Source organism: Hylobates moloch, unplaced genomic scaffold (assembly GCF_009828535.3).
Source record: "Hylobates moloch isolate HMO894 unplaced genomic scaffold, HMol_V3 SCAFFOLD_8, whole genome shotgun sequence".
Lineage (NCBI taxonomy): Eukaryota > Metazoa > Chordata > Mammalia > Primates > Hylobatidae > Hylobates > Hylobates moloch.
The window spans coordinates 9,739,628-9,874,071 of record NW_026652283.1 but is presented as its reverse complement, the minus strand read 5'-3'; the positions used below and the strand labels follow the sequence as shown (position 1 = coordinate 9,874,071).

Below are 134,444 nucleotides of genomic sequence, written 5' to 3'. Positions count from 1 at the left end.
AAGTGTGAGTTTTCCAACTTTGTTCTCCTTTTTAAAGATTGTTTTGGGTATTTGGATTCCCTTGTAATTTCACTCGAATTTGAGGATTAGTTTTCCTCTTTCTGAAAATAAGTCTGTAGAAATTTTTGATAGGAATTTTAATGAATCTTTAGATTGCTTTGGGTAGTATTGATATCTTAACAATATCAAGTCATCTTATCCATGAACATGGGATGTCTTTCTACTTACTCGTGTCTTCCTTAATGTCTTTCAACAATGTTTCACCATTTTTTCTATATAAGTATTTTGCTTCTTTGGTGAAATTTATTCCTAGTTGTTTCATTATTTTGGAATTGTTTTCTTAATTTCTTAATTTCTATATTCACTGTTCAGATTGCTGGTGTGTAGAAACACAACAGAGTTTTATGTGTTGATCTTCTACCTACAACTGGAGTTTTAAGATTTTTATAGTATACAGATGTTCTTTTCTTAATTTTTTTTTAAATTTTTGACCTCTTAAGCCTTACAAAATTTCTTATAAACTTTACTCCACATATGTCATATAGGTATCTCCTCACCCCATTATAGTTTTTGTTAATACATCCTCCAAAATGTTGAAAAAAGTTCTATGTTTAGTAAACGTCTGAAAACTATATATCTGAGAATATTGTTATTTAACCTGAACATTTAGATGTGCTGTCAAATATAAATAAATAACTTATTGCATTTAAGTTGAAATGCTGTTAAAATCACTTTATTTATGCCATTGCAGAGAGAAACAAAATAGTCACCTGTCCATTAATATTATGAGATGCACTGGGCATTAATATTGAATAAAGAAAAGAACTACATATGAAGGAAAAAAACAATTAAGTCCATTTAGGTTTGTTTACATTTTCAGTGAATAATGGAAAACAAATTGTTAAACCATAATTATTATGTTGCCATATTTTATGATTTCATGTGACTGGCATTGTCTTAGTCCGTTTTGCTGCTATAAAAAAAATCTGAGATGAGGTAATTTATAAATAACAGAAATTTATTTTATCATAGTGCTGAAGGCTAGAAAGTCCAAGACTAAGGCATTGGCAGGTTTGGTGTCTGGTGAGGGCCTCATCACGGCTTCCAACATGGAACCTTGAATGCTGTATCTTTTCATAGTAGAAGAGGGGAAAGGTTAAAAGACCTATTTAGTTCCCTTCAGGCCTTTTAATCCCATCACAATGGGAAACCCATCATAATCATCTCCTAAAAGGTCCCACCTCTTAATATTGTTGCATTAGGGATTACATTTCCACATGAATTTTGAAGACAATACAAACATTCGAACTATGGCAATCATAAAATGTGAAATTTGGCCAAATATTATGGATAGGAAATTGTAATTAAGACACATTAATAAAGGCTCTATAGCAAAACAACTATATAAGAGAATCATGATTTATTGAATGGAATGCCAAAAAAATCAATAATAATAGTACCTAAAATTTTTTGAGTATATATGGTAAGAAATATTCTAAGTATTTTAAATGCAAGACTTTATTTAATTATAATATTTCTATGAGATAGATAGCACTATGGTCAATGTTTTACACATTGGAGAAAGAAAAGATTCGGCACAATGTAAATCACACAATCATTAAAACTGAGAATGAGCTTCAACTCCAGCTGTCTGGCACCAGAGCTGAAGCTCTTAACTGTTATATATATTTCAAGCCTTGTCCAAACTTTGTTATTTAGCAAATAAATTATTTGTCTCCATGGATCCCAAATATTCTATTTCTTCGCCATTTTCATACAGACAAGACTATTCCCAATATGCTATTATAATAAAGTGTTTTATGCTTGAATTATTGTCTCTATATAGTTCTCCATTAATTAATACTGTTCCTCTTCTTAAAGAGACATGCATATTTCTCATTCATGGGATCCCTTCTCAACAGGGATTATATTGCTCTGTTTTCATGAGGTTCACATGTACCCCCATAAATCTGTACAACTATTATATGTCCATAATAATTAAATTTTAAAAAATTAAAAATACAACAAACAAGATTACTAAATGAATTTTTAACAAATAGAAGATTATTTCACCCAACAAAAAGATAGGGGAACGTTAGCAAAAGGAATGGTGGTGAAATTTAGTATATTTAACTATTTAATTTCAGGTAGAAAGCAAAAATCGAGGAAGACTGGGTTATGATTGTGACAAGGAAAGGTAATGTTTTGTATAGAGTGATGACAGGAGATAACAAACTTCTGTATGTCTTGTGAGGAATTAGAAGGAGAATAGTCTGGCCAGGCACAGTGGCTCACACTTGTAATCTCAACACTTTGGGAGGCCAAGGCAGGAGGATCGCTAGAGGCCAGGAGTTCAAGACCAGCCTAAGCAACAAAGTGAAACTTTGTCTCAAAAAAAAAAAAAAAAAGAAAGAGAATAATCTGAAAGTTACAAGAGAGGGAAAGAAAAACACCCACCCCAGGTTTAGACCCGCTTTTTTGAGGATGTGAGAGAGAAAACAGCTGCCACAGGATTTAATTGTAGAGTATTAAAATGAAAAGATCCATGGACATGAGTGATGAATGAACTGGGAGGGGCACCAAATTATATACTTATTTTTATTAATCCTTAGCTTAAATCTAATATTTCTTCTGTCTTGAACGTAAGTAACAAGCACATACCATACCAGCAGTATCTGTAATATTTTCACTTTGGGAAGTCAAAAATCTTTGTAGTTACAGGTACCTCCTATTATCATTCACTTTCACCACCGATCTTTCTGCCAGATATTTTTGTTATGTCAATTAAAAAGCAAATAAATTCCTATATTATATTAAAAATATATTTCATACTGCAGGAAAAAGGCATATATATATGGATTCCTTATAAATTTCAAATATTTTTACTTCATGCACTTAAAAACATTATTCTGAAATTATAGCACGCACCAGACTGGCAAAGTAGCCCATTGAACAAAGAAGTTCCAGAACCTCAAGTTCAAATGAAGAAGATAAAGTGAACTGTTAGTGAAATGAATGAGAATATAAGGCTTCTGCTAATGGTTTACTAGGGATCCCAATGGATATAGTGAAGAGTTTAGAATGGGGTGGGAGATAAAGTCAGCAACTATTCAAAATTTAAGTTGTCAGAAAATAGGACAGTATGGCAGTATTCTGTTCTTGATTTATAAATATGAAGAGTGTAGTCATTTCCTTTGATCAGTAATAATAAGAGGCATAATTCAAGGACAAATGCCTGTAAACGATGTAAGGTTCTAAAGAATGGTACACAGTATTTCAACAAAGAAAAGAAAATGAAATTTAAGAAACATCTGCCTAAGTAGGTTTGTGTTTGTTCACTTCTCATAGAAAGACATACAGGAAATGATGTCATAAGTTTCCCAGTATTTCTTCTGTTTTCTAGTAGAGACAGAAATAATCAATAAACTAACATTCTATATTAAAATGTTTCTGCAATGGAAATACATGTTAAAGTCTGTCAGCTAGGATCCCTCTTTAACTTCTCAACGCTAAGATAAAATCCAAAGGGCAAATAACACATAAACACACACACACACACACACACACACACACACACACACACACAAAACATATTCAATGGTGTCAAATAAATTGAGATCATTTGGGTTTTATTTATAGCAAGGAAAGATAAAAGAAGCTGGCATTTTAGTAAGTATAGGCCCTTAGGTAACTCTGGTCATATCCTATAGCATATTTTCATTTACATTTGAATATAGGCATAATAACTTTCTTAAATTGATCAGTATTCCACACTGCTGAAGAAAAGAACTGATGTAGGGGAAAAGACCGTGATTCAGAAGGCAAGCTTGGATTCTATATCTGGATTTGCCAAGAAATTTTAATATGTCAGTTATTAATCACCCACCTACATGATGTATTTTCATTTTCATCTTTTCTGGACATTACAAATTGATCCCAGAGTAGTTCTATTTCCAAATAATAACCTTGAACCTACTTTATTTCCCTCCTCAAAATTTTATCATTCAAAAAGTTTAATTAAAATAATGAAATATTGCCTTCCCTGAGATGTAAACATGGTGCAAGCTTGTCTGTCAGTTGGATGCAAATCAATTTCTTTACTCTAGTGAAGTCCTGCTCAGAATTTTACCTCTTTTGTGGCTTTGGTCATGACAAGCACAGTGCGTATTTTTGAGTTGTATAATCTAATATTTCTTCAGAAACTAAATTCACAGAGAAGCATGAAAGAAACCCCAAATTTCACTTAATAGAATAACAACAGCCATTTACTTTCTCATAAAAATCTGCAAGATTAATTTTTATCTCTTTATTTTGTCTAAAACCCTGAACATATGATACATTATCTCATTAAATACTTTGTATTGTTGTGTTTGATAAGCAATATTTAATATTGCCTTAAAATTTAATATTAGTTTCAAAATAAAATTTCTGGAAACCGTGTATTGCTGTGTGCCTTTTTCTATTATTTCAAATGTGTTCTACTATGCCCAGTGACATGTTTCAATATGTCCCGATAAAACAGTGTGTTTCCAAAGTGTGTATAATTAACATACTAATATTTATAATACACCTGCTGCCAAAAAATAGAGCTAAGAAAATTCAGAGCATGTATTCTTATTGCTCAGTTCAGATTGAAGAGTCTTGTATATCTATCAGGCTTTTTAGTTCTAAAAATATCACTTTCTTGCTCTTTGTCCTCCTCACAGTTCAGACTGATCTGTTTCCACTCTAAAGATAAGTGACCAGTATTTTGACTATTTTTTCTATGTACGGAAGCTACATTCAGGTACAAAGCAAGAACACTCTAAGAAACCCTAACATCTAAACCAGAATTTTCTGTGTCCCATTACTGACAACACTACAATGTCATGTTTATTTCCCTCATTGTACCTTCTGTTGAGAAGACAAACACTACAGAGCTTTTTGAGGATATTGGGAATTACCTAAATAATGTATTTCTCAATGCCCTAGTGAATGGAGTGTCCTTTCGGCCCTCTTAAGTCATATAATGGGGAGAAGGTGAAGTTCACATACGATAAAGTCACCTTAATACTCCTATCTTCCTACACCTTTAGATTCTTTCCTCTACATTCCACCAGTTATGCCATTTAAGCCTCATTTAATGTTAGTAATAATTTGTTTAAAGCTTTAGTCAACCAAGCAAGTAAATTGGCTACACAAGCTAACACATTAAACCTAGAATCTGTAATAGCGATAACTATGTCAATATACTAACTAGGATGGATAGTCATCCAGCAAATTAAATTCTAGCCATATTTTCCAAGTAATCGATACCTTCTTGGAGTTCCTGGTCAACAGCTCAGATTGATAAATCCAAAATATACAGAGCTTAAAATGAGAAAGACTGTGCAAATTTAAGAAATCAGATCCATTCCCATTTGCATCCTAGAGCCTTTCAGTCATCACTGCACCAAAGGAAATTACTGGCCCCAATCACTGAAGTCTTTAGGCAGCTCTAGCCCAGAGCAGGACTGGCTATCTTCTTCATCTGCATCACAGCTAACAAAAAGGAGAGATAAAGACAACTATATCATGGTCTAAGAGGCAGACAGATACATTGTTCTTCACTGGTCAGCTGAAAGTCAATTCATCATCAGTGATATTCAAAAATCACAAGTCTCTGCTGTCATGCCAAGTGCAATAGAGACAATATATATTATTTTAATTGCTGGTGAATTGACCATAGGGATTTGGGGAAATGGATTCATTGTACTAGTTAACTGCATTGACTGGCTCCAAAGAAGAGATGTTTCCTTGATTGACATCATCCTGATCAGCTTGGCCATCTCCAGAATCTGTCTGCTGTGTGTAATACCATTAGATGGCTTCTTTATGCTGCTCTTTCCAGGTACATATGGCAATAGCGTGCTAGTAAGAATTATGGATATTGTCTGGACATTTGCCAATCATTCAAGTCTCTGGTTTACTTCTTGCCTCAGTATCTTCTATTTACTCAAGATAGCCAATATATCCCACCCATTTTTCTTCTGGCTGAAGCTAAAGATCAACAAAGTCATCCTTGCGATTCTTCTGGGGTCCTTTCTTATCTCCTTAATTATTAGCGTTCCAATGAATGATGATATGTGGTATCACCTTTTCAAGGTCAGTCATAAAGAAAACATTACTTGGGAATTCAAAGTGAGTAAAAGTCCAGGTACTTTCAAACAGTTAACCCTGAACCTGGGGGCGATGGTTCCCTTTATCCTTTGCCTGATCTCATTTTTCTTGTTACTTTTCTCCCTAGTTAGACACACCAAGCAGATTCAACTGCATGCTACAGGGTTCAGAGACCCAAGTACAGAGGCCCACATGAGGGCCATAAAGGCAGTGATCATCTTTCTGCTCCTCCTCATCGTGTACTACCCAGTCTTTCTTGTTATGACTTCTATCACTCTGATCCCTCAGGGAAAATTAGTGTTGATGATTGGTGACATAGTAACTGTCATTTTCCCATCGAGCCATTCATTCATTCTAATCATGGGAAACAGCAAGTTGAGGGAAGCTTTTCTGAAGATGTTAAAATTTGTGAAGGGTTTCCTTAGAAGAAGAAAGCCTTTTGTTCCATAGAGACCCCTAAACAGTATCCTGACTACAAGGAGAAAGAAATCAACAAAAGGCATTCTCCCTTCTCCTGTTTTCATTCATTTTCTCTTATATGCTATTGGAAGTCATTAATATCTATCATGATTCTGAAGATTTGTTTTGTGTTCCTTGACATTTTTGTCTTGTTTAATTGGTAATCTAATGTTATCATTGCACCACATATTCTTTGTTGTTGCAGAAAAAAATGAATCTAAATCCCACACGAACATTTCATCATTTTATGTCATTGACTAAATACAAAAAGGTTCTACTTCTTTTCTGACAAATACTGGCAAAGGCCTTGAAGTCAGTGAGTAGAAGAATGTCAGGCAAACAGGTTTTGGGGAATATATTTTAGAACTCATCAACACTTGCTATAAAATCAATCATGCAAAACAACTCTCTACTTTGAAATGAAGGCCGGTCCTTATCTTCACCACCCTTTCCTCTCCATTTCTGGAAGGGTTTGTCTTGATCAAGAAGGGAGAAAAACAGTCTTCAATGAGATTCTATCTAAGATGATATATGATGTGGGAAAAGGAGTATAATCTCAAGAATGAAAGTTTGACAGGGAGAGGAGCCACAGTTATGTATAGCAGAACCACCTTGAGAAAGAAGGTTGAGGGTCCAAGTAGTCAGCGTGCTCATAAGTACTCTAGCTGGTGATGGCAATTTTAGAAGTCGGTTCCCAAAGATTCTTTGGAATGTTTTCTCTAGCCTTCTAACTCAGAAATCTCTGACATGTTTTTTTCCCTCTGCATCATTTTCTTTTCTATTTTGTTTCCAGTAATATTTTATAGGTAACTAGGTTTCTTTAAGTTATTAAGTTTATGCTTTCCTGTTACACATTACACACATGTAAGAAATAGAAAAAATCCTGCATGTGTTGTATACATTGTAGAACTATTTAAATACAAGAAGCCCTAGGGTATTGTGATTTGTATTACCTACATTCAAATGTATTTTGGGCTAAGTTGTACTTTCCCTCACCCCAAAACAAATAAATCTAATTTAATAGTAGAATTAGTCCTATTCCTTGGAAATACTGGTAGGTAAAAAAAAAAATTATTATTGTTATTATTGGGAGACGGAGTCTCACTGTATCGCCCAGGTTGGAGTGCAGTGGCACGATCTTGGCTCACTGCAAACTCTGCCTCCCAGTTCAAGTGATCCCCCTGCCTCAGTCTCCCAAGTAGTTACTTTTTTATGTGTTTGCCCTATCTAGAAATATGACTATAATATGCACTGTGAGATTACAAATCTTATAAAAGAAGTTGATTGGAACTAGAATAATGTAAAATTTAAATTTCCTTAATTTTAGATTACAATGCTTATTATACAAGAGACAATGTTTCAGGAAGTGAATTGTCTTCAAGGGTATTTCTCACATTAAAAAAAAACTAAAGATAACAAACCTTTACCTGGCATATTTCACTTCTAAGGAACAATTGAAAAGAGAGCAAATTCTTAGTAAATATTACCATGTGCCTGCCTAAAAAAAAAGTCATTTCTAATTAGATTTGTATCATATCCTTCCCTAATTAGCCGTTTAAATAAAAACAAGAATTATTATCCTCTGACTAAATGTTAACTATCTACAATTTAATTGTACTAATTACTTCCAAAGTGAAAATTTGTTTGCATCTGGGAGAACTGATTTATGGCTTATTTATAACTTACATGATGAAAATGAAGTTTTATTTACGCAGTTGGGTTTTTATTAAACATTTATCTCTTTTTTTGTGACTCCCTATTCAAAACTCAATTTAAAGGTCCAAATATAGAGCTACAGCAAGAAGCCTGTTGCAAATTCATGATATAAAATCTCTTTGAATTTGCATGGGAGCAATTTCAGCCAAACATTTCAGTTATCACTCACTAAAGGGTAATAATTATAATTTTTCCAGGCTGTAAATAACTAGTCAAGCTGCTCATTAGTTGGTTTCATCTTCAGGAATGTAGAGACAATCCTATTTCAGAGGAGAGCTGAACACTTCTGGAATGATAACAAAGTCGAAATAACAGCAGATGAAAACATTATTGCATGATTCGAAGAATTGATTTATCATGCTTTAACAGGTCACCTGTAAATTAGCTCATCTACAGTGATATTTAAAATCAGATTGTTCTCTCTACAAACATGTTCAGTCCTGCAGATAACATCTTTATAATCCTAATAACTGGAGAATTCATACTAGGAATATTGGGGAATGGATACATTGCACTAGTCAACTGGATTGACTGGATTAAGAAGAAAAAGATCTCCACAATTGACTACATCCTCACAAATTTAGTTATTGCTAGAATTTGTTTGATCAGTGTAATGGTTGTAAATGGCATCGTAATAGTACTTAACCCAGATGTTTATACAATAAGTAAACTACAGATAGCCATTTCTACCTTCTGGACATTTGCCAACTACTTAAATATGTGGATTACCACCTGCCTTAATGTCTTCTATTTTCTCAAGATAGCCAATTCCTCTCACCCACTTTTTCTCTGGCTGAAGTGGAAAATTGATATGGTGGTTCGCTGGATCCTGCTGGGATGTTTTGCCATTTCCTTGTTGGTCAGCCTTATAGCAGCAATAGTACTGAGTCGTGATTATAGGTTTCATGCAATTGCCCAACATAAAAGAAACATTACTGAAATGTTCCATGTGAGTAAAATGCCATACTTTGAACCCTTGACTCTCTTTAACCTGTTTGCAATTGTCCCATTTATTGTGTCACTGATATCATTTTTCCTTTTAGTGAGATCTTTATGGAGACACACCAAACAAATAAAACTCTATGCTACCAGCAGTAGAGACCCCAGCACTGAAGCTCATGTGAGAGCCATTAAAACTATGACTTCATTTATCTTCTTTTTTTTCCTATACTATATTACTTCTCTTTTGGTGACCTTTAGCTATCTTATTACAAAATACAAGTTAGCTGTGGAGTTTGGAGAGATTGTAGCAATTCTCTATCTTTCGGGTCACTCACTTATTTTAATTATTTTAAACAACAAACTGAGGCAGGCATCTGTCAGAATGCTGATGTGTATAAAAATTGCCTGCGTGATATGAAATCTTAGTTTCATAAATGGAATTTAAAATCAAATCCTCTTCTCTATTAAAAAATATAATTTTCTTATAAGTCTATTCTCATTTTTCTCCAGTTATCTCATTTATTTTGGATGCATATCTTGAAGTATTATCAGGACCTAGTAGCAAACTAATGAATACATATTTTATGTCTCTTTACAACCCAGAAATGCTCATCTTTATACTCCCTTTCCTCGAAGAAATTCAGAGCTCATGCTTCTCTTCTTGTCTCCTCAATGCAAATGTTAGGCATGTATTGCCTAGTTAAAGCCTTTTTAGATTTTACTTTGGCTCATGGTAAAGTGAACCTGAGCTATGCTAACTGGTTTCTTATTTTTCTCTGTCATACATTTTTATTGCCACTCCTTAATTGTGCTTCTTTCGTGGCTCTGCTGAGTCACTCCCATTTGGCTTATTGACTAGGAACTCAGATGTTCTCTGGTCTGTCTTTGGTTTTCCCGAATGATGATTTCCATGGTCCCCTAGGTAATATTTTCTGGTTGACCTTATTCTGATGTTTTCTATTTATTTTCCTTGAAATTAAATTTCCTCTCAAACAACTTGCTTTTCACGCAGCACCTGGGAGGGAATCGAACCCACTCAAGTGCCACCCACCAAGGGGTGTTCCTAAGCCCTCTTCACAATCTGGATAAAAGAATGGGGATAACAAATATCAGTCAGACTGCTCACTCAGGTTCTTTGCTCTAACCAGACCCTGCAAAGGTTTTTACTCAGGACTTAACAAAAGAAAGAAATTGGGAAGAAAATAGCGTATACCATGGAATAAGCACATACTGTCACTGGAAGAAGCAACGAATGTTTACAAAAAATACAAAGTAATTTTTATTTAAAAAAAGAAGGAAAATAAGTCACTAAAATTTTTAATTTTGCTGTGAACATGAAATCCATCCTCACTATAATATTATTGAAACGTTTGTCTGGCATGTCTCAGGTTGTGTATGTTCTAATATGGCTGTACATTATTGCTTTTACTCCCATTACTTTCTATGTTTTATTCTGATGTATTTCAATCTACTAATTTCCTTTTATTACAACTAAAATATAATTATCAGAAAATTATCAATTGTTTGTCTTATTATCATGTAAAACTCCCTCTGTAAAGTACTAATATTTATAGCCCTAAGTATATAAATTTTATGAACTATATTTCTAATATGCTAGCTGTGTATGTTACTCTTTGTTTTACAAGACACAAGAATTCATGTTCTCTTGATAAAATATATTAATGTATTCTACAAAATACCTGTAGATTTTATACTAGGATGAACTTTATATTTTTCCAAAGGTTTAGATGAAATAAATGTTTTATTGAATTAGTACTTTTGGGAAAGTTTTACCCCGTTAGGGTTAAGTTTTTTTCTTCCATATTTTGTTTCCTGCCTCTCCAATGTTTCAGGCATCTCCAGTGACCACAGTGACAGGGGTTCAAAGTAGTAAGCTTTTGACAAAATGCTCTCTTTTTTTAATTATTATTATACTTTAAGTTTTAGGGTACATGTGCACAACGTGCAGGTTTGTTACATATGTATACATGTGCCATGTTGTTGTGCTGCACCCATTAACTTGTCATTTAGCATTAGGTATATCTCTTAATGCTATCCCTCCTCCCTCCCCACACCCCACAACAGTCCCTGGTGTGTGATGTTCCCCTTCCTGAGTCCATGTGTTCTCATCGTTCAATTCCGACCTATGAGTGAGAACATGCGGTGTTTGGTTTTTGCTGCACTATTCACAATAGCAAAGACTTGGAACCAACCCAAATGTCCAACAATGGTAGACTGGATTAAGAAAATGTGGCACATATACACCATGGAATACTATGCAGCCATAAAAAATGATGAGTTCATGTCCTTCGTAGGGACATGGATGAAGCTGGAAACCATCATTCTCAGCAAACTATCACAAGGACAAAATGCTCTCTTGTAGAACTTTTCTTCTTAACTATGTATTCACATAACTTCATGCTATGCAACATTGGTATGCATAAAATCTACATTTATTTCCAAAACTAAACAAAAAAAAGTCTAAAAATTATTTGAGCAAATATATCATAATAGTTCCCGTGAGCACTTCATTTACCAGGATAAACTGTGGGGTAGAAATGATGAGTCTAGCCCGGGCACAGTGGCTCACACCTGTAATCCCAGAACTTTGGGAGGCCAAGGTGAGTGGATCACCTGAGGTCGGGAGTTCAAGACCAGCCTGATCAACATGGAGAAACCCGGAATCTACTAAAAATACAAAATTAGCCAGGCCCATGCCTGTAATCCCAGCTACTTGGCAGGCTGAGGCAGGAGAATCCCTTGAACCTGGGAGGTGGAGGTTGCAGTGAGCCAAAATTGCACTCCAGCCTGAGCAATAAGAGCGAAACTCCATCTCAACAAAAAAAAAAAAAAGAAAAAAAAAGAAATGATGAGTCTAGGTGAGGGATCATTTCCAAGATCGTCCCATCATAGACGATGTTCCAGTTGCCTGTGAACATGGCTACATAATCATGCAGATTGTCCAAAAATTAAGGCTACATCTCCAGAATGATGGTTTGTCCTTTAAGGAAGGATAAGAGAATACATGCATTCCCAGGAAGGTGTGAGTACCCAAGAACTATTCTATGGAAGCCCATATAGTAAAGCACTTCTCAGTAACTCTAAATTAGAGAAGCTATTTCAAACTAAGAATTCATCTCTAGAGATGTGGAAAGTTTAATCTTCAGTCTCCTGCTAGAAGGGTTGAGGATCTAGATACTCATGCAATTTGTGTGGAGGACAGTGGAGAGAATGAAATACAGAATTTTACTATCTTCTCTCTCATGCATACAACTATTCTTGAGAACATTTTTAAATTTTTTTGAAATCTTTATGAAAGTATAATTGGTATAAAAAGAACTGCATATATTTAATGTATACAATTTCAAACACCCATGATATCTTCATCACAAACAAGGTAACAGACATATCTAATACCTCTCAAAGTTTCCTTGAGAACATTTTAAGTGAAAATGAAAAATTTTAAGATAATCAATAGTCTTTTTTATTATAGGTCCTCTACCTTATTATATATAGCATTGCTAAGTAACCATTAAATGTCATTTGGTCAATAAGACAATGTGTTGTATTAAGAGACACTATGCCATATAATTGTTCATCTGAACAGCCAAAATAATGACCTAAAGTTTCTTTGGAATCAAATAATCTACATTTAGTGTTAACTTTTTAAGTTTCCTGAAAATATGTAATTCTCACTATGGAACCAAACTTCGGATTCTTTACTAATTATCAATATTAACATTCAGCAAAATAAAGATTCTTCAAGAAATTTCAGTTTTTGCCAGTTTCATACTTGCCACCAAATTCTTGATATTCAGGTTGCCAGAATGGAACACTCAATCTAATTTGAACTTCGGTACTTCCTGAAAGCACTGATCTTAAGTAATTAGGGACATACACTAAAAAATCATTCATTTTTTTACCTGTAATTCAAGTTTAACTGGGTGTGCTGAATTTTTAATTGCTAAATCTAGCAACCCTATTGAGGTTACTAGTATACATCACAAATTAATGAATCCAAAATGCGTACACCTTAGCCTCAGAAAGACAATGCAGGACCATGAAAGGGAATTGGCCCAGTTTGCATCTTAGTGAACAGTAGCTCAGCCTAAAATAACCATATGTGGAAAATTACAACCTGCTGAGTAGGTAAATGGGCATACAGTGGCCAGGCCAAGGATCGCCAACCATATTGTTTGTCAAGACTGATTAGGATTTAATGAAGATAGCTCCAGTCTTCATTTATCATTCCAGTCTCCATCGCAAAACAGACTACAACAAAGAGGGAAAGAAAACTCCATCAAAATCTAAGAAGCAGGTGTGGATGTCAAACTCCATCAGGTCAACTAGAAACTAATTGCATATTTCTCTATTTAAACATGACAGATAAAGTGCAGACTACTTTACTGTTCTTAGCAGTTGGAGAGTTTTCAGTGGGGATCTTAGGGAATGCATTCATTGGATTGGTAAACTGCATGGACTGGATCAAGAAGAGGAAAATTGCCTCCATTGATTTAATCCTCACGAGTCTGGCCATATCCAGAATTTGTCTATTGTGCGTAATAGTATTAGACTGTTTTATATTGGTGCTATATCCAGATGTCTATGCCACCGGTAAAGAAATGAGAATCATTGACTTCTTCTGGATACTGACCAATCATTTAAGTATCTGGTTTGCAACCTGCCTCAGCATTTACTATTTCTTCAAGATAGCTAATTTCTTTCACCCACTTTTCCTCTGGATGAAGTGGAGAATTGACAGGGTGATTTCCTGGATTCTATTGGGGTGCATGGTTCTCTCTGTGTTTATTAGCCTTCCAGCCACTGAGAATTTGAATGCTGATTTCAGGTTTTGTGTGAAGGCAAAGAGGAAAACAAACTTAACTTGGAGTTGCAGAGTAAATAAAACTCAACATGCTTCTACCAAGTTATTTCTCAACCTGGCAACGCTGCTCCCCTTTTGTGTGTGCCTAATGTCCTTTTTCTTCTTGATCCTCTCCCTGTGGAGACATATCAGGCGAATGCAGCTCAGTGCCACAGGGTGCAGAGACCCCAGCACAGAAGCCCATGTGAGAGCCCTGAAAGCTGTCATTTCCTTCCTTCTCCTCTTTATTGCCTACTACTTGTCCTTTCTCATCGCCACCTCCAGCTACTTTATGCCAGAAACGGAATTAGCTGTGATTTTTGGTGAGTCCATAGCTCTAATGTACCCCTCAAGCCATTCATTTATCCTAATACTGGGGAACAATAAATTAAGACATGCATCTCTAAAGGTGATTTGGAAAGTAATGTCTATTCTAAAAGGAAGAAAATTCCAACAACATAAACAGATCTGAAGAGAAACTATGCTTTTCTAAGACAAACAAAGATAAGATGTTTCTAAATTAACTTCAGTACTTGCATTAATGTTTTATGCAATTAATTACTCCTAAAACTTAATTAGTGTATCTGTAATTGTAATGTAGGGAATCTTATGTACAGCTGGCTGGATCTCTATCTCTGTCTCTGTTTCTGACTCTGTCTCTGTCTCCCTGTTTCTCTCTTCTCTCACTCTTCCTTTCTTTAGAGTTGCTGTTTTTTAAAACATGTTTCAGAACAAATAGAAATTAATATCCTAATATCAACTATCAAGAGTACAGGGCATTTTCATAGTTCTAAACCCTGTTTCCAGATGCAAAGTTGTGTGACTAATTCAAAACAACTGTAATAGCATCTTGCTGTTATTTGCATCTTTATGAAAAGCAACTAGTTCCTTCTCATAGTCCTCGTTAGATGGTTCTTCTCGGATCATCCAACAAAGCTCTACTTTTGGCAAAGACTCAATAAAGTGACAGTTCTTAATAGATGCTGTGGAATTCTATGAATAATCTTATAATCATAGAAAAGGTATATATTATGGCTAAATATATTGTCACAGTAAGTTCAAAGATTATTTGAGAATTGCAGATCAACGAATGAAGGACAATCTACAAGTAAAAGAGGGAAAAATTATGTAGAAAATGAAATAAGAAGCCTAAATTGAACTATTAATTATTTATCGAAGAAAATTTCTCCACAAAAGACGTATCTCCACGGACTGCACCAGGCAATGATTGTCAAGATGTTGTGACAAGACATTCAATCAAAAGCTAATATATGGTTATGCTAAAATGTCAAAACTCTCAAAGGATATATTGCCTCAATGTAGATCATCTCTACATCCCAGGGAAATATTGTTTGGATTGTATATAAGACATCTTTTTTAAAGGGTTCAACGATTCTATTTCAGTAATTTGTTGAACAACAGAACATCTGTAAGGATATAGAATACATTAACAAACACTATCAAGCAACCTGAGCTGATATTTATGAAAGACTCCATAAAAGGAAGAGAGAACACATTCTCTTTTCAGGCATATATTGAATATTCTCCAGACAATACCATATGTCACGCCACAAAGGGAAATATGTATTTGGGACATACCATCAAAAGCACATCGTTTATATTGTGGCAAAGATATTTTAGAGTGATCAACCCTGTACTAACCAGCCTAGAGTAGCCAGGAACTTTGTGTACAAAAAAGAAAATATTTATAAATAAAGAGACAGTAAATGTTCTCATCAATAAATTTGGTAAAAATCAAAATTAGTTTTACACTAGTTTTATATGATCATTTTTCCTCTCTGCCTCTAAAAGTGAAATAGATACACATTGATTTAATTGCTAAATTTACAAAGATGTTTTGGGTGCCTTGTAATATAAAAAGACAAATGAAAATTAGATGCATAGGCTAAAGCTTTTTTTTTTTAATACTGTCTCAAAGAATACCTTTCCCCATACCCTAACTGAGCCAAGGCCCAGTTTGTGTTAATTTATTAGGCATGGAAACAAAAGAAACTTGAAGGCTGATTGGAATCTTGAAAAGAGTCAAAAAGTTTAAAAAATGATCAATAAAAAAATTCATAGTAGGCTAAGCTTGATTTATTACTGAGGAAAGATAATTTTTTAAATAAGCTTAATGTAACCTAAGCATACAGTGTCTATAAAGTCGATAGTAATGTACAGCAATATCCTAGGCCTTCGCATTCACTCACCACCCACACATTGACTCACCCAGAGCAACTTCCAGTCCTGCAAACTTCATTCATGGTAAGTTCTTGATGGTAAGTTCTCCATTCACGGTAAGGCCATGTCCCCACCCAAATCTCACCTTGAATTGTGATAATCCCCATGTGTCAAGGGCAGGTCCAGGTAGAAGTAATTGAATCATGGGGGTGGTTACCTTCATACTGTTCTTGTAATAGTGAGTGAGTTCACATGAGATCTGATGGTTTTATAAAGGACTTTGCCCCCTTTTGCTCAGCACTTCTCTTGCCTGCCACCATGTAAGATGTGCCTTTGTTCTTCCTTCACCTTCCGCCATAATTGTGAGGCCTCTTCAGCCACCTGAAACCGTGAGTCCATTAAGCCTCTTTTTCCTTATAAATTACCCAGTCACAGGCATGTCTATTAGCAATGTGAGAACAGACTAATATAATAAATTGGTACCAGGTCGTGGGGCACTGCTGTAAAGATACCGAAAGTGTGGAAGCAACTTTGGAAATGGGTAACAGGCAGAGGTTGGAACAGTTTGGAGGGCTCAGAAGAAGATAGGAAAATGTGAGAAAGTTTGGAACTTCCTAGAGACTTGGAGGGCTCAGAAGACAAGAAGATGTGGGAGAGTTTGGAACTTCCTAGAGGCTTGTTGAATGGTTTTGACCAAAATGCTGATAGCGATATGGACAATTAGGTCCAGGTTGAGCTAGTCTCAGATGAAGATGAGGAACTTGTTGGGAACTGGAGAAAAGCTCACTCTTGCTGTGCAAAGAGACTGGCGGCATTTTGCCTCGCAATAGAGTTCTGTGGAATTTTGACTTTGAGAGAGATGATTAAGGGTATCTGGCAGAAGAAATTTCTAAGAGGCAAAATGGTTCAAGAGGAAGCAGAGAATAAAAGTTTGGAAAATTTGCAGCCTGACAATGCAGTAAAAAAGAAAAACCCATTTTCTGGGAAGAAATTCAAGCCTGCTACAGAAATTTGTGTAAGTGATGAGAAGCCCAATGTTAATCACCAAGACAATGGGGAAAATGTCTTCAGGGCATGTCAGAGACCTTTGCAGCAGCCCCTCCCATCTCAGGCCCAGAGGCCTAGGAGGAAAAAAATGGTTTCAGGGGCTGGCCCCAGGGCCCCCCGTTGTGTGCAGCCTAGGGACTTGGTGCCCTGCATCCCAGCTGCTCCAGCCATGGCTAAAAGGGGCCAAGGTACAGCTCAGGCCATGGCTTCAGGGGGTGCAAGCCCCAAGTCTTGACAGCTTCCATGTAGTGTTGAGTCTGCAGGTGCACAGAAGTCAATAATTGAGGTTTGGGAACCTCCACCTAGATTTCAGAGAATGCATGGAAATGCGTGGATATCCAGGCAGAGGTGTGCTGCAGGGCCTGGGACCTCATGGAGAACTTCTGCTAGGGCAGTGCAGAAGGGAAATGTGGGGTTGGAGACCTCACACAGAGTCCCCACTTGGGCACTGCCTAGTGGAGCTGTGAGAAGAGGGTCACCATCCTCTACACCCCAAAATGGTAGATCCACCAACAACTTGCACCATGTACCTGGAAAAACTGCAGACACTCAACACCAGCCTGTGAAAGCAGTCAGGAGAGAGGCTGTACCTTGCAAACCCACAGAGGCGGAGCTGCCCAGGGCTGTGGCAGCCCACCTTTTGCATCAGCATAACCTGGATTTGAGACATGGAGTAAAAAGAGATCATTTTGGAGCTTTAAGATTTGACTGCCCCATTGGATTTTGGACCTGCATGGGGCCTGTAGCCCCTTCACTTTGGGCAATTTCTCCCATTTGGAATGGGTGTATTTACCCAATGCCTGTACTGCCACTGTATGTGGAAAGTAACTAACTTGCTTTTAATTTTACAGGTTCCTAGGTGGAAGAGACTTGCCTTGTCTCAGATGAGACTTTGAACTGTTGACTTTTGAGTGAATACTGAAATGACTTAAGACTTTGGGGGACTGCTGGGAAGGTGTGATTGGTTTTGAAATGTGAGGACATGAGATTTGGGAGGGGGCGGGATGATATGATTTGTCTGTGTCCCCACCCAAATCTTACTTCGAATTGTAATAATCCCCATGTGTTAAGGCCAGGCTCAGGTGGAGGTAATTGAATCATTGGGGCAGTTACCCTTATGCTGCTCTCGTGATAATGAGCAAGTTCTCACAAGATCCGATAGTTTTATACGAGGCTTTTCCCCCTTTTGCTCGGCACTTCTCTTGTCTGCCATCATGTAAGACATGTCTCTGTTCCTCCTTCACCTTCCACCTTGATTGTGAGGACTCCTCAGCCATGTGAAACTGTGAGTCTATTGAATCTCTTTTTCTTTATAAATTACCCAGTCTCAGGTATGTCTTTTTTAGCAATGTAAGAACAGACTAATACAGTTCTCTATATAGGTGTATTGTTTTTTAATCTTTTATACTATATTTTTACTATACCTTTTGTATGCTTAGTATGCACAAATACCACTCTGTTACAAATGCCTACAGTTTTCAGTGCAGTGGCATGCTGTACAAGTTTGTAGTCCAGGAGCAATAGGCTGCACCATATAGCCTAGGTGTGTAGTAGGCTATGCCATCTAGGTTTGTGTGAGTACACTAAATCATGTTCACACAATGATAAAATCACCTAACAAGGCTGGGCGCAGTGGCTCACGCTTGTAATCCCAGCACTTTGGGAGGCCGAGGTGGGCGGATCACGAGGTCAGGAGATCGAGACCACGGTGAAACCCCGTCTCTACTAAAAATACAAAAAAATTAGCCGGGCGTGGTGGCGGGCGCCTGTAGTCCCAGCTACTCGGAGAGGCTGAGGCAGGAGAATGGCATGAACCCAGAAGGCGGAGCTTGCAGTGAGCCGAGATTGCGCCACTGCACTCCAGCCTGGGCGACAGAGCGAGACTCCGTCTCAAAAAAAAAAAAAATCACCTAACAACATATTTTTCAGGCGTATCTCCATCATTAAACAATGCATTACTGTATTTTATTTTATAGAAGTATCCAGGTAGTAGAGAGAGGTGAGTACAGTTATTCACAAGGAAGTAAAATTCAGACTTGCCTAATAAACATAAGAAACAATAATATATGACACATAAAGTTAAGGAATCGTACACTAAAGCTAGGAGATGCCATTTTCTAAATGCAAAATCAGCAGGGGTGATGTATTTGGTGAAGAGTGTCAGTTAATACAAACAACTTGGAAAAAGATTTGGCAGTAGGTACTAAAGCTGAACATGCCCATATTCTATGACCTAGCAATTTTTGTTCCAGGAATAGACACAACAGTAATGTAAGATATGTGCACTAAAAAATGTGTATAATTATTAGCAGTATGATTTGAAATAGCCCAAATTAGAAATAACCCATATGCCTGTCAGCAGGAAAATAGATGAGTAAATTGTAATATAGTCATAGAATGGAATATTACATAGCAATGAAAATAATAACACTATTCCCACCATACTAACAGAAAATGCTGAGTGAAAGAAAGTGAACTCAGAAGAGTAAATATTATAGTGTTACATTTTACATAAAGTTTGAAACAGTAAAACTAATCAACATGAAAGATATGTGTGTATAGGCAGTGGAGAGTAGTATCTGAGAAACAGTACAAGGGATTCCTTTGGAGTGTTGTAATATAATGTAAAATATTAGTGTATGACTTAGTGAGCTGGACTGCATTCATAGATGTGTTTGCTGTATAAATATCTGTAAATCTACATAATTATAATTTGTACATTTTTCTAGAGGTATATTACATTTTAACAATAAATATTTACTTAAAAATTATTAATTACATAATATACATTTGTGTACACTATATAATTTTTTTAAAACTTTGTTAGTAAGAATATAGGAAGCAGCCATTCTTTTATACTTTTGGGGAGTTCAAATTGATGCAATTTTTGGAAGACGAGTTGCACAAACTATCCCACATATAAAGTGTGCCTGGTGTTTTATCCAGAAATCTCAGTCTTAGAATTTATCCTGCAACTATTATTGCATAATAGGTAAATAAATGAATAAGACATTTTATTGCAGCACTGCTTATAATAGCAAAATACTGGTAACAATATAAATGTTTATCAAATTTGTTAAATAACTTATAGATCACAATACAAAAAATATATAATTCAGTTATTAAAAAGAATTCAGGAGATATAAAATGTGTGGTATGCATATGGAATTATATCCTAACTATATTATTAAATAAAAACAAAGATTAGTATGATCCCATTTCTACATAAAAGGAATATATATACACATACATATAATGATTTTTTCACTCAGCATTTTGTTGAATGTAGTAGTAGTGTGTTCATTTTCATTTTTATTAATAGCAGTGATCATTTTTCTTTCATTTTCATTAATATAGATTGGTGCAAAACTAAGTGCAGTTTTGCCGTTACTTACTTTTGCACCAACCTAATATATGCATATATATATGAGAGACAGATTTGTGTTCAGAAAATATTTCAAATTACAGACAAAAATGTTATTAGTGATTTATTTCTGGAAATGAAATTGTGGTGGAAGTCAGTAAGACTTTTTCTTCTTATGCTCCTATATTGTTTAAACATTAATGAAAACTTTAAACATTTTTAAAATACTGTTAAAAATGAAGACTCTAGCCAGCAAGCTGTAGTCTAATACAATGAAAAAGAACTGCCCTGCAATTTGCCTTAAGCCTTAACTTCCTACTTCCTCATTTGCTTCTGCCAGGTTCAGATCTTGGCCTTTAAGCATCACTTGAAGTCTAGTTTTTGCTCCAGTAAACACTTGACACCTTCCTTTCTATCATCCAATAATTAATTTGTTTAGCCTTTAATTCCACATGGCTCTATGAGGCTTTGACCTTTACCTGCTTTCACCTGATAATTGACCTTCATTTTACTCCTTAAAGCCTTCTTCCAAATGTAACTTTTACCTTCACCCCCTGCTCTTTAGAATTAATGAGTCATGATCTTGATTTTAATATTCACATGCCCAAACTTCAGACTGACAATATATGCCCAAAGTATTTTGTAAGCCCTTTTAGCCATCTTATTATTTAATCTAATCCTGACAACCTTGCAAAATAGTTACTATTATCATTCCAGTGTTGTAAGTAAATAAATTGAGGTATAGATTATATTTATCTCTATTACAAAGTAGCAGTAATCAAAACATTATGGTGCTGGCATAATAACAAGCATATAGACTAATGGGACAGAATAGAATCCAGAAAGAAATTCATGCATTTATATTCAACTAATCTTTGACAAGGCTTTCAAGAACACACAATGGGGAAAAGGATAGTCTCTTCAATAAATGCTGTTGGGAGAACTGGATAGCCACATGCAGAAGAATGAAAGTAGACACTTATCTCACACCATCTATAAAAATGCACTCAAAATGAACTAAAGGTGAGATCAGAAACTGTAATACTACTTTTAAAAAAAACATAGAGGCCAGGCGCAGTGGTTCATGCCTATAATTCCAGCACTTTGGAAGGTCGAGGCGAATGGATCACAGGATCAGCAGTTCAAGACCAGCCTGGCCAACATGGTGAAACTTGGTCTCTACTAAAAATACAAAAATTAGCCTGGTGTGGTGGCACACACCTGTAGTCCCAGTTACTCGGGAGGCTGAGGCAGAAGAATTGCATGAACCCAAGAGATAGAGGTTGCAGTGATCCAAGATCACACCACTGCACTCTAGCCTGGGTGACAGAGCAAGACTCTGTCTCAAAAAAAAAAAAAAAAAAAAAAAAACCATAGAACAAAACTTCTTGACACTGGTCTGGGCAATGACTTTTTGGATATGATCCCAAAAACACAGACGACAAAAGCAAAAATAAGGAAGTGAGCCTACATCAAAATAAAGATTTCTGCACAGCAAAGGAAAGTAATCAACAAAGTGAAGGAAACAGCCTACAGAAAGGGATAAAATATTTGCAAACCATGTATCTGATTAAGAATTAATATCCCAAATACATAAGGAACTCAAACAACTACCTAGCAAAAAACAACCCAATAACCCGATTAAACAATGGGCAAAGGACCTGAATAGACATTTCTAAAAATAAAACATACAAATGGCCAACAGATCAATGAAAAGGTGCTCAACATCACAAAGCATTAGGGGAATGCACATCAAAACTGCAGTGAGATATCACCTTTTAACTATCAGAATGACTATTATCAAAAGACAAAATATAAGTTTGAGCAAGGACGTGGAGAAAAGGGAACCCTTGTACACTGTTGGTGGAATTGTCAATTAGTACAGCCATTATGGAAAACCATATGGATGTCCTTCAAAGATTTTTGAAAAAGAAGTACCATATAATCCACCAATCCCATTTTTGAGTATACATGCAAAGGAAATCAAATCAGTGTGTTAAAGATATATCTGTAGTCCCATGTTAATTGCTGTTCTAGTCATAATAGCCAAGATATGGAAACAACCTAAGTGTCCATGGATGAATGATTTTTTCGAAAATGGTAAACACACACACACACACACACACACACACACAGGAATAGTATTCAACTTATGAAAAGAAGAAAATTCTACCTTTTGCAACAGCATAGATGAACCTGGAGGACATTCTGTTAAGCAAAATAAGCCAGACACAAAAAGACAAATACTGCATGATCTCACTTAAATGTGGAATCTAAGAGTCAAACTAAAAAATCAGAGAGTAGAATGATAGAAGAAATGAAGAGATATTGGTCAAAGGAACAAAGTTTCAGTTATGTGGATGAACAAGTTCTAGAGATCTAACATACATTGTGGTGACTATAGTTAATAATACTGTTTTGTATACTTGAAATTTGCTAATGGAGTAGAATAGTCTTATCACAAAACAAACAAAAGGTAACTATGTGAGATGATAGATATATTAATTAGCTTCATTGTGGCAATCATTTCACAATATATGTATATCAAAACATTAAGTTGTATATGTTAAAAATACATAATTTTTATCAGTAATACCTCAATAAAGCTGGGGAAAAAAAGCTGGAATATTTGGATTCATCAAAAGACATCATAAACACACACACAAAAAAAGATACAAAATGGGAGCATTTTTTTTTTTTTTTGAAACGAAGTTTTGCTCTTTTATCCACCTGGTAGAGCCAGAATTATGGTGGAGAAAGAGAAGCACTTGCCCTGGGTACAAAATTTCAGGGGGTATCAAAAAACTCAGGAATCAACAACAATGCTATGTATTTGTTTATTATTTTTATCAATAATTTTAATGCAACATTAAGAATCAAAATTAACACAGAAAAATTCATAATCAGCAAAATGTTGAAATTTTAAATAAATACCCGTGCCATACTATATTAGATACTACAAATATTTTCATACTATCTATATTGAAACTAGAGGCAAAAGGGAAAATATATTCTCCTATATACATGTTTTTATACATTTTTAATGACTTTTTTTCTAGAACATTAAAGTAATGGGAAAATATACTGAAAAATTGAAAAGTAGGTATATTGAAACTTACAAAATTATTTTTAAGTTTAAATATTTTTTTAACATCACAAAAACATAATTTGTTATAATTTTAATTTCCTGGCTTTCATGGAAGCAAATACATCATAATATTTTTAAGATGTCTTTCTCTGATTGTCTTGTTTTCAGTTAAGAGAATTGCCATGTTTGGATTCCTCAAGGATCTACAACTAGAAATACCATTTGACCCAGTGATCCCATTACTGGGTATATGCCCAAAAGATTATAAATCATGCTACTATAAATACACACATATGTTTATTGCGGCACTATTCACAATAGCAAAGACTTGGAACCAACCCAAATGTCCATCAATGATTGACTGGATTAAGAAAATGTGGCACATATACACCATGGAATACCATGCAGCCATAAAAAAGGATGAGTTCATGTCCTTTGTAGGGACATGGATGAAGCTGGAAACCATCATTCTGAGCAAACTATCGCAAGGACAGAAAACCAAACACCGCATGTTCTTATTCATAGGTGGGAACTGAACAATGAGAACACTTGGACATAGGGCGAGGAACATCACACACCGGGGCCTGTTGTGGGGTGGGGGGAGTGGGGAGGGATAGCATTAGGAGAAATACCTAATGTAAATGTTGAGTTAATGAGTGCAGCAAACCAACACGGCACATGTATACATATGCAACAAACCTGCATGTTGTGCACATGTGCCCTAGAACTTAAATTTAAAAAAAAAGATCACAGAATGCTATTCTAAAATATGTACATGAAGTATAAAACAGACTAGTTCCTTTTTTCTAATACTTCTATGAGCATCTCAGAATGACTCCGTGAAACTCTTTTGGTTTAATTTTCAGCTGGATAGAGAATCGTTAAATAAACTCTTAAAGCATCAAAAAAAAAAAAAAAGAAAGAAAGAAAATCGCCATGTTTGATGATTTCACTTGACCAAATGATTAAAGAATTTTTAGTTAACTTCAGTTTATTGAAACTTATTTTACAAGTTGCCACTGGGACACATGCTGAAAGCTGCCCTTTCTCTTATGGGTTTGTTTATTTCTTTATTTTTATTTTTATTTTACATGAGGGGCAGTGGGTGAGGTGCGGGGTGGCTGTGAAAGAGTGATTCCCCTTCCCCAACCCTGCAGCCTCTGACTGCAACTCCCCTGACATGGACAGCACCCTGCCTTCAGCTGACAATTTCTGATCATTCCCACTCCCTTCCCAGATTCTGTCCCAGCCTCTCTCTGCTGAGTTGCTTCTCCATTTCAGAAAATCTCCTGGGGAAGTTTAGTCTGTCTTGGCTAGGTAGCCCACAACTGCTCCATAGAAAACATGCACCTTTCATCTACCGCGGCTAGGCATGCGGTTTCTTCTCAAATGCCGCCTTCTACTCTGCTGCTGCAAAAGGGTTGTTCAGCCAACCACTCACTTGAGGATATTTTTCTCAGGGGTAATTTTGACAATGATTAACATCCTCAAATTCCAGAGAGCCACATTAAGCTCTTGAGCCCCTCTTACTAAACTGTCAGTGAGGGGGAAGCTTTTTCTTCAACTCATCTCCATGGGGAGAGAGGAAAATTGTCACAGCATTCTCACCACTTTTTCCCCAAAGAACTTCTCTCTCTCATCACCAGTATGCTTGGTATATATTACCTGAAAGTAGGTATGGCACATTAGTTTTAAATAGGTTTTCAGCCACATGGTTTGCAAGTCCTGCTTAGGACACCTAGTACTTTGTTTGAAAGGTAAGCAGAGTTAGTTTTAACCATCTAGGGATTTCATAAAACCGAGAGTCTCGTTTTAATATTATTACACAAATATGCTTGTACTTTACCTCTATAGAAACATGGCAAAGAGAACCACCTAAGAGGACCCACATTTCCTCGTAGACGCTATACAACTTGGAATGCCAAACTATAGCCTGTATCCATCCTTCTACCATAAATTCTTGAGCATTTTAGGAGTTAAAATTTCAACAAGCATCACCTGTTGTCTTTCTGAAAATTCTCTGGGCATTACCACAGACTGAATTATTTAGACTTTAGGAAACGTACTTCAGTAGGAAGAGAAGTTTGCATCCCATGACACAATCAAACCCAGAGATAAGCAACGTGATATCCTGGGATTTACTAGAGGTTTAGAAGATCAAAGAAGCCAAACTATTATAAAATTGACGGCAAGGGAATCAGGTTAGAAACTGGCCTATGGGAATTGTAACAACCTGCATTGATGTGACATAGATATTAGAACTAAGAACTGAAACCACCTGCATTAATATGACCTATTTATTCTGAGAAAATTTAGTCTGGGAAAAATAAACCTGTAATACCAATAAATCATTTCACTTCGAGCTTCAGGAAATTCCTGAAAATCAACTTTTCTTAGGCAACAGTCTGTTCACCTGGACAAATAGCTTATTTAAAAACATTTATGGGCCAGGTGCAGTTGCTCATGCCTATAATCCCAGCACTTTGGGAGACTGAGGCAGGAGAAGGAATGGTTGAGGCCAGAAGTTCAAGACTAGCCTGGGCAACATAACAAAACCTCAAATCCTCATCTTTAAAAAAAAATAAGAAATAAAATAGCCAGGCATGGTGGCACATGCCTGTAGTCTTAGCTACCTAGCCCTCAGGAGGCTGAGGTGGGAGGATAACTTGAGCCCAGGAGTTCGAGGCTGCAGTGAGCTATGGTCGTGCCACTGCACTCCATCAGTCTGGGTGAAAGAATGAGACCTTGTCTCAAAAACCAACCAACAAACAAACAAACAAGATTAGCATCAGGACCCTCACTTTGATATGTCCACCAGTTCTAAATTATTATGACATGAAATTTGCCCAAGTCCAATCACTTCTCTATCCTGAAAGACCTTTCTTAAATCATTTGAGCCCATCTTTTAATACCTCCCACCCTGAATTCTTTCTTCTAAGATACTGCTAGAACTCTCTTAAGATGAAAAGATTCTTTCATTTTGGAAAGGTCAGTAGACAGAACCTTTCAGTGATTCTTTGTCGAAAGTTTAATTTCCTCGATGCTTTCTCCTTAGGACCCGGACAAAATTACTTTTAGTACAAAGTTTAAATATTTTCCGATTCTACATTGTAATTTCTTCCATTTAGTCTAAACTTTTCCTTTTTAAAAATGTATACATCAGGAAATAGAATAAAGGGAAAGATTGTTTTGACTCTTTTTTTTATTATTATACTTTAAGTTTTAGGGTACATGTGCACAACGTGCAGGTTTGTTACATATGTATACATGTGCCATGTTGGTGTGCTGCACCCAGTAACTCATCATTTAACACTAGGTATATCTCCAAATGCTATCCCTCCCGCCTCCCCCCACCCCACAACAGGCCCCAGTGTGTGATGTTCCCCTCCCTGTGTCCATGTGTTCTCATTGTCCAACTCCCACCAATGAGTGAGAACATGCGGTGTTTGGTTTTTTGTCCTTGCGATAGTTTGCTGAGAATGATGGTTTCCAGCTTCATCCATGTCCCTACAAAGGACATGAACTCATCCTTTTTTATGGCTGCATGGTATTCCATGGTGTATATGTGCCACATTTTCTTAATCCAGTCTATCATTGTTGGACATTTGGGTTAGTTCCAAGTCTTTGCTATTGTGAATAGTGCCCCAATAAACATACGTGTGCATGTGTCTTTATAGCAGCATGATTTATAATCCTTTGGGTATATACCCAGTAATGGGATTGCTGGGTCAAATGGTATTTCTAGTTCTAGATCCCTGAGGAATCGCCACATTGACTTCCACAATGGTTGAACTAGTTTACAGTCCCACCAACAGTGTAAAAGTGTTCCTATTTCTCTAGATCCTCTCCAGCACCTGTTGTTTCCTTTTTAATGATCGCCATTCTACCTGGTGTGAGATGGTATCTCATTGTGGTTTTGATTGCATTTCTCTGATGGCCAGTGATGATGAGCATTTTTTCATGTGACTTTTGCCTGCATAAATGTCTTCTTTTGAGAAGTGTCTGTTCATATCCTTTGCCCACTTTTTGATGGGTTTTTTTTCTTATAAATTTGTTGGAGTTCATTGTAGATTCTGGATATTAGCCCTTTGTCAGATGAGTAGATTGCAAAAATTTTCTCCCATTCTGTAGGTTGCCTGTTCACTCTGAAGGTGGTTTCTTTTGCTGTGCAGAAGCTCTTTAGTTTAATTAGATCCCATTTGTCAATTTTGGCTTTTGTTGCCATTCTGTTTCTTCCCTTAAAATAACATTAAAGAAGGAGGTAAGAGTCAAAACAATCGCTTTTGTTAGGCAAGGACTTCATGTCTAAAACACCAAAAGCGATCGTTTTGACTCTTACCTCCTTTAATGTTATGTTAGGGGAAGAAACAGTAATAATTCAAGAGTATATTCAGGACACCCTGGTGTTATCCAACAGCAAAGTGAGCAGTGGTTTACTATGGAATTGAAAGATATGGGACAAATATACATTGCTAAGAGCAACAAATAAGACAACAACCAAGATCGAAATTTCTACTCACCACTGTATCCAAGAGAAAGCTGTTGTTGAAAAGATTTGCAGAGGTGTGGGTGGTCAGCCTGAGTTTAGATAACATTAAAGAGCTTCCTTATGATGTCTTTCCTTCTGCTAATAAGCTGTTTCCTTAGCTCTGCCTTCTAGTGCTACATATTTCTCAGACTCCTCTTTTCCAGGTGGGCATTCTTTTCTCTTTTTTGGTCATCCACTGGCTTAAACTCAGTTGTTTTCTTACTGGTACTGTAACTGGTCCTAAATTTACTGTAAATTTATATTTACAGTAGTGGCTACAGTCACCCCTATTAAAAATTTATTTTGTCTCAGAATGGCTCATAGGACCATGCCTTCACCACTTTTCTGGGAACAAGCACTGTTTCCACTTCTCTTGTTTTTTGTTATTTGCTTTTGCTCACCACACCTCAACTTGGAGTGTAGAAGTCTATAAGAGGGCACTTAAAAATAGTTTCATGAGCAAGTATTTAAAGTGATAGATAGCTCAGTTACAATGATTTGATCTTTGAAAATTACTTGAATGTATTTAATTATCATATATACTTTTAAAAATGTACATTGGTCATGTATCAATAAAAAAATTAATAAAAGTCTCACAAAATCCCCTACAAACATCATTACAACTGAAATATTTAAAGTTTATTTTTTCTTTTCTGTTAATGGCATTCATCCTACAATCAATGCGTATTTTAAGGAAGCTAGCTGTTTTTTAATATTAAAATTATGTGACATTAAAGTGATGTTTTATCTTACAATAAATGAAATCATAGAATTGTGGAAGTAAATATGTACACACCACTGCCATTCTCCCTGATGCAATAAGCAAAAACACTTGCTTCCACTAGTTTATTGGATTTAAGAATGATCACCTTGCTAACTGTATCAGAATTCGGATTAAAGTAATATAACCTCAAAAATATAATATTTTATTCCATTTAGTCTACGAATAAAATTTTGTTTTTGTTTTTGTTTTCGCTAAATGAGACAAAATGCATTTGCCTAGAGAAACAAGCTTGGAGAAACAGAAGAGTTACTCTCCCAATATGTACTTCTTTCTAGAAGTACAAAATATTGAAGAACAGGCAGGTCCAGAAACAGAAAAGGTATAAATTCAACCACTTAAGGCATGAGAGCATCTTATTCTCTAAGCTGGTAACGTGGAAGAATATTGATTATTTCTCAGTGTATGTTGTTTAAAAGTGGAGATTTAGTAGTAACTGAAATAGAAAATATATTATAAATTTTTCACAATTTGTACCAGTCACCATGGCTTTATTTTTTAAACAAATATTATAAATAAATATTACATATAAAAATTTCAAAATCGTTATTAGCTATTTGTTTAACATGATTGACATAGAAAAGCTTTAATCTGTTTTCCTTTCTTCAGTTTCATTAGAAGCTAACATAGGGAAATAAAATGGAAGGATATTTAAAGAGCAAATGGCTTTTATTTTCTGTGTGTCAATGCCTTGACATCTGAGGTCTTGCTCACCCTGGAGAGACCATCCTTCCCAGGATTAGCCAATTCTTAGGGATAGCAAGCAACCCATCCAGTGAGCTTGCTTTACAAAGGCAAATCAAATCAACCCCACAACCAGCTCCTTTGGGCTCTCACACTCCAGACCACTATTCACCTGTCCTAATCACCCCAGACAACCAGCAACAGTCTCTATACCCCAGAGCCCACTGAAACAAACTATCTAATCCTTAACTTTCTTATCCTGCATCAACCATTCCTTCCCACAGAAACCACAATAGAAGATCTTGCCCACAGTCCTCTCCTGCTCCCTCTGCCTCCTGACTGTCATGGAGGCTTCCATGTGTGAACACCCACAGCATGACATGGTATGTCCCATTCTCTTGGGATCTGCAAACAGCACACTATCTCTTCAATGGTAGTCACCTTCTGATCTGTCGGTCTTACCATACCTAAATAATAATAATACTTATATTAAAACATGTAAATTTAAATATGGTATATATTAAAAATTATTTGTAATAGCAAAAACATTATAGCCATTTACATGGCCCCCAGCAGAGGAATGCTGGAGTTAATTCTAATATGTCTGTTGTATAAAATCCTAAGCAGCAGTAAAAAAAAGAATGAGGCAGTACTTTATAAATTGACGTGAAATTATCTCCAAGACATATTATTAAGTAAGAAACTAAAGCTGGATCACAATGGATATGCTATGATGCATACTTTATGTTTAATTAAGTACACAAAATGACAGTATATATTTATAAATGTTCTTAAACATAAAGCACCCCAAAAGGCCTGTTCGGATAATAAACCAAACAGATTATAGTAGGTATTTTTAGGTAAGTCAAGAAGGATTTTTAGTTTGTTCATAATTTTTAAAAATATGTTTACACTGAGAATGAATTGATATATTAATTGTGGAATTCAAACTAAATAAAAATAAATTTTAAAAGTTGATAGCTACGCTACATAGCTCATGGTGGTAGGAAGTAGTCTTACTTAGTAAGCACCTAAGTGGTCAATTCCAATTTTTGACTAGCATTATCGTCAACCTACCCCTTGATATTCAAAGTGCCTAAGGCCCGCCATGTTTAGTGGCAATTAGACACTAACAGCAAGATTAGTCTCATCTCATCACTCCAGCTGCAAGCTCACTTTCATTTCAGTACTTTGGGAACACAATAATTTTCTTCTTCATTGACTCAGTAAAACAAAATCAGAATTACAGCTTTGCAGAGTAGTATATTGAATGTAAGCCTTGAGCAACATAATACAATGCTGAGTTATATGCAAATTTTGGCTACTACCTTTTAGTAAACATAATTTTTCTTTTTTTCTAACAAGTTTTATTTGAAAAAGTATAAAAGAAACATACTAATATTTATGTGGAATTCTTTTTTCTGGAGTTTCTTCTTCCCCATCACTGAATAAAATATAAAAGCAAATGAGAATATTTGCCAGCATAGTCAGCTATAGCTTATACCAGCAATTTCTTTGTTCATTGAATTCATACAAGTTACTATCCATATGATTCATGCATTTTCATGCCATATTATGAAGCAATCTGTGCAAAGGTAGGCTTCATTAAAGTTCATTAATTATTTCTTAAATTAACAAGTTCAAATTATACAAATGGGAAAAATCTGTCATATTGAAGCGGACATCATAAGAGATGGCTCCCATGGATTTCACTAATCCACTTTGTGCTTTAACTTAAGCAGATTAGTAAATGTCATTGGCATGGATTTCTTCCATATATTTCCCCAAAACAAATAGTAAAAGATTAGATCAATATCAAACGAAGGATTAAAATAATACCAATTACATACAAAACAAAACAGGAACAAAGAACCTGTATGGCATGTGGACTTTCAGAATTATCTGCAGGCCATTTCAATGATTAAATTGAAATGCGTGTCTTCTGAATATTTTCCAGAATCCCTTAGATTTCACATTCTAAAGAAACTTTGGGGATGTCCCATTGGTCCACAGGTATCCCAGTTGGACAGCAGAGAAGACCATATGCTTTGCTAATCCAGTTATTTCCAGTACCCTTAGAACTCAAAATTAATTAAAACCCCTGAATAAGACACAGAGCTCAAAAATAGTTGATGCTGAGCTTTTAATATGCAGATTTTAAGAACAACGATTGAGAGAGTAATGTTTGGACTGAGAGATGAGTCAAGAATAAGCTCAGTGATGCCTCCATCTGAATCCATTTCTCCATCCAATATCTGGGAGGAAAACAGAGAAGAAAGTAATTCAACCAAGGCTTAAAAACTGATGCCTAACTTTTAAGTGATGTGAGATTTATGCTTTCTTTTCCTTAGAGATGGAAGGGGTGCAGAAGGGAATAAAAGAAAGGAAGCGATCTGGTTGCTTAGTGAAGGATAAATACCATATGCTAATATTATCAACTGCATAACCATAGGGGTTCCATCTGTCATGTCCATCCCTGCATTCTCACTGTGTGACGTATTGTGGGCATCCAATAAATGTTAATTGAATGAATAAATAATTGAAATCAGGTGGCATATATGCAGAATTTCTTCTGAGATGGCATGCCCTTTTATATGTCATAGAGAAAGTGGACTATATTCTAGACCATTCTAACTATAAATTCTATACTATAGTTATAATAGAATATAAAATATGAAGTTGGGTTGGAAGAATACTAAGACAGAAGATACAAAAAGTATTTTAAGAGAGTCAGAGAACTGTTGAGGAGATCGTGTTGCCTGATACTTACTTATGCCTTGGATTGTGGAAGTGAATTGAAAAATACAGGGTCAATCATAAGAGGATGTGTGCACCTCAGGCCACATCTAAAGGTACCACAGCACTTCCTAAGAGCTCTGCAGTCATAATCATTTATACAAGGAAGCCCAGAACAATAGGTGGATATCTTAGATTGTTGCTTAGAGGCCTGTTTGCCCAGATGGGGTCTAAATTTCTTTTGACTTGAGTCTTGACTGTGGCTCTGTTGCTTTGTGTCAAAAGATTCTATAAATTCAGGACACGTACCCGGCTTGCCCTCAACTATGAAAGAAAAAAGGAATTGTGAGCTTTTTACCTTCACTTATTTGTACGAGGAATTTAATTTCTTTAAAAGATATATCTATAATCTCCTTAATTATGCTCTTCTGTTAGCTGATTTTACTCCTTAAATCATGTTTTAAAAGCACTATAAAGCACTACCAGGTATATTTCTAAGGTATAATTATAAACTGGCTCTTAGACTAAATCCAACCTGTTTATTGTAATAATTTGATATATATAACATATGTATGGAATATATATATTTAGAAAATATATATTTGAAATATTTATATACATATTTGGAAAGTATATATTCAGAATATATATAGATTTAGTATATGTATGTTTGTTTGGAATACATGCATTTGAAATAAATTGGGGCCAAGAAATTACTTATACAATATGGAAAGATGTTCAACTCATGTTTTTCTATTTTAATAGAGTTTTATTGCAGTGCTATATGTTAAAATATTTTCATACGTGTACACATTTTTTAAATTACCAGATATGTTCAAATGTAGGCTTACTTGGAATGTAGTATAGGAAGTCTGAATTGTGGATGATCAGCAGATACAGACAGCTTTAATGCATTCATTTACTCCCTTGTATGTATTGGGTGCCTACTGTGTATTCCAGAGTTGTCAGCACTCCAGATACAGCAGTAAATAGAAAAAACAAAAAAGAGTGGACAAGATAGATAATAAAGATAAACTAGTAAAATTTACAGTATATTAGATAAAGATTACTGCTAAAGAGAATAATTAAATCCAAGGAGATTCCTAAAAGTACCTTGCAATGCTAAGGGTGCCTAATTCTTTAACTCTAGTTATGTCATCTACATAAATGAGTTATTTTCAGAAGTTTTTGCACACTGTATATGTTATCTGTTCACATTTACTGTCATTCAAGAAGCACTGATCAAATTTCACTAGGAGTAACAGGAATAGCTTTCTTCCTTTATATGAGGTCAATTAGGTTACAGGCTTCTTATTAAAATGCAAATAAATATCATCAGTAATTAGCAAATGACAGGGAGCATTATAAACTTCCATAATGATTCTATGCCATTATGACACTATAGAAATTAAGAAGATTTAACATATGAATATATTAACTCCTGATGTTCATTATTCCATAGACTTGGAAACACTGTGCATAAGAGAAAAGAGTAAAAATATAGTGTCAGAGGCCAGAGGCAGGAGGATCACTTGACCCCAAGAGCTCAAGACCAGCCTAGGCAACATAGCAAAGCCCTGTCTGTACAAAAAATACAAAATTAGCCAGTTGTGGTGGTGTGTGCCTATAGTCCCAGTTACTTGGGAGGCTGAAGTGGGAGGATCACTCGAGTCCAGGAGATGACGGCTGCAGTGAGCTGTCACTGCACCACTACACTCCAGCCTGGGTGACAAAGTAAGACTCTGTCTCTCAAAGAAAAGAAAAAAACAATACACAGACACACACATAATCTGTAAATTAAACAATAAATAAAACTAACATGGTTGTCTGAATTGACTTCCTAAAAAAGAAAAAAAAAGGAAAAATTGTAGAATTACAGAATCAATCAAGTATTAATTTCAGCTTAAAAATGAATTTTTCTTTTCTCTATAACCCTTAGTTTCCTTTAATAGGAGAGTAACAGAATTGGAGCAGCTTACAATCCTTTTTCATGGAGGAGCTATACATATTACAATGTTTTCTTTCATCAGTCTGATTAATTCTGGAAAAAAGTTTGGATAAAATGTCCTGCATAGCTCATTTTCCTGTGACATTTTCTTTCACTATGAATTTGTTCAATCCCCTCAATTGCCCTGTGGGTAATTATTCTCCAACTCTTGCTTGTTTATCAGATGATAGCGATGTCTCTTACCTTCCTTTCCCTCACTCCCTCTTTGCTACGTGTAACACGGTCGCAGTTTCAGGTGGCAGAATTACATTATGTTACATTACTTTTGCACCTTGCACAATGTACTCCGTAACTAATTTCAAATGCAAGTCAGTCCCTGATCTGAGAGTAAAAGGAAATAAATATAACGCTGCCCTTTATTTTCTACTTCATTGTCTTCTCTGGCAGGGAGTGCTAGCCCAAGTTCTCTTTCTCCTCTTCTTTGCTAATGGAACCCTGATTTTGTTCAGGGGAGTAATGTGCCCAGTGGATCTCAAGTGGGAGCTTTTCGGAAATCTTTGCTGGCTGATCTGACTGTCACAGCACTGGAGCTCCCTAACTGTATTCAGTAAGTGAGGCAGGGCTGCTGGGTGTCCTGCAATGGGTGGAGCACCCCCAAAGGAAGAGAGAGGAGCTGAAATACAGGAGCCTGTCTACCTCCAGACTTCCCATTATATACAAAAATGAAACTGCTATTTGTTTAAGCTACAGTTAGTCAAGAATTCTATTACTTACAGCTTAACATAATTCTCAATAAGCCCTCCAGTCATGAACATCTGTCCTCTATTTCATATCATTCACCAAAAAAATTCAGTAAATCTCGTATTCCACTTAGGGAAACAAATGCTAGAAGAAAAAGAGATAACCAGGATCTCACCTTGCCATCGCGCATCCTGGTCTTCCCAATCACCTAGGGGAAATGGAGAATAAAGTATAGAATAAGTGCTTTCTTCTTGCCCAAACATCTTCTTTCGGCAAATTCTAAAGTGACTTGGTAATATGTTGTTCTCATTCTAAGGCAATTACTATAGTAAGTGATTGGAAAACAAAGTAGCTCTTTTCTATTTGCCGTACTACAACCATTTGTCATGTATCATCTCAGTGAATATGTAGCATAAAATTATGCTTGACATAAATATTCCTTTATGTTATTGATTTTTCACTGTTCAACAGGAATGTTATTTTGTCAACTATATGCACTTGTAATACGGCAGAATGGATTCTTCTTCATCACAAACCCAGTCCCTCATTTATAAGTAAACAGAATAAGGATTTTCAAAAGAAAAATGTATTTTAAGTTTTGGATGATTTTAGATTTCAGAGTGGTTGCCAAAATAATAGAGAGTGCCTGTATACCTTTCACTTACCTTCCTTTTATGTTTGCATCTTACATAACCGCGGTACAACTATCAAAATGAAGAAGTTAGCAGTGGTAGAATACTCTTAACTACACTATAAATTTTATTTAAATTTCCCTTTTTTCCACTAGTGTTCATTTACTGTTTCAGGATTCCATGTAAGATCCCACCTTGCATTATTTATAACTTCTTAGTTTCCTCTAATCTGTGAGAGTATCACAGTCTTTCCTTGTCTTTTATCACCTGTATATCTAAGAAGAGTACTGGTCAGCTATTTTATAGAATGTCCCTCAATTCGTGTTTGTCTGATTTTTTTTATAACTAAACTGCAGTTGTGGATTTTGGAAAGAGTACCACAGAGGTGAAGAGCCCGTCTCCTCGGATCACATCGGGGGTGCCTGATGTCACTGTGTCTTGGTACTTACTGATGATGTTAACTTGATTACTTATTTAAGATGGTATCTGCCGGGTTTCTCCACTGTAAAGTTTCTACTTTTTGTTGTCCATATGTAAACGGAGTTTTTAAAAGTGACTAAACACTAGGACAAAGACAGAATGTGTCTACATCTAGGATATTAGCAAGGATTAACCTTTGCAGTGAAAAAGTATGATTTGCTTTCAGATCCTCCATCTGAAGACAATAGGTAGGGAAATTATGGGATCCCTGCCCTCATCCCCTTTACTGGCCAGTGGCCATCAACTTGCTGTGAGTATTGGCTACTAGCAACTCACAGCTACCCCATTCTCCAGGTAACTACCCTTAGCAGTGGCTCTCTGACATGAAGGTGTAAAAGTTTGGCCTCCTTGCCTCAAGTGAGACTAACTTTGTGGAGCAATAGGTGTTCCAGACTTTTCTCTGTGGGGTTAGACTAAGCTAGTCTGCACATGAGACTACATTTTGCTTAGCTTTATTCCTTATCTACCCTGCTTCCTAAATCCCCTCTCTGGGAGAGCTCTCAATAAATATTTTTAAAAACAGTCCCATTTAAGGATTGGCTTCTGAAGAATCTGACCTAACAAAATACATCACTTGGAGTTATTTCCCTCTCTGCCTTCACATGCAGTATCCAAGACCGCTTTTTTCTCCCTACCCAACAGTAGAGCCCACCAGTAGAACCACTCGTCAGAATCAAATGCAAGAAGAGACAAGTGGTGGCAGTGGATAAGTTGAAAAGATAGAAGGATGAGCCTGAAAAGGATTCAGAGGGGAAGCCGCCTGCCATCTGCCTTGGGTGTTCTCAGTATCAGGAACTAAAACCTTAAACCATGGATGGAAACTCAACAAAAAGATGTGCATGCCCCAAAGCCCACCACCTTATGAAATCAATACTGGCTGGATTGTGTTTCTTAAACTCAAAGAAAAGGATTGAGAAAATAGTCTCTGGGCTCCTGTACAGAAAACTGACTGGCTGACAGATCTTTTGGTGGCAAAATTCTGGAGGATGCAACCATATAAGGAAGAGGCTAAGAAGAAGAACTAATAAAATAGAATAGCAACAACCTAACAGATAACAACAAATTTAGAAGAGGCTAATGCCATCAAACCTTACTAGAAGAGTGTTTCCAAAGGAGTAGGATGAACAGCAGTTAGTGTCAAATGCAAGCTCATTTTGATACTCATTGAGCTCATTGAAACTTTGAAAGCTACTTTCAATAGAAAGATGGCATTGGAGACAAAACTCCTGTTGATTGCAGAGTAATTAGAAAGTGGATTCTACAAATCAAGGATTATTTTTCAAGAACTGAGTGAGCTGATATATAACTGGCTTGAGGATTAGGTAGGATTCATTTTTCTCTTTAAAGTAAGATATGACTAGGAGGAAGGGGCAGATGCCAAGAGAAGAAGTACAATTAGATGTTAGAATTATCTAGTTTTATCTAGATAATTATATAGAATCATTCTGGATAATTATTTAGAATTATTTAAGATAATTTTTTAGAATTATCTAAAATCTAGAGGTAACTAGAGTCCGGGAAAATTAAACTTATAAAATGCTAAACATAATGCTTAAACCCTGGTTTCTCATGATGATTTCCTTGAAAGAAAGAACCTGTAGTAATTTGAGCTAGTTTTCATCATATTGTGATTATGCCTCTGTATGTATTAGAGTTTTATTTTCACTCATGATGCTAGGGTGTCACCCTGTGGTAAATGTAAGTATAGCTTTGATGCAACCCACTTTACACATCATCCTATTTCTAGATATCAATTGCAACCATTTTCATGGTCCTTTTATTTTGTTCTTAATGTGGCTTCCAACTTTAAGTTTATTTTTAAGTAATATATAACATTGAAAACATATAAGACCAAATATAGAAAGTAAATTACAAAAAGGAATATTAGATAAACTAACAAGAATGAAAAAAATAGGTTCTTAAAACTAAATACATGATTTTAATATTTAGCTTGAAACTTTGTAATGACACCTGAGGTTGACTTGTAAATATTTCAATTTTTAAATTATGTTTTATATTATTTCTATGTGAAAATGGGACTTTTTAAAATAATAAAATCCATAAGCATGGAGAGGTTCAAATGATAAATTTACAATAGTTACTATTAATCTTATTCCAAGCACTACTTTTTTAATGTTCATTGCAATAGCATGACATATAATAGATGCAAACATAACTATGAAAAAATAATTCAATCAAGTATACTCCATCCTTGCTCATTTCATTTGGCTCCTTTTAATCTCTATTTGATTCTAATAACTTAGTCATTATTATTTTTGTCATTATTTATCATTAGCTTAGTGTAAAAGATAGATATATAAGTTATTTACATGATGAAAGATTTCAGAACTTCAGTGGAATGGGAAGCTTCGTGTCGATGCCATTTCAACAGGATTTATTCCAGTCTACATACTTCCCAAGAATGTCACCATCTCTAAATGAGAACTAATCCTTGTCATCTACTTTGGTGCCTCCATATTCTGGAAGAAGAACATTTTCTCTAACGTTCACACAAACTGGTTGAATCTCTCCACCCTTTTCTTTAGAGCCCGATCCAACAGCTACTACTGTGGCTGCCAATACTTTTCCTTGAGATTTTTCTGGAAGCATAATGGCTCCTTTGGTTACAGTTTTGGCGGCACACCTTTCAACCAATACTTGGTCAAAGAGTAGAAGTAACTTTCTAAACACTTGCCCTGCCATGAGCCCCTCTATCGCCGACTTTTACTCTGCTCTCATACAGTACTGCAAAGAGAGACTTCCTTGGTCATTATCTTAATCCTTTGGGTCTATGGAATGTGTATCACTTGTTTGTATTACATAATCTATCAGTAAAAACGTTGAATTTAGTACTTCTTTTATGTACTACCTTACTAAGTATATTCAAGCCTTACTCAGATGGTCCGTTACCTAAAGGCAGTAAGTCACATCACATGTTTCTTTTGTACCCTCTACATAATAGGTATTCAGTAAATACATTCTTAATTTAAGATTAATAAGTTGAAGAAGGCTTATCTTTACAATTCTATAGAAGAAGATAACTTCTTTAATCAATTTAATTGGCATTCTAAAATTGTATTTTAATTGACCAAAGTGACAAGTGTATCAACAAGAAATTGTCCTTTGATTAATTATTTCAATTAACTATTAGAAATTCTATTCAAAATAAGCTAAATATCTCCCTGAAATTTCAATACCACATGATTAAAATAATAAGGCAAGACTCTTGAGAAAGGATAAGAGAAATCTTAGAAATGTTAGTGTGTAGTCGTTGTTAATCTGTACTATTGATTAGAAGAACTGACATCGTATGTAACTGATAAAGAAATCAATAGACTAAGAAGACAAATATGAAATGGAATCATGATTTAACAAGTCATGTGCCGAGTAGATTGTCTAGTCAGTTGTTATGTTGGAATTAGGGTTGAAATCGTAATATAAATCTGTTACATCTTGTTCTCTATGAAAAAGGAAAGGAAAAACATGACTGAAGCAAAAAAGACAGTTTAGTTGCTAACATGTCTCAAAACTTTATACCTGTCATCATATCAGACTTACCATTTTCTTGGTTTTGAACTTCTTCCTGGGTTGTGCTCAAAGCCAGCGAGGTAGCTAAAAGAAAGAAAGAAAATATCTTTAAATCAGACTCATACTTCCCTCTCTGCTGGAGAAATTTGGGGATCCTCACTTACATAGCTTATAGAGAACAACAACAGCATTGCTGCTACCCAGGAATGGCCTCCGGAGTTTGAGGTGGCTTTAACCGGAACATTTCCTTCCTATGATTTACCACCTATTTCATGGTGTTCTATGTTACTAACAATTGTCAAATGATATATGGATTCTGCTGTCTTCCTTAACTGTGACAAGAATGACAAACAACAAAAGGTTAAGATAACACAAATGTAATTGCCTGATGACCCAAAAACTCTTTTGGGAAAGGATCTAGGGGAACTTTCTGATTTGTCAGTAGAAAAAAAGGAGTCACAAAGGAGCATCAGAGAAAGCATCTATAATTGAGAGACCCACGTTAATGTATAACATCTAATGTAAGATTTAATTTAGTTCATAGAAATTCAATTTAAAAATAAAGATGGATGACACCTTACGCATTCCCTTAGCAAAAATGTTGGAAGTGAGAGGTTGCAAGTTGTATAGAGGATCCAGAGAACAATGTGGTGAACAATGGCATTTTTCACAACACCTTGAAAGGAAAATTAAGACAAACTTGCCTCCATAGAAGGAAATTAGGAAGTGAAAAAAAAATGTTGGTTCTCACATAAACACAAAACGTCAAATCCAATGACTTCCATGAACTCAGGCCTTGGCTCCTCCATTTCTTACCTTTTTGACCTGGAGCATTATTAAAACTGAAAAACTTAATTAATTACTTTCTAAAGACTTATGCTTGTCTCAAACACTGCATATCCGAAAAAAAGCTTTCTAATTGTAGAAACTAATACTTTACCAATTATCTATGAAAAATTACAAAAATAAAAGAGACCATTTTATAAGCAGGAGAAAGGCTTGATTGAGAGAATACACCCAAAGAAGAAAACTTTCCTCGAGTAACAGAAGCCAAGGGTTAAGTGTTTATGTTGTGAAGTCAGATGCAGTGTCAAAATCTATCTTCATTACTTACTAGCTGGGTAATTAGAGCATACTAATTAACCTCTCTAAGCTGCGTTCATTCTCTTTATCTATAAAAGAGAAACAGTAATTAACTCATAGCATTTTGTGATAATTAAATAACATTACATGTATAAAGTACTTGGCACATTCATAAATGTTCAATAAATATTAGTGATAATGATGAACAATATGAATGTTCCTTAGAATGCATGCATTTCTTCTTTGGGATATTTACAGCAGGATGAAAGAAAAGATTGCCTCCCACATGCTGACAGCATGTATTAGTATATGGAGGGTGAGGATGAGTTGGTAAGACAGCCAAGTAGTAGGTTAAAACCAGAGACAGGATCCAAGGCAGTGGCAGCCATGTCTTTGGCATGCGGAGGAAGACATTAACAGAAAAGAATCAGAGCTATTACAGAGAGGAGGCAAGATTGTGACCAAATATCTTCTTTTATACAAGATAAGGGCAGAAATTAGAAAACAAATAGGATAGTCAGTGTCCAAGAGAAAGTGGATAGCTGTATAGTATTCAGAACGAGATGTGGAGAGACGGTGGTGCGGCACAGGAGCACACTGCAGAAATAAATAATAGTGGCTGTAGGAAGAAGTGACCAGATGATGACTGTAGTATTTTTAAAAGTAACACAAAAGTAGTCTTACCAGGGAACAGGACAACAGTTATTATAAACATAGACTAATTTCACATTATTATTCCACTACTGTCTTCTCTTAAGCCCTTATGTGAGTTTCTACAAATATAGCCTTATCCAAACGTCTACTTTGTATGGTTTGACAATACTTTTATATATATGTACGTGTGTGTTTGTATATATTTCTACAGAACAAATCTCACCCATAGCCATCTTATCTGATTTCTCTCTTTGGGCCCAGATTTTCTTCCTCAGTTCAATCCTGTCAGATTTCTATCCTTTAGATTCCAACTGTCTCCATTCAAACATTGTAAGCAGGGGAAGAGGAATTCTCAAATGCAAATATAAAACTGCAATCAAGAGTGACAACCCACACAGTGCAGAACAATCTCATTAAAGAGAGGCACCAAATAGACAAATCATAAGAAAAAAAGAATGAATAATTATATAAAGAGCACAGGTACGGACAAGAAATTGAGAAAAGAGTCAATGACTATTGATAATATAGTTGCCTTCATTGAAAATTCAAGAGAAACCAAATGACAGACTATTTAAATCAATAAACGAGTTCACCAGGTAAAAGATTACTAAAGGATTTAAAATTATTTCTGCCACATAGTAAGTACTATGTAAGTATTAGCTAGTTATAGGACAGTGACAAATAAAAAATGGAAGTTAAAAAAAAACCTGTTTACAAAATCACAGCGTAAGATCTTCAAAGGAAAAAAATAAACATTACTGAAGGGCATAATGACATAAATAAGTGGAATGAGAAGTTATTTTCAAGAATGAGAAGCAAGAGTATTGTAAAGATATTAATTCACCTGGAATTCTCCAAATTTAGTGAAATTCCAGTCTAAAATCCTAACAGAATTGTTCCATGAAATTTACAAACTGATCCTAAAATTAATCTAAAAGTTTCAGTGGTTGATCACTGTGTACTTCAAGGACAACGATCTCAACTCAAAGAATTTAAGATTCTCTCTGTAACATGAAAAAATACAGATAAATGCCTGGCTGATCTGGTAAAAATAAAAGGAAATGTTCATAGATTTAACAAAAATAAAGAGAAAGCAAAAATCCAGGGAAGGAAGTAAAGCCTGAAATTTGGTCCTGTCCTAAGGGTATATGTAAATCAAGGATAATCTGAGCTTTCACTGATATAGCCCACGAGGACAAAGGACAGCCACAAAGCCCACATTCAAGTTGGACTAATGAAAAAACATTCGTCAAATTGGAGACTAATTCATAGAAACTCCTCCAGCACACATGCACCTGGGATACAATAAAACTACACCCTGATTATGATGAAGAGCTACAAGCAAACAAACAAGCCAACAAAAAAGGGAACAACAAATATATTAAAGGTTTCAACCTTGGAAATGAGGGGAGAGAGGGAAAATCACTGCCATTAAGAATTCATAACCATAAGCCAGCCTTCAAACATGTTTGCAACATTTAGTCCCCAAAACTTCAAACTGAAAATTTGTTTTAAAGTGATACCTTCAGTTTGCATGTAAGACGCAAAGGAAAACCTTTCCTGTAGAGGAAAGCAACTTCCACACAGATCCCAAGGAATACTTATAGATAAAATCCTCACAGCAGAAGGTTATAAGGGAATTAAACACACACATGTACTTAGGATGCACACACATGCACAGTGAGGAAACAGGTTGCCACAAGTAAACATCTGTAGAAACAAAACCCAATAATCTGCCACTACCTGAAATAGGCCATAGATTTTTTTTCTGCTTGTTTGGAAAGATAGAAATATGATAGAAAGGGGAAGAGAAAACAGGGATGCCCACGATGGATCCAGAAATAAGTATTAATCGTGTATGTGTTGGGAATTCGAGTGCTCTTAGTAATCCAATTAAGACATTAAAATAATTCATATATGTCAATCATATGAGCCTCAGAAAGAAGGGCAAGAGTTACTACGGTCTAAAAGGCTCAGAAGCGAGCAGGACTTAAATTGGGCTTAGAGGAAATAAGATTTGCACAGTTTCTGAGAAATGAAGGGATATTTCAGGAAGTAGGAGAAATACAGAAAAGTGGACATTCTCAAGGAGTCTCTGCAAATAGGGACAGGCCTTTAGACAATCACGCAATACTTCCACCAAAAAGACTGGCAGAAAATATTTCTAAAGGAAGATGATTGACAACCTCCAGAAAATTGACTAGAAAGGGGCAGGATCACATGTAAATACAGTGCCATAAGGCCAATTGGTCAATTGATTAATTATCTACTACTTATAAAATAAGTAAATACTGAGAAATAATTAGCTAATTTTAAAAATAAACATCTATTATCCAATTGGGCAAGTGGGAACTATGTTTGATTGGAAGTCAGGAGACCTTAAATTATCTTCCTAAATTTACCACTGACCAGCTTTGAAATTAAAACTATTTGGAAATCAGTTTTTATATTGAAAATTGGGGAGGCGGAAGGTCTAGGGAGAAGGGCAGATTAATTAATGATGTCACTTATGAATGCAGCTCTACAACTTTACAAAACCAAAAGAATGAAGAACTGTGCTCATTCCTCCGATGCTCAAAAGAGGGCGCCCACAAGAGCAACTGAGATTTACTGGAATCGATTTACTGAAAATCCCCGTTTTCATTTCTCGGTCTGAGTTTCATTACCCAAGAAATCCACAGGGTGGCGATAACACTGAACTAAAAGTGAATTCAGAGTGGAAATTCTCAGAAACCGTATTCTTCAATGGCCAGTGTTTACAGATTTCCCTTTCCCTGATTTTATGATGTCACCAATGACACAGAAGCTGGCGGAACGCGTGAAGGCCGTACACAGGCAATGACGGTGACGGTAATGATTCCCACGGGAGAACCAACTGTGATCCAGACCCTTGGCAATCCTCATAGTAATGCAAAGGAGACTTTAGCATTCTCTTCCTTATTTTACAGAAAAAAAAACTAGAAAGAGAGAAATCAAGTAAATTATCTAAGGTAACTGAAGTAGTGAGTGACCTAGGCGGAATTCAAACCTTAGTCTAGGTTCAGTGTCATGGTTCTTTCATCACAGCTTGCTGACAGCTCTGAGGAAAGCCTGTTTGACTAACACAAAGTGGCCTTGCTTCCTAACCTTCTTCCTCATTGATATAGAAAGGAGAAATTTTGCCATTTTTTTCATAGCTGAAAAGAAGCTTAAAAGATTCTATTCATTTTTAGCACAGGATAATATTAATAACTCTTCAAGCCACGATTAAATAATGATTGTATAGCTACAGCAATTTCAATTTTAGTGTGTATATCAGGGTCACTGACTTTTCTTCCCTAATGCTCAAATGGAGCAGGAACATTTCTTCATTGACTGTCATCTTAAGGCATGTTGAATTAGAAATAAGAAAATTCTATTCAAATTGAGTTAAAGGGAGGAAAAAGATGGTTTTTCAGTGTAATTACGGGTCATTTCAAAGAAACCAAGAAGTTTCTTTAAGTGATACAGGAGATTAGAATCAACAACTGGAAAACTATTAGAATTACACAGTTGTTCAAACTTATGCTCTTTTTCTTTCCACATTCTCTAGTCCATGGTTTTCTTGATATCTTTGGACTATTGCCTCTTTCTATTGACTGGCTTTCTCTTCTCTAGACCCCACAGCTCCTGAATTCCCACATCCTCAGCTTAAGTGACTATCAGAGACTGACTTATATCTGTGAATTTTGGCTCCTAACCTCTGAGAGAGAGAATCCAATATGGCCTGGCTACAGCTGTCGAGCAGCTAAACACAAACAAGGGTGATGATTATCAAAGCAGTATGTTCTGAGAAACACAGACACCCCAGGAGACATATGTTATGACTGGCTAAATGTCTTTTTGAGAAGTTAAAAAGAAATAATTCATTTCCAGATGACATGATTATATACTTAGAAAACCCCATTGTCTCAGCCCAAAATCTCCTTAAGCTGATAAGCAACTTCAGCAACGTCTCAGGATACAAAATCAATGTGCAAAAATCACAAGCATTCCTATACATCAGTAACAGACAAACAGAGAACCAAATCATGAGTGAACTCCCATTCACAATTGCTACAAAGAGAATAAAATACCTAGGAATCCAACTTACAAGGGATGTGAAGGACCTCTTCAAGGAGAACTACAAACCACTGCTCAACGAAATAAAAGAGGACACAAACAAATAAGAACATTCCAGGTTCATGGATAGGAAGAATCAATATCCTGAAAATGGCCATACTGCCCAAGGTAATTTATAGATTCAATGCCATCCCCATCAAGCTACCAATGACTGGAAAAAACTACTTTAAATTTCATATGGAACTAAAAAACAAGCCCACATTGCCAAGACAATCCTAAGCAAAAAGAACAAAGCTGGAGGCATCACACTACCTGACTTCAAACTATACTACAAGGCTACGGTAACCAAAATAGCATGATAGTGGTACCAAAACAGAGAGATAGACCAATGGAACAGCACACAGAGGCCTCAGAAATAACAACACACATCTACAACCATCTGATCTTTGACAAACCTGACAAAAACAAGAAATGGGGAAAGAATTCCCTATTTAATAAATGGTGCTGGGAAAACTGCTTAGCCATATGTAGAAAGCTGAAACTGGATCACTTCCTTACACTTTGTACAAAAATTGATTCAAGATGGATTAAAGACTTACATGTTAGACCTAAAACCATAGAAACCCTAGAAGAAAACCTAGGCAATACCATTCAGGACATAGGCATGGGCAAGAACTTCATGACTAAAATACCAAAAGCAATGGCAACAAAAGCCAAAATTGACAAATGGGATCTAATTAAACTAAAGGCTTCTGCACAGCAAAAGAAACTACCATCAGAGTGAACAGGCAACCTACAGAATGGGAGAGAATTTTTGAAATCTACCCATCTGACAAAGGGCTAATATCCAGAATCTACAAAGAACTCAAACAAATTTACAAGAAAAAAACAACCCCATCAAAAAGTGGGCAAAGGATATGAACGGCACTTCTCAAAAGAAGACATCTATGCAGCCAACAGACACAGGAAAAAATTCTCATCATCACTGGTCATCAGAGAAATGCAAATCAGAACCACAATGAGATACCATCTCACACCAGTTAGAATGGCAATCATTAAAAAGTCAGGAAACAACAGATGCTGGAGAGGATGTGGAGAAACAGGAATGCTTTTACACTGTTGGTGGGAGTGTAAATTGGTTCAATCATTGTGGAAGACAGTGTGGCGATTCCTCAAGAATCTAGAACTAGAATTACCATTTGACCCAGCCATCCCATTACTGGGTATATCCAAAGGATTATAAATAATGCTTCTATAAAGACACATACACACGAATGTTTATTGCGGCACTATTCACAATAGCAAGGACTTGGAACCAACCCAAATGTCCATCAATGATAGACTGGATTAACAAAATGTGGTACATATACACCATGGAATACTATGCAGCCATAAAAAAGGATGAGTTCATATCCTTTGTAGGGACATGGATGAAGCTAGAAACCATCATTCTCAGCAAACTATCACAAGGACAGAAAACCAAACACTGCATGTTCTCTCTCATAGATGGGAATTGAACAATGAGAACACTTGGACACAGGAAGGGGAACATCACACAGAGGGGCCTGTCATGGGGTGGGGGGATGGGGGAGGGATAGCATTAGGAGAAATATCCAATGTAAATGATGAGTTAATGGGTGCAGCAAACCAACATGGCACATGTATACATATGTAACAAACCTGCATGTTGTGCCCATGTACCCTAGAACTTAAAGTATAATAGTAAAAAAAGACTTTAGCCTAGGGAAAATTAATAATAATAATAATAAAGCAGATGTAGCAAGGATATTTAATATCTTGATTAGAAGCAAGTCAGTGAATTTTTAAAATGACATTCTGAAGTTGTTTACAACCAACGTTTATTATTATACTTAGCAAAAAAGAAAGGCAAAAGTTACCAATGCATTATAAGTGTAAGCTATTATCAAAAGCTAAATTACATGCTGCTTATGCCCTATGTCAGTGCTTCCCAAACTACAGTACCCTCTAGAATTGCCTAAAGGGCTTGTTAAAACATAGACTTCTGCCTGCCAGCCACCTTCTCCCCCTTCAAATTTCTGATTCATTAGGTCTGGGGTATATGGTCCAAGAATTTGCATCTCTCGCAAATTCCCGGATGATGCAATGCTGCTGATCTGGGATTGCACTTTAAGACTCTTGCTCTAAGCTCAGGACAGAGAAACCATTTCTAAATGACATTTTTCTAGGTTTATACAGAGTTATACCAAACACAACCAAATGTAACAAAAACCAAAATCAAACAAATATACAGCAAAATTTTTAACTGGCCTACTTCTCAAGGTCCATTTACAATTTGGTACAATGGTGGTCTGGAGAGTTAAGAAATACATAGGTGCATTCACAAATGACATCTACATACTCTCAAAGGTTACTGAAAGCTCAAAAGCTGGAGTCAAGGCTAGTACTAGACAAAATGAAAAGGGAAAAAATATGTGCTCAAATTGTCACATGTTTGTGAAGGAGCATGGTATAGGGGAATTATTACAGCTTTGTTGCCAGGCCATCCAGTCTTTAAGATCTAGGTCTGCCATTTACTAAATATGGAATCTGAGGATTTACCTAACTCTCTGAGGACATTTGTTTGACTGTATCCTGGTTTTCTTAATAACTATTAAAAGTGACGTTGAGAACACTACCAGATAACATATACTAAAATGCCTAGTGCATAGAATATAATGCCTAGCACTCACAGAAGGCACCATACATTACTTTAGGGTCCTATTATGTGCAAGGAACTAGATTGGGTTACTTAATCCTTACAAAAGTTTTTTCAGTCATCATCATCATAACCATCATTATTCCTGTTTTGCAAACAAAAAAAACCCAGAATTACAAGATCATCTAGGCAAAAATTCAAAGTCAAACCCACAATAGTTTGAAGTCAAATGTTTCTACAAAGATGAGTTATCTTATACGTCTTATAGTTCCCATTTCAAGTTCCCTGGCAGCTATGAAACAGAGGTTTCATTGCAGAATAACTTCCTCATTTTGTTAGTATTCCACGCCTTGCCCTCTTTAGCTTTACTTCTTTCTAAGTAACGATCACTATTTTTATTTATTATTCCATCAGGACCTTGTTGGCAGACCTAATTAAGCAAATGTAAGATGTAGGAAAGTTTATTTTGGGTAACTTACGTCCATTTTTTCTTTCATCATTCCAATAATTCTTTAGTGTTTCTGCTTAAGAGCAGATTTGTTCCCAGAGGGAGGGTGGGATCTGACCTTGAACTTCCACAGAATAGATTCTCATCTTCTCTATTTATTCAACACAACAGAGGCTGTTTTATTAAACTAGTTTATATTATCCTGTCAGTGATATAAAATGGCATAAATGCCTTTTTGAGGACATTTTCATCCTTACCTACACGCCTTTATGCCAATGATCCTTGCCATCTCTCCCAAAATATTATGTTTGTCAAAGTGTCACTCGAATGTCATTTCCTCCATGCTTCTTTGCCTTATCCCGGGATTTTTCTTTGCCTCCAAATACCTACAATACTGCAAGTCACTTTTTTGTGTTCTTTGTATGCCTAACTTCCTATATGAGATGCTGCTTGTCTTCTCTTTTCCTCCACTAGATTGTGTTTTTTCTCGTGTGTGAACATTCACTCCCTTATCATTCTTTTGGTGCTCACTTTTAGTTGGGCCCTCTTCAGTCGCTGCAGAGATTGGTGAGAAACCGGAAGTTCACAATCCAGTGATGTCAAAAGAAGCTTTGAGAAGCTGGGAGAGGCTTTGGAAAAAAAGGTACAGTGTGAACACAGTCTTGAAAAAATAATGAAAGCTCTCAGGTGTGCAAACGAGAAAGGATATTCCAGACAGATGAAACAGTCTGTAAAAACATATGAAGCCATGACAGCACATGAGTAAAAAGGGGATTTGTAGAGGAGGCAATACATTTACCTATAGATGGAAGATCTGACACAGGAACACCCCCACTAATCCTGTGTAGACATGTTTGGTGTCACTAACCCGTCAAGGTTCTCCTTCATGCTGAGCTCAGATGTGACCCCAGAGCTCTTCTTAATGGAACAGTCCAGGCAACCACTGCTAACCCATTGAAGTTTTCACAAGATACGAAATCTCTTTACCAAAAAGCACACTAACTAAAATGTATGTGTTTCTATTTGTTAGAATTTCAGTCTACTTGGGGCATATATTTTACAGTAGGTGAAGTTTTAATGTGAATAACTCAAATTGGTTCTCATTGGTGACAGCCTTCTGTATATATGTAAGTAAGAGAGGGTGACAAGATGCTAGTGTTGCTGAAGAGAGGCCCAGAGCCTGGAAAAGAGAGGAAAAAATGACAAAAGGGGAAAAGACCTGCCATTCCAGCACTTTGGGAGGCCAAAGCCGGAGGATTGCTTGAGGCCAGGAGTCTGAGACTAGTCTGGGCAACAAAGTGAGACCTTGTCTCTACAAAAGAAAAAAATTATTCATAGCAGGGTGTGATGATGCATGGCTGCAGTCCCAGCTACTCAGGAAGCTGGGGTGGAAGGATTGCTTAAGCCCAGGAGGTCAAGGCTGCGCTGAGTAGTAACCAGGCCACTGTACTCCAGCCTAGGTGACAAAGCAAGACTCTGTCTCAAAAAGAGAAAAAAAAAAAAGCGGGGGGGTGGGGAAAGAAAGGGCAGCTGAGTCAAGCTTGGGGAATTCCATTACCTTTTTGCTTCGTATCATTCAGAGGAGTGATAGCAAACAAGCCAAGTTAACTAGAGTTGTAGGTAAGCACCTGAAATAACCTTCCTGGGCTCTGTAAGAACTTCTCCTTGTGGTAGGTGTTTCGAAATTTTGCTACATTATTCATTTGATTCTGTTTGGTACATATTGCATTGCTCCTGGAATTACATCCCCAAATAAATAACAGTAACGTATATATCTTTACCGTCACAATGTTCACATGCAATATTTCTTAAAGCTCTTTACTGCCTCCAGCCAGTCTTGAGACCTCCCACTCACTCCACTCTTCACAATCTGAGACTACAGAGTTGTATGTGACAGACATACTTGGTGGTCTTAGTCAGCTCAGGCTGCCATAACAAATATAAACTGGGTGCCTTAAAGAATAACAATTTATTTCTCAGAGTTCTAGAACCTGGGAAATCCAAGATTGAGGTACCATCCCACTTGGTACCCCAGGGAGGGCTCTCTTCCTGGCTTGCAGATGGCTGCCTTCTCGCTGAGTCCTCACAAGGCAGGGAGAAGGAGGGTTCTGGTCTTTTCCTCTTCTTATAAAGATACTAATTCCATCATGGTGGCCCCATCCTCATAACTTCCTCTGAACCTAATTCCTTCCAAAAGGCCATACCTCCAAATACCATCACATTGATGGTTAGGGCTTCAACATATGAAATTTGGGGAGGAAGGGAAACAAACATTCAGCCCATAACACCTGTCAGTATTAACTTAGCTTTATAAGGCATTCGTAAGTTATTGAAGTCTTCAGACATTGTTTACAAGTTACTCCCCAGAGAGCTGCTGAGAAATGAATCAGCATTATTTTGGCCTTTTAAAGATAGGGAAAAGAAGGTCAAGTGTGGTGGCTCACGCCTGTAATCCCAGCACTTCAGGAGTTTGAGGCAGGAAGATTCCTTGAGCCCAGAAGTTGACAACTAGCCTGGGCAACGTGGCAAGACTCCATCTCTACAAAATATTTTAAAATTAGCCAGGTGTGATGGCACACACTCGTGGTCCCAGCTACTCAGGAGGCTGAGGCAGGAGGATCCCTTGAGCCCAGGAAATCGAGGCTGCAATGAGCCTTGTTTGCACCCCTGCACAGCAGCCTGGGTGACAGTGAGAGACCCTATCTCAAAAATAATCATAAGAGAGGAAAAAAGGCCTCAAATTTAGCAGGTTATATTCTGAAGGGCTCACAATCAATAGCAGAGTCTTTCTACAACTAATGTCTTTTTTGCCTTTTGGTCATGAGCATTGTGATTGACCAACAGAACCTAATAAAATAATGTTATTTTCTTAGTTATCTTAAAATTTTATTAAATCTCCCCAATATGCTAGATGCTGCATGGATTACAAATCTGACATATATTAAGATGAATAAGTGACAAAATATGCCAAATGTATAATGGCCTATATTTATCATATATATTTAATGTGTTTTGCATTTTGATTTGGGTGTTTAGACATAGTAAGATATTCACATTATGCTCTTCACCCTTATTTTGCCCTGTTCCCCAACCTGCCAGGTGACCACAGGAACCATCATCAATGACAAAGATGCCATACTCTCTGCTTTGAGGCCTTAGGCTTCTTGGTGCACCACTAAGAACCTCTCTAACTCCTCTTCAGTGCCCAGTTCTGTGGTTTTATCATAGCAATTGGTAAATTAATAAATTTTTAAAGTAAACTTGATTTATAATGACAGAAAATGCATTTGAATATATAGTATCTATATATATATATACATGCACACACACACACACACACACAAACATTGTAAATGTATAGAAAAATCCTGAAAGGTTAAAAAAATGCTTTTAGAATATTTAACTGTTTTAGTAAATAATTTCAAATGTACAGAAAAGTTGGAAATAGGAGTACAAAAATAATCCAAATACATGCCTTTTACCCAGATTCACTTATTAAAATTTTACACCATTTGCTTTATTATCTCTCTTTTTCTGCCTGAACCATTTGAGGGTAAGTTACATAAAGCATGGTCCTTTACCCCAAACTTTTCAGGATGTATTTCCTAACAATCACAATCATCTCTTACATAACTACAGTACAGGTGTCAACTTAAATAAATTCCACATTATATCACAGTGTTAAACATAACGCTTTAATCTACTATCTGAATTCCAGTTTTGTCAATTGACCCAATAGTATCTTTTATAGATTTTTTTCATCTTCTAGCTCACAGATCCAATCTACTACTGCATTTAGTTGTCATGCCTTTTTAGCCTCCTCTAATCTTGACTATATTTTCAGCTTCTTTTGTCTTTTATAACGTTGGCATTTTTAAAGAATATAGACCCCCCTATGTTAATACAGCATTCCTCATTTGGGTTTTGTTCAATATTTCCTCATTATTAAATTCAGATTATGCATTTACAGCTGGAATCCTACGTAGGTGATGTTGTATCCTCACAGGACACCTCATCTAGACACACACAATGTCCATCTACCATTCATTGATGGTGTTAATTTTGATCACCTACCTTGTCAAGGTGTTCTTCAATTTCTCCAATATGTAATTACTACTTTTTCTCTTCCAACTAATAAGAAATTTGTGGGGAGATACTTTGAACCCATGGAGACGTCCTGCTCCTCATCAAATTTTCTTCCTTGATTTAGTGTAAATTGATGAATCTTACCTTGATCCAAGGTATTTTTAGTAGAGACGGGGTTTCACCATGTTGTCCAGGCTGGTCTCAAACTGCTGACCTCATGATCCGCCCACCTCGGCCTCCCAAAGTGCTGGGATTACAGGCGTGAGCCACTGTGCCCGGCCAAACTCTTTACTTTTTAAGCTTTTCACAACAGCGCATATCCCTCCCTCTTTTTAAAAAATTGAATGAAAAAATTCAAAAATGGTAAAAGAAAGTATTTCCCCAGGGACTGTAGAGGCAGAAGGAAGTAATAGGAAATCGGCCTTGAGACAGTGGACACTGTTAATACCTGTCTCTTATTTAAGATATGCACATAAGAAAGGCAAATTTTTGGAGTTACACTGATGACTCATGGCCTGTAAACTAATCTTCTTGTGATCAGCTGGCTGGGTGTAGATATTAACTAGTTAGAATTAGCTCTGTAGTGTGGGTCTTAACACGTGGTAGATACTAAATTAACTGTCACTAAGACATCTATACTTATTACAGAACTTTATATGGTTTCAGGAAGGTTTCAAGAAAATAATGAGGACATGAATCTTCACAAAATGAGATATCCATGAATTGTCAAATTATTTTATTTTCTTTAAATGAAATTAAATCAATTCCAACCTGTCACTCAACCAGGCTGACAAAAAGATATAATTTAATATTATATTTCAGTATTGTTCTACCTCACTTCCATAATCAATTCACATATCTCTATAAAGAAAATTTACACCTATTTTCTTGTCCTTTTCACAGCATACAAAAAGAAACCATTTTTTTTAGACTGAATGAGAGATGTTTCAAAGACAGGAACCATCAGAAAAATCAGTGGCTGGATAGAGGGGCGGTAAGTTCCTTTAGTTCCTCAAGAGCTGAATACGTGAGCTGAGCACAGGGGACATTTCTTGCCAGTGCCTTTCAGAAACGGAGTCTTCTTGGAAATTTTTCTTTCTTCCAGAACAGTTCCAAATCCACTCATTGACAGCGCTACTCAGAGCCTATACTAGCCTCAGAGAACTTGGGGTCTCAGATAATGGAGTAGCCATGTGGGGCTTACACAGAGATATGAGGTTTTCTTTAATTGGTGGGAAACAGTGAGTTACTCATTCCGACCAAATCTTCAGTCAAGCCTCTTCATCCTTGAAGCCATTCCATTTCTCCTTTCCCCCTGACCTGACCCCTGCTCACATCCATCCATGTTTGGGAGAAGAATGAGAGGGTGGTGCCACTCTCCTTGCTCTTCATCCATTACCAGGTGAAGGTTTAGACTGTACTTTCCTCTTTCAAATTTCCAGTTTATTATTGTCTAAAAATCTTTCCCAAGCACAACCAGTTCTCTATTAGAGAGAAAGTACCTGGTAAGAGCTGGTTCGCTTTTCCCAGTTCCTGAGCACAGTGTGTAGACTCAAAGTGAGTCAAGCAAAAGAGGTGTCAATTGCACGTGGCTTGTACTGAGACAAGAGTGGCCCCACTGGAACTCTCTCTCTTAAAGAACCCCAAAACACACTCAGCTTTTTCATCAAAGCACTTATTGTGTGGTTAGTTGTGAGCACATAAATTTTCCTCAAAAGCAGAATAAAAGAAGGGTGATTGCACACCCCTAAACTCTAAACATCTATTTTATAAATGTGTCCCTTCTGATGATGAGGATAAGCACCCTTCTTTTATTCTGCTTTTGAGGAAAATTTATGTGCTCACAACTAACCACACAATAAGTGCTTTGATGAAAAAGCTGAGTGTGTTTTGGGGTTCTTTAAGAGAGAGAGTTCCAGTGGGGCCACTCTTGTCTCAGTACAAGCCACGTGCAATTGACACCTCTTTTGCTTGACTCACTTTGAGTCTACACACTGTGCTCAGGAACTGGGAAAAGCGAACTAGCTCTTACCAGGTACTTTCTCTCTAATAGAGAACTGGTTGTGCTTGGGAAAGATTTTTAGACAATAATAAACTGGAAATTTGAAAGAGGAAAGTACAGTCTAAACCTTTACCTGGTAATGGATGAAGAGCAAGGAGAGTGGCACCACCCTCTCATTCTTCTCCCAAACATGGATGGATGTGAGCAGGGGTCAGGTCAGGGGGAAAGGAGAAATGGAATGGCTTCAAGGATGAAGAGGCTTGACTGAAGATTTGGTTTGATAAGCACACATTTACTGGGTATTTTGGTTGTGACAAGTATTATTCTAAGCACTTTATGCACTTTGTCTCATTTAATCATCACAACAACCTTATAATTATTATTTTTTAAGAGCTGGGGTCTTGCTCCGTCACTGACACTGAAGTCTAGCGGTGCCATCAAAACTCACTGCAGCCTTGAACTCCTAGGCTCAAGTGATTTTCCTGCCTCAGCCTCCTGAGTAGCTAGGACTATAGACATGCACCACTGCTAATTTCTTTTCTTTTTTATTTTGTAGAGTCAGGGTTCCATTATGTTGCCCAGGCTGCTCTCAAATTTCTTGGCTTCAAGTGATCCTCCCACCTCAGCCTCCCAAAGTATTGAAATTACAGGCATAAAGCACCGTGGTCAGCAAGAGGTACTATAACTATTATTTCTGTTTACTGATGAAGAAACTGAAGAAAAGAAATGGAAATTTATCCAAAGTTGCACAGCTAGTAAAATTGAAACCCAGGACATATGACTTCAAATCTCCATTATCCAGTCATCCAGTTTGCCTGGGACTAAGGCATTTCCCAGGATGTGGGACTTTCGGTGCTAAAATTTCAAAATGATACTGGTAGAGCTAGTGTTGCTACGGGGCCAGTCTCTTTCAGGTCCCAGGCTCTCTCCGGGTGCCTCAGGCCACCACATTGACAGCAGGTGAAAGTCTATGACAGTTCACTGGAGTGTACTAGCATCCAAACATTAACAGAAGCCGATTCTCTGGTGAGAACAAGAGAAGGGTATCCAGTGTGGATATCCAGGGGCCCCAGTTACCTAAACTTTGAAAAGTAGCATTCAGAGATTTTAATTGCCACCTCAATTCCCCATCAACTCTCTCCTGGGCCTTGGGCCAATCCACAGAAAAGGATCTATTTGCCTGCACCCTGTCTCCTGCTATGGAAGGAAACAGTTTCTTTTACCAGATTCACTAGTTGAGAGAAGTTTGGCAAAGGGATTGAGTACAGTCAGATTAGGCTTTGCAGAGAGGCTGCTCAGCTTTGCTCCTGCCCATACCAGGGCTGAATGGGCCAGCTAACCTTACTATGAATAGAGTCAGCTTCCCCGAGCTTTCTGGCAACATTAGGGATGTTTACCTACAATCTTCTCTGGTTTGAAGAACCCAGAACCAGTTGTCAATTACCTTGAACTAGTCTCAGAAACACATGACTCAAGAGCACTAGTGGCTTCCTGAGGTTGACATCCCCAGAAGCTGCAAAGGTCATCTTCCTTTCTCAGCTACCTGCAACCTCATTATTGAGCCTTGATCAAGATAGAAATGTCTTTTCTCTTGGGATGGAAATTGCGTCTCCTAAAAACACTCTAAGTTTCTGGCAGGTGATCATCTCCAGCTTAATCTAAGTGGTGTTTTCAGGTTGTATCATCTGTCCCATCATGTTAAACCATGTGTCAGATGGCATGTCCGGGTTTAGGGAAATGATGTTTGCCTTGTGCCCAGGATTCTGACAACATAACGCCACCATCTTCGATCAGAAGTTTAATTTTTAACAATCCATTCTGAAATGATGGTCTTATAGTCATGCCCCCAAAAAAGTTCTCTCCAGGTAATTGCTAAACACTAGAACAGGATTGTATTTACCCTAATTTAATTTCTTTATCTTCTGCTGGACAATCTTATAATGTAATTGTGTAGTAACTTTCAAACAGTCTCACCATAGTCCGCTAGACACACATCACTAGGGACTTGTGAAAGTGCACACCCAAATCCATACCAGAGTCACAGCTAGGCTGACCAGTCATCCAGTTTGCCTGGGACTAAAGCATTTCCCAGGATGTGGGACTTTCGGTGCTAAAATTGCAAAATGATTTGGCTTCAGTGCTAAGAGTTGTAATCTACCCATGGCTCTGATATGGACCACACAAATACTTTGGTAATTCCAGTGGCAGGGGGGCCGGGGGAAATGCACATATAAGAGATATGAATCATAGTCCATATATTTGGGTGTGGTGAAAAAAAAAAAAGTCATATAATGTATCAGTCAGGGCCCTGGCAGGAAAAAGCATGATAAAAGGCAATTAATTGAGATTTTAACAAAAAAACAAATACCGTAAAATGTGTAGGTAGGATTGGGGAAATCAACCAGGAATGATGAAGCACCCTCAGGGCTCACAACAGGGAGGCTTAGAAGGAACTAGGGCTTGAGAGTGCAAAGAGAGGAAATTGTTTCCAGAACCCAACCCAGACCAGACAGGGCCCCCAGACAGTATTTGCTGCCTTCAGGAAAGAGACTCTGAAGAGAGGGATCCTTGGAAATAAAGATCCCAATTCGCTCCATTCTCTTCTTCTGCAGTGCCCTCCAATGATTGGACCCAACTGGAAGCCAGAGCACAGAAGTCTGTAGAAGCTGTTCAAAGTGGTTAATTCTCTGGGGCACAGAGCAGGGAGAAAACAGGTAAAGAATGGATGTTGGAAACAAACAAAAAAAAAGCCGACATTATTTTCTTTCACTTAAAATTAATTTTATTTGGGGGAATCCATCCCAAATCCATCCCCTCCTCGTCACATCCATCCCATCTTCAATAGAACATGCTGTTTAGTCTTTAATCTAGATTCTGACCACACTTACTGCTGAGATGAACACTGTCCAGCTTGCAGGAATGCCCAAGTCCAGTGGTTCTGCGGCTCTGCACCACAGTGTTCACGGGAATCTTTGCTAGAATTGAGAACCTTGAGGAACAGGGTGCTACTCAGATGTGCCTACTATGAAGATATCCTCCACATTTCAAAGTCCTTCCAGGGAGCACAAAAGGGAACAGCCACAGTCCCAGTTACACAGAGGAGCTTATTGTTTTTTTCCCCAGGCTTGAGACTCTCCTTAACCTGAATTCTGTTTTCGCATATCTTCCTTCAGACACTAACTCTTTTCCCCTTCCACTCTGAATTTCCTGGCATAATTTCTTCAGTGGGCTTGGATTCTCAGAAAATTAAGAGGGCGGGGGGGTCTTCTGGAAGCAGCTTTTGCTTTCAGTCCTGCAAACTACTAACTGCCAAAAACTTAGCTTTCTGGAATAAGGAAAAAGAAAATCATGGAAACAAATCCAGTTAGTCATAATTCTCTCTGACTCTTCTATTGCAACATAAATAACATGCAATTTAATTTACATAATCAAGTTGGAAATTTAAATGGAGTTGGGGTAGCATAGCAGAAGGAGAAATTTATGTTAATTCTAGCTTGTATATAAGATAGAAACAAGAAAAAATATACACATAAAAAATCAATGTATATAAAAATAGAAAAACAGCCATAGCCTTGTCACTTGCCTCACTCCACATACATCCTTTTGCCTCTGCTCTTTGCCTCCATATTTCTGAGCCTCGGAGCTTGACAGAGATGGAGGGAGGCAGGAGGATTAAGGTAAGCATATAATGATGTAGCTTCCCCTATAATTTTTAAACAAACTTGCCTCTCTGAACATGTACTTAATTACTTTCCAGAGCTGATAGTCTCACATAATCTGCATGGATAAGGACAAGAGGAATGAATGTCAGTATAGAGTTGAGGAGATGGTCCTGACTTGGACCCTGATGAGTCTCAGTTTGAATCCCTATTTTGTGACCTACTAGCTTTATGATCTTAAGCAAATCGAGTAACCATTCTGAGTTTTGGTTTTCTCATCTGTAAACTTATGATAACACCAAACTTGCTGAGCTGGTGTAAAGATTAGAAATGACAAATACAAGGTCCCTGTTTAGTACGTAGACCATGGTAGGTACCAGATGAAGAGTGCTTCCTGTTCATATTCAAGTAATTGTACCACCTTCAAAACCACAGAATACAGAAAACCAGAGAAAGGCCTGAGAAGTTGATGGATTAAAAAAATGAACTGGCCAAGTGTGGTGGCTCAAGCCTGTAATCCCAGCAGGCTGGGAGGCTGAGGCAGGACGCTGAGGTAGGAGGATCACTAGAGGCCAGAAGTTTGAGCAACATAGCAACATAGCTGTATTCCCAGCTACTCAGGAGGTTGAGGCAGGAGAGGCAGGATCTCTTAAGCCTGGAAAATACAGTTTGCAGTGAGTTATGATGGTGCCACTTCACTCCAGCCTGGGTGACAGAGTGACACCCTGTCTGTAAAGAAAATAAAAAAGTAAAAAAGAAAAATGAACTGGACCAAGAGTTAAGGACAAATGAAATTATAAGAGTCTCTACTCATATTTTTGTCTCTTCTTTCTAGTTTTTGTTTGCAGGAAATGAGAGGGATCCTCTGATTACCAAATTTACTCTCAACAGGGGTTGGTCCCCATCTGGAGCAAAAGGCATCAGTAACCCCAATCCAGCTTTTTCTTGACAGACTTCTAACTCAAACAGCACTGTGGCCTATTTCTGCAGGTATGTACAGCTTGCTTAAGAGTTTCAGCCATAATAAAGGTCAGGAAAGTGCCAACTAATCTTGAAGGACCAGAATACACTGAGATCAGAAACCAAGGATAAGGTGTGCCCAGTTATACCTGTTGAGCCTTCATAGTGAATCTTATTTCCTAATCTATAAAGAAGAGTTGAGTGATGCAGTGGAGTGTGGATAACCCTCCACAGCAGATTCCTACTCCTGTCAAATCTGGACAGTCAAGTCCTAATTGAGTATATTTTAATGGCCTTTTCACAGACAGCCCAGACTACATCCAACCATTAATCAACTCCCTGCCCACAAAGATTGTAGCTACCTCAAAGGGATACCTCCAAGTCATTTTGTCACATGATGGAATTTCTCACCCTCTCACGTTTTGATGCTACCAAACCAAGTTCCTTCTTGGTACAATTTAACTTGTGTTCTTCTGTTTTACACTTATTAGATACATTAAAATAGCTAGTTATACACATCAGTGCAATTCAAATAAAATGGCATTCTTTTATTTTCTTAGGCCCCAGTATGCCTAATGGGTCCTTTTAGATGTCAGGTTCCATACTTTGGGGAAATATTTTATATTTCATGGTAGTTATAGGTTATGAATCCTGAATTTGAATAGAAATTCATGAAATCGACATACAGGAGAATGGGAGTAGCCATAGCCAAACAGTATATGTCTTTACTGGAACATACTTTTTAATATTGTCTTCTATTCTAACATACAGGTTTTTAGCTTAGTGGGTTTTTTTTAGGATGGCCCCCAAAATAATAATAATATATATATATATAAATCATCACTCAACTCACCAACAACAAAAAAAGTAACCCCCTCAGAAAACAAACCAAACCATTCCAGCTGATTCTTGCAATCTTGTTTTTACAAATTAACCTACTTGAATTTGTTTATCCCTTTGGTATTTCAAGACTCCTAGTTTTGTTTCTTAATTTTCCATGTAAAATTTCACTGTGGGTACTTCTAGAGTGGTATAGCTTCAAACTCTAAAACATTTGTCTTGAAAAACTCTAAAATTGATCTGTCTTTATCAATGAAAACATTCTATTATTGATTACTCTTTTTCATCTTAAATTTAATAAAAAGTCAAAGAGAAGAAAAAGCTGGCTTGAGAGTTTATGTTGCAAATCACTGTAGGTTGCAGAAAAAGAATACAATAGAATAAAAATTATTTTACTAAAACTATTTTAAAAATATATTTTATGATTTAAAGTAAAATATCATTAGGTTGATGTGTTTCTGGAAATTTGCAACAAGCTGATCTGTAATTGGATCAATTATTCCAAATTATCATTTGGAAGTTAAAACTCGGATGGAATTTTAACAAATCTTTCTCTCTTGGAATTTTCTTAGGAACCAGTTTTCTTTCTCCCAAATTTTCTCATTCTCAATTTCTACTCCAAAGTTCCCATGTTAAAGGAACATCAAAACCCAATTAAACAGATGTCTCCAAAAAATGAGTACTTAAATAGATCATTACGGTGAACCACTAGGGATGCTAATAGAGATCAAATGAAAGTCTGACTAAAAGGAAGAGTTCAATTTGAAGACAAGAGAAGGAAGAATTTTGAAGAGCAAAAACTGAAGAAGAGACACATTGGATGATTTTCCTCTCTGTTTGCTGTTTGAGAGTCCGTTTTCCTCTGTTTGCTGTTTGAGAGTGCATTTTTAAGAATTATGATATCTACCAATAAATAAAAGACACTATATCTTCTAGACAAGAATCTAGATTTGATATTCTCTGAGATTTAATTCCTCAACAAGTGAGGACATAAAAGGAGGTGACAAAGAAAGTTAAAAGAATAAAGAAAGCAGATTAAAACAGAAAAAAAGAGAAAAATACTATGTGCAAAAAGAGACAGAATAAAGCTTTTTTAGGAAAAAGAGAATATATTGTATTCATTGTTTCAGAAAGTTCCAAAATGCTGTAAAATAAAATTGCACACAGCTGTTTGGTTTCCTCTCCAGAGGTCCTAATTGGAAAGATCTGGACATTATCTTCAGTGGCCAGAGAGCCTTGCTTTATTTCTTTTGTTTTCTTAAGACAGGATCTCACTCTGTCACCCAGACTAGAGCACAGTGGCATGATTATGGTTCACTGTAGCCTCGACCTCCTAGGCTCAAGTGATCCTCCTACCTCAGCCTCCTGAGTAGCCCTGAGTAGCTGGGACTACAGGCATGTGCCACCATGTCCAGCACAGCTAATTTTTGTTAGTTTTGTTTTGTTTGTTTGTTTTTGTAGAGATGGGGTTTTGCTATGTTGCCCAGGGTGGTCCTGAACTCCTGGGCTCAAGCGATCCACCCGCCTTGGCCTCCCAAAATGCTGCCTTGCTTTATTTTTGAGGGGACTCAATGCTAAAGCATGGACATTTTGTCAATCAGAATTTTATGGTGGCAAGGGTGCTGAATTGGGTATAAGGAGACTCAGGTTTTGGTTCTAGCTTTGCCACTAAATACATAAATTAATTCGAGAAAGTCAGTTAATCTCTGAACTGCAATTCCTTGTTTTTAAAATGAGTGGGGTTGAGATGGATAAATTTCTTTCTAGTTCTTACTTATCAGATAATCTTTTCAAGTTCTTCCACCAAAACTGTACCAATCTGCTAGTCTTTAAATAAACACTAAAAACACATCTAAATAGTTGAGAAAATAAGTAGAAGCAAAACAAATGCAACAAAGTCACTTAGAAGCTGGAACTTTTATATAAAATCAATACATGCTGAAATAATAAGGTTTTTCAAAACTTCTAAGTAATTGCTTGTTGTTTTTTTTTTCTTTTCCTGCTTAATAATTTCAGGTCTAGAGGTGCAACATTTTCTGAACTCTAAATCCAGCTTCCCATAGGGGAGAGTAAAGTCACAGCCAATTCCCCACCATATTCTTAGTTCTCTTAATGAAAAGGAAGAAATCCTATAATACATCTTCATTATGGTAGGCCAATATATGTGAAAGTTAAAGAAGAAGCATAGTCCATAAAGGCAGTGGTGACAGGGAATGGATATTGTAAATTCACTTTGTTTACATACCCTAAAGATTATCAGTGACATCATTATATTCAGATGGCATTATGGTTCATATAAATTCTTTGGATATTATATGTCACAAAGGAAGCTCAAACCAGCACAACAGGTAGCATTATCTTGCTGGGTAGCCACAGACTGATGTATGGTCCAGCTTTCAGACCCAGGACTTTTTCCCAGTGGAATCCTGAAGAATTATTCAGGCTAAACTTCTAATTGTCTAGAAGGCTTGTGCTACTCAATATGGTAGTCATTAGCCACACTGAACTCTTTAAATGTGAGTTCAAATTGAGATGTCTTAGCAGTGTAAGATACACACTTTGAAGATAGTACCAAAAAAAAAGAGGAATGTACAATACATCCTTCATAGTTTTACTCTTGATTAAATGTGGAAATAATATATATTTTATATTGATTAGGTTAGGTTAAATCTATTAAAATTAATTTCATCTGTTTTTTACTGTTTTATTGTGGCTGCTTGAAAATTCAAAATTAAATATTCCATTCATATTTGGGGCTCAGATTATATTTCCACTGGGACAATGTGGGTCTATACCATAAATTCACCCAATACAGGGGCATTCCTGTCCTGTTTTGCATGATGTTCTTAGCACTGAATTAGAATGATTAATAAATGTGCTGAATGAATTATTACTGAGTGCCAAACAGAGCATGATAACCAAGGTCCACTCTCCCCCTGAACATTGCTGGAGACATCCTGAAATACCTTTACTCTCTTATTCTTGAAATTTTTTGTTCCAAACTGATCATTTCCCTCATGTTCTTTTTTGTATCAATTAAGTTTAGATTAATACTTCACCGTTTTCCAGTTTCAAATGTGCTAATACACAACGCTTCCTTACTTTAAGCTCCAGTCCCTTGAATAACTTGAATTATCCTCCATCTCCTTAGTCAATTAATTGCATTTTCTTCCTTAGGGTGATATGCTGGATAGTCTCTTGTCAATTTAGCATCAACTTTAGCTTCTTCAAACTCAGAAACTACATTTCCCAGAATCTTCCTCCCGGCCTGTATATTTCCAAGTTGGAATCTGCCAATGAGAGCCTTTCGCTCAAAGTTTAGAAGGAAGAAGAGGAGAAGACCATTATATTCCAGAGTCAGTTATAGAAAGATGCATGGGCGTCAAAGCTGCTTCCAGATGAACTTCTTGAGGACTTACTGCATCTGTGTTGCTGACTGAGATAGCAGGTGCAGGAGTAAAGCTAATGAAGTTTAAATTTCAGGGCTCCTGTCTTGCACGGACCCTTTCTAAGACTCTAGGAGCAGTCCTAGCAATTTAGTATTCATAACTTTATTTTATCTCAAAAAGGGCTCTCTAAATTGTATTAGTTTTAAGCATCACAAAACCTGAATCCAGCCCTGAATTGCTGAGAACTTTTGAAAGATTTTGTGGCTCCAGTGGCTTCAGCAGAACTCCTGAGAACCACTGTCTTGGGGACTGGAGTCTGAGATCTTCAATGGAGCTTCTCTGAGTTTCCCTCCTTCAGCCCTTCCAACAGTTGTGAAAGCTTTAACTTCCTCCATACTAGGAACACAGTGGCATTTGTTTTTATGATCAAACCAATAATTGCTTAAAAATGATTGCTGTCAGCAATTAGATTATAATTCTTTGTTGACTTACTCTTAAACTTAGTAAATGATGACATTGTCTTACAATGGAAATGTTGATAGTGAAAAATAATTTTAACATCACATCAAAAGACCTTACAACCAGCTCCATTTTGGTCAACACTGGATACTCATAATGGTGTACTTTGTCTGGGACATAGCATTTGCTTAGCAAATATGAGTGTATGAATTAGTGAATGAAGGAATGGATAAATTTATGTGTATCTGTATCCAAGTTGCTTCCTAGTTATGATTATTAAAACAACATAGATCATATTTGTTCTAATTTTCTTTAGATTTATTTAGCACAGTACCAACAACTTCCAGCTGCTCACTGCTTTTTTTGGATGACAGTGATGAGTAGTTTTGGGAGCTAGTCCAGCACAAATTCTAGGAAATCCCAGGGTGCATCTGTAATTATTTTAGGGTCTTCCAGAGGTTGGAGATCACGCCTGTCAGTTATGAATTATTTCCAAGGATGAATTTTTTTTTAAAGACTTTACTGTTGGATCGGTTTGAAGAGTTCAATCTCCATAATTTTTTTTCTTGTAATGTAATTCTGAAAGGTAAATAGCAATGATAATTATTTTGCTGAATAAGAAAGTCAATGGTCAGTCCTCACCAGAATAAATCATGTTTATAATTTAATTGTAATTAAGGCCATAATCTTTCAAATTAAGAAATAATTTAATCATTCTTAGAATTAGACCAGCATTTTAAAACCATCTACATTTATATAACATCACTGTATACTCCGTACTGAAGTCAGACTAAAATATGAATCTAACATTTAAGAGTTTGTAATTTTTTAAATATTGATGAATTACATAGAAAAGCTCAAAATTCCATAATTTGCTATTTTTTCAAATAATTTATTTTCTTTGTGTTTTTTTGTGGATGAAATAAGAAAGTAAGAATTTAGGAAAGTTTCATAATAATTGATAGCAAATGTGCAGATAAGTAATTGAGTTTGGAAGAATTTGGTCTGTTTCCATTTTGTAAACATTCACTGTCCAAACTTTATGCTACGTACTGTACTAACCAGTGGAGATACAAAGATGAATTACACTTGATAGTTACCCTACTGATATAAGGTAGACATTGACATTACAGACACATGCCTGGAAAAAATTTGGTAAATTGTTTGAGGGAACAGGCAATAACTTAAAAAACAAAACAAAGGAGATTTAGGTGGACCGGACACTGGAGTTACACATGATAATCTCATCTACTTTTCATGTCACCTTTGAGAACCTCTCATAAAGCAGGAAACCGACTCTGGGACATTGAATCTCTGTCCCAAGTTAAACTGCTTAATAAAAAACAGAGCCAGAATTTATACCTAGTCTGTCTGAACCCTAGGGGCCAAATAGTCCTGTATTCCAGACAGTCTTTGGGTACAGATCCCAGACCCTTTGGCCCTGTGTTTAGTACCATCCAGTCCATTCTCAAAGGGCCATGTGGGCTCTTCAAGTTGGGAATAATGTTTACTGGGTGATCTGTTTCTCTATACCTCTCATCCTCGAGGCTAAGAGGGCTCAGTTCCTTAAGCTTTCACCAGCTGGCAGAGGCAACTGGAGCAGAAGGTAGGAAGTGGATTTATTCAGCTTTTTTCGTGTTCCTTATTAAATATATATTGACAGCTCATTATTCGTCGCGGTTAAATTGGTGTAAACTCTGAATTTACATTGAATCCGTGAGGTCAATTTCCTCATCTGCGTGTTACAGATGAAATTATCTGTATATTAGCTTTCAGGAGTAAGTTGCCAAATAGTCTTAAGGTTTTATTATTCCAGTTCTTAACGGCTGTGCTACGAATAGCTGCTGGTGCTTGATACATGTTGAATGACTGACTAGATGCAAAGGATTTAAAAACAAGTGTTCGAGAGGGTAAAGCGCAGAGTAGTTGGGGTGCCCTATTTTACCTCTCCTTGTCAGCTGCGGGTGTCAAGACGGGCTGAGGGAGGAGAGCCTCTGCACCCCGCTCCAACAAATGGTCAGCAGCGCGGGCTCCTCGGAACGCTCCAGACAACAACCCGGGCGCCCAGTTCACCCTGGCTTTCCTTGGCTCTGCAACGCGGCCCGCGCGCTCGCGTCCCGGCGGATTGGAGCCATGGAAAGCGCACTGGGCGCCTTTAAATGCTAATGAGAGTCCAGGGCCCGACTCCAGAGCTAAGTTTCCCCACCCTCTCCCCTCGCCCGCCCTTCCCTCCCGGGTCGGTGCGCCGCCTAGAAAAACTTGTGCGGGGCCATTTTTGGGGCAGTAAGATCGAGCGAGGAGCCCAAGAGCGAGCGCGCAGCACGAAGCTCGAGCCGCCTCCGCCGCGCGACCCCACCTCGGCCGCCGCCGCCTGCGCCGCGAGATCCGCCCCGGCCTCCCCGAGAGCGAGCCCCGGCCGCCGCGACCACCAGCCGCGCTAACCGCCGACCAACCGCCACCGAGGCGCCTGAGCGAGAGCAGAGGAGGAGGAGGCATGAGCGAGGCGGGCGAGGCCACCACCACCACCACCACCACCACCACCACCCTCCCGCAGGCTCCGACAGAGGCGGCCGCCGCGGCTCCCCAGGACCCCGCGCCCAAGAGCCCGGTGGGCAGCGGTGCGCCCCAGGCCGCGGCCCCGGCGCCCGCCGCCCACGTCGCAGGAAACCCCGGTGGAGACGCGGCCCCAGCAGCCACGGGCACCGCGGCCGCCGCCTCTTTAGCCACCGCCGCCGGCAGCGAAGACGCGGAGAAAAAAGTTCTCGGTGAGTCAGGCCGGGGAGAGCAGGGGCTGCCGTAGTGGGGCGGGCCCAGCCGGCCGCGGAGCACGTGTGGGCAGCTCGCGCTACATCTCCCACCCGGGCTGGAGACGCTGACAGCACGGGGTCCCCAGGGATCTCCGGGTCCCCAGCGCTGGCCGCCTCCCTTGCGGGCGCTCCCAGGTGAGCGCGCTGCGCCCTGCGCTCCTCGCGGCACCTCCCTTCTGGTTCCGGGCCAGAAAGTTTAGGTCTTAACTTATGTCTCCCAGACGGGCACTGTCGAGGATTCCCGTGGTGGAAAATGCCTGCGTTTGGAGAGGAAAGGAGAGGCAGTCTGGGAGAGGGGACCTTGGGTAGGGATGGATGTAGGGGAAGGACCGACACGTGTGCCTGGCACTTTGGGGTCCTTGCTTGGGATCTGGGAAAGGAGAGCGTTTCCTTTGGGGAAGAGGAAGGCGCTAGAAGGAGACGGGGAGGGAAAGATAGAAAAGCTTCTTGCCAGGAAGGGTCAGGTGTCTGTCCCTGACGCCCTTCCCACATGGGCATGGGAAAGACGCCATGCTCCTGTTGGCCACATGCCAGCAAAGAGGTGTTGCAATAGTCTCCGGGAAACTTGGGTCTTAGTCCCAGGTCCTCCTCCCCCTCTCTGTGCCCACTGCTGCAAACAGCCATTCAGTGTCCACCAATGGCTACACGCTTCCCTCTTCCCGGACTGTGGGAACGCACGTGGTGTAGCAGCTGAAAAAACTTCGTCGGAAGTGGGGGTATGACGTTAGTTCAAAACATTGTTACCTTGGCACTTGTAACCTAGGAAGGGAAACAGGAAGATGAAATGTTGAGATTTGGGGGGGCAGTGGATGGAAAGGGTTTCTGTGATGGTTGTTGGTTTAGTCACCTAACTTAAGCGTTCTCTTCGTAAGTAACGCCCCTGTGTGAGTTCTTAAACGCTTGCAAAGCAGGTGGGTGGTGAATAACCTCCCTAAGGGGTGTGTGTCCATATCGTTCGCTCTTATAAACAGGAACGTTAACAGATGGTGTAGGATGCTTCGGAGACAACTTCACTATTTGGGGTGGGGCATGTTTGTCTCATCTCTCTGAGCCCTACTTCCCCTTTGGGAAGAAAGTTGAGGAAGCAATGTGAGAAAAGTGTAACACCTTTCAATATTCCCCACTTTGAGAGGACTATTTTCTCGTTTTTTTTTCCAGGGCTTTTACTAAGTCCCTACCAAACAACATGCTAATTGTAACCTGTGTAGGTTAAGAAACAAAGTAGGCCTGATTTTGCTGGACTAAAAGTTGCTTAAATCTAGTCAGTAGTACATTGTGATGTTGTTTCTAGCAAATATTTCTTGGAACACTTTCTGCCAGATGTCAGAGAGAGACAATCTTGTGTTCTCCAAAGCAGTGTTAAGATAACATGCTTAATGATACCTTATTTTTGTAGAAGGCTTTTGCGGTTTTTCACTTAATCCTGTACTGTTCTGAGATTGGGAAAGCAGATCACTATCTTTAAAGATGAAGGAAACAGATAAATGAAGGTTAATTTCCTCAACCAACTGCCTCTGCAGATCCCTGGTGATGAGTCTGATGACTTTTATCTTTCCACTCTTACTGCGTCTCTCTAAAAATGAAGGACAGCCCTTTGTACATGACACCTCAACACTGTTTGTCTCTGTCTGGTGTGTCCTGCCATCCCCTTTCCTTTGCCAAGCAAGCACATGGATGCCTAAGATGTGCCAGGCACGTGCTGACTAAAATGGGTATGTTCTAGTATTTGCTAATGGGCCTTAACTTGAGTTTATAGGCACATAGGCCAGGAAAAATAGTTTTCATGAATGCAAAACAATTTTCCTTCTGATAAATATTATGGAAATCTATGGTCTTCCTTCCCATCCCTTCCCCTTAGTGTATATGAAGTGGGTTTATGGTTTAAGGCAAGAAGTGGGAATGAATTTGATCATAAGAAGTCCTTGGAGAAGTATTTGTGGAATTAAGAAACTTTTTTTAAACTACATTGGAGAGTAAAAATAACCTTCAGCTTGGATTGAGGTTAGACCTGAGAATTATTTATCATCTTTTTCCTTTATTATTAGTATTGCCATTTTAATAATATTCCTTTAACAATGCTAAATATTAAAAACAGTTCCGGTCTTTATATTTTCCCAGGTAATTAATTTTTTGGGCAAATGAAAAGAGGCACTAAACGCATATTATTTGGAATATTGCCTGACTTAAATGCATATAATGTATCAAAAACAGGCCTCTTCTGTGTACATTTGCATCTAAAACATCAACTGTTTTTTTCTCCCTTGCCTTGCTGCTCCAATTAGAGGGGCCTGTAACGTAAGATTGCCTGGGTTTGATCTCTCCTTTGGAGAGATGAGAGATCTTTGGAATTAAAGCTGGAGAATGCCTAATCAATGTAGACCGCATAACTTTGGAGATATAAAGACAAGTTTTTTTGTTTTTTTCTTTCCACCCACAAAGAGAGCTAAAGTATTTTCCCAAGTATATCAGTCTAGCAAAATTCAGAACTAACCCTGCCTGCAACAGAGCAAGTCCTAATTACTATTTTAGTTTTGAATTTAAAAGTGAAGCCTTATTGTTTATCCTTGAAAATTATAAACTTTGTATTTTATGGAGAGACAGCATGGATTGATGTTAATAATTAGTTTCATTCTCTACTGAGCCTTTTTTCTTTATTTTTTCTTTAAGGTAATCTATTATCAATTTTCCTGTTTCACTGAGTCTTGATAATTGCTTTTTGCACTTCCTGAATTGAGACAGGGGCATTTCCTAGAAGTACTGAATTTGTCATTCACAACTGATTCCAAAGATCATATTTGAAATAATTGAGATAAATATAAACCTACAAAATACAAGTTACATGAAGTTTTATTTTGTTTAGATTCCTTCTCTTAATTCTGCTAAAATCAGGCATTGTAGAGAAGTGGTCCTGCTCATGAGGTAGAGACAACCATCACGGTAAAGAGGGGGACTTTATGGAAAAATGCTTAAGTTTGATTCACACAACTGTAGAGGGCAAGGTAAACAAAGAAACAAGCCCAAATTCATCATGTGGTTTGAAAAGACCTGTTATATCATGTCTCAGGGTGGTAAGTACAGAACTGGATTGAGACAGCAGCAGTTCTGTTATTATTCTTGACTCCTCTGATGGGCTCCCATTTGGCAACTGGACAAGTTGCTTTACGTCTTTGTAGATTGCCTGCTAACAAGGAGCCACCTTGTTTCTCATTAAAGTTTGCCTAATGTTTCCAAGTATGAAAGTGATGTGTTAAGGTCTTTCACTCTTTTATTGTAGCTCATCTTTTGAACTTATAAAATTTGTCTAGGTTAAAACTTGGAACATTCACCTTGAACATTCTTTTTTTCCTTCAGTGTTTCTCGATTTTAATGATTACAGAATTGTGTAGTATAGACTTACAACCACTCCTATCTTGTGACTTTCCTGAAAAGTTGAATAAGGAAGAAAGGTTTAGTCTTCTGAAAAGTATTTCCTTATGAGATCTTGGCTCGCTCCATTTTCTTTTTCTAATGTATTTGGGAATTAAGCTTTTAATGGTTTCTTTAGGTATGTTTAGGCTTTGTCTAATGTTATCAAGATCTTAGTGATATGAGCTTTATCTCTTTGTAGGTCAGGTACTAATTTATCTGCTTAATCCTATTTTAGCCACCAAAGTCCTTGGCACTGTCAAATGGTTCAACGTCAGAAATGGATATGGATTTATAAATCGGTATGTCTGTGTGTATATTTGCATGTTTTAAGTTTATACTTACATTGTGGCACCAGCAGTTATAAATCCCTTAGCCTTCATTAATGGTTTATATAAATTTTTTAGGTTTCTAAGCACTGTAAATATTCTCATTTCTAAGCTACTGGTTGTTAAATATTACTTAAAATACATTTCCAGGACACTAATAAATAACTTATTTAATAAAATCTAGTCATTAAGGAAAAAAAGGAGGGGGAGATAAAATCAGAAATGGGAAGGGCCTTAGGATAAATGAGACCATGTCCATAATTTCACAGATGGAGAAATGGAGTCTTACACTGGTTAAGCAGCTTTCCTAAGGTCACCCAACTAGTGAGTAATTGAGCTGGATCTGTAACCCACTTCTGGTCCAGTCCTATGTAGAAACTGTAAACTGTGGTAACTTTTAACCGTACAGGAATGAGAACACAACTACAAGATGTTGGGAGTATTATGAGGTTTTTACATGATATCGGCATTTTCTTTGCTTTCCCACCCTTTCTTAAAGTTCCTCCAATTTCTTGTCTCCTTTGGTGGGGTGGGGGTGGGGGGCTGTTTTAAGTTTCAGTGTAAGGAGAGCCTAGTTCACAGCTGTGCCCTGTCCTTTTAACTGTCTTGCTTTGCTTTTGCTGGGAGGAAAATCTAAGGCTCTGATTACACACCATGTGATTCAGAAAGAGACAGAGGAAGGGGATGTTTCTGTATGTTGAGTCTATGAGCTTGGATCTAAGCACTGTGGCAGTGTGGAGGAGGAAGGTGGGTGGCGTGTGGGGTTAGAAATGTTCAACAAGGATTGATTTGAGGTGTCTGAATTGAGTGTAGAAAATAAGTGAAAATATGTGTTGTGTTTTGAGGACTTGGGATTTAAATTCATAACACATAGGTTCTTTTAAGTTTTTCCACATACCTACTACCTTTAATTGTGAGCTTTTTGTCTTTCAACAGAAATGACACCAAAGAAGATGTATTTGTACATCAGGTAAGAGGGATTATAAATACTACGTTTGCTATGTGAGAAGGGGGTGTGTAATCTTCTGTCAGCCCTTTCCCAAAAGTAAGTCCTATGGATTATTATTTTAATCTAAACTCTGTGATTTATTTTGCAACCAGAGCTCAGTTCCACATTTTAAGATTGGCAAATAAGTTCTTCTACCCCATCATATTAACTGTTTTCAAATAGTTTTATTTTTGCAGTTGTATAAAGTGATATTTGGTTAGACCGCTTTCTAATTTTTAAAGCCTTTGAGTCCTTAGCAAAAAAAAAAAAAAAAAAAAAGTCTATTTCCGTTTTAGCATCCTGTTCTCCCGATGTGGTTCCTCCTTAGTGTTTGCCTGGAGCCAATCTGGCTTCTGCCTGGGTAGGTATTGGTTAAAGCTCCTCTATCAGAGCAGCTCTGAATTGAAGTAAACAGCACAGAGAAGCAGACAGTAAGATGAGAAAACTTCCAGTTCCCAGGGTAGCCCTCACTCTTGTTAAATGAGGCATGTTAGGACATGTCCAGGTCAAAAGCTGCAAATTCCCTTAGATTTGCAGGAAATAGAGGAAATGGGTAAGATATGGAGCTTCTCTGCTATAGGTGCCTCAGTTTCTCTTTGCTTTATTAGCCTAGGGTGTTATTTATTCTGTTACTAATATGTCCTAGACTTCCTTTATAAAATAGGTTAAGAGAAGGAATACTATCCTTAGTGTTCTTTTTGTTTATTTAGTTTTCAGTGAATTGTCTGAAATATGCGTTCTCAGGGTATAACAATAAGGAAGATAGAGCAGCAGGTACTAATGCCAGCCCATTCTCTTGCAATGCAGAAATCCAGAATACATCTGATTTTCTGTGTTTTTGTTTCCTTCTGTTTAGGTTTGTCTGTGTATTGGAGTGACCGTAGGATTTGAAGATAGTGGTATCTAGCTGTGGTTTCTATTGTTTATATTTCTACTTGACTGGATATATCTCAGTTGTATGTAGATAATTTGAGTAGATTTATTTTGTTCAGATACAGTGACTTTTAGGGTCATAATAGTGTTGTTTATAATACTTGGAGGTTTGAGGTTAATAGACCTTTTGGGGTAAGAATTCTGAAGACTGCTAGCGTGAAGGTCCTCAGAAGTTGCTGTATTGGTGGCTGGCTTTATTAGCCTGTGAGTATATGACCCGATTCCAGCCCCCGTGAGGTTGTGTGGTGAGTCACCTCAATGTGTTGAGGCTTGCCCAGTTTAACAGGAAAAAGGGAGCGAGCCAGCAGGGAGGGGCTGTTTTTGGAATGGCTGAATGTTCGTGCTGTGTGCGCATATATCCTGTCCTGAACTGCCTTTTTTCCTCTGTGGGTGAGGTCTCTGCTCTCTTGGCTCACTATTTCTTTTCCCTCCTACTCAGAGTTAGGGGACGGGCTGGATTATGCATGCTTAATCGCTTTATAAAGTAAGGTTGACCTAGTTCCATAGAAACTCAAGCCCCTTTAACTGTTTAGAGATACCAGCCAAAGAAATGGAAATGCATGGCAGGAATTAACTTTCTGCCTTCATTGATTGAAAAAGAGAGAGAGCAGCACCTATTCATAAGCAGATATTTAGGTGTAGATGTTTAATGAAGAATAGCATCTTCACTAACCTTTTAATGTATTATCAGTGAACATAGGATTTGTTGAAATATGAATTGTGTGATGGGGGAAATGTTGAATAAATATCGTATAGGTAGGGTACAGGGATATGAATTCCCTCTCCTCCACTTCCCCCATCATCCCTGGGGCTGTTACGTTTGTGACTTCAGATAAATCACTTTAACTGTTAGCCTCATATTAACTCATCTGCAAAATGGGAGGAGAGGGGAGGCCAGATTATTACTTATACGTTCCGATTCTTGAGATAATTTTGTTTTACTCTGTCAGAAATATTTATCCCCTTGGCATTTTAATTTGTTTTTCTTTATCACTGCCTCCTTTCCTCCTCCGGAGATTCAGAGAGTCTCCGAAGCTTAATGGTTTGAGGTAATTAATACATCTGATATGATCAGGTGACCAGCCTACAACAGTAGTGTGTAGTCACCGCACACACTGCAATTATAGAAAAAACATGTTCTGTTTAATCCACCTGTCAAGATGAATAGCACAAATCAAGAAAGTCATGTGGAATATAGTTTTATAGTGGTTTCTTGTTGTTGGAGATCCAAGTTAGTGGGAGAATGGTGGAAAAATAAGAATTGGTCAACAGTTTCTTCAAGTTCACTCTAGTGTACTTGAAAGCAGTGAAATCTGTGGCCAATATTGAAATATACATCGAATAAAATTTTCTATTCTCTTTCCAGACTGCCATCAAGAAGAATAACCCACGGAAATATCTGCGCAGTGTAGGAGATGGAGAAACTGTGGAGTTTGATGTGGTTGAAGGAGAGAAGGTGAGAGGAAATTGTGGTTGGGTATCAAAGTGCTGGCACATAGTTTTGTTGCACAATAAATTATCTGTCAGCCCCTTATGAATTGACATGACTTTGGAATTTTTATACAATAGCAGGAAGTGACTTTTAAATGGAATTTTTGTTTTGTTTTGTTTTGTTTTTTTAGATGGGAGTCTCCCTCTGTTGCCCAGGCTGGAGTACCTTGGCGCGATCTTGGTTCACTGCAACTTCCACCATCCAGGTTCAAGCGATTCCTCTGCCTCAGTCTCCATAGTAGCTGGGATTACAGGCACCCACCACCATGCCTGGCTAATTTTTGTATTTTTAGTAGAGACGGGGTTTCGCCATGTTGGCCAGGCTGGTCTTGAAACTCCTGACCTTAGGTGATCCACCTGTGTCAGCCTCCCAAAGTACTGGGATTACAGGTGTGAGCCACCACACCCAGCCAGCAGAAATATTTTTGACATTGTCATTATAAACAGTCTGCAATAAAGATACTTTAATTTCTTATTTAATAAATGATCAACTCTGATTATGGAAAGAAAAGCTGATTTCTCAATTTAAAGATAACTTACATTTTTATACCAAAGGTACATATTTCGAAATGCAGATTAAAATTTAACTATCTTATCCTTTAACAATATATTAAAACTGCTTTGCAGCTGAGCGTGGTGGCCCACACCTGTAATCCCAGCACTTTGGAAGGCTGAGGTGGGCAGATCTCCTGAGGTCGGGAGTTCGAGACCAGCCTGGCCAACATGGTGAAACCTGTCTCTACTAAAATTACAAAAATATCTGAGTGTGGTCTCACGCCTGTAATTCCGGCTACTCAGGAGGCTGAGGCAGGAGAATCGTTTGAACCTGGGAGGTGGAGTTTGCAGTGAACTGAGACATTGTACTCCAGCCTGGGCGACAGAGCAAGATTCTGTTTAAAAAAAAAAGAAAAGAAAAAAACTGCTTTGGGGCAAAAGATTTCTTTTATCAAAGTAAAGTTTTCAGGCTGACTTGTAAGCACTTCTGCCTACAAATAATACATGGTAAAGAATATTTTAATCTCAATAAAAGGAGATTGAAATTGAATATTAATCATTTTGTTTTCTGTTTGGCTTGGATTTTGGGAAGCTGAAGGTACCCTGATAGACCCTAAAATAGCTTTGTTCAGGTGAATTGAATCCAAGAAGTTAAGGGATTATCCTGAAGACTAGCTACAGAAGTTTTTAATACTGTTATATATTTAATTCTGTGTCAGTAATGTCCTTTATGCTTTGTGTTTAGTCTGTTATAGATATTAGTAAAACAATATTGAGTAAGATTAAAAACACACTAAAACTACATATAGCACAACTGCCATGGTAGCTAATCATGGCAGCTGAATTATAAATTAACTGAATGACAGGTTAACTCCCTGTATGTGCTCCTCCCACATACACGTATACCATTCCATAGTTCATGTTCCTAATGGCTCTCAAACCATTGTGTTTTCAAAGAAAAACTATTTCATTTGATGCAGAAATTTAAGTGATTATCTTTACCAGTGTGATCCCCAGGGTATCTTGTAAGTCTTTTAGATTTTCAAATCACTCACCAGCACATGCTGGTCTATGAGGATCTCTGATATCCCATCCAATTTTTAAAAAATCGTTTTGTGTTGATTTTTCTTCTGTATGTTTTCAGAACTCTGGGTTTTACAAATTGATGCAAGGTGTGAAATACACTCTCTGAAATCTTCTTGGTCTACATTTTTTTAACATTTTTGAAACATTTTCCATTTGTCCATATGAGAATAAGAATTCTAAATCTGTTTCAAGGATAATAGGAAAGGCTAACGAAGGACTACATGTGTGGAGAATATTATCATCAAAGACCCTTTCTTCTTGTTGCTGCCAAAATGGGAGAAGTTTCACTCAGTACCTCTGTGCTGGACAGAGAATCATGTGAGCCCATGAATAGGGATTGTCCTCTTGGTACCTCCTAGAATAACATAGGTTTCAACACATTCTAGGAAAATAACAGTATCTCAGGTCTTTCCCATTGAGGAATATTCTTCCTGGTCTAGCATTGCTTCTACTTTGACAGTTGTATATTTGCTAATTTATGTTCTTTAAAGAGGTTACACATTGCTTTTGCGATTGACATAACTAGACAAGAAAGCAAAGCTCAGGTTCTGTGAGCAAACAAACCATACATGTTTAAATCAGGATGTGAAGTACCTTGCTGACTTTGTTTAAAATCTAGATCTGTTTTTAAAATCACAGTGGGAATTCTTAGTATGTTCTGCCAGTCTTATACTCTAGCAGTCCAAGGCTGTTTTTTGAGTTAGTTTAGGTTCTTTTTAATTTTGAGGCCGTCTTTTTATTTTCTTCTCAGGGTGCAGAAGCTGCCAATGTGACTGGCCCGGATGGAGTTCCTGTGGAAGGGAGTCGTTACGCTGCAGATCGGCGCCGTTACAGACGTGGCTACTACGGAAGGCGCCGTGGCCCCCCCCGGAATGTACGTTGTCTCTGTTACTTGCCAGTGATTGAGAAATTCTTCATGCATGGAATTAAGTGTATGTACTTGGAGCAGATAAATACCTTGTCTTCTCCTGGAGACAAATGATTTAAGTGATTTTTATTTTTTCTTTAGAGGAAATTTTTATCTTTTTTTAAAATGTTTATTATTTATTTCCATAGGTTTTTGGGAAACCGGTGGTGATTAGTTACATGAATAAGTTCTTTAGTGGTGATTTGTGAGATTTTGGCGCACCCATCACTGGAGCAGTGTACATGGTACTCTTAAGGGGAAATTTTAGCGCTCAGAATTTTTCCAGAGCCACTGGTCTCATTAGAAACTTGCCATTCATAAGTTGTATCAGTTAGGATATATTTGGCTACAAGTAATAGACATTTAATTATCTTGTAACAGGAGGACTTAAGGGAGACAGTGCTGAGGTTTTAACAAGGTTTCTCTTCATTTGGCCCTTTTTTCTGGCCAGAACCTAGTCACAGATATTCACTGGCAAAGGGGAATGGATTTCCATCATTGACTTAACCTTGTTCATTCCTTGGTGCCTCTAAGAAAATTAAAATTTGGTTGGTGAAAGAATGGGAAATAACTTGTGAATAGGCAATAAAAGTTCAGGCCACAGAACTATTAACTAATTGCCTTGGTTAAGAGGCTGCTTTATTTAGCATAGCATTTTTCCATTATTTCAAAGTAAAGACACAATAAGTGATTCTGTGGATTTTTAGTTCTTTAGGTTGGTTTCAGTGCAGGGGAAAGAGTTTGTAAGCAAATCTGGCTACAGCTTTCTCGGGAGGCTCAGTTTATAGGAGTATTCTCAAGGCACCCAAAGTTGACCCAGTATATTTGTGGTCATGAGGAATTTACTAGGTTTGAATCAGTTCTTGGTGTGTCTAGAATTAGAACCAGGTATTGGCACATTGAAGAAAACTCCGAATGTTTGTCAGCACAGGATTGTGACTACCTATCTCATCCAAAGAAAAACTCATCAGAATTAAATATCCGCAGATCGAGAATGACCTGTCTTTATGTTTGATAGATTTATATCTTTCTGTTTACCTAATTGCTTTTCCTCTTTATTCTGCCATCATCACATCCTGCCCAAATTAATTCTATCAGATTCCTTAGGACTTCCCACTTGTTTCTTTGTTTTTGCTTATTTGATTTTTAATAAACTATGAGAGGGTAACTAGGAATGAGCGGCTGTAGCATTTCCTACATCATGTTCTCTTTCACGTTCATCAGTCACAGAGCTCTAACTGATTATTTTGACTCCCAGGTTAGTTCAAAAGTAAAAGTGGTAGGAAAACATTCAGTGAAAAATTTTTCTTAAAGACTTTTCCCCTCCAAAACCTGAAAATTCTAAAGTCATGCAAATAAAAGATAGTTAGAAACAAAATTGTTTAAATGCTTAAGAAATAAAATTGTTAAAACTCTTAAAATATACATAAATGAACTTTTTTGTTGTAATATCTTAAGTCCCAACAACTTGTTCAGTATCTCTCAAAAGAGCATGTTCAGCAGTGCTGATGCCATTAGTATGCTTTGTAAAACTCTTAAAGATTTGATTGTGTGAAATGCAAAAGAGGAAGATAAGCCCAAGAAGAAAAACAGTTTATGCTGTCTCACACTTAATATTTTGGTAAGCATTTTCTGTGCAAATAAACGTTTACATAATTGTGAATCTCTTCTTTGCTAGAGGCTTTATGAAGAGTAGAATGACTTGATTTTTTTTTGAAGTTAGACTAGCTGAGGCTTTTTTGGAGGGGGAGCTTGGTTGCACATGTGGACTTGTTCTGGAAGGGTCCAAAGCTTAAATACACTCCTGTAAGAAAAAATAATGGGTCATTATTTTGCTTTTTTTATTTATTCATTTTTAAAAACTAGTTACTTCCCATTAAAGACATTTGCGTATCCTCTTTAAAGTAAGACTTGAAATCATGTAGTCTTTGTAGGATGTTTTGTTTTTTAAAATGTAAAATGGTCGTATATGATATAATTTAAATAGAAGAAAATATAAAATGAATCAGTAATTTCCTTTGTTAACATTAATAAGGTCTATATTTAGAAACCTCCAGGATCAGGGCTTACTACCATCAAAGTACGATTAAAGCTTTACTCCTAAATGTATAAAGGGAGTCATGCCACAGGTCAGTGGTTCTCAAACTTCCTGATTTTGGGATCTGTTTATATGCTTACGTGTTATTGAGGATTCTGGAGTTTTCGTCAATGTTTATTTATATTAATATTATATTAGAAAGCAAAATAAAATGTTAATTGATTTAAAATAACTATATGTTCATGAAAATTATAGTTTTTATGGAAAAAATATTTAAATTGAAAAGAGTGGTATTGCTTTATACTTTTGCAGATCTCTGATGTATGGTTTAAGAGAAGATAGCTGGATTCTCACAACTGTTTCTGCATTCAGTCTGCTGAGAGACCACATGTCATTGTACCCTTTGGGAGACCCCACCATATACTTCTGAGAGAATGCCTGGGAAAGGCAAATAGCATCTTAGTAATATTATGGCAATAGTTTGACCTCGCAGACCCCCCAGAAGTTTTCAGAGATCCCATCTAAACTTTACAGACTGTTGTAGGAAGAATACCACTGGGGTCAAATACGTTGGTAACGTCATAAAATGTATTCTTTTTTGGCTTTTCCCTGACGTTGCCTCAGTGGATGGTAAATGCTGGGAGACACACATTTGATGGAGCTAAACATTATAAACCTTGCAGATACTGTTCGGGTGGTTGCTTAGCTGATAGCAGTTCTAATTAGATGACTATTGAATTGATTGTAGATTGATTGCTCTTGCTTCTCTGCTTTCTTGGTATTTTATCTGCACAGATCTACTCTAATCTTAATGTAGTTTATCCCAGGCAATCACATGATAATCTGGGTTAAATGCATTTTGTCTGTATAATGGAGAGGATTATATTGCTTTGGGGAGATTTTCTTTTGGTGATATCCTAAATGGTGTTCTTTGGTTCTTTCCTTGCTAAAACTTCTGAATCTCTTGTTTCTTTGCTTCGCTAGTACGCTGGGGAGGAGGAGGAGGAAGGGAGCGGCAGCAGTGAAGGATTTGACCCCCCTGCCACTGATAGGCAGTTCTCTGGGGCCCGGAATCAGCTGCGCCGCCCCCAGTATCGCCCTCAGTACCGGCAGCGGCGGTTCCCGCCTTACCACGTGGGACAGACCTTTGACCGTCGCTCACGGGTCTTACCCCATCCCAACAGAATACAGGTAAAATTGCAACTGAGACTTCTCTTCAGCAATCCTCACCCTTCCGTCCTTCTCTGCCTCCTCTTCCTCCTCCTCCTCCAACACCAGCTGCCTCTAGAAACCTTGCTTATGGCTTCCTGATGCTACGAAAGCTGAGGCAAGGCCTTCAGTCTGCTTTTTCAAAGCAGTCATTCCGGTAACATTTCGAAAAGCAAAACCACGTGATCCATGCCTATACTAGGGAACCCTCATGGCTAAAGTTTCTAGTTGATAGAAGAACAAAAGAATTAAGGTAACAAGACAGGTGGAATGTGTAAGAGCTTGGACTCTGAAGTCAGGCTGGATTTGAATCCTGTTTCTGCTACTTATTTGTGAGGTTTTGAGAAAACCAAGTTTTAGATTAAGTTCATCCATTAAATGGGGGCATTAAATGCCTGCACCTTAGGGTTGTGATGATTAAATATAAAGGATTTAGCAAAGGATGCCTGCAGCATAAATAACGTTTATAAAGTATTGGATTTAAATGAGACAGTGCTGATTTTTAAAGGCAACCTACCAGAACGGAGGTTGTTGATTATTGATTCTCCTTTTTTACTGCAAAATATTAGTACAGCTGTTGTGAGTTTGTTTTGTGCTTAATAAACCTTACATCAACTTTGCAGTTCCTAGGGAGCTTGGAAAACTAGGGATAGGTCATCATTTTTGTTATCACTAGCCACAGCTTTTTTCTCCTTAGTGTCCTTGGGTATTTCTTTTCTTTCCCGCCACTAGATGTTTTGACTGAACATTGTGTTCAGTCTGTTGTTTGCTACCCTTCTCCTGTCCCATCATGCATGACTGTGTTCTTTCTTGTTTTTTTCCTTCTACTCTTCAACAGCTGTCTCTGACAAATGTGCTAAAAATAACAAGTAGACTTACATATATGGAGAGATTGGGTACATGAGACATAGTAGCTTTAGGGCAGCACTCTGGGCTTCTAGGAAACAAGGACAGGAAAAGTCAGTGAGATTGGAATATGCACTTATTTTTAGTGTCTTAACAGTGCTTTCCTGAAATGCTCCTCCTTAGTGTTTGGCTTATACAACATACATCACGTTTGCTGAAAGCATGATGATTCTTTTTCATATCTTTTGAAATAAAACGTATTTCACCTTAGGAATTGAAGTTGCAGAGCTAAGTCATTCCTCAGTGCCACGTAAAACATCATATGCAGAAACTAATCGAAAGCTACTTTTGAACATGTACACTTATTCCTGTAACTTAACTGCATTTAGTTGTTGACTGAATGGCTGACTTTCCTACCTATTCCATGTCAGAAGTAAAAGTTGTCTTGATCCTTTAAACCATATTTTTTTAATAATCTTTATAATATCTACTAGTTCCCTAAGTAGTCTGATCAAGCCAGTCAAGAGCATCAAAAGAAAATTCCTAAAGCTCTCATCCATATAACTAAGCTGCTTCAAGGTTGTCAGTGTGCTGTCTTAAAAATATATGGATGGATCTCTAGGGTAGTAAAAATTATTGAGATCAAATAGAAAAGTCTTTGCCAACATTTTCTACTATTACAACGCTATGAAATTTATTGGGCATAATAGAAAAAAAATAGGAATAAATAAGCCAGTGGTGTTTGCCTTATGCACTAAGGACATAATATAGCATGATTTATTAGTGACTGAATGACTTCCATTTTTAAAGAAAATAGTTTTATAGATTTGAGAATTAAGTAGAATCATTCACTGAGCTACTATGTACTTGCCGTCTTTGAGAAAATAATTATATGATGGAGGGAAGGGAGCAACATCGTGGCACCTACCAGGTGACAGATATTTGCAATTGGTTCTTCCTTTAGTTCTCTCTATAGCCTGAGGGAAGCAGTGGTTTCCATATTTTTTGTTGTTGTCACAAATGAAGGAATTTGATTATTTTTAAAAATCAGCAACTTTTATTTTACATGGACAGGAAGTGGTAGAACTTAATTTTAATTCATTTTGTTCTTGTCATCCAGTCTTTCTGGCAGCTCTCATCCTTTATACACATTAATTGCTGTTTCTCTCAGTCTTTTTTTGTGACTCAACAGTTTCTGAGGAAGAAATGGCCGAGCTTACTTAGGAAACTAAAGAGAGGCTCCTGTGATGGGGATGATGTGAGTGAAGCGGGGGAGGGTATGAGGTGAGATCTCAGGAGGTCAGACATGCTGGTAGACCATTGTAAATACTTGACCTACTGTAAATGTGATGAGAAGCCAGTAAAGGGATCTCAACAGAAGAAAAACATTTAGGAGATTATTGGACTGTTTTGTTGGGACTATACCACAGGAGGCAAAAGTATAAAAGTAGGGAGAACAGCTGCTATAATCTTTTCAGTAGAGAGATGAACATGGGTTGTATTAGATAAGCTGGCAGTGGAAGGTGTGATTAAATGGTTAGATTTGGAAAATGTTTTAAGCATATAGAGGTGTCGGCATTTCATGATGGATTGAGTGAGGAGTATGAGGAATGGCAATATATTGTATGAGGAGTAAATAATACCTCTGCAGTTTTGATTTAAACAAATACGGGAATACTGAAGAAAGATTGGGTTTGGAGGGAAAGGTGAAAATTCTTTGGAGGTCTTTTTCTCACATTAAATTCACCTGCAAGTGGAGGTGTTAAGTAGGCAGAAAAAATAAAGCAGAGGGAGGAGGTAGAAAGTGGCTGGAGGATGGAAGGTGTAGTCTTAGATACAGTGGTTGACAACATTTTTGGGAGTTCATTAAGTTGCATTTGAGAAGAGACCTAAATGGAGCAAGGGATCAAGTCCATCAGGTCCCAGGAAAGGCGTGAATGGGAGTTTGAAGGGGAGAAGTGGGACTGTAAATAATTATTTGGAGTTATTTATTTATTTATTTATTTTATTTATTTTTTGAGACAGAGTCTCGCTCTGTCGCCCAGGCTGGAGTGGAATGGCACGATCTCGGCTCACTGCAAGCTCCATCTCCTGGGTTCACGCCATTCTTCTGCCTCAGCCTCCTGAGTACCTGGGACTACAGGCACCCGCCACCACGCCCGGCTAATTTTTTGTATTTTTGGTAGAGATGGGGTTTCACTGTGTTAGCCAGGATGGTCACAATCTCCTGACTTCGTGATCCACCCACTTTGGCCTCCCAGAGTGCTGCGATTACAGGCGTGAGCCACCGTGCCTGGCTGATTTGGAGTTATAAAACAGGATATTTAAAGCCATAGGGGCAGGATGATATTAACTATAAAGTGAGTGTAGGTGGAAGTAGGATCCTAGGATCAAGTTCTGGGACACACCAACAATTAAAAAGTAGGAAGATGAGGATTGTGTAGCAAAGGACAATGAGAAGGTGCAGCCAAGGAGAATGTATTTCAAGAAGGAAATGTGTTAAATGCTTGTTGATAAGTAGAGGAGATTAAGCTGAGAATTGATTATTAGATTTGGTAACTTGGAGGTCAGTGGTTTGGTGAAGACAAGTTTAAATAGAATGAACTTAAGAAACAGCAAAGGGCAGGAAGAGGAGACATATTCCCCATTGAGATTTCTGTAGTGGTGGTCATGGTATTTGGTTTTTCTTTAGTATGTATGTCTGTAAAGAAATGGGGTAGTAGCTGGAAGAAGATAAGGGATCAGAGCAAGATTTTGGCTTGATTTGATTTGCTTTTTACAATGCAGAGTTGCCCCTGGTGTCTCCCTTACTTACCCCTTATCTCACCAACTACTTCTAAAGCCATTAAATGGGCAGATCAAGGTAGGCATGTGTGTTTGCCATAAACCCACATACATATATATACACACATACATAGACACATATATATGTAACATTGTGTGTGTGTGTTCCATAGTTCTGTCTACTGAAAGGTCCTGAAAGCAGTGATACCTTAGAAACAGCATTGAGCATACCTGTCCCCCAATTTTTTGTTTTTAAATAACATGAAACAAAAAGAATTCCCTTTGGAGAAATGGCTGATTTCAGAGCTGGGACAGAGAAAGTACAATATGAGCCTGGAACGTCTTGTTGTGCCAGAAAGAGAAGTACTCAAAGAATGTTGGAAACACGTGAAAAGGATATGAGCCAGCTTGAAGGGGTTCCCATTGGCCAGTAATGATAGTAACAGATTACAACTCGTTGAATAAAATAGAAAACCATGAGTCCATACAAATATAAATAAATAACCAATATATTGAAAAATTTGATAAGGAATAGTATATTTACGCACTTTGTAAGTACTTCCTCACAAAGTACTCATTAATTACAAAGAAGGAAAGAGTCAACTTACAGTGGAGGACTCTGGTGGCAGATACCACCTTAACCAATTATCAAAGTGAACAGTATCAGTAATGGCACAAATTGAAACTATATGCCACCTGACAGGATGCAGTGAGGAGAATGCAGTGTCACTTTGTTACATCCCCCTGGGGATGCAAAAACAATATCTAATCATTAGTGAACAGCAATAACCCAAGTTGAAGGATATTTTACAAAATAACTGGTTTGTAATCTTTAAAGAAACATCAAGGTCATGAAAACCAACGTGGTGGCTCATGCCTGTAATCCCAGCACTTTGGAAGTCTTGAGGTGGGTAGATCACGACGAGGTCAAGAGATTGAGACCATCCTGGCCAACACGGTGAAACCCTGTCTGTACTACAAATACAAAATATTAGCTGGGCGTGGTGGCACACGCCTGTAGTCCCAGCTACTTGGGAGGCTGAGGCAGGAGAATCGCTTGAAACTGGGAGGCGGAGGTTGCAGTCAGCTGACATCGCGCCACTGCACTCCAGCCTGGCGACGGAGCGAGACTCCATCTCAAATAAATAAATTAAAAAAAAAAATGCTCCAAACAAAAAGATATAACTTACTTCAGTGCATAATTCGAAATGGTGTTTTTGCTATAAAGGGCATCATTGGGACAAATGGTGAAACTTGAATGGGCTCTGAGAATTACATGTAACTTTTCTGTAACTTTGTGCTTATTTCAAAATTTTAAAAAATTGAAAAGGTTGGGTGCTATTTCACTGGGTATATATGCTTGGATGGAAATGATAGAAAAGGTAAAAATATATAGCGAAGGGATAGAGTTAACATGCTGTGTCTAGTTGATGAGAATAGAGAGGCTGTTGGTTTCAGATATGAACTTGGACCACTTATCCAGGGTAATAGGAGAGAAGAAAATTCTAATTTAAATACAGGGAGCTGGGTAGATTTGCTAATGAGAATGTGGAAATTGTCTTCTGACTGTTTCTCTTGATGAAATATGAAGGACAGTATTTGGCTCTTAGAGGGAGGAAGGGATGTTTTGAGAAAAAAGAAAGTTGAGATATGGCTGTATGGTAAAGAATTGCAGACATTGTTGGTGGGTTTTTTTTTTTTTTTTTTTTAAGTTGTTCTTTCTTTCCCCTGGAAGTTGTACAATAAGTTAATTTTATTCCACTGGCCTAAAGTAAGTTTGTTGTAAAGAAAAATAAAAGAGTATTTTATTTAAAGAGATGAATGAAATGTATCCAATTTCAAAATGTAAAATTGGTACGCGAAAATAAATTTAGGTGCTCTGGGACTAAGCACGTGACTGTTCTAGTCAGACTAGGTTTGTCTTCCTTTTCAGTTGTTCACGAAGATTTACTCATAAACAGTTTGTGTTACAGCTGAGAGTGCCTAGCTCTGTAATGAAGCATTTTGTTTTTTACTTCTAAAAAAAATTCTGTGCGTAGCTGTATGCACTGTATCTTATCCCCTGTGCCGTGACACTCACTGTCAGCTCTCATTGCCTCTCCAGGCTGGTGAGATTGGAGAGATGAAGGATGGAGTCCCAGAGGGAGCACAACTTCAGGGACCGGTTCATCGAAATCCAACTTACCGCCCAAGGTACCGTAGGTATGTCGCGTTTTCCACTAATGGCCAGTTAAAGGACTTCTGTGCACAATGATAGAATGAGGACTGTGTGGTTCTGTTTTGTGGATTTATTACATATCTAGAAGATGTGAATGCTTTGACTACATGCCAGAGTTTTCAGGTGGTGGTGTGACATTTCCCACCTACTTAATACTAGAATTTTTAGTTATCTCTGCACCAAAGCATCATTTTGTATTCTGGAATTATAATAAGATGTAAATTAATACTTAATTTTTATCAGAAGAAATCAGATAAATTATTGGTGGACAATTCCATGGTAATGCTGCAAATGGAGGAAGAATTGAGTGTCAGAGGGTATTTGGGATAGTGAATATTAATCACTGAGGCAGTCCAGTAGAGGGGTTAAATCAGGGTATGATCAAATCGCCTGAATTTATCTTCCTCCTCTGCAATTCGTTAGATGTATGTTCTTGGACTGCATTCCAGCCTGTGCAACAGAATGAGACCCTGTCTGAAAACAAAGAGATATTCTATAGTTGGGAATTAAAAGTACTAATGCAGCTAAGATAATTAGTGTGGTACCTGATAAAGGCCTCACTGTGTATTAGATATTATTACCACCATTGAGGTTAATATTAGTGTGAATGCTGGGTTATTGTATTTGTGCTTCATTCCTTTTGAAGACTGAATTAGGCTAGACTCCTTCCATAAGATCCCTTTGAAGCTTTTTATAATATAAACCTGCCCATTCTTTTATCTTACCCTTTGTAGTAAGTGGAAAAACCACAACTTCCTTCCTGAATGATGTTTATGCTACCTTGAAATTTGTCAGTATGGGTTTATTGAAGGATAAAAAGTATATTATATTGGGAAAGGATTCTACCAATATAATTATAAAAGGATTGTATCCTTTTTCTTCACAAGGTTCCCTCCAGCTTTAGGCATAATAACTAATGATTAAAATAAAAGAGATGGCATAGAAATGTCTTACTGGAACAAAAAGGATTCAGTAGTGTGTGTGAGGCTCAGCTTTGCCAGTCCCTGGATATGTGATCTTGGAAAGTCATATTTGACCTTTTTTAACCTATAAAAGCAGCACTTTTATATAGCTCAGCCATATACTTTATCATCTAAACCTCTTGGTTTTCTTGTTATAAATCTCATCCACAGAATTACCATTCAAATTAAATATTTAATTTTAAAACCGACTAGCACAGGCTCTGGCACATAATAATGTTTCTTCTCATGTTTAATTCTCTTAGTCTCCGCTAAATTCTGTTCATGGAAGGCAGATACCAGACGACTCTTCTTTTCTTTTTTGATTTTCCTATTCTTAGTGCTTATCAAAGGGCCTGATAGGAACAGAGTATGTGTTCGGTATATGTATGTTCCTTACAAATATGTATTCAAATAAAAGGGGAAAATGATGGAAAATTAAGATTTTTTTTTTCATGAAACCTTTATTCCGTTTGTTGCATTGACCTGTGAATAGTTCTAGCAATAAGTACTCATCACTTGGTTTTTTTTTTTTTTTTTTTTGAGATGGAGTCCCCCTCTGTCACCCAGCTGGAGTGCAGTGCCAATCTCGGGTTGCTGCAACTTCTGCCTCATGGATTCAAGCAATTCTTATGCCTCAGCCTCCCAAGTAGCTGGGATTACAGGCATGTGCCACCATGCCTGGCTAATTTTTGTATTTTTAGTAGAGATGGAGTTTCACCATGTTGGCCAGGCTGGTCTCGAACTCCTGACCTCAAGTGATCCACCTGTCTTAGCCTCCTGAAGTGCTGGGATTACAGGGGTGAGTCATCATGCCTGGCCCTGATCACTTGACTTTTTAATTTTTAAAAATAAAACCTTATTTTCTGGAGAAACCCTGTCCCGTTGGCACTTGTTCTATTTTATTCTGTGTTCCCTACAGCAGGGGAGCTCCTCGCCCACGACCTGCCCCAGCAGTTGGAGAGGCTGAAGATAAAGAAAATCAGCAAGCCTCCAGTGGTCCGAACCAGCCGTCTGTTCGCCGTGGATACCGGCGTCCCTACAATTACCGGCGTCGCCCGCGTCCTCCTAACGCTCCTTCACAAGATGGCAAAGAGGTAAATCCAACCAGTCAGGGCGGATGTTGCCAGATTGTCTTTAATCATGTCAAACTTTAGCATTCTAAAAGTGGTTTTATCACATGATAACCTGACACTTAACAAATACAAAAACATTTTGCTCAAGATCCATATATATAGGGTATGCCTTGCACATAACACAGACCACATAGTTGAATCCAGTTAACATTCTCTGAAAGAATGACCCATACTAATGGGGATTCAGAGCTAAAACATTTAGGGTTCTTCAAAGAAGAGAGGCATTTATCGAGAGGAAGCTGCCTCTAAGCATGAGTTGAAAGCAGTTGTATATCACAGACTTTATGGAGAGTAGTGGTATTTGGTTGCCGTTTGTAAGCTGTTCTTCTATGGTACTAATTTTGTTTTGTTTTGTTTTTTGTTTTTGTGGGTTTTGGTTTTGTTTTGTTTTGGTAGAGATGCCAGGGACTGAATATGGTACTAATTTGTGACTCATACATACGAGTAGTTAAATTTTTGCATGCTAATTTTCCTTCACAGGAAAATTCAAACTTTTAAGAACTTTCGGTCTTGAACTTTCCACTGTCATCTGACTTTATCTGATTTATGGCTTTGTTTTGCATTTTAGGCCAAGGCAGGTGAAGCACCAACTGAGAACCCTGCTCCACCCACCCAGCAGAGCAGTGCTGAGTAACACCAGGCTCCCCAGGCACCTTCACCATCGGCAGGTAAGAGCTGGGGCAGCCCAGTCTTGGATTGGTATTTTCTTTTTAGTATCACTGGTTTCTCAACAAGAGTACAAATTAGTCTAAACTAGTTCTGCAGTTCATCTGTGCCATCCCCTTGTCTCTATTGGGATTCTGTAGAAAAAGTGATTTGGTGGTTAAATATTTCTGGGATTGACCTCATTTTGATAAGCTTTGCTAAGGGTATAAGCGTTCAGACAGAGTTGATGATACTCAACTTCTTTTTTCTAGACAGGCAGTTTTTTATCTGCTAGTACCACTTAGGAAAACTGATGCTAAAAGTCCCTAACAAAGGCCTGGTTTTAGTAATCAGAAACAGTTTCAGAACCTGTTTAGTAATCAGAAACAGTAGAATAAACTGAAGGATTTTTTTTTCCTTCCTTTTTTCTTTGGTAATCAACTTTATTTATTTTGAGGCAGTGCAGCATAGTGTATAAGAGCCAAGGTTTTTCTACCCAATGCAGGCTCTGCTGCACCTCTCATTTGCTGGGTGATCTTGAGCAGTTGATCCTCTGTCTCAGTACTGTCTGCTGCTGGTAAAAATTAGAATACTAATTATACTTACTAGGGTTGTTGCAAGGATTATTAAGTGAAAAAACAGGAAGTGTTTACAATAGGGTATGGTAAAGAATAACCTCTCATAAAAGGATAGCTTGTTATTTTCTTGTCATTTTCTACTTTTTTCTGTCTTTTAAAGGTCTTGGGCATTTTATTTACATAGAATTATAGCTAGAAAGATCAACTCAATTATAAATTCTGGGTTTTTTGTTTCTTTAACCTATAACCCTTTTAACTGAGACTTTAGTTCTTATACTTCTTGGTTATCACCCTTTCCATTGGCTTTTAGTTAAGAGAGAGGTTGTAAACTCAGTGTCAATGCTATTTTTCAAAAATTGTTAAAATTTTATAAATGAAGTTTTGAGATTATTATAAGTTCTTGTGTCTTAAGGCCATCTGCTTTTATATCCAGTGATGTGGGATTTTAATCGCCGTTAATTAGGTAAGCATTCGCTATGAGGACAATATTCTGTTTTCTCTTGGGTAGCATGGACAGTTTGTCACAGAAATAAGTTCCCTATTCAAACTTGGAATTAACTGATTTAGAGTAACATATTAATCATATAAAAATGGCCATAACCTTTTATGGCGTAACATTATTTCTAGGTATTGTTTCTAAGGAAATAATTTTAAATATTGGGAAAAAATATTTTTACAGTCTGTCTGACATTTGGTAAATAGCTAACTAATTGTGATATATTCATATTAAGAGATAGGGTGCAGCCACTAAAATGATTTTGAGTATTGTTCATTAGTAATGGTACTTTTCTTTTATACAATTTTATAAAATCTTTGCTCTTATGTACTGACTTTTCTGGTTTATAAAAATACTTTATTAAAAAGTGAGAGTTTCCATTTAATTAACATATAGCTTACAGATCTATACAAGATGTGATTGTATTTAGAGCATTTGAAGTACTCTTTTTCTAATTATATGAAAAGCAGATAATTTCTGCCTTTTTATTCTTTAACTCATGGTTACTTTGTCACTCTTTATAAATTTGATTTTAATTTTTCCCAGGTGACCTAAAGAATTAATGACCATTCAGAAATAAAGCAAAAAGCAGGCCACAACCTTACCAACACCAAAGAAACATCCAAGCAATAAAGTGGAAGACTAACCAAGATTTGGACATTGGAATGTTTACTGTTATTCTTTAAGAAACAACTACAAAAAGAAAATGTCAACACATTTTTCCAGCAAGCTGAGAATCTGGGAATTCCTGCACAGAAGACAAGAGAGCAGCCTCCCCAGTTTCAGCAACCGCTAGGTTTATATTTTTTTTCCTGGTTTTTACTGTTTTGGTAATACATATATTGAAACAAGAAATATTAATACCACATGGGGAGAACCCCAACCAAAGAAATCTGAAATATATAGTAAATGCTTTTTTTTCCGTTTTTGTTCATTTTGGATGCTGGTGCTAAACCTCCAAGTGTCATGATTTAAAAAAAAAAAAAAAAAACTTTATGTCCTCCTTATTTATTTCTAGGATGAGGGGAGGATAACATTTTTGCTTTCTTATGTGACTCTCTTTGAAAATGTGCGGTAAGAAGTTCCTCAAAAATAAAATTTTTACCCTTCAAAGGACAATGTTTAATGGGAGTGTATTTTTGCCGACCTTAGCGTGTGTTTGTCTTCACCACCACTTCATTTACTTGACTTGATTAATAGTAAATTCAAAGCCAAATGTAAAGTTAAATTAATGCTATTTCACAAATTTAGGCATATAAGCTTGAGATGATAAAAAAATTGGATTCCTGTTGAAATGTACAGCCGGAAATTGACAAGTTCATGTCTGAGTTCAGTAGTAGGCATGAATTATTTGGTACTGTCTCTTTTTAAGTAATCTTCATTCAGTGAGGTGACATGATGACCTTTAGATTAATGAAGGAGTTAATAGTTCTAACATCCTTAAACTTGAGGGTTTTTACCACTAACTGCTGTGTTGTAGGTATACAAGGGAGCTCTTTACAACTACATTTCTCCCACCTTCCAGCCATGGTGACCCTAAGTTGAGAAAAACTATAGCAGCTCTCAGTGCCGTATAGTTACTTTTCAGATCTGCTGCAACGGTACATATTGAGTCTAGGTTTGTGCTAAACATTATTATAGTGACTAGGATGGAACAAACCAACAAAATACCATTGTTTCAATGACCAGGCACATACAGAAAATAAACAAATACGGAATTTAATTTAGATGGCAATAAGTGCTATTAAGAAACATAAAACATGGTAGGAGGATAGGGACTGGCATAGTCATAGGGGATATGTTGATTTTAAATAGTGGGGAGGGTCTCCTATTTAAATGGAGTCCTAAGGTGAGGGATCATTAGACATTTGAGTATCTGCAGGGAAGAACACTGCAGGTGGAGGGAGCATTCTTGGCCTAATAAATGGCAAGCAGGTGAATGTGAACTGTTCAAGAACCTTGTATTATCTTGCAAGTTAAAAGGGTTGGTAAAAATTGGTAATAGGCCAAGGCAAAAAAAATCAACTATTTTATTCTATTAAAAAAGGCTCCCATCTTGGTTCCAGTTTGCTCCAGACAACCAGTTAGCATATCTTAAAAATATATCCATTTCACATATTTCATGTGTGAGTCTGTGTGTGTGTGTGTATGTGATTGGCCGACTAATGCAAATTTGAGAAGAGGAAATGAGCTTAAATTGTGCTTATGTTAACAACTTAAAAACAATCATTAGACATATCCGTGTTTAAAATTCTATGGATAGTTCAACTATACTATTTAGCCATTCTTCTTTTTCCTAACTTCCCCTTCTCTGTTCCTGCTCACTTTAAAGCTATTCTAGTATAGAATATTTCAAATATACTTTTTAAAATGTTTTTAAAATGTACCATATACTTTTTGGCACTGATTTTCTTTTTCACCTAATATTTTTCCTATTATCAACTGTATATGTAGAGTCCTCTCATCATTTGTACTGACTATATAACATTTCATTACATAGCTATCCATAATTGTACTAGCCTTCTATGATGGGATATTGAGGGTATCTTAATTGCCATTGCAAACATTTTGCCTGATATAATCCCAACATCCTTACTTCTAAATACTATCATCTGTTTCAGGATGGTAGCTATTCTATTTCTGGGAAAAAAAAAAAATAGAACAATGAATGCAGAGTTGGGGAAAACACACTGGTTGTAGGTACAGAAATAATGCAAATTGGATGTGATGTGAGGATGGGCCAAAAGTATGTTATTTTACTGGTGAGGGACCTTGGATTGCTTTATCAAGAAATACAGGCTACCAGGGTGAGACCACAGCCAGAAATTAACTAGAAGGCTATCTGTCATACGGCAATCACAACTTAACTCTGTGGTTGTTCATATTTGATGGCACTGCACCTATCAGAAAATAGTACTACGCAAATCTGTATTTGTCGCCTACTATGTGTCAAGAGTGATGGGTGCTTTCAGATCACAAGTCAGCTGTAACAGTGTTATAAGGGCTCTTGTGTTTATTGCAAAGATGCAAGTTTTGAAAGCTTTTTGCTCAGTGGAGTGCATGAATGTGTTTATAAAGACTAATGTTTTGAGATTTTAAAAATTTTAGAGCTAAATTTGAACCTAGTTTCGGTTAAAAAATGGAAAACAATCTCAAGATTGGCATAAGCATTTTGTTTAATAAGAAAAAGTCTAGAAAGGATACAGGTGCTGATATAAATCTCTGGAAATGTGATCTTGTGCAGTAGCAGAAATAAGAATTCATCAGCTTTGTGATTTTCCCAAAATGCTTTGTGAAAGCATTTCATTTTAACTGATGAGCTAGCTCCAGAATCACCCAGGCTTTCAGAACGGGGATGGTAAGCTCTAATGAATGATCCACACTGGTCAAATAACACAGGGAGCTTAGTTTGCAGATCCCTCCCTGTGCCTCTAGTTTGACAGTATTCTAGTGAAAGAGGTATAGAATAGAGGCATGTGATAAAAGACTAGAAATCACCACTTTGTTGTTGCCATAGTATTGTGCTTTGATGCATTGATCTCGTCAAATTCATGAAGGCTTGCACATAAGGGGTTTCAGGCAACGCCTGTGCCTGCCACATGGACTTGGCACCACTGGTGAAAACTCCCTCTTATCAGTTGAGAACAGAATTTCCCGAGTAATAAAAATTGTGGGAAGAAGTGTGTGTGTGTGTGTGTGTGTGTGTGTGTGTGTGTGTGTGTGTGTGTTGTTATTTTAAAAAGTTCCTAAGATGTTTTCCAGAATGGCTGTTAAGGGCCAAATTGTGTCCCCCTAAAACTCAAATGTTGAAGTCCTAACCTCCAGTACCTCAGAATGTAACCATATTGGGAGATAAATTGTTTTAAGGGGTGATAGATGAGTTTAAAATAAGTCCATTTTAGGGTGAGGTCTAATCCAATGTGACTGGCGTCCTTGTGAGGAGCAACACCAGAAGCATGCATGCACAGGGGGATGATCATGTGAAGAAGCCGCAAGAGGAAGGCCATCTGCAAGCCACGGAGAGAGGCCTCGGTGAACCAAACCTGCCAGCACCTTGATCTTGGACTTCCAACCTCCAGACCCGAGAAGAGGAATTTCTGTTGTGTGAGCCACTAATCTGTGGTATTTTGTTATGGCAGCCCTAGCAAACTACTACAGAGGCTCTGTCACTTTATGTTCATGGCAGCAGCGTATAAGACCTGATTTCTTAACATCTTCATCAGCATTTGGTATTGTTACCATTATTTGTTTAACTTTTATAGGTGAGGTGATATTTATTGTGGCTTTAATTTGCATTTCCCTAATAGCTAATGACGTTGAATATATTTTCATGTGCTTATTTACCATCTCTATATCATCTTTGGTGAAATGTCTTTTCATGCCTTTTATCAATTTGCTGATTGGGCTGTTTGGTTTTTGTTACTGTTTGAATTTTGGGAGTTCTTTATGTAATCTAGATATGAGTTCTTTGTCAACGATGTGGTTTGTAAACATTTTTCTCCCAGTTTGTAGCCTGTCGTGACTTTTTTTTTTTTTTTTTTTTTTGAGACTGAGTCTCACTTTGTTGCAAGGCTGGAGTACGGTGGCACAATCTCGGCTCACTGCAACCTCCACCTCCCAGGTTCAAGCGATTCTCCTGCCTCAGCCTCCCATAGCTGGGATGACAGGCACATGCCACCACGCCTGGCTAATTTTTGTATTTTTAGTAGATACTGGGTTTCACCATATTGGCCCGGATGGTCTCTCTCTCTTGAACTTGTGATCCACCCACCTTGGCCTCCCAAAGTGCTGGGGATTACAGGTGTGAGAACCATGCCTGGCCGTCTTTACCCTTTTTACATTGTCTTGTGCAGAACAAAAGTTTTTAATTTTGGTGAACTCCAGTTTATTGTTTTGTTTTGTTTTTTTCCTTTATTGATTGTGCTTTTGGTGTTATTTATGTCTAAAAACTCTTTACCTAGCCTCGGTCTTAAAGATATTCTTCCATGTTTTTCTCCATCTTTGTGTCTAAGATAGGAAGTTTAAGTTGTTTTCACCTGTTGTCTGTCTAGTTGTCCCAGCACCATTTGTTGAAAAGACTGTCTTAGTTGAATAGCTTTTCTATACCATTGCCAAAATCAGGTTGGCTCTGCTTGTGTGGGTCTTTTTCTAGGGTCTCTATTCTGTTCCACTGGTCTTGTTTGTTATCCCTCTGCCAATAACACATTGCCATAATTACATAAATCTTAATATCAGGTAAAATCAGAACCTGTGATTATGAGGCAGGAGAATAGGGTCTGAAGGCAGGGAACCTAAGACCGACTGGCTCTGACTTCCTGGAACTGAATCAAAAGGAAAACCCCACCTCTCCACACCTAAGTAACAAAACTATCAGAGGCTACTTCCTTTGCAACTCCCCCCTCCACCCTTTTCTGCCGTTGCAGATGAAAAATGAAAGGACCTCCAATTGGTCCCCTTGTGCAACCAATCAGACTGGTTGCAGGCCAAGTCTTCATGTGTAACTTTGTAACTTCACTTCAGCCTCCGATTGGTCATTTTGCACCACCGGTCAGACTGGTTGCTGGCCACTACTTCATTTACATAGGGTTTAAACCAAGTAACCAACGGGAAACCTCTAGAGAGTATTTGAACCCCAGAAAATTCTGTAACCAGGCTCTTGAGCCACTTGCTCGAACCTGCTCAGTCTGTGGAGTGTACTTTTATTTTAATAAATCTGTGATTTTCTTTCATTGCTTTGTTTGTGCCTTTTGTCCAATTCTTTGTTCAAAACGCCAAGAACCTGGACACCCTGCACCGGTAACAATTATGCTACGTTTAATGGCAAAAGTGACATTGTAGATGTGAATGAGGTTATGGAGCTTCAGAGAAGAAGATTATCCTGTGGGCTCAATCTACCTATCATGTGAGTCCTTAAAGGTGGAGAAACTTTCCAATCTGTGGTCAGAGAGAGAGCAGGACACACAGCAATGACAGAATGGTCACAGAAACACACACCTGATGTGAGGGGACTCAACCAGCCACTGTTGGCTCTGAAGACGGGGGGAACAAAAAGGCTATCAACCAAAGAATATGGGAGACCTTTATAAGCTGGGAAAGGCAAGAAAACATATTCTCCCCAGGAACCTCTAGAAAAGAATACAGCCCTGCTAATACCTTGATTTTAACCCACATAGAATTTTGTTGACTTCTGACTTACAGAACTGTAAAATAAAAAATTTATATTGTTTAGGCCACTAAGTTTGGGTAATGTGTTATGTTACCAATGGAAAACTAATATATAAGGTAAAAAGAAACAACATATACATGGAAGCTTACCAATGATCAATATTCTCTAGGGTATACCAACCAGGGTTAAACATCAGGTCACATGAATAGTAATTTCCCATACTCTGTCGCCACCTTTAGTTGGTTGCAGAACCTCTGTTTTTTCTTAAAAGATCCTTTCCCCAACTGTCCCTGAAGATCCTCAAGATAGTAGAGGACCTCATAAATTTTCACAATCCCAAACCCTAGCTGCTACATAGAACCACTCTTTTCCTTGTCTTAGATTTCCTCTGGTGATGTCTACTGTTCCCTAAATGCCTGGGAACTCCATTTAGATGCCAGGCATTGCTGCAGCAGTGACTCTATCGCTGACTCTGTTTATAGCTTTCATCAAAGTGACTCTGATCCTCTGTGCCAGTGCAAGCCTTTCAGGTAAGCCTCAGGCCCATGTGGAGCTACCTCCTACTGATAACCACTGCTTGCCCTTTTGTGAAAGTTGAACTGCATTTCCAGATAAAGTTGAAAGAATTCACCCGCTCTGCTTTTGTGTTATATTCCCTTGAAAACAGTTCCAAAGCAAAGCTACCTTGTGTACACAAGGTCTCATACAGTTTTGTTGTAGCTGTTGTATTTTTCTGTGAAATAACTCTACCTGTTGTACTTAGAGTCCCCTCTCACTAGGACTCTGTTATTTCATAAGGGCTTGGCCAAAGGACATTGAGATGCAGACACATTGCTGAACCCTAAGCTATTCTTGTTAGTGGAAAATACCTTTGTGCTTTGATTTTCCTTTTTCTTATAACGAATGACTTTCCAGGAATTCCTCCATGCCTTCTGTAAATAGATTCCATCCCACTAAACCAATAGATTCCTTCCTCACAACTGTAGAATCGTACAAGGGGGAATATACTATGTAACACATGGATGGATGGCTTTAACAGTTTAGAGGAGCGCAGGATCTGGCAGTTAGGATTCATGTAGACTAAACTGGAGAAGGAAGAGACCTCCAGTGTATATTTCCGTGTGACTTCCCACTACTGTTCAGTACTTAATCTGGACAGAGAGATAATGGGCATTCAACCAATTCCTATGGAATTAATAACGAGGCAGAAATAACGATCTGGTAGAAACACTGGGGCCAAAGCATTGTTGACAATGAATTGGAGGCTTATAAATTTGAGACGGAGGTAATAATTGAAATTACAAGGAAATGAAAACTTGAAGAGAAAAGAGAAATAATGGATATTCTAACCATCTTATTAATGAGTATAATGTGTGGGACTAGCTATACATATATACCTCCTTGAGTATGTCTGCTGTTTAACTCAGACTATGTGGCACTTAGTTGTTTCTGTGTCTGGGCATTATCATTTCCAGTGTTTTCTCTAATCTCAACAAAATTGGAGAGAAAAATTTTGCCTCCCCTTTCTGGATTGCATTTTGGTTTCTTTTTTAATTCTAGAGGTTAAAACTTCTATTTCTATAATAGTAACTAGATTTTAAACAAAATTCTGTGCATCAGAATGAGTATCTAGCAATACACTGCAGAAGTTTTAAAAATGAGTAAACCACTTTATCTGTCATGGAGGAGCATGCTTGGGGAGGTAGAGTAGAAAATTACATAATATGAAGTTCCAATCAGTTCATTTGGATTTGATGTATCACTTATGACATAAAGGATGGAAAGAACAACTAACTGATGGATGTCTTCCTTTCTCCTTTTGAGGTAAAATTCACATAACATAAAATCAACCATTAGCCATTTAAAAATGAACAGTTCAGTGGCATTAAGTCCAATTCATCCTGTTTTTAAAAAGCCCTGAAGGAAATGAAAATGCCGATAGAGAAAGCTCTAGAGAATTGACACACCTCAATCTCTAAATATTCCACATTACATTGACCCAAGTTCTTTTTGCTCTAATGACTGTCAGTTTGTGTTTGGTATGCGTTCAATGCTGAATAAATTGGTCACATATTCAAGTTACCTATGTCTCATATTTCTTTAATTGAATTTGTATTAGGTGTTAATATCTAACAGAATTCCTTCAGCTATCTGTTGTCTTAAGTATTTTATATTATTTTAGTTTCCATGTGGGCAGGTAACATAACTACCTTGTTCACTGTTTCCCCAGAGGAGAACCCAGGACATAATGGGATATATATATATATATGCGAATGTGTGTGTGTGTGTGTGTGTGTGTGCGCGCGCGCGCGCGCGCTCTAAATGAATGATCTATTACGTAATCTCGGGATTTTAATTCTCATTAATTCCTTATAGGTTCCGCCACGTCTCCGCGTCTCCTCAGTGGTCAGTACTTTTCTTTTTCTTTTTTTTCTTTTTCTTTTCTTTTTTTTTTTTTTTTTTTTTGAGACGGAGTCTTGCTCTGCCGCCCAGGCTGCAATGCAGTGGCACAATCTCGGCTCTATGCGATCTCCGCCTTCTGGGTTCAAGCGATTCTCTTGCGTCAGCCTCCTGAGTAGCTGGGATTATAGGCGCCGGCCATCACGCCCGGCTAATTTTTGTATTTTTAGTAGAGATGGGGTTTCGCCACGTTGGCCAGGCTGGTCTCGAACTGCTGACCTCAGGTGATCCACCCGCCTTGGCCTCTCCAAGGGATTCTGGGATTACAGACGTGAGCCACCACTCCCGTCCCGTCAGTATTATCTTGTTAACACCCTGGCAACGCCTTCAGGTGGAGAATGTTCCTGGCGCGGAATAATCCCCCTGAATGTGAATCCTGACCGTTTTTAGGCGCCAATGGAGGCCGCTGCTATGGCGCCGGCCGTGAGGTGGCGCTGTTGCCCTGTATCGTGACTCCGTTTTCACCTGGACTGGAGTCACCGTGATACCTGACATTTAGCGATCACTAGAGTAGGAAATGAGTATAGATCAGCAACAAGTCCAGCCTTCACAGTTGCAGCAGAGGTTTCCTGTGGCTCGAGTGTGGCGAGTCCCGGAAACCTCGGAGCCCGCAGACTTCCCTTCGCGGGAGCCCGCCCGAACTCCATCCTTTGCCGGCAGCCACGCCCAGCAGTGGGAAGGAGGGACTGAAAAAGCATTTCCTTGAGGCTGGCACACCTTGCCCTACCCAACCCGGTCATTCTTTCGCCTCCGACTGGGCCGGTCCCATCTGAAACCGGAGTGACCAGAGGAGGGACACGGTAGTGAACGGGGTATCGGGGGCGAGCGCGGCGGGGAGGGTAAAGAAGGGGGGAGGGGAATGGCAGCGAGGCAGCTGGGGGTAGACTGTGCAGTTGGGGAGGGAGAAAAAGGGAAGAGGCTGGGAGCGGAACGGTTGTGATCTGCTGTTTGTGTTTATGTGAACAAATAGAAATCACCAAGTGAATTAACCTGTGTTTCTTCGGAACAAGCATCTTGTGGGGTTTGGCTTCTGTGTTTCTGTATGATGAGGGACTAAACCTGCCTCAGCAGATTTGGTGCAGAGGGAAACATGAGAAAACCCAGGAATGGGGGACCTCTGTTTATTCCTGGAGAGCGGGCCATCAGGAGAGGGAGGAGGGAAGGAATGAGGTTACAGGAATGATTTCAGACCATGTTGACTCCTTTCTTTTATAAAATGGAATTATTTCAGGTTGTTGTTTAAGAGTCACCCAGGCTGGAGTGCAATGGCGCGATCTCAGCTCACTGCAACCTCCGCCTCCCAGGTTCAAGCGATTCTCCTGCCTCAGCCTCCCAAGTAGCTGGGATTACAGGCTCCCACCACCACGGCCGGCTTTTTTTTTTTTTTTTTGTATTTTTAGTAGAGATGGGGTTTCACCGTGTTGGCCTCTGTTTTCTTTTTAATGTCTTTTTCCCTCTTTCATTTTTCTCTATCAACCCTTCATCCTGCCTCTGTCTCATTTCTTTCTTTCATTTATGCGATTGTTGCTTCCTTCTGTAATGGGTCCTCTCCACATGGGAGTTTCTTATACCTATGAGACCACACTTCCTTCCCACTGGGTGGGAAGTAGTTGTAGCAATAAAGGAGTCTAGTTATTGTAACGTGCAGCACAGCTCAACTGAAATACACCTGGAAACGGAACTCTGTGCTGTCTACCTGGTTTTTCCCCCTCAATGCACCGGAATCTCCACTGACAGCTAGCTAGGGGACAGCTAGGTCTTTCAATGAGACATCATGAAGTATTTGCTTCAATGAAAATCATATACTTTTTCTTTCAGTGCCTCTATTACTGTGTGAGTTTGCTAGGCCTGCTGTAACAAGGTACCACAAACTGCATGGATTTTGGCACCAGGCACCAGGGACTGATTTTGTGGAAGACAATTTTTTTCTCAGATGTGGATGAGGTTGGTGGGAGATGGTTTCAAAATGAAACTGTTCCACCTCATGTCATCAGGCATTAGTCTCATAAGGAGTTTGCAACCTGTATCTCTCACATGAGCAGTTCACAATAGGGTTCACGCTCCTGTGAGAATCTAATGCCTGTGGGCATGGTGGTTCACACCTGTAATCACACCACTTTAGGAGGAGTTGGTGGGTGGATCACCCTGAGTTCAGGAGTTTGAGACCAGCCTGGGCAACTTGGCAAAACCCGTCTCTACCAAAAATACAAGAGGAAGAAAAAGAAAGAAAATCTAATGTTGTGGCTTATCTGACAGTAGGAGGAGGTCAGGTGGCAATGACAGCGATGATGAGTGGCTGTAAATACAGATGAAGCTTTGCTGGCTCACCTGCCTCTCATTTCCTGCTGTGCACCCCGTACCAGTCGGCGCCCCGGGTCATTAACGAAATGATTGTCTCACAGTTCAGTAGGCTAGCTATCCAAAACTAAGGTGCTATGAAGCCTGCATCTATTCCAGGCCTCTTTCTTTGGCTTGTAGATGGCTGTCTTGATGTTTATGTGGTGTTCTCCCTGTATATATGTCTCTGAATTTCCCCTTTTTATAAGGACACTAGTCTTATTGGATTAGGGTCCATCCTAATTACCTCATTGTAATTGATTATCTCTGCACTATCATCTCCCAATAAAGTTACATTATGAGTTACTGGGGGTTAGAATGTCAGCATATGAATTTTGAGAGGGTGTACAGTTCAACCTTTTAACAACTAATGTCTTTAATTATGCACAAGTTAGTTGAGCATTGCATCTATTTCAGTTTTCTCTGGCAGAAACTATTTCCCACCTTTCCCAAACCCTCACAACCAGTCCCAACCAACATGTGCTCCGAAGATCTGCCAGGAGTTGTGTGATTCTGCAGCTCCGTTTTCTTTTAACCTGAGTGTGTATATTTCCTGTTGCCACTGTAATAAATTACCACAAAGGTGGTGGCTTTAAACAACACAAAGTTTTATCTTACAGTTCTGGAGGTCAGAAGTAAAAATGGATGGGCAGGTCTCCAGATGGATGGTTGCTTTTGGAGGCTGTAAGGGAAAATCAATTTCCTTGCTTCCTCCAGTCTCTAGAGGTTGCTACAATCCTTGGCTCATGGATCCTTCCTCCATCTTCAAAGCCAGGAATGGCCGGTCAAGTGTTTCTCATGTCTTCTCATGCTGACGCTCACTTTTGCCTTTCTCACACTTAAGGATTCTTGTAATTGCACTGGACTCACTGAGTATTCCAGGGTAATCTTTCTATTTTAAGGTCAGTTGATTCATTCCGTCTGTAACCTTAATTCCCCTTCGCTATTTCAACACTATTAATAATCAACATATTCATAGGTCCTGGAGATTAGGACATGGACATCTTTGGGAGGCCATTATTCTGCCTTCCATACCTGAGCTTTCCCAACTGGGTATTCTTTATTTTTGTTATATATATATTTTAAATTTATGTTTAATTTTAAAAAATTAAAAATTATATATATATTTATCATATACATGTTGTTTTGAAATATGTATATATTGTGGAATGGTTAAATTAAGCTAATTAACATAGTATTATTTCACATATTTTTGTGGTGAGCACACTTAACATCTACTGTCTTAGCAATTTTCAAGAATACAATATATAGTTATTAACTGTAGCCACCACGTTGTACAATAGATCTCTTGACCTTTTTCCTCCTTGTTAGGAGGAATAAGGTCATATCCTTTTATATCCTTCAACATCTTTCCAACCCCTCTAATTCCCCCAACCTCTGGTAACCACTTTTCTATTCTCTACTTTTATGAGTTCAACTTTTTTAGATTCTACATATAAGTGAGATCCTGTGATATTTTTCTTTTTGTGCCTAGCTTATTTCACTTAACATAATATCTCCTGGGTTCATCCATGTTGTCAATTTCCATTTTTCAAAAGGCTGAATAATATTTCATTGTGTTTATACTGTATGTATTTATACTCTTTTCATTTATCCATTGATGGACATTTACATTGATTCCATCTCTTGGGTATTGTGAACAATGCTGCAATAAACATGGCGTGCAGACAGCAGTCTGTCTGAAATCAGACACACTGATTTCATTTTCTTGCTATCTATACACAGAAGGCAAAACATTGAGCCTTCAGAATAAAAGTAAGATAATGTACTCAATAAAGAACACCATATACAAAAGTCAAATCACTATTGGATGTATACCCAATAGTGGGATTCCTGGATCATATAGCAGTTTACTTTTAATTTTTTGAGGAACTTTCATACTGTTTTCCCTAATGGTTGTACTAATTTACATTCCCACCAACAGTGTGCAAGCGTTCCCCTTTCTCTATATCCTCTCCAACACTTATTTTTCATCTTTTCGATAATAGCTATTCTAACAGGTATGAGGTAATAGCTCATTTTGGTTTTAACTTGCATTTTCCCTGATGATCAGTGATGTTGAACATTTTTTCACATATGTGTTGGTCATTTGTGTGTCTTCTTTTGAGAAATGTCTATTCAGGTCCTTTGTTCATTTTTAGTACAGTTATTTGTTTTCCCCCTATTGTTTTAGTTCCCTATGTATTTTAGATATTAATCACTTACCAGATATTAATCACTTCTCAGATATTTTTCCCATTCCATGGGTTATGTCTTCACTCTGTTGATTTTTTCCTTGGTTGTGCAGAAATTTTTTAGTTTGATGTAACCCCATTTGTCTATTTTTGCTTTTGTTGCCTGTGCTTTTGGGTTTATGTCCAAACAAACATTGCCTAGCCTAATATGATGGAGCTTTTCTCTATGTTCTCTTCTAGTACTTTTACAGTGTCAGATCTTACATTTAAGTCTTTAATCCATTTTGAGTTGATTTTTGTATATGGTGTTCTTTATTGAGTATATTATCTTATTTTTATTCTGAAGTCTCAATGTTTTGCCTGCTGTGTATAGACAGCAAAGAACTTTAAATCTTTTTTCTGAAGAAAAACAACCTGCTTAATGATGGAACAAAAAAATGCGTCCCTATTGAACAGAAACCTGGGTACCATGTACTTGCTATATACACTGTTAAAAATTACTCCCCATTCCCCCTTGTACTTTTAGTATTATAGTTTAATCCTTTATGCCCCATTAGTTTCTATAGGTTATTTTTCTATAAAAACTTCTTGCAGATCCAATGCTATTTTCATAGATGAATTAGGTACTTATTTATTCAACAATCATATGAATTCTGATATATGCCAGACAATGCTTTTGGTGCTAGGGATACAGCAATGAACACAATAGCTGGTCCCTAAATTTTTATTCTCATGAAGGTTTCATGCTTTTTCTTCTTCCTTTGCCACTTCATTTTTGTCTTCCCCACCAGCCCAGGCTCAGCCAGTCTCTAGTTCTCCAACATGCTTTCTGAATTTAGATGTGGCTGCTGTTCTGTGCCTGCTTCTGGGCTGGGCTAATGAGGGACCTAAAGAAGCTGACTGTGCTCTCCAGGAAATTACAGTCTTGTTGGGAAGAAACAGATAATCATAGGCAAACTGGTTAAGTACTGAATAAATAGGTTGGGTATTAGCATATCATGTCTTGGCATAGTTTCTAACTGGAGAAAGTGAAAGTAGGAGGAAATGAATATGCACAAAGGTAAAGAAGCTCATTACGGCCAGGTGCAGTGGCTCACGCCTGTAATCCCAGCACTTTGGGAGGCCGAGGCGGGCGTATCACCTGAGGTCAGGAGTTCGAGAGCAGCTTTGCCAACATGGTGAAACCCCATCTCTACTAAATATACAAAAAAAACCCAAAAAACCAGGCGTGGTGGCGGGTGCCTATAATCCCAGCTACTCGGGAGGCTGAGGCAGGAGATTAGCTTGAACCTGGGAGGCAGAGGTTGCAGTGAGCCGAGATCGTGCCACTGCACTCCAGCCTAGGCAACAAGAGTGAAACTGTTAAAAAAAAAAAAAAAAAAAGAAGAAGAAGAAGAAGTAGAAGAAAAAGCAGCAGCAGTAGCAGCAGCAGCAAATTACACAGACATCAGTGTAGAGTGGACAGCGTCCTCTCTCAGTCCGGGGGACCTGAAATCTGTTTTAAGCTCTGGTTCTCTCTTTGTGAGCAAACAACAAGGCACCTACCTCAGGGATCCTTAATTGTTTTATTATTATTTTTATTCCTTTTGAAAACTGAAAGGTAGAGGTTGACTGGGAAATTGCTGGAGTTTCTTCCAGGTTAAAAAAAAAAGTCTTTTATTGTTGAACTTCTCAGAATTTCTTTGAGATTGCTAACCAGAATAATAATAAGATAGCTTAGAGTTTAGAGGAGACAGTCACCTCTGGATACAGAAAGGATAATGCAGATGGAGTAAGGGGTTTCTATCCATCCGTTGGCTTAAAGCCTCATTTCCTGCAGTTGTTCTCACCTCCTCAGCCCAGGTGTCCTTCTTCACTAGCTTTTCCTCCCTATACCTTCTGCTGAATTAGGCAGTTAGAGTTCAGCCCTATCATAGTGTGAATACTACCTCCTAAGGGTGAGTCTTCAGGAAACACAAACATTTCCTGATGCTCACTCTTTCCTTAGCCCCGAGCAGTCTAAGTCATGTCCAAGCTTCTGAGCATGATGTGCTTCCCTGAAACCCATCTCAATCGGTTTTCTCATATTTCTCATTCATAATAACCCTTCTTGGCATAGTGACAACAAGGAATATCAACAGTTAATTTGTTTTGTTTTGTTTTTTGAGATGGAGTCTTACTCTGTTGCCCAGGCTGGAGTGCAGTGGGATGATCACAGCTTGCTGCAGCCTTGACCTCTCAGGCTCAAGTGATCCTCCCATCTCAACCTCCCCAGTAGCTGAGACTACAGGCGTGCACCACCACGTCCAGCTAAATTTGTTTGTTGTTTTTTTTTTTTTTAAAGAGACAGGGTATTGCTAAAGACCCTGGCTAACCAGGCTAGCCTGGAACTCCTGGCCTCAAGTGATCCTCATGTTTTCCTTTTCCAAAGTGCTGGGATTACAGAAATCAGCCATGGAGGTCAGCTGACAGCTAATTCTTAACAATTGCCATGGTCAGAGCAAATCGAAGGTAGTGTTTTAACTTTTATGACCCGAAATTTATATTTTTATGCTTTAAATTACTGGCTAAAATAAAAAATGAAAAGGAAACCTGTTTTAGTTCTTTCCTCTGTAGCTGTTAACCTTTTATAACCTCAATAACTGGCCCCATCTTTATACATTTAAGGGTATTTTTAAAAATTGTTAGATAACAATATATAGGAATATGGTATTTTTAGAATATTGATCTAAATTAAAATTATTGTATGTATATTATTCTAGGCTAAGTTAGAATTCTAGTAAGACACAGTAGTAGATGCCAAAGGTTTAAGGGAAAAAACGTGTTTCAGACTATACATTGTGGTTATAGAAAAATCTCAGTAATACACATGTGTATTAGTCCTTTCTCACACTGCTATAAAGAACTGCCCAAGACTGGGTAATTTATAAAGAAAAGAGGTTTAACTGACTTATAGTTCCTCATGGCTGAGGAGGCCTCAGGAAACTTATAACCATGGCAGAAGAGGAAGCAGGCACGTCTTACATGGTGGAGGCGAGAGAAAGCGTGTGAAGGAAGCAAAGGGGGAAGAACCCCTTATAAAACCATCAGATCTTGTGAGAACTTATTCACTATCACGAGAACAACATGGAGGAAACCACCCCCATGATCCAATCACCTCCCACCCGCTCCCTCCCTCGACATGGGGGATTACGGGGATTACAATTTGAGATGACATCTGTGTGGGGACACAGAGCCAAATCATATCAACATGTAATATCCATATATGAAGTCAGGTGCCTTTCTGGAAAAAGCCTTGAAATGATTGGTTTTAGTTGTACACTCAGACATTGAATGATTTAACCAAATGTACTGTGTTGTGGGAGATGAATGCAGGGTTTGTGTTGGACAACTTTAGGAGACAGGATTATGTTTTATTCATATTATGCTATCAAATAAGTGGTGAAAAATATTTGCCAAAGGTGCTAATTTTGTGTTTAGAGAAGTTGATCTCAAGTACTTATTTTTTCTGACAATAGTCAGCTATCAGGACCAATTGTATGTTAAGTCACCCCTAGTTTGTGTCAGTGAAAAAAGGCTTAAAATCAACTTCTCCAAAGTCTCTGTTAAGTCAGATCAGGCTGGCTTCACCTAGACAGGAAAAGCTCCTGGTTGACCCTCACCTACATGCTCTTTGACACCTCTTCAGCCTGGGCCCAACTTTAGTACCACTTCTGGCCAGTTAGAAGCTATAACAGCAAGAAAGGACTTGTTTAGTAGTAGAATTAACAGGTTTGGCTTAAGGAAGGAGGAGAGAGGCAAACGGAATGCTGAAAATTGATCCTGACTTCCCTGTGGTCAGATTTATTCTATAACACTTATTCGCAGATTCCACAAATCCAGCCCATCTGATGTGAAACCACATGGCTTCCCTGATTCCTACTTCTGTGGTCTTTCCTCACAGGGCTCAAGGCCTGACTCCTTTAATTTACCTTGGGGCTGATATCTTAGTATAAGTCAGAGTGAGTTCTGGCTGAGGAAGAAAAAAAGAAGCAGAGTATTAATTAGAATATTCTTAAAGCTCCATCAGTGAAAACACAACTGGGATATAAATATTGTAGCCTTCATGTATCTGGTAGAGATTAGCAGAGGCTAGTCTGGACAGATGTGCATCCCAAAGTCCCAGAAGAAACTGAAAGTGTATGCACATTGTGAATTGCAAGGGCCAGGATCTTCCTCGTTCTCATCCCTACAAAACTCAATCGAAAACAATAGATGGAATATCCAGTTAGCCTTATGAAGGGTGGGAAACTAGTGGGAAGAGCATCAGATGGAGATTCAACACACAATGCTTAGGTACTAATTAACTGTTGGGAGGTATCTGAACTCTGTGCCTTAGTTCCTCCACCAGTAAATTTGGAAGTTAGGTTTTTGTTGTTGCTTTCAAAGCACCCTTCTTATCGTACACATAAGGCATTCTATGGCTTTTGTGAAGCATGTGCTGCATTTCATAGTGTATTTGTTAAAGAGATCAAGAAATAGACAACAGGGTTGCTGTTCTTACTTTTTTTTGTTTCTGTAACAGGGAGGTGTGATTATAGTGGTATAGAAAGTATGGGATGGTTATCTCACTTACGGTGTGTGAACGGCATGGCTTTCTGACACTGAGAGTTGAACCTGCTGTGTTTGCATTCTTTCTTGAATCCCAAGCAGCTCCCATAACACCAAGTGACCTTGATTTCACTCTCTGTCTCTTTTCCTCACCCATGTTTCATACTTAGGGACAGTCTAATAATGGATTCATGATTGGAAGGTCCCACATCTGATTAGATCTCTGATTCATTTTCTGACTTATGCAAGTCACCTTTTCACTTAAACTTGGTTTCCACATGCAATATGAAGTTGGTAAAATAGCCATGAATTATTGTGAAATGGTTTTCTATTACAAAGATGGGGATAATTTTGAAAAATATTCCAGTTTTGCAGGATTAGAAAAAAAGGAATGTAGGTAAACCAAATGTGATTTATAACTACAATTATAATCTCCCTTCCCACACCAAAATCATTTTTCTAAGTCTGCTTTTATGGAGGCTAACATTAAAACAAATTATTCTTAATTTGCTGAGTTAACATTTACTAGGAAATAGAGACAGGCTCACTTGAACTAAGGTCATAAAAGTGTGACCTTAGGATATCTACAAACGGACGGACAATAAAGATTTGACAGTATAACTAGTGACAGGTTGTGGGTTTATAAATATTCAGATAGTGTGTGAGATAGATTTCTCACAAAAAGAAGTTCATTGATCCTTGGCATAGAACTCTCTGTTCTGTGCTAGATGTACTAGCATCTTTACACCTGAGTTTAGGGTTTAGAGGTGATATTGGGGGCTGCATCTTTGTGGGCTTTTACTTAAATCTCAGTCAGACATATTTTGGGGGCCTAGGGAGCAGTGGTCTCTGTAGGAGCATGGATAAATAGAAGTATTTATGTTAATAGGAAGTTAGGGATGCGGATTCTTTGGACACACTCGCTTGTCCCTGCAATTCATGACAACCTGAGAAATTTAGATCATCCCCTGTGGGCTGTCAGGGGAAAATGAGCTGGGTTCTGACACCAAGACAACTACAGAATGTAGTGCCCTATATTTTGTCTACTTATCCAGGTATGAGAAGGATCAATAGTGGCCTTGTATTACACCATGCTGCTTCACATAGAATGCATTTCTGGCTAGTCTCTGGGACTGGGAGGCATCTGTGGCCTGACCTGTTCTAGGACAGATTCTTCCGGAGACAGAACATTCTGTGGTCTCACCAAATCACACACAAATTCTGGTTTAACCTTTAAAGGCCATGGAACTATAAAATTTATTATCAGCAAATGTTACTTGTACACCAAAAACTACAAAATATCCCAAGTATCCTTGAAAGAAGCTAAAGAAGACCTAAATGAATGGAAAGACATATTGTTTTCTTAAATGGTATGACTTAATACTGTTAAGATAGTGGTACTCCCCAAATTGATCTACATACTCAACATAATTGCTATCAAAATTCCAGCCATTTTTTTTTTTTTTCCGAAATGGTCGAAGTGATTCTAAAATTTATGAGAACACAAGGGACTCAGAATAGCCAAAACAGTCTTGAAAAAGAACAAAGTTGGAGGAATCACTCTTAATTATTATTATTATTATTTTTTTTTTTTTTTTTTTTGAGACAGAGTCTCCCTCTGTCGCCCAGGCTGGAGTGCAGCGGCGCCATCTCGGCTCACTGCAAGCTCCGTCTCCCGGGTTCACGCCATTCTCCTGCCTCAGCCTCCCGAGTAGCTGGGACTACAGGCGCCCATCACCGCGCCTGGCTACTTTTTTGTATTTTTAGTAGAGACGCGTTTCACTGTGGTCTCGATCTCCTGACCTCGTGATCCGCCTGCCTCGGCCTCCCAAAGTGCTGGGATTACAGGCGTGAGTCACCGTGCCCGGCCACACTTGATGATTTTAAAACTTACTACAAATCTGCAGTAATCAAGATTGTGTGGGCTGCGTGCTGTGGCACGCGCCTGTAATCCCAGCTACTTGGGAGGCTGAGGCAGGGGGATCCCTTGAGTCCAGAGCCTGCGGCTGCAATTAGCTCTGATCACATCATTGCACTCCAGCCAGGGTGACAAAGTGAGACATTATCTCTAATAATAATAAGGCTGAAAAAGACTATCTTTAATAATAATAAAGAGCAGAAAAAGAGTGTCTTTAACAAATTGTGCTGGGACAATTGGATATTCACATGCAAAAGAATGAAGTTGGACCTTTACCTCTAATTCAAAATGAACCAAAGGCCTGAATATAAGAACTAAAACTATGAAATTCTTAGGAAAACGTTTAAGTGTAAATCTTTGTGATATTGGTTAGGCAATGGTTTCTTAGACACACATCAAAAGCACTAGCAATCAAACACACAACTGTCAAAATTAGAAACTATTATGCTTCAAAGGACATTATCAAAAGTGAAAAGACAACATACAGAATGGAAGAAAATATTGCATATGATATATCTAATAAGGGTTTCGTTTCTGGACTATATACTGGGTACTTACACAATAAAAAGACAAATTACCCAATTAAAAAATGGTAAAGGATTTGAATGTACATTTCTTCAAAGAAGATGTACAAATGGCCAATGAGCACATGAAAAGATGTTCAGCATTATTTATCATCAGGGAAATGCAAATCAAAACCACAATGAGATGTCATTTCACACCAACTATTTGGGCTACAGTAAAAAAGACAAAAAGCAAGAAGTGTTTGTCAAGGATGTGGAGACACTGGATTCCTTATAAATTACTGGTGGGAGTATAAAGTGATGCAGTCACTTTAAAACACAGTTGTCAGTTCCTCAGAATTTAAACATAGAGTTACCATATCAGCAATTTCACTCCTACATATATACCAAAGAAAAAGTAAACATGTCCACACAGAAACTTGTATGTGAATGTCCACAGCAGCATTTTTTATAAATGTGAAAAAGTGAAAACGATCCAAATGCCCACCCACTAATAAATGGCTAAACAAAATCTCTGTGTATATCCATACAATGCAATATTATTTAGCCTCAAAAAGGAATGAAGTACTCATGCTACAACATGGATCATCCTTGAAAACATTTGCAAGTAAAAGAAGCCAGCCAGATACAAAAGTCCACATACTGTATGAGTCAATTTATATGAAATGTCCTGAATAGGCGAATCCATAAAGACAGAAAATAATTCATGATTGCCAGGGGCTGGGGAAGGGAGCAGAGTAGGGAATGACTGCTATTGGGTAGGAGTTTCTTTCTGGGGTAATGGAAATATTGTAAAATAAGATAGTGGTGATGGTTGCATATTTTTGTGACTATAATAAAACCACTAAATTGCACACTTTAAAAAGGTAAGTTTCATGGTATATGAATTCTATCTTAATTTAAAAAACACAAGTAATATTAAAGGTAATTCTAATTTTGCAAAAAAAAACTGGTTTTTGAGAATTTACTGGACAAACAGTATAGGACAGATTTTTAAGTCAAATGATCTGGGTTGGAACCCATCTTCACTGCTTACTAGCTGTGTGATCTGGAGCAACTTACTTAAGCTCTCTGTGCCCCAGTTTCTTCATCTGGTAGAATTAAATGACTAAATATTTCTGAAGTGCTTGGAAGAGTGCCTAACACATGACTACCACTATATAAATGTTTGCTGTTATAACCGTGTGCAATAAACTGTAATAGTGGGAATCAAAACCAGTATCAAGGAAGTTTGTATTAAACACAAATACCAGTTAAGGAAGAGCAGAACAGGGTGGATTCCAAAGCAGATTGCTTCACTTGGTTTATTGGCTGGACTCCGCTCCATGCCGATGTGTGAAAAGAGTCTGGGTTTTGTGCAAGAGGAGGAAGAGATGATATGGATCGAGAATATAACATCTATATTTTGCCATCTTACTTGGGTCCTGGGAAAAGGTCCAAAAATATGTTAGAGGGGACATATGGAGGAGTAGCAAGGAATGGTTAACAGCACTTAATATATATTTGTTGTTTCATGTGAATAAAAATTAGGCAAAAACTTTTTAGGATTTTCCTCTGGAATTTTGGTCGTAAACTCATGATGTTTCTCCTCCTGTTCTGATTTGAAGATTACTTTTTTCTTGAGACGTTTTTAGTATTTCATTTCAAAAAGTAAAGGTCAGACTGTTACCGGAAAGGGGTCCCAATTCAGACCCCAACAGAGGGTTCTTGGACTTCACTCAAGAAAGAATTCAGTGCTAGTCCATAGAGTAAAGTGAAAGTAAGTTTACTAAGAAAGTAAAGGAATAAATGAATACTCTTCATAGGCAGAGCAGAGGTGTGGGCTACTTGACTGAGTATACTTATAGTTATTTATTGATTATATGCTAAACAAGCAGTGGACTGTTCATGAGTTTTCTGGGAAAGGGGTGGGCAAATCCCAGAACTGAGGGTTTCTCCCGTTTTTAGACCATATAGGGTAACTTCCTGATGTTGCCATGGCATTTGTAAACTGTCATGACACTGGTGGGAGTGTCTCTTAGCATGCTAATGCATTATAATTAGTGTATAATGAGCAGTGAGGACGACCAGAGGTCACTTTTGTGGCCATCTTGGTTTAGGTGGGTTTTGACTGGCTTCTTTACCACATTCTGTTTTATCAGAAAGGTCATTGTGACCTGTATCTTGGGCTGACCTCCCATCTCACTCTATAACTAAGAATGCCTAACCTCCTGGGAATGCAGCCCAGTAGGTCTCAGCCTCATTTTACCCATTTGCTATTCAAGATGGAGCTGCTTTGGTTCAAATGCCTCTAACATATTTTCCTCCTCCCCTTTACAAGGGGACCCTTAATCCTAAGGGTTGTAGAGGGATGATGATCCATCTTCTGTAACTTCTCCTGGCTGAATAGTGGCAATGATATTGATGACTAACTATTAGTGTCTTTTGTATTCAGGGTAGAGAGAAGCTTGGTCAGAAAGTATCAGTATGGAGAGGGCCATTCATAACTCTTGATTTCCCACAAAAGGTAATATCTGGAAGATTAATAAGTGTTCAATTTAAGAAAACATTCAGTAAGCTTATACTGCATTCCTACACAAAGGGTACAAAGCAATATATTCCGCAAGAGTAGAGCAAAATAAGCAAAACTATCCTAAGTAAACTAACAAGGCTTTTTGTGAAGTAAGCAACTGTTAGAACCAAGAAGATATGGGGTCACTAAATAATTCCAGTACTTGCCCCGAATTAGAATACTGATCCAGATTTTTATATTACCCATCCATCTTGTTTCTTCTGAGCTGCATTCAGAGCTCACTGATTGATTCACAGGAATAAGCAGGGTCAGTCTAAATTGCAGAAAAAAAACTAAAAACTGATGGGACTAGAATCTAACAACAGGTGTACCATAGTTCTTGAAACATAATTTTTCTATCTCCTCATTTTTACTAAAGACAAATCATAATAGAACTGATTTGTTTGCAAAAATAAGCTTTAGTATTATACTTGGCCTGATTATTTATATGAAGTTCAGCAAGAATAATTATTTTTCACATAAGTTCTTTTTAAATTAGCTCTGATGAAACTTTATTCCATAAGTAATTTCAGATAAGACTTTTTAAAAACTGCTTGAGCTCAGCCATGGTTTTGTACCATAAAATACCTAGGAGTTGGATAAATTCCTCTTGAGGTCCCAAGATAACTTGGGGCTCCTGGGCCCATCAGAAAATGACATTCTTCACTTACAGGAACCCTGTACAGGGACTACATAGCTCCAGTTTTCCCAAGGAGCTTTTATTAGCTCTAAAAGTCAAGTTTGATTCCTTAAAGGAAAGCACTCTGTTCCAGTCAAAGACTTGGTAATAAAAACAGTTTATCCAATTGTGTCCTGTTGCAAAAGAAAGCATTCTTTTTGCACTTATGCAAATAACTATATTGCCGTATGTTAAGCATATTCACAAATAGTTTCCAAATTCTGGAGAAATCAGATAGAGAGAAATATGCTCTAAAATTTTGTTTACAGGAGTATTGCCACAAGCAACAGATAACTCAAAAATGTTCTTGACTCTGAAAAACACAGCAAAGAATTAGCAATGTTTTAAGCAAAAAGTCATAAAAGGATTATTTCAGTCTTTCCTTAGTTCAGTTCATGCAGTTAACTCCTGTTCTGTTTGATATTCATGAACATTTCAGCGCTCCATGAGAATCATGAAAGTTTTCTCCTCTATCCTAATGTCACAATCTCCAAAGTCATCAGAAACCTGCATTCAAGAGCACCTGTCAAAGTCCTATTGCTGATTATAAGGCACCTTTAAAAGAGGATCAAAACAAGACAACAGTTGTCTGTGAATGACAAAAAGTCTTAGGGCAGCCACAGTCAGACATGATTGATGAGGAAATGTGGTTACCTCTGTGACACACAATAATATTATGTAACAATTATAATTACTAATAACACACTAAGTCATATTAGAATTCTAGGAGTTTCCCATAATTTTGGAACACATAACCAAGAACATATTTATTCAAATACAGCCCAAAGAAAGCTAAACACAATTTTGTATTTTATAATGCTTCCTGTATGATTTCTACAGATTTCTATACCACATTAAGCTAAATACATCTCTCCTGGACTGTAGGGGACCTAATATGAAAAGATTAATTAGGTCAGAAAAGACATAATTTATCATTTGATTTTGGAAAGTTTGTCAAATATTGAAGGTTTAAGCACTTGATTATTACAAACATAGAATCTCAGGTCACCATAAGTCATTCATTTAGCCAAAACGATAACTCAAAAATTTTAAAAAGACAAAAAACTTTACTCATTAATAGAGGGAAGACAGCTTTCCACACAATGTCTCTTTCCTTCCTTTCTTTTTCTTATAGTTTATTCAAAAGGCAAACAAAATTTCATTTTTAAAAATATTACACAAAAATCTTATTCAAGAGAGAAAGCCAGTTTTTACAGTGTACTGTTAACATCAAGTCCAATTCTTAATAAAACATTATAGACAAATGTATTCAATCTTAAGCAGTTAGACCAAAAGGTAAGATTCCCATAAACCTTTTTAAACTCTTTACAAATTTTTGTTAAGGAGCAGATAGTGCTCTAAGAACACCCTGTTGTGCTTTTATTCCAATGTTCAATTTACAGAAAAACTGAGTAAGACCCCTTTAACCTTAGCCAATATGTTCACACAGAATTTCCTTCACAAGATTAATTTTTCACAAATCTTCCACAATTTGCTCAAACCTTCAGCTTTATCCTAACTTTTAAGTTGGGATAACTTAACTTAGAACCCCTTAGCCTTCTAAACTAGGCTAAAATAATTCACATTCCCATGCCTTCTTATAATCTTTTACCAAAAACACATTTCACTTTCCTTATATACCTTGCATGTTAAAACTGTTTTTCCAGTAGTCTCAATTATATGTTACAATGTTAACTCTTAGCAACTTTTATTTTTGGTGAAAAACCTGGTAAGTAAGTGATTTTAATTAGGTACTAGATGTGAAGCCTAGGACACCAGACAGAAGTACAAGATAAGGTCTGATTCTTTCCAGCATAGCCAGGGGGCATGGCTAATTCTGCATATCCCCAGGCCTTATCTAGAATCCAATGCCTCTAAAGCAGGTATACCCATTTTCCAAAGTCAAATAAGCAGTTTATGACCTTAAAGCATTTAGCAAATCTATTATCTGATCTGCCTAATTTAGACCAAATCTCTAAATTTGGAAGACATTTTTATTTTACCAATAATCTTTAAAACTGTCTTTATTTCCCAAAGCTTACTAAAGTCACATGAACTAAAAAGCATTATAGTTTTTATTTTTCTGACAAAATATTTGAGTTAATTGCTTATTATTTTTAAACCAATTAATCAGAGCTCTTTCATATATAAACGTTACACATACAACACGTATGAATACACAACAGACAGAAGATCCAGTAGTTGTAGGATTTTTCATTTGCCAATTTTTAAATTTCTTAATTGAATTACTGTCTTCAGGGAGGAGCCCTTTGAGGAACAGGGCCAGGAAAGCATGCAATTTCTACAGCCTAATAGGCAGGCACAGCTGGAAGGCAAAACAGATTTCAAAAAATTAAGGGCCCCATTTTTATACCAGATCTTGGATCCCAAAAAAGAGGAAATCAGCCCACCTCCTATGGGACTCTTATCTCTCAGTGTGGCAATGGGGACACTTCCATATCTTCCAGGTGGCCAAGAGTATGCCTCTCTGATCCATACATGCAAACAGCTGAGTATCCCCCCATAACTTCCATTAGCCATCCCTAAAAATATGTTTCCTACCTAGTTATTACAAACCAAAGCTCTCTCATAATGAGAAGTAATTTCTGATACCCACAAAAGTCAAAACCATCAGATAACACAATACAAAATGAAACACGGCATTAGATTTTGAGAGGGATTTATTTATCCCCTTTGAATTCCAGTGGTTTCATAAGGAAAACAGAGGCTTTTTTCCAAAACAGGATCTATGGCAACTCCTCTATTTTTCCCAAGGAGTCCCAGGCTGTTAGAAATTGTCTCAGAGCTCCTCGTGTATCAAGAGTGGCAAGAAGACAAAATGGAGAAAAACAATTGTATTCATACAGTTTTTTTTCTTTTTTCTTCTCTTTCTTTTTTTTTTTTTAAGATGGAGTCTTACTCTTTCGCCCAGGCTGGAGTGCAGTGACGCGATCTCGGCTCACTGCCAGCTCCGCCTCCCGGGTTCACGTCATTCTCCTGCCTCAGCCTCCTGAGTAGCTGGGACTACAGGCACCCGCCACCACGCCCGGCTAATTTTTTTGTATTTTTAGTGGAGACAAGAGTTTCACCGTGTTAGCCAGGATGGTCTCTATCTCCTGACCTTGTGATCCGCCTGCCTTATCTCCCAAAGTGCTGGGATTACAGGCGTGAGCCACCATGCCTGGCCCTGTATTCATCCATTTTCACCGCTGCTGATAAAGACATACCTGACTGGGAGGCCGAGGCGGGTGGATCACAAGGTCAGGAGATCGAGACCATCCTGGCTAACACGGTGAAACTCTGTCTCTACAAAAAATACAAAAAAATTAGCTGGGTGTGCTGGTGGGCACCTGTAGTCCCAGCTACTCGGGAGGCTGAGGCAGGAGAATGGCGTGAACCCAGGAGGCGGAGCTTGCAGTGAGCCAAGATCACGCCACTGCACTCCAGCCTGGGCAACAGAGTGAGACTCCGTCTCAAAAAAAAAAAAAAAAAAAAAAGAAAGAAAAGATATGTTAATTGACTTGCCAAAGGTCACACAGGAAGTCATTGACCCAGTGTCATAACTGAGATCTCCTGACTCCTTTCCCTATTTCAGGAGAACTTTCTTCCTTTTCACCAAGCATTTCTCCTAGAACTTTCTATTGAGAAATAATTTAGGTGAGGAAAACAAGACGAAATTCAGAGCAGAAGGAAGTTGAAGCCAAAGTGAAGATTACTGTCAGGACCTCATCGTACTGGAGACCATATTGGTGCAAATATAGCATTATTTTAAAGTTCATTTATCTTAGGTTTTTTCCAGAGTGCATCTCATATTGCCTCTCCTTAGACTCGTTAACCCTTTTTCTCTCTAAGAACTATAAATAGTGATACAAGACAAGATAAAAAGTGTGGTCAACAAATGATACGGCCTTGAGTAAAGTTGGCTTAAAAGTCTGTGAAAAAAATACCAAAGCCTTAAGGATTTAACAGATCCTCAAGTTATTCACCATAGAAAAGCTTTACTTCAGGAAGCAAGGGAACTTCAGAAGAGATGGCCTTGTGCATGTCTACATGACAGGAGAGGGAAGGATGTGGGGAATATGATAATTCTACCTTGGATTTCTGAAATACTTGTATTCTAAAACTTTAAAGTACTTTCACATGTTTTATCTCATTTGTGCTGTCAAAACATCTCTGATTACATTGCGCAAGACTATGACCCGTTATTTTACAGATTAGGAATTAAAACCCAGGGAAGTGATCCAACTTGCTGAAGATTACATACAAATGAGGGAGAAATGAATGAAGGGAGGAGGGGGAGAGAAAGAATGAGAGAGAGAGAGAGAGAACTAGAATAGTAGCTGCCAATGTAGAATCTTATCTAATAAATTAGAGTCTGGTGAATTTTCTCTGGATTAATTAAGAAAAGGCGATAACAAGGGTTTAAGGCGGGGTTCCCAAACTTGGCCGCATATTGCAATTACCTTAGGAGCTTTACATAAATCTCAATACCTGGTTCCTGTTCCCAGAGTCTGATTCTGATTTAATTGGTTTGAGATACATCTCAGGCAATGGGATTTTTAAAAAGCTCCTCAAGTAGCACCACTGGCTTAAGTCTTGGTTGTTAGAGCCTAGGAAAAGAATAGCATAAAATCTGCTACATCCACTTTAATACTCATATGACCTTTTAAATTTGAAGACTATGAAGCAATTTACAAAAAAAGAATAGAACAATTGACAATTTAAGATTTTAAAAAGTAGATACATTGCAGAAGAATGGTAAGAAAACTGTATGGAAGCATAAGTAAGATTTTCTGTAAATTCAGGTGTCAGGAAATAATTATCTTATTCTTGTGGAATATACAGAAATGTGAGTGGTATTATGTCATCATATTGATGTTACATAGAATGAAGTTCTTACCCACAAGGAGAGGTCGTTCAAAAATGTCTTAATTTGAGGAATAATAATAATGATATGGTAATTATTATAGGAATATTCTTATTATTATAGCTATCATAGGAATAATTAGTAACAGCTACTGCTTACTATGAACACTAGGTATTGTTCTGAGTGCATTATCATGTAAAATTGTTTAATTATTACAATGGCTCTTTGTGTTAGATAATATTGCAAACCCAATTTACAGATGAGAAAACTGAGGATTAGGAGCGATTAAGTAATTTGCTCAAGAGTACAAAGCTAATTATAACAGTAGGAGAGATGGGTATACTGGATTTCAGAAACGGGCTGGGCTATGCTTCTGAGACTTGTAAGAAAACTGGAAACTGAGCAAAAACATAGGAGTCTGAATAATAAATATGCCTTTATCATGGCAGATATAAAAGACCATAAGGAAAGAAGTGAGTGAGCCCAGCATTACACTCACGCATACAAGTTCAGAGCAGGAAACGTGCAGGAGCAAGGCAGGAGGCTGTTGGGCTCCAGCGTGGTCCTCTTAAAATAACAAGCTAGCTGCAGTAGAACTGCAGACTTCAACTTAGGAAAATACACACCCCTGCATACATACCTCACACACCCAAAACCACACTTGCACACACACTGCTCCTGCACTTTTTTTTTCTTTTTTTGAGATGGACTCTCGCTCTGTCACCCAGGCTCGAGTGCAATGGCACGATCTCGGCTCACTGCAACCTCCGCCTCCTGGGTTCAAGTGATTCTCTTGCCTCAGCCTCCTGAGTAGCTGAGACTATAGGTGTGTGCCACCATGCCTGGCTAATTTTTGTATTTTTTTAGTAGAGACGGGGTTTCGCCATGTTGGCCAGGCTGGTCTCAAACTCCTGACCTCAGGTGATCCACCTGCCTCCACCTCCCAAAGTGCTGGGATTACAGGCGTGAACCACTGTGCCTGGCCCTGCTCCTACACTTTCTGTTGACTGAATTGGTTTCCCAAATTTACTTAACATTTAGCAAGTCTTTGGGCACTCTCATTTTATTGTGCCTGTGGTAAGAAGGAAGAAATTTTAGCTACATTTATGCTAATGCATTGAAGGAAAGCCACACTCTCTTCAGAGCATTGTGGTGGAGCAGTAGTAATCAAAAAGGGAACCTTGGTCGGGAGCACAAAGTTGGAACCACTGGTCTGAAAAGTAATTATGTTATACAAATAAATTCTTGCTAGAAGAGGCACTTTTAGCTACTATCACTGAAGAATAATTTTACATTCTTATTAATTCTCACTAGAATCCTCTGATGTAAGCAGGCAGAATTATCTCAGCTGTATAGGTTAGTAAACGAAGGCTTCAATAGATGAAGATAAATCCACCCCTAACTCTGACACTGGTTCTTTTATTCTTTCTCCTTTACTACAGTTGGATGAGATGATACATTAACTTTGTTCCTGGGAGTTCCAACTTGGCTTTCTCCCAGGTCGGCAAGATAATGCCTTTAGCAAGCAACAATGAAGCTTGTTAAACTCCAGATCTTCACCTTGACTTTAGGCCAGGAGAGCCTTCTTTGAAGCCATTAATCTTGATTTAACGGTTGTACTTCGTCTTTAATTCTAAACACTAGTTCTTTAGGAAGTTGTTTTCCCTCTTGGTCTTTTTTTGTTATCCCCAGCCAATTTTCTATTTTGTAATTCTGCTATCAAACTTTTCTGCCCTGTAGACTTTCTTCCTTTGGATGTTCTTATTATAAAATAACTAAGGCTTAATTCATTCCATTTGGAAAACAGAAAATAGAGGAAAAAATTATTCATAGTAACCATCATCACTGTTTCTGTAACATTCTAATATATTTCTCTTTGGGATTCCCCTACACAGGTGTTTTTCCCAGTCAATTTCATTGTACTCTTGCAGTATATACATCATTAAAATGTGCCTTTTTACTTAACCCACTAACATTACAAATTGCCATTTATTAAAAATTTTTGTGAACATAAATTTAATAAATGTGTAGTATTCCATGGTCCAACTATATAAAAATAATTTGAAACATCCCTCCTTTTGATGAAAATTTAAGTTATTTTTTCTAGTTTAAATTTTTTTTCCAGAAAATTTCAAATATATACAAAAGCAGCAAAAATAGTAGAATGACTTCCCATGTATATCCCCTGAATCTGGCAATCTTGAACACATGGTTGATTTTTTTATATTTACATCTCCACCTATTTCTCCTCTTTCAAGTCCATGAATTATATTTTGAAGCAAATGCCTATTTATATTTTCAAAAAAATTAAATAAGTGTCACAGATTTTTTTTGTGTGTTCAGAAACATCTTCCATTTTTAAAAAACATACATATAATTGACACTTGGGAGAGAAATTATGGAGTCAAAATTATGAATGCCATTCAGGCTTTCAATTTTCATAGTGCCAAGTTATTTTTCATAAATGTAGACATTTAGATTCTTTGTCAATCTTATAAGAGTGGTCTTTTTAAAGAAAACTCTTTAGAGCATAAACATTAGTTTTCAAATCTTCTTTTTTGCTGGGTGTGGTGGCTCACACTTATAACCTCAGCACTTTGGGAGGCTGAGGTGGGAGGATCACTCAAAGCCAGGAATTTCAGATTAGCCTGGGCAACCTGGCAAGTCCCCATCTCTACAAAAAAAATTAAAAATTAGCCACATGTGGTGGCAACTGCCTGTGATCCCAGCTACTCAGGAAGCTCAGGTGGGAGGATCACTTGAGCCCGGGAGATCAAGGCTGCAGTGAGCCAAGATCACACCACTGCACTCTAGCCTGGACAACAGAGCGAGGCCCCAGCTTAAAAATAAATAAATAAATAAATAAAGTTTTTTCTTAAATGGATTGGCAAAAAATGTATCTTGTTTCACTTTGAAATATTTTTTAAATTACTAGTTAAGATAAAAATCTTTCATCTTAGTTCACCATGCTTCCATATTTGTTAAACATTTTGTTTCGGTGAACCAGTTTTCTTTTGTTTTTCACGTTCCTTGACTATTTATTTATTGGCATATTAGTGGTTTTCTTATTACTATGAAAGTACTATGTTTTTATTTGTTTATTGATTGATGTTTCCATTGTGATTTTTTTTTCTGTTGGAAGAAAGTTTTTTGTTTAAGCTTAGGAAGTTATCACAAACCCAATATAATTTATAATGTCAATTTTTTATGTCTCTTAAAACATCTAGCTTTTTTCTCAAAATTTATTTCATGTACAGGTGAATCAAAAATGTAATTTTTGTTATCAAACAAGTATTCCATTGCCTAAATTCCATTTGATGAATAATCTATCTTAGTAGTTCTCAACCCCAGCTGTACGTTAGTATCTCCTGGGAAGCATTTCCTTGATTGAAGCTGATATCTGAAGTCATAATCTATGGGGTTTATAATCCTCATAATCTCTAAGAGGAGTGGTGTATTAGTCCGTTTTTATGCTGCTGATAAAGACATACCTGAGACTGGGCAATTTACAAAACAAAGAGGTTTAATGGGCTTACAGTTCTGAGTGGCTGGGGAGGCCTTACAATCATGGCGGAAGACAAGGAAGAGCAAGTCACATCTTATGTGAATGATGGCAGGCAAAGACAGCGAACTCTCTTGTGCAGGGAAACTCCCCTTTATAAAACCATCAGATCTCGTGAGACTTATTCACTCTCACAAGCACAGGAAAGACCTGCCCCCATGTTTCAATTACCTCCCACTTGGTCCCTCCCACAACACATGGGAATTTAAGATAAGATTTGGGCAGGGACACAGCCAAACCATATCATTTTACCCCTGGCCCTTCCCGAATCTCATGTCTTCACATTTCAAAACCAATATTGCCTTCCCAACCATCCTCCAAAATCTTAACTCATTTCAGCATTAACTCAAAAGTCCACAGTTCAACATTTCATCTGAGACAAAGCAAGTCACTTCCACCTATAAGCCTGTAAAATCAAAAGCAAGTTAGTTATTTCTTAGATACAATGGGGATATAGACATTGGGTAAATACAGCTGTTCCACAGGAAGACATTGGCCAAAACAAAGGGGCTACAGGTCTCATGCAAGTCCAAAATCCAGCAGAGCAGTCAAGTCTTAAAGCTCCAAAATGAACTTCTTTGACTCCATGTCTCACATCCAGGTCATGGTGATTCAAGATGGGGGTTCCCATGGTCTTGGGTGCTCTGCTGCTGAGACTTGACAGGGTATAGCCCCATTCCTGGCTGCTTTCATGGGCTGGTCTTGAGTGTCTGCAGCTTGACCAGGCACATGGTGCAAGCTGTTGGTGGATCTACCATTCTGGGGTTTGGAGGATGGTGGCCCTCTTCTCATAGCTCCACTAGGTGGTGCCCCAATAGGGACATTGTATGGGGGCTCCAACTCCACATTTCCCTTCTGCACTGCCCTAGCAGAGGTTCTCCATGAGGGTCCTGCCCCTGCAGCAAACTTTTGCGTGGGCATCCAGGCATTTCCATACATCCTCTGAAATCTAGGCAGAGGTTCCCAAGCCTTAATTCTTGACTTCTGTGTACCCACAGGCTCAACATCACACAGAAGCTGCCAAGGCTTGGGGCTCTCACCCTCTGAAGCAACAGCCCAAGCTGTACCTTGGCCCTTTTAATCACAGCTGGAGCAGCTGGGACACAGGGCACCAAGTCCCTAGATTGCACATAGCAGAGGGACCCTGCACCCAGCCCATGAAACCATTTTTTCCTCCTAAACCTCTGGGTCTGTGATGCAAGGGGCTGCCTCAAAGTTCTCTGACATGCCCTGGAGACATTTTCCTCATTGTCTTGGTGATTAACATTCGGCTCCTTGTTACTTATGCAAATGTCTGCAGCTGGCTAGAATTTCTCCTCAGAAAATGGGATTTTCTATTCTATCACCTTATCAGGCTGCAAATTTTCCAAACTTTTATGCGCTGTTTCTCTTTTAAAACTGAATGCCTTTAACAGCACCCAAATCACCTCTTGAATGCTTTGCTGCTGAGAAATTTCTTTGCCAGATACCCTAAATCATCTCCCTCAAGTTCAAAGTTCTACAGATCTCTAGGGCAGGGGCAAATGCCACCAGTCTCTTTGCTAAAACATAACAAGAGTCACCTTTGCTCCAGTTCCCAACAAGTTTCTCATCTCCATCTGAGACCACTTCAGTCTGGATTTCATTGTTCATATCATTATCAGCTTTTTGGTCAAAGTCATTCAACAAGTCTCTAGGGAGTTTCAAACTTTCCTACAGTTTCCTGTCTTCTTCTGAGCCCTCCAAACTGTTCCAACTTCTGCCTGTTACCCAGTTCCAAAATCACTTCCATGTTTTGGGCTGTCTTTTCAGTAGCACCCCACTCCTGGTACCAATTTACTGTATTAATCTGTTTTCATGCTGCTGATAAAGACATACATGAAACTGGGCAATTTACAAAAGAAAGAGGTTTAATGGACTTACAGTTCCAAGTGACTGGGGAGGCCTCCCAATCATGGTGGAAGGCAAGGAGGAACAAGTCACATCTTACGTGGATGGTGGCAGGCAGAGAGAACTTGTGCAGGGAAACTCCCCCTTATAAAGCCATCAGATCTCATGAGACTTATTCATTATCATGAGAACAACATGGGAAAGACCTGGCCCTATGATTCAGTTACCTCCCACTGGGTCCCTCCCACAACACATGGGAATTCAAGATGATATTTGGGTGGCGACACAGCCAAACCATATCAAGTGGGAAATGACACACCACAATTTATATTTTTTAAAAATGCCTCCTAGGAGATTCTAATGTGCTCTCTGGTTTGAGAACCACTGATCTGCTTATTTTGATTCATGCTGACTTCTTTATATTAAAGTCCTAAATGTGTGTCTTTTTTTCTGGGTTATTTATGTGTTTTATTAATCTATCTCTCTGTTTTTCAGTGTGTGTGTGGGGGGGGGGGGGGCGTGTTTAGGCTTTGTAAAACATTTATGCCTGATACAGGCCTCTCCATACCAAACTTTGCTTTGTTTTTTTAGAACGAGAGATTACTGCATGTTGGGGTATTACCAGTTCCCTTTCTCATCTTGCTGGGGCCCTAAGTTTTCAAAATCAACTACAAAATCTCTCTCTGAACTCCTCTTTTCAGTCCTCTCATTCATATAGGTCTCAAAGATCATAGAAGAGCCCCCTAAACACATTTTCTCCACATCCTCACCACCCATTCATTCCCAGAACCACCCTGCTCTCTGGCCACTACACTACAGCTATTCCTTCTGTGACGAGTGACCTCCATGTTTCCTGTATCTGCTACGTATTGTTTTCCTGACTTCTCATCAGATTTTAGCCCAGCTGTTGTCCATGCCCCTCTCCTTTGCTTCCACAACAGCACAAACTCTTGGTTCCCCTTTTACTTCTCTAGTTTTTCCTTCTTAGGCCCTCTTTGAGTTTCCTCCTGGACCGCAATTCCTCTTCTTTCATGTAGCCGTTACCCGTTGGAACTCCATGCATTCTTTCCTAGGCCCTCTTTTCCTCTCTTTTTCCTTTTTGTTCATTTTTTCCTCTTTCTCTCTTATTCACTTTCAAGCTTTCAATATTATCTAATGACTCCCAAATATTTATCTCTGGTCCAGACTTCCCTTATGAATCCTAAGAAATGTACAACCAAATGCTTATTTCTAATATTCTACTTAAAAGTCACACTGGCATCTCAAATCAAAATGTCCAGAACAACTCATCATCTCCTCTTGATTTCTCCTTCTCCTTCTTACCTTCTACAACCACTGTGTCCTGTTGGTTCAATCTCCTCAAGGTTTCCAATACATTTTTTTTCTTTTTTTTACTGTCACTACTGTAATCCAAAAAATGATTATGAAATTATTAGTTTCACAATTGATATTCTCATATGTATTTATTATCACCTGCAATTTATTACTCAATGGCTGCAAAATAATGCTAGTTTTTACTTTTCAATTTGAAATGATTAGAAGTTCACAAGTAGTTCCAAAAATAGTGTAGAATCCAATGTAACAATTACCAATTTTCCCAATGGGAACATGTAAATAACTAGCAAATTATCCAAATGATAAAACTGATAATGGCACAGTATAATTAACTAGAATGTAGAGCTTCCTGGGATTTCAGTTTTTGCATTCACACATTATCTTTTTCCTCTCTATGCATAGTTCTTTGATATTTTATCACATGTATAGACTCATATAATTATCACCACAGTCAAGATACAGAATTGTCTGTCACCATAAAGGAACTCCCTCATGATACCCCTTCAAAGTCACACCTTCTCCCTGTTCCTACTAGTAAACACTGATCTATTTTCTGTCTCTCTAATTTTGCCATTTTGGAAATATTATACAGATGGAACCATACAGCATGTAACCTTTTGAGACAGGCTTTTTCCACTCAGCATAAAGTCCTTAAGTTCCATCTAAGTGTTGCATGTAGCAATAATTTGTTCCTTCTTATTGCTAAGTAGTATTCCAAATAATGATTTTTTCTAAAATACAAAATGGACCATGTCACTCTACTTAAAGCACTTCAGTGATACTTAGAATAAAACAAACAATGTTTAGCATGGCCTAAAGGCTCATTATGATCTGCCTCTCGCCTACCTGCACAGTGTCATCTCTTCATGTTTTCTCCTCTCCTGTTACTATCCAGGCCCACTGACCTTCCAGTTCTGAGAATGTATCAAGCTCTGTTCTCATCTAAGGCCTGGATATTCCTCCTCTCTTGCCTTGTGCCTGTGCCCACCTTTATCTAGTCAGCTGCTCCTCATCATTTGCTTAAATACTGTTTACTTAGAGAAACTTTTTTTTACTTCCTTCCTATTGCACTTTTTTTATAGCACCCTAAACTACTTCTTCATAGCAAAACATATTTAATAATTTTTATGATTAATTATTTAGCGTCTGAGTGAATGACTTGGAAAAAGGCTTGCCCCCCTCAAGGAATGATGTGTTAACTAGATTGTAGAAGTGGAAGAAGTAGAGCTGTCTCAAATGGACAGTTCAGTTACAGAGTAAAATTCAGGCAAGAATTAGCAACTCAGGTCTTCTGTGTGGTCGGCAGAACATAAAGGCAGTGGGTTCAGGGGTGTGAATGAAGTAGGAATGAAGTAGAGTGGAGCAGGATGATGGTCAGTAAAGAGGCATTCGACCTTTGTGGTTGCATTTATCTGGGAGGCTTTTATATTAGTAGCAAGAGCTCAGTAATCAGAGTATAAAGCAAAATTTCAGTCTCACTTAGGATTGATTTAGGCAAAGAGAGGACAACAAGGCTCCATTGACTTGTGTGGCATTCAGATGAGGGGTCCAGATTTGAGAGGGTTTTGTTAATAGGCATGAGTAAGTGGGCAGATTTGGGGAAGTGGATAAAGGCTACATCTTCCCCAAATTGGGGAGTATGTAAGATAAATAGAATGAAGAGGACTGAGACTGCTGATCTCCGTAATGCCCCCATCAGAATTGGTTCAGGAACTGGGTGGAAATTAGCCAGCATATAAGTGATATCAGTGGAACCAGTACAAGGAGCTGAAAAATTTAGAGACAGAAGAAATCAGGCAGGTGCTGATACATTTTCCCTGATAAGTACCATACCACTATGTAGCATTCTTTCCATTTCTATACCTTACTTTATAGCATTATGCTATTTGATTTATCGGTTTAAATCTCTTTCTCAACATGATTGTTAAATTCAGATATCTACTGGCAGCTGTACTATTTCTGCTGTCAAATGACACCTAGTTGAAGTATAAGAAGTTTTAAATCCTGAATTAACTTTTTGATTAACTCCCTCTCTGTACATAGAGTATATTTACATCCACAAATATTACAAATATTTAGATAAAAGATTTTTTGTTTCATTTTGTTATTTTTGGTTATACATGTTTACCTGATTGATACAGCTATGTGACTATTTCCCAACTGGAAAGGCAGATGAAGAAGGAAGGGAGGAAGAGGGAGACTAACACATATTGATGGTCTGCAACGGCTCTGGTAATGTTCTAGGTATTTTACAGAAATTATGCTGTATAGCTCTCAACAACCCTGGTAGGTAGATATCATCAGCAGCACTTTACATAAGGGAAAACACCTTCACAAAGTTAAAATACCTTATACAAAGTCATAATGAATGATAGGAATGAGATTCAAACAGAAGCCAAACTCTAAAGCCCCTTGTCTTACCATGATAGAACAGGAAATTGTATGCAGGGTAAGGGTAGGAATAGATACCTATCAGATTCCAGGGCTGCCATGATATGGGAGGAAAATGCAGATGAAAGGAAGCCTCCAAAATTTGGGAGCTCTTGCAGGGACAAGGAGAGGTAGCATAACTGGCTAAGGGTACTTATTGATTGGCATGCCCGTTTTCCAGTTGATAAACTTCCTACTGCTCTCTGCAGTTCTTTATTACCCTGAGGAGACATGCACGTTTCCTGCTCCCTAAACTAGGAAGGCAAGGAATAGCAAGGTCAGGTGACATGCTTCCGGATGCTGAATGAATCACCCACCAAACCAGAACTAGAACTTCCAACCTCTCACTTTGTTATTACAGCACTAAGTCAGGGCTGACTCCACTTCCCTTAATTCCTGGACTGCTCAGCTCTGAACCATGCTGACCCACTCCCTAGGGAGGGGAAACTGCCCTTGGATCCTGGCTGTGCAGAATGAGGCAGGAGGTTATGTGTTCCCAGAGGTGTCTTTTTCCTCTTGCCAGGAGTTTGTTATTGTTTACCTGGAATTACATTCTACATATAGAACTTTTATAGTGACACACTGTATGGCACAGCACTGAGGTAAACAGGAGCTGAGTTAGCTTTCTGATGGTGAAACCTCATGTCCACATCTCTCTGTCTGCCTGTGCCTGGGACTCATTTATCAGAGAATGAGAAAGTGTGTGTATGTATATATGTGCCCCTACAGCCTGTCGTAGCCTGTCCTCCTTCAGTCCTCCTCAGCTTGGGCCCTCCTCTGCCAGAGGGCAGTGTGTTAGACACGCTGGAAGAGTGGCCAGAAAACAAAACAGATCTCACTTATTGGGGGAGACTTCCAAGAGAGTTTTAGAGAACCCAAAATCTTCCTTAGAAGGAAAAACCCAGCAGGCTGAATACCAAAGAAGAGGGCTGATCCTTGGAAATGCAGGTCACTGACAACAGTAGGAACAACGTATTTGAAAGCAGCCCCAACCCGTCTTCTGGCGCATTAATCAGGTAGGAAAAGGAGACGCGGATGGATCAGAGATACTCCTGTGCTGAGTGGGGGTGGCGTTCTGAGTTCTCGGCTTTTCCCTCTCACTGATCGCCCTTATTCTAAGCTGGGGAATCTGAGGAGCTGGGAAAATTGTTATTGATCAGGAATCCCAGGAAGAGAAAGTAATCAGCAGGAGAATATTTAATTTAAGATATGCTATTTCTGGGCTTTTGTTTGAAACTGGTAGTTGAAGGATTATGGAATTGGGCACATACAAAATAGCAAGATAATTATAATAAAAATAAGCTGTTTTGAATTTGTATAATACCTCCAAGGAAATAAAATGTATTTATCTGTGAAACCATATTTAAAATTTGATGCTGTTTGTAAGTATCTGTGAGCACTGCATTTCTTACCTAGATGTTATGGGGCCTGTCTTGCAATCACTTTGCTCCTCTACAAAGTAAACTTTTGTGAGGTACCAGGATATAGATTAAGCCTCCTCATCTCAACTGTATATCACATATGTTTCAGGAATCTCTGGAGACAGGTAAAAATAGAAGCAAGAAAAACTGATAGCCCTCAGATTTCATAATCTTGTGAGTACCAGTGAGTCAAAAGATCTGTTGAAACAGGCTCAGGACTCGGAGGCACCATGGTGGAAAGGGGTTCCCCTTTGAGAACCCATTTGAAACACTTTCTCTAGGATTTCAAACTTCATTTTGATCCCTGGGTCTCTAGGAAGTGGGAGAGGGCAAAGATCAGAATAAGCACAATTTCTCAATATCTGAGAAGAGTGAGAGAACGAGATAACCTCTCTTAGGTAACCTCCTCCCTGCCCCACCCACACTAGGAGATATCACAGGGCATAAGGCAAGTTATCTACACAAATAGGCTTCTCTGGATTTAAAAATAATCACCTCTCCATTGTGCCCTTCCATGCACTCTGTGTCCTCTTGCTGGTTTGTTTCCCTAGAAAGGTAGAGCCTGGGGCACTGAGAGAGACAGCATGAAGACCCTAATTCCTAAGCCAGTGCCCTGTCCCCTGCAATTTCTGGCCTCTTCCTGACTGTCATGCTCACAGTGAAAGATGGCTAGTCCTAAGAACCGGGCGTTTTTACTCAAAAAGCGGAAGATAGAAATAGGATTGGGGATCAGACCCAGGAAAATGAACAAAGAAAACAACCCAAGATGGTATAATCTGGTGAATACTAGGAAAAAAATTCTGATTCTACTTCTATTTTCAGAATATACTTTAAAGACAGACATGCGGATGTCATCTATGTCCCTATGAGGTTCCTGTATGGACACCCTTACAGGCAGATTCAATTCATCCATTCTTTCCAAATTAGAGTGTATTTGTTAGTAAAATTTTGTTTCAGCCTTGTGGTTTCCATGATTCTTTTGGATTCTAATGTAATTCCTTCTTGACTTTGTTGGTCTTGCTCATTTGAAAGACAAGTATATATGCACAACGAAGTAGTATAAAGGACATTGGGTTTGTAAGTAAAAGACCTGGGTTTGCAACCTTGCTCTGCCATTTTTTTAAAAAAGTGGCTAATTTGGTGGGGTATGGTGGCTCATGCCTGTAATCCCAGCACTTTGGGAGGCCAAGTCAGGTGGATAACCTGAGATCAGGAGTTTGAGACCAGCCTGGCCAACATGGTGAAACCCCATCTCTACTAAAAATACGAAAATTAGCTGGGTGTGGTGGCATGCACCTGTAATCCCAGCTATTTGGGAGGCTGAGGCAGGAGAATTGCTGGAACCTGGGAGGCGGAGGTTGCAGTGAGCCGAGATCATGCAGTTGCACTCCAGCCTAGGCCGACAACAGCGAGACTCCATCTCAAAAAAAAAAAAAAGTGGCCAATTTATAACTTAATCACTGATTCATAACTTAATCCCTCAGTTTCTGCCTTGCCTTCTTTGTATGAAAGTGCCTAGCACAATACCTGGCACACCGTAGTTGCTAAACACAGGTTTATTAGATCTGAAAACAGGAAGCTTGTTTTATAGGGTGTTGCTAACAAGTAATTCTCAGATTCTCTAGATCTGAGCATTGTTCTCTATCTCACTTCCAAATTAATATATTCAGCCCATTAAACATGTTTTTTGTTTGTTTTGTTTTTGTTTTTGTTTTTGTTTTTTTTCCAGATAGCTCAAGGGTAAGGATGAAAGACTAACTATACAAGAAGTCAGACTGTTTCAGGCTAGGGGCTGCTACCTCCATTTATTTTACCCTCCTCACTTTTAGTCTTTGAGTCCTCTGCCCCATAGCCCAAAGCCATTAATAACTTCCTTGACCCATATGGCAGCCACCTGGGAGAGTGGATCACTTGTCTATCTAAAAAGAACATGGCTGGAAGATCCACATGTGTTGATAAGCAAGCAGTAAGGTTGAAGGTGAGGCTGGCACAACAGATTTAACTGTACCTTACTGGAACAGGGCCAGATGTTATACTGAATTCAATCATGGAATTTTTCATCACACATAAGCAAGCAGAGTGTAGGAAATCTGATTTTAGAAGTCTTATATCTAGGCATATTTTGGTAGGGAGAGTTTACTCTGGAAAGTCATGGGTAAATTGCAGATTGTGTCCAGGAGACTGTATTGTGCTAACTGAAAAGAAATGCCACTTAATAAGGGTTGTGTTATGGCTGCAAATAGAATATAGTGTGAACTAAAATAGATGCCTAAATGCAGTGTGACACTATGCTTGTACTGTATGTGTAAAAGTTTAGAGAATTAATATTACTATTTAGTTCAATTTCATTATAGTTATATTCATGAGCTTTTATGGTCTTCAGACTATAGTCTTGTAAAGATTTAGCATGGACTTTACTCCTCATTTCACTTTCATTCTCCTCCCCTTTGTATCTCCTTCATTGCACTGTTTCTCCTCAGGATTCTCAATGAAAGAGGGGAGTTAAACCTTTAACATGCTAAGAGAAAGTGTGAAGCAACTGATAAGAGAAAAATTAAGGAATGATAACTACAAGTGAGGCAATATTATTGTTCTAATTAGAACCCTGCCTGAAGAGATTTGGCTCTGTAGATATAGGATTATGTAAACTAGAGGCAAAGTATATGCAAACATATTTTACAACTATCAAACATATTTATCAGAATAAGGTATATTACAGTTTCACTAGACCCTTGATTCCAATGCCATGGATTTCATTATTCATAACATTAAATAGAGAACTGTGGATAATGCTTTACATTGTTAAGAATTTTACAGTTCAGCTAAGAGAAGAAGCAGTAGCCTACATATTTTTTTTTTACACAGTGGGAAAAGTATTTAGATATAATGAAAGGGAGTGGAGTATTGGTCAGATTGAACAGGAATCTTGGCCAGAAGTATCCTTCTAGTAGTCAGGTGGGCCAGTGTTGAACCCATGGGAAAAGTCATCCTAGAGGGTTTTGGCATTAAGGCATGCCTTTTCTCAGCTTGACAGAGTGGGCAGGCCAAGCCATGTGGTTTCTGAGTATGAATTTCAAGCTAAAAAGTGATCTAGAGAGGAATATTGCTGTTACAAGTAAATATAAGCATCCTCTGATGTATGAGTTTTGGTGGCCTCTGTGTGGTGAGGTTTCCCACATTAGCTTTCATGGATATGTGGGTATGCCCAGTGTGTATGCCTTAAAAATCCTAGAATCAGCCGGGTGCGGTGGCTCAGGCCTGTAATCCCAGCACTTTGGGAGGCCGAGGCAGGTGGATCACAAGGTCAGGAGATCGAGACTATCCTGGCTAACACAGTGAAACCCCTCTCTACTAAAAATACAGAAAATTAGCCGGGTGTGCCTGTTGGTGGGCGCCTGTAGTCCCAGCTATTTGGGAGGCTGAGGCAGGAGAATGGTGTGAACCTGGGAGGTGGAGCTTGCAGTAAGCAGAGATCATGCCACTGCACTCTAGCTGGGCGACAAAGCGAGACCCCGTCTCAAAAAAAAAAAAAAAATCCTAGACTCATCTGGTACACTCCATATGCCTCTACCTAAACTGTAACCATTAGAAAGGGCTTATTGTATACAATATGGAAAGCAATTTCATTGAGTGGGCCTCATCATTCTATACATTTATCTCCTTGCTCTATCATCCAATTTCATTGGGCTGCGAGATATCAATAAGCCTTGCCTCTTTAAACTACTTATGTACAAATAAAAGTGATGGTGAGAACCTGGCTCAGGAAATGCAGTAGCAGGCCATATTGCATCCAAAGGTGAGTGCTGTGTAATAGGTGTGATAGTTAGTGTAAGGGTATAAGCATGAGTTTGAGTTATCAGGGATCGGTGTGTTTGGCCTGATGCCTATAGTTGAGTATGGATGGCCCTCTATGAGCAGTTCACTGTACCCATGTGGGGGTACACGTACACATGGCTTCAAACGACTCCCTTCAGTATGTATTAGTGGGTGTGTAGTTTGTTTTCTGGGCAGAGCTCACGAGTCTGTGCTAGCTGCTGACTGACCCTTTTTTCCACCTGTGCTGTGGTAAGAGAGTGTGCTGAGAACCTCCTCCTCAGAAAGCCAAACTGGTTAAACTGGCTGCTCCCTGAATGAAAACAATTACTTCTGATAATCCACTAAAAAGGAAGCAAAGGAAAGGAAAATAAGAATGACAATAGCAGTGATAACTTTTCTAATAGCCTTCCTGAATTCACCCTGCGGATCCAACGTTTTATTTTTCAGAACTTCTCCTTTGTGCCACCCTTTTAAGGTCTGTTTTTTGAAAGTGTCATTGCTAGTGCTAGTCCTTCCATATGGCCTCGTGAATTGTGGAAGCTTTCTCAGCCACATTTCTCCTTGCCTTTTTGGTTTACACACTGGATACAGTGGACTTTGCTATCTAACTATTCATCGACTTCTTAGATCCCAGTCTAAGAATAAGAATAAGGATAAGAATTTCCCTCTTCTGTGCCAATTTTCCACCTGCTGGCTACTTTGCTGTCTACCTGGGCTTCAGTCAACCAACCACACAGTTTTGTTTCTCTTGAGTTGTAAGGGAATTGTTTAACTATTGAACCCATATACGAGTTCATGGTGCTCCAGGAAGAGTGGAAAACAGGTAAGGCAGAATCTGGGAGACTTCTTTACATAGGTCTTTCAGGCACTGAGAGATTCTGCCTCAGTAAGTAACGCTGTGGTTATTAGCATCAGTAATAAAAACAATGCATAATGTAATGATAGAGGACAGCATAATATGGCTAATGTAATACCTGTACAACACAGTAGCATATTATATAAGCTATACTTCTGATTTTTGTTTTATGTTTTTATCAAGTCACTACAAAACTGGATCACATATTTAGACTTATTTAGCAGAAAATCACCATATTTTCTTTCAAATTAATCAGAATTAAAGAAGTAGGCTTTGTTGACTATAGAACCATGGGAGTGTCTTGTCAAGCAAAGGCAAAATATAAATTTAGGAGAGGTATGGGACAGTGGTAAACATGAGTTCTCTTTGGAAAGAAAGAACCAAGTTTCTGGCGGTGTTATCTGAAATATGTACTGATTATATTATATAGACTTAACAGTGATACACGTAAAGAATCCCTTGCCAGACAAACAAGAAACTAATAACTAGAGTCTACGTGGAGGAGACTGGAGGAGAGTTAAGAACTGGATAAATGGAGAAGAATGGGGTAGGAGAAAGATTTTTATGCTATACAATTTTACATTTCTATTTTTTTAATCATATGAATGTATTTTCTTTTTATTTAAAAGAGAAAGAGAAGGTGGCTTGGTACTGATATTTCCTTTATAGCCTGGTAGCAATGAGTGTCCGTGTCTATATCTGATATGAGCAGAGGAAGCACCTTGAAGCTCTGAGGGATGAGGAATTAAATAGTTTTTATTGATAAATGCTGTCTGTTCATTGCTTGTGAGGGTGTGGATATTTCAGAGAAATAAAGCAAATATGTAACTCATATCCTTTGACCTCTGTCAATTTTTTATTCGTTATCTGAATTAACTGTGTGTAAAAATGAAATTAAATGTTTTCTTTAGAGCTAGACTTGGTAGCTCATGCCTGCAATTCCAGAGACTCTGGAGGCTGAGGCAGGAGGATTAATTGAGCCTAAGAGTTTGAGAATTAAATGAGCCGTGATCACACCACTGCACTCAAGCCTGGACTACAGAGCAAGAGCCCAACTTCAAAAAATGTTTTGCTTAAAAAATGTGATGCACAGCTAAAAAAATATATTAGACATGCTTAATACTGTAGGGGAGGTAGATCATGCCCACATAACCCATGGATCACAGTTCAGATGGATGTTGTGAATCTGTACTTGATCATGGGAGCAGAAGTCTCGGGTGGGAGGGGAGACTTTAAAATAATTTCAGTAACAGTTGAATGAAAGGACAAGAGCAGATCAGAGCTGTCTTTGCTGTATAATAAAGAGAAGTGCTGAGAGGAAGAGAAGGTTGGGAGGGTTCTTCCA

At 38.1% G+C, this 134,444-nt stretch overlaps 5 protein-coding genes and 2 long non-coding RNA genes across 12 annotated transcripts; 5 read left to right on the top strand and 2 right to left on the bottom strand.

Moving 5' to 3' along the window:
• The first annotated feature begins 5,556 nt into the window (after nucleotides 1-5,556).
• Nucleotides 5,557-6,630, top strand: TAS2R9 (taste 2 receptor member 9). Its single transcript, XM_032159625.2, has one exon. The coding sequence runs from the start codon at nucleotides 5,650-5,652 to the stop codon at nucleotides 6,586-6,588; it is 939 nt and encodes a 312-aa protein (XP_032015516.1). The 5' UTR covers nucleotides 5,557-5,649; the 3' UTR covers nucleotides 6,589-6,630.
• A 1,807-nt stretch (nucleotides 6,631-8,437) lies between these two features.
• Nucleotides 8,438-9,673, top strand: TAS2R8 (taste 2 receptor member 8). The gene has a single exon (XM_032159624.3). It carries the CDS (start codon nucleotides 8,744-8,746, stop codon nucleotides 9,671-9,673), a length of 930 nt encoding a protein of 309 aa, XP_032015515.1. The 5' UTR covers nucleotides 8,438-8,743.
• A 3,896-nt stretch (nucleotides 9,674-13,569) lies between these two features.
• TAS2R7 (taste 2 receptor member 7) lies at nucleotides 13,570-14,670 on the top strand. Its single transcript, XM_032159026.2, has one exon. It carries the CDS (start codon nucleotides 13,635-13,637, stop codon nucleotides 14,589-14,591), a length of 957 nt encoding a protein of 318 aa, XP_032014917.1. The 5' UTR covers nucleotides 13,570-13,634; the 3' UTR covers nucleotides 14,592-14,670.
• A 17,257-nt stretch (nucleotides 14,671-31,927) lies between these two features.
• Nucleotides 31,928-44,358, bottom strand: LOC116472233 (uncharacterized). The gene is made up of 6 exons (XR_004249049.2): nucleotides 44,261-44,358; nucleotides 40,022-40,189; nucleotides 39,888-39,941; nucleotides 35,393-35,425; nucleotides 32,563-32,852; nucleotides 31,928-32,047 (listed from the first exon to the last, which is right to left on the bottom strand). It is a non-coding gene; the product is annotated as an uncharacterized LOC116472233 (long non-coding RNA).
• Nucleotides 38,775-39,032, bottom strand: LOC116472232 (10 kDa heat shock protein, mitochondrial-like). The gene has a single exon (XM_032758014.1). The coding sequence runs from the start codon at nucleotides 39,030-39,032 to the stop codon at nucleotides 38,775-38,777; it is 258 nt and encodes an 85-aa protein (XP_032613905.1).
• A 7,570-nt stretch (nucleotides 44,359-51,928) lies between the features above and the next one.
• On the top strand, nucleotides 51,929-55,519 carry LOC131384016 (uncharacterized). Its single transcript, XR_009214481.1, has 3 exons — nucleotides 51,929-52,033; nucleotides 53,789-53,879; nucleotides 55,444-55,519. It is a non-coding gene; the product is annotated as an uncharacterized LOC131384016 (long non-coding RNA).
• Nucleotides 55,520-66,676: 11,157 nt separating this feature from the next.
• Nucleotides 66,677-90,663, top strand: YBX3 (Y-box binding protein 3). Of its 6 annotated transcripts, none has more exons than XM_032159620.2 (10): nucleotides 66,677-66,959; nucleotides 70,645-70,708; nucleotides 71,672-71,705; nucleotides 74,023-74,112; nucleotides 76,480-76,602; nucleotides 79,658-79,864; nucleotides 85,617-85,705; nucleotides 87,612-87,786; nucleotides 88,394-88,493; nucleotides 90,091-90,663. In XM_032159620.2, the coding sequence occupies exons 1-9, from the start codon at nucleotides 66,689-66,691 to the stop codon at nucleotides 88,457-88,459; spliced, it is 1,119 nt and encodes a 372-aa protein (XP_032015511.1). In that variant the 5' UTR covers nucleotides 66,677-66,688; the 3' UTR covers nucleotides 88,460-88,493; nucleotides 90,091-90,663. The 6 variants fall into 6 exon arrangements, with proteins under 6 accessions (XP_032015511.1, XP_032015509.1, XP_032015508.1 ...); XM_032159618.2 differs by having other exon boundaries at nucleotides 85,617-85,714; nucleotides 87,615-87,786; XM_032159617.2 differs by having other exon boundaries at nucleotides 85,617-85,714.
• The last annotated feature ends 43,781 nt before the right edge of the window (nucleotides 90,664-134,444 follow it).

Coding starts and splice junctions, on each gene's coding strand:
- TAS2R9 (XM_032159625.2), top strand. CDS start 5,650: ATGCCAAGTGCAATAGAGACAATATATATTATTTTAATTGCTGGTGAA.
- TAS2R8 (XM_032159624.3), top strand. CDS start 8,744: ATGTTCAGTCCTGCAGATAACATCTTTATAATCCTAATAACTGGAGAA.
- TAS2R7 (XM_032159026.2), top strand. CDS start 13,635: ATGACAGATAAAGTGCAGACTACTTTACTGTTCTTAGCAGTTGGAGAG.
- LOC116472232 (XM_032758014.1), bottom strand. CDS start 39,032: ATGGCAGGGCAAGTGTTTAGAAAGTTACTTCTACTCTTTGACCAAGTA.
- YBX3 (XM_032159617.2), top strand. CDS start 66,689: ATGAGCGAGGCGGGCGAGGCCACCACCACCACCACCACCACCACCACC. Junction 79,865..85,616: donor CCCATCCCAACAGAATACAG/GTAAAATTGCAA, acceptor TTGCCTCTCCAG/GCTGGTGAGATTGGAGAGAT. Junction 87,787..88,393: donor CTTCACAAGATGGCAAAGAG/GTAAATCCAACC, acceptor TTTGCATTTTAG/GCCAAGGCAGGTGAAGCACC.